Raw genomic sequence first — 140,390 nt, forward strand, 5'->3', positions numbered from 1 at the left:
AAGTACAAGCAGGCTCTGCTATAAATTGTCTGATGGAAAAAAAAAAAAAAAAAAAAAAAAAAAACAATGCATTTTTTTGTGTATGTGTGTGTGGCTTTAAAATGTAATAGTTTTGAAACAATCCTACAATCTGTATTCCAAAACATTATTTCCTGGAATTATCCATGGCTAAAGGGTAGCTTGTAGTACGGATGTTGATTGAGTTTCTTATTGGTTAATGGTTCTGTTTAATATTTTATGTATAATGTTTGGTTTTCATTGAGTTTTTGTTTTAATTTTATTATATTTCATATTACAGTGATGATGGATGTGGGGGTTTGGAGGCTATTATAATATTTGTATAATATATGAAAAGTGTAAATGTAAGTTTTTGTTGCTTATATGTCTGTTTTATAGTGGACCCCAGGAAGAGCTGTGGTTGCCAAGGTAACAACTAATGGGGATCAATGTACAATGAACCAGTTTATGCTTTGCAACTGGGAAAACAAAGGACTTGATATAAGTGGTCTGCATACAGTTTTTAGCTCTATCGCAAAGAAAGACAAACCCCTTACAGGCTGTTTTCTTTGCTCTGACTTAAAGCTTGTCTCGTCTCAGCTTGTCCCTGGGTGATCGCACAGTCCTGAAACCAAATGAAATGGAGTGTGTGAAGATGTCCGAGCGGGAGAGATTACTGTCCAGGTGGAGAGCACGGGTGTGATGGGACACAGGTGGATATTTGTTAACGGCCGAAAGCACCGTCTGGAGGTGCTGATTTCATGAGCTCGGTCAATGAGGTATTTTTCAGAGTCAGCACAACATCCAAAATCTTTGCTCTCGGTTGTCCTCCGGGGTTTCATGTGCAACCTCACACAGCTGCTTTTGTGATTAGAGGAAAAAACAGCTTAATGTTCGGTCTTTTCTGTGAGGTAATACCAGAAGTCCTGTGGGGATTTGAGGCTTTACTGGGGAAAAGGAAAAAAAAAAAAAAAAAAAAAAAAAAAGTTTTATAGCCTTTTCACACCAGGGGTTTCTGCTTCACGCTTGTTCTTTAAAAGTGGATTTTACCCTCTAACTCACTCTCTAACTCACTCTCTGACTCACTCACTCACCTGCGTCAGTCCCATTGCACTGCAGCGGACAGTCAGCCCTCTGTCCAGCGACTCGGAGTAGTAGCAGCCGTTGTTGGCGGCCTGCATTGCGGCGTTGCTGTCGCCATGGCGCCACATGGCCACAGTGGACGGTGATGATGTCATCACCGGGCTGGGCCACAGCAGCATGAGAAGAAGAGGCCTCCACATGAAGTCCACCACAGAAACAGAAGGTGAAGGCACACAGAGGCTCACATTTTGGGGCATTATGGAAAACAGGTGGCCCTTTAGTGAACTAGGCAGTCAGCAAAAAGTGATTAAAACAACAATAAAATGTTTTTTTCTACTATTCCAACATGACTCATCAGGTTTTAAACTGATGCCGCAGCTCCGAATGGCATTTTGCGTCCGTCCGATGAAGTATTTGGTTTCCTCTTACCAGGGATGCAAAAACAAAATGGCAATAGCTTAGCTCAGAAAAAAAGACTTAGGGATTTGTTAATTGGTGGTTCAAACCACTGGGAACACCCCAGAAGAAAAGGCAAATGAGAAGTGTTTTGTTCTTTTCCTCAGTTTTGGAGGTCGCAATTGCAGTACGCAACTTTACAGTGTTGTGTGATTTGTCTCCCTCTTGTGGCAAAAAAGATAATGCTGCTTGAAAATAGCACTTCTGGGTTGCTTTCGATTTTCATGTGCAAAAAACAAAAACAAAATAAAACAAAAAAAATTAACAGAGACTTGTCATGATGTCAATTATACAAGTCCTGTGGAAACTGTCAAGTTGAGGTAAAAGCCTGAGGTAACAGCTTTGCAATAATGCAAAATGCAGGGTTTCATTAAATGGATAATAGGCCGAATTGTTTTGTAAACTCGACTGGCATTCAATTGAATATAACAAGCACTTATTCATAGGTAAAAGTTTTTTTTCTATAGCTTTAAATTTTAAGTAAAAAAATAAATAAATAAACAGCTGAGTGGTGTTGCTCCATACAGAGTCTGCAGCCTCTCAGTCCCATTCACTCGGCAAACTCCCCTTTATGTGAAGGTTCACGGATGTGACAGGGTTCAGTCAGGCTCATGACCTTTGTGCTGGAAATACAGACTTTCTCTCGCTCTCCTCCATCTTTGCTGTCACTGTCACCATTCGAGTAAATCTCTTCGGTCCAAAGGTAAGAGAAAAATACTTGTAAAAACCAGCCCCCACCTCCTCCAAAAAAATCTCAGGAGAGCCAGAGAGAGCTCAGTTTGTTTTTGTGTCAGACGTCTCAGCAGCGAGACGAGAGCTGCATTCAGCCATGGAAAAAATAAAATAATAATAATAAATAAATAAATAAATAAATCGCTGTCACTTGAAAAGAGTTGAAGTTTTACTCAGGTCTCACATCTCCCTGGAGGGATGGGTAATTCCAACTTGTTGTAAAACGAAAGCCTTTTTTTCCCCCCTTTACATTTCCGTCACATAAATGAGCTTCACTCCTCTGTTTCTGGCAGGAACCATCAGTCAACTTAGCAGCATCCAGATTTTCTTTGTCACCCCGGTGGAAATCAGCCTCCTGAGGCGACCGGAGCTGAAATGTCAAGTGTCGTGACTGAGGTCTGCACAGATGGAAGTCCGCCTGGGTAGAAACGACACTATTTTCAGAATGAATACTAATAGTGTTGCCCGGAGCAGAACACAAGCAGAACACAAGCAGAACATGAGCGGAAAATAAGCGTTTCATCTGGTGCCTGACCAGTCTGAAACACAGAGATAAGGTACGGAGGGTTAGCGGTGTTGCTGGAAGACACGACAAAGAAAGACTTGGCTGGTCTGTTTACATCACTGTCTAACAGAGGGAGGGACAGGAGGAGGGAGCTGAAAGGTCAAAGAGACTCAGAGGAGAAAAAAAGGAGACAAGTAAAGGATGAGAGGCAAAAATTAAAGGCTTTATATCATTCAGTTGTCATGGTTTCAGATAGACAGATAAATAGATAGAGTTCGTTCAGCTTCAGTTTCAGACAGCCTTATTTATCCTCGAGAGGCAATTCAGTTTACAGGTTTGAGTTGGGAGGTATAATTAAAGTTTTCACCGTACTGGAGTCAGATTTGCTGACAGCAGCAGTTTCTCTAATTCATAGGAGGTAAATCTGCTGAGTGGAGGCTTTCCAGCTCAAATGCTGCAACCCGGCCTCTGATTTGGCAGATCTCAGGAATTATTCAGTGAATTGTACCAAATGTGAGGATATCGAGGCGGGTCAGGATGCATTGAGTGGATTTATAGCCCCGAAACTGCATAGGAAATTACAATGTGAATATATAACGAATGGCCGAACAAAATCAGATTTAATGGGGGGGAATCTGAATTTACATTATTATCACCCTTAAAGAGAGAAAAGGGGCAGGGGGAGAGGGATTCAGAAGGAAAAATGAAAAGCGACAGAGGGCAGGAGGGCGTGACATTAAGATTGAGACAAGAGGGTGAGGGTGAGAGGGTGAATCTGAGGGTAAAACAGTAAGAAAAGTGAATAAAAAATGGATAAGAACCGGAAGGAGACAAGAGGAATCAGAGAGTGAAGAACAGATTGGTATCAAATAATGGATACAGCCACGGGGGGTCAGCAACAAGAGCAGTAATCCCTGTTGAAGACGATCATGTAACAACTCTAATCCTTCCACCGGATGGATTACGCAGCTATCTGCTTCCTCCCCTCTGTCCTTATCTCTACCGTTCTGCCTCCATCTCTTCCCTCTCTTTCTTATGAATTCAGCAGATAACACACAGTTTTTTTTTTTTTTTTTTTTGAATGGAATTAGGCTCAATAATCTTTTCTTTTTCCTCACATTGCACTTTGTTCCCTCTATTTGATATCTGCATTGATCTTGTCCCATTTACCGATGTCCATCCCCTTTGAAGGCCACATTTTCTCTCACTACAGTGACGGAAAACAGAAGCACAAACATTATCGACCTTATCTTTTATAACACTGTTATTTATATTTCTTTCTTGCTATATGCCCTATGTCTTCTTTGTTTTGGAAAAGAGAGGACATCTGCAGAGGAAGATGGGGCCGACAGAAACTTGGAAATTCACTTTTTCTTACATTTCAGATTGGATCACAATAAACACAACAGCATGAGCCTCTCCTCTCAACCAGTGGTAGTGCAAAGTGTCGAAAGCCACAGCACAACTATAAAAACAGACATGAAGAGAAAGAAATGAGCAACCTAAGGAATTGCTCTCCACTTCAAAATAAAAGTGTATTCAAGGAGAAAGAGCAAGTGAAGGTGGAATTTTATGGGAGAACTAGTGGCAAGGTTTATTTTATTTTATTTTATTTTTAACTCAAAAAAAAAAAAATCTATGGCATCTATGGCAGAAAATAATTCAAAATGGTTCATGACATCTGGATATTTGTGTATAAATGAAACTCAACACAACTGGTTTAAAAAAAAAAAAAAGAAATGCCAACAGCTAATTTAGCCACCCAACCGGCTATGTTTTATGGCTCATCAGCAGCGAGAATGATTGTAGCTGTAAAATTATCGAAAGCCACTGACTGAACATGCAACTGTGCTGCAGGGTTAGTTTTTTATTTTGTAGCAACTTAAATATTTGGGTCGAAAGTGGCCTAATTCAGTCACTCCAGTCTCATTTAAAAGAGAAACGTGCAGATAAAAACATCCAAGTTTTAAATCTCACTGAAATCTTAAGGGGTGTGACAGGGATGATGATGATGATGATGATGATGATGATGATGATGATGATGATGATGATGATGATGTGAAAACTCCATGGATTTTCCTCACAGAGAAAATATGATGGATCCACAAATCCGTTTTTGGCCAAAGGTTTGTATTGAGAAAAGTGACAAAGGCATGACAAGTGAATGAAGATGGCAAAAAAAAAAAAAAAAAAAAGAGATAATCTGCGCACAGTTTCTGTAAAGCATAAAATCTAGTTAAATAAAATGGACGTTTCTCTGCCCTACTTTGAATTTCAGGTTGCAGATCAAAGACTTTTTTTTTTTCTTCCTTCTTCTTCTTCTTGACGGCATGTCATGAAATTGGCTTTTTCTTCCTCACAGTGTGATGAAGCGGAGGGGAGGGGAGGGAAGCAGGGAGTGGGTTTTAAAGGCAAAATAATTCTGAGTTATCTAAGACTGAATTTAATACCCTGCCAGCGTGAGGGAATTAATCCATCACTGGGGGAAAGCCCTTAATGGGGAGCAGTTGATAAACTCCAGAGGTAATCTCAAGGAGTGTGTCTGACTCTTTGTGCCTGTTTGTGTGTTTAAGTGTCTTCCTGTTCGTGTGTGTGTGTGTGTGTGTGTGTGTGTGTGTGTGTGAAAGAGAGGGACTCAGACTCGGTAAGTGCCAGATCTGGTGTCTTCGTGCTAATCCTTTAAAGCTAACTGACAGGGGATCTATAAGGGAAACTCCAGTCTAGGAAAAGTGACTGGCCTGCTGCTACACACTCTCATTTTTACCGATTATACAGCAACACACTCCAGGCAACACAACTCAACACAGCTCAGCAGCTAAATGAGAGATGACAGGACATGACACAAAACAACGTGAAACAACAAATAGAAACTGATAGACCGTATTCAAAAATTCAGCAGAGCAACAGCATGAGGCAATAAATAAAACTTGACAAAAAATGTGACAGTGCAGAATTATATCACAGTGTATTATAACTGGCTCGCTAGAATGTTATGTATTTTTTGAGTAACTTATTTATAAGCCTTTAAGAGACTGCAATCTCTTTTCCCAGGGACACCTGACAAGACAGTGCACCACTTGCAGTTAAAATAGTAAAACACAACAGATGGAGAATAGTAACATCAAACTCAGAGGCTAAAACCAGGTAAAATAAGGCAGTCACACATATTGCGGGATATTTCAATTGAAAGCTTGTGAAATTGTCATTTGCAAGACACACCATTCATTTCTTTCTGCCCAGCAACATGTGTGTATGTAAAATCCATTGAGTTTTGATGCATCATCCCATTGCTAAGACACAACACAGTGATACACAACAAGGGAGAACGCATGCATTCACAGCAGAATGCATTAGAGAACATTACAATGCATCACACACATACACACACACACACACACACACACACACACACACAACACAGCACGCTGCCACGTCACACAACAGAACACAACATGACCGGATACAAGACAGAAAAAGACAAGAAACTTAAGACACACAACCTCACAGTGCAACTCAAGATAAAAAGAAAATATATATATCAAATGGTAAATGGACGGCATTTCTATAGCTCTCTAATGCGCTGAGCACTCAAAGGGCACGCACACACACACACACACACACACATACACACACACACACACACACACACACACACACACACACACACACACAGCAGAAGCTGCCATGCAAGGAGCCAAGCTGTTAGGGGTTCAGTGTCTTGCTCAAGGACACTTCGACACGCCCTTTGGAAGTAGCACGGGATCGAACCAGCAACCCTCTGATAACAGATAAGTCTGCCTCCGGACCCTTTCCGCCCCAGGGATTTAGTAAACAAGAAACAGCAAACACAACTAAAAAATCAGAGCTCATCTATCTTCCCAGTTACACTTAAGCCTACTGAAGAAAGAAAGAAAGAAAGAAAGAAAGAAAGAAAGAAAGAAAGAAAGAAAGAAAGACTGCACAGCAACAGTCATGCTGCAGCCTCATAACTGTGGCAGCGCTGGTCGGACACAGTGACCAAGACCCCGCTCAGATTTCAAGCCAAACCCCGTAAACATCAGAAACAGTGAATATCAAACTTCACCGGCATGAGCATGAACGTGAGTGCACGAGATTATCAAAGTGTCACGCACTCGGCTCGTGAGTCATTATTAATCCGCGTCTCTTCGAGCCCATTGAGAACGAATTAAATGATGATGATGATGATGATGATGATGAAAATAATATGAACAAAATGTTGACAAAATTAAAATTCTACTAGATCTTTACGCAGGCTACTTACGTGTCTGCCTTCTTTTACAGAGACGAGAAGCTGCACATCTGACGAGAGCAGCAGTGCAGAGAGAAGCCGACAGAGGGGGAAAAAAAAAAAAAAAAACGGGAGGGTTTTAAGGCTGAATGTAATCCATCTGGTCGGTCATGAAGTAAAAAAAAAAAAAAATGTCTTGAAAGCAACATGTCAAATTATTTGTTGATAACCCACGAAACAACAGTAACGTGATCGGCTAACAATGCCAAAAAAAAAAAAAAAAAAAAACAGCCACAAATTAATGTTAAATATGCATTTAAGGGTTTGCGAAAGCCTAGTAGGCTACTGTGTATCATTCTTGTAGTAGCTTTATAAATGATTAATAAGCTAGAAAGAAAGAAAGAAAGAAAGAAAGAAAGAAAGAAAGAAAGAAAGAAAGAAAAGAAAAGAAAAGAAATAAAGAAAAGAAAGAAAGGAAAGACACAGTTTTGAAATATGCGGCAGCCAAATGCACGGACTGCAAATTACACAACAGCCAGACAACTGTACATTTCAACAGACTCATAAAACACACGTTAGTTCTACACTCAAACTCATAAGAGTGGTAACAGCGGCGACTAGTGGATACAAACTGGTATTACAGCTGTGCAGTGGGGGGCGCACCTCGAAAAAATAGTTTATTCAGATTTATCTTAGATGTATTCTCTGCATTTCCTGACCTGGGGAAAAGTCATCCATGCCTTCATATCCTCCTGGCTGGGTTGTTCCAGCTTGTTATATTTTGGTATCACTCAGTCTTGTTTCATCCCGTCTCCAGCTTGTCCAGAAAGCAGCTACAAGACTTTTCACACGGTCCAAAAAAAATAAAAAATAAAATAAAATAAATAAATAACAAAATAAATAAAAAAAAAATAACAATAACAAAATAAATAAAAAAATAAATAATAATAATAATAATAGTAATAATAATAAGTTAATTAATTAATTATAAATAAATAAATAAATAAATAAATAAAATCCAGTTTGTTGTTTGCTTACAAGGTGTTGAACGGTTTTGCCTCCTCACACAGCTCAGATCTCCTGTCCTATTTATCACACTGACACATCACCTGACCAAAGACTGGTGATTATATGATGGATGTCTCTTCCTCCAACCATCTGACTCTCCTCCATGATTGAGGTTTTCAACAATAGGCCTAATTTTAAAACACACTTGTACTTAACTGTGATAAATAACCAGCTGAGGTATTTTCTCCTGACATCTCTGTAGGTCTGTTTGCCCATGTGTTGGCACTGTGGTTATTATTATTTAATGTACTGTTGCTATTTATGTTGATATTGTTATGTAATCATTATTGTTATCACTGATTTTTTTTTTTTTTTTCTCATGTTTGCCTCTGTTTGTCTTTGTTTTCCCCTGTGTGCTCTGTAAAACACTTCGGTTCAACTGCATTGTGGTAAAAGTGCCATATGAATGAAGTCGACCTGAAAATTTAACCGACCATGCATAGAAATATAATTATTAGTCCTTTTCTATTCTTTTTTTTTTTCTATTTCTATCGCTATGGATTGTTTATTGTCATTTTATGCAGCCTTTCTTGTGTCAGAAATATCAGAAGAGAAGAAATTCACTTTGTATTCGTATTTTAAGCATTTAGCTGCTGCTTCTAGAGACATACAGTCTGAAAGGAGAGCAGCGGTCGAAAATGCATGGATTTGATTGCCACACATGCAAAAATCATCAAATTGCTGACGTATGACACACTTCCATGTATTGATGTGGATTAGGTTAAGATGTAAACTGCTGCAAACACTGAAAACATGGTTCATACTCTGTCGTGACAGAAATATCCACCCTTCCTCAGGTGTGGTATCAGCAGACATATCGATAACACTGATAACAGCATTTCTGTATTTCTTTCTATATGGATATAAGAGCTGGACTTTTAGATTAGATTGTCATAATCCACTTTGTTCAGGTTCGTTTGTGCTGAAGAGTGTTATTTGGGGGGCTGTTTTTCCATGAAAGTGAATGGAGAGATACAAATACATTATTGTGGATTACCAGTCCAGGGACAAACAGAGCAACTAATGAGGATATTTCACCACTGTGTGCACTAGGAATGTACAATAGCCTATTGGATTTTTTTGCAGATATCCGATATGCTGATATTTCCCAACTCTTTTGACTGATTGTCGATGCTGATACTGATGCACCTCATTTTTTTCCCCACCTAATTGCAGACAACATCAAGTCTTTAATGTAGTGGAATTAACATATTATTATGCCTGCTCTTATTGTGAAGGCCCACTGGCAGATGCAGACATAACATACAATGCTTTTCAAAATGTACACATTCACCAGGCAAAATAAGAAAATCATTTCAACTAAAAGAATGACATTTATTTTTTTACACATTTTCTTTTAAATAAAATCCTACATCCTACTTCATCCTACTGAAACAGGCTTGGATGATTTTCTCCCACAGTCCTGACAACAGCCACTACCAGGGCAAATCGGACCTATTTCATATAGCTGCATGTCATATGGGCAGAATTTTTCCTTTCTGGCCGATGCCGATATCAACCTTTACCGATGATGTGGCGATATTATCGTGCATCTCTAATGTGGACTCATGTAACGTCCAGGGAACAACACAATCAAACACACCACTAACACAGTTCAGTACGACGACCTCCTCATTTGAGAAGGCATCATTAGATCAATCCATCTTCCTGATGATATTTGTGAAATAAAATCAGCACCACAATCCTGGGAACTGTTTCCAGGGACACATTTGTTGAAATAAACCTGATTGTGATGTTGTGTTACACACACAGGCTGTCAGGTATCAGAGATTTAAATGCAATGCTTTTTATGTCCTTTTCAAGACAAACCTTTCTCAAATTTAAAAGTCCTATCTGGGAAAGAAAAAAAAAACAACAACAACAACAAAAAAAAAAAAAAAAAAAAACAACAAAATCACACTTTTTGTTACTCAAATAAGCCTTGAGGGTAAATGTGAAGATAAAACCTATATATTTCGTCATGTGTTGAGGTCAGTTTTAGGCAGGAATATGGTCAGTCATTGACTACATGAATCCAACAAACTCCTTTAGCTAAGACAGCAGCTGCAGTTTGAATGAATTGAACCAGGACTTTTTTGTTGTTTTGTTTTTACAGAGAATTTGGGGCAGGTAAGTCCAAGGATTGAAAACAAAATCCTGGAAGTCATGCTTGATATTAATCTTTAAGTGATACAGACAACCATAAGAAAACGATAATAATGATAATAATAAGGCACTCCATCTTTGAATGAAGCAAAATAGCTATTTATTCTTTGAGCAGGGCAACTAAGCAGACCAGTGCATATCGGCTCTCAGACCCTGAAGAAGAGTCGTCACACATGGGTCTTGTAACTGTTGCTGTTAGGTTATTTTCCTCTCCTGTTTAAATTGTTCATACTTCTGTTTAAATTGTTCATATTTCTATTTTTTTATATTCCTTGTTTATAGTGTTTATAGTGTTTATTGTTATATTGCTTACTGCTATTTATCATCTGTGTATACTGTATATTTCTTCTAAATTTGCACATTGAACTACATCTATGCACATTTTATACACCTATGCACACGTTTTTTTTGCACATTGCTTTTTGCACACTGTTGTACCTAGATCTCTAGTGTGCTGTACTTAGATCGTATTCTTTATTTTTTTATTTATTTAATCTGTAATCTGTGGATACTGCTGAAAAACTGCGAATTTCCTTCGGGATGAATAAAGTATCTATCTATCTATCTATCTATCTATATAAATCTATTTAAATTCATGTTTAAGTTGATGTTTTATAAGTTAAAGTTTAACAAGTTAAGTTCATGTAAAATAATTTATTTATTTAATCTAAAACCAAGTTCATAATAAGTAGAGTTCATAATCTTGTGATTCAAGTTATTTGCATTAATTTATTTTTCATTTCATGTCATGGTACTTTTATTTTGGAAAGCCAAGGTCACGTTCATGTCTCAGTTGGGCTGCACTCACAACCTGGCCTTGCACAAGAGTTTTGCAATCAGTAATTAAGCAAGCAGCAGTCAGCGAGGTGCGTTTTGCTCTGTTTCACTGGTCACAAGACTTTTACAGGATACAAGGACCTTCTGAAGACTCAAAGCTTTATTCCTTCGTGTAGCATGCAGCCAGCGAGGTATTTATTTATTTGTGTCTGTCTGCATTTTACTTCGGTAAAATGTTTTCTTCTACATGCTGTGCATAGTGTTATGCTGTGTTGTTAATGTGGTGTATTTTATGTTACTGTTTAGATTTCACGGTGGAGTTGGAGGAAAAGGTGAAGCCTCCTAACAAACACATCAGTTGCAAGAAAACCACTTGTGTCTGTATATGCTTTGAAGGAGTTGCGGGTCTGCTTCATTGCCTTACTCAAAGAATAAATAGCTAAATTCACAGGGTGAGCACAGATAAAGAGGACAGTATACAAAAAAACAAAGCCAGCAATGTTCTCTCACCTACATTTATTTGCTAATGTGAAGGAGGAGTGGACTGCAATTTGGAAGTGAATTCAGAATTCCAACTTCTAAAAATATGTAAATACTGGAAATCTCTTACAACAAACAAGTCATTGAAAACTGAACATTTTCCAAAATGTGCCGCACAACGTTGATGACAATTCCCTCATTAACTCGGAGTATAAACAACAATCCAACAATGTTTGGGTATTCAACCGTTTTACAAAAAGGCACAATGTAGTTTCCAAAACAGAGGTGTGTGTGTTGGCTGCATTCAGTCCTGGTGTTCTTGCTCTATCTCAAAAAGCAGCTGGTGTATTTTGAATTTTGCCAGGCTCCTCTGGCGTTGTGGGAGTCTGCGCAAAATGTCTGCCATGGACAGAGCGAACCTGGTGTCTTCATCGTTAAACTGCAGCAGTTCCTCCCTGTGCTGGTCGATGCTCTCCAGCCTCTTTAGAATAAACTCATCAATAGATTCGAGCCTCCTCTTCCTCTGTCTCCTCCGCCCTAAGCTGCTCATATGCGACTGTCTGAAATGCGGCTCAGAGGGGGGAGGAGGAGGAGGAGGTGGGGTGATGGCGATGGCAGGACGGGGCCGATCGCTGGTGGAGCCGCTGGAGGAGCTGGAAAGCGGGACCATGTGGTCGACTTCATCCTCTGAGAGCGGCGACAGGGAGACCTCCACTGCAGCAGGAGACTTGCTGCACTTGGAGGACATGCCAGGAGGAGTTTGCAGAGACTCAGCTGTGGGACCAGACACGCTCTCCTCAGTTTCCTTCAAACATTACAGGAGAAACAAATAAACAAGTTTAGGTACCATGCAGTTCCACAGTGCACATCCAAGAAAACACTGGGTTACAAGCTGAGCTGGGTAAATTTCCTGGCTGTTCACATCATCAATGACTCAACCTGAACTTGAAATACCTCCTCAGAGCCTTTACCTTCTCAGGGCACAGGGGGATTTTCATATTTATTATTCTTGAATACCTTCATCATCCACCAAAATGTGTCAGTTCCTAAACCCATTCCATGAGGGCTGGGTGGGCTTTAATTCTCCTTGTAGGGTAGCAACATTATCTGGACCCTAAAGACCAACCAGATGTCCAGACAAGAGAAAATATTTTGTTGGAACTGAAAGAGTTATTGCTCTTAATAGCGCTGCAACAGGGCCAATAATAAAGGACAAATCCTTGTTCAAGACCTCATCTTTTTTTCTGATAAAATTCCAGTTACATGATTTTGAATGGCTGCTTGAGCAAACAACAATTTAATAATATCAATAATACCTTACTCAAACTCATGATTGCAGTATCTCCCAAAGACATGTCCTCTCAGGAACCAGTAAAAACATATTTGGCACCCAGTTACCTGCCATCCAGGACATCTACTTGACTTAAGCAGAGGGTGTCATGTCACCCATGACCCCAACTACCCTGGTCTTTTTTTCTTTTTTTTTTTTTTTTTTAATAATTATATTCAGTTGGACTCAGAAGGTTTTTAACCCCAAGGGCTGCACTGCGTTACTCATGGGCTGTTATGTTGACCATGATTTTAACTGCACGATATTATTTCTTTTTCTTTTAACTATTATTCATTTATTGTATTTGTGCATTACAGTACCTTGGTATGTTTAGATAAATAGATGGTAGATTTGGTTATACTAGTGTGTATATAGTTATAGTTGACAGAGGTTTAACAGAAAAAAAACTAATATGCCATCTTAATGGTTGGCTCGAAATACGCGCACAATAATAGGTGGAGGTGGGTTGACACATGCGCGTCACCACCGGAAGTAAACAGTCACTTCGCGCGGGGCTCCCCCTTGGCCTGGCACATTATAGAAAACTAACAAAAAAACATAAATCGGCTCACCTCTGAATGTGGTAAATGTGACTCTGTTTCTCGGTGTCTGACGAAGGTGCTGAGCCAGTGCAGCTGTGTGACTATGCACGGCACCCGCGCCTTCCGTCCGTCTCCGCTCCGGGTCTCTACCTTCCTCTTCGCCCGCACGAATTTGTCCCGCAGGTTCTTCCACTTCTGGCGGCACACATTCTCGTCTATTTGCAGCGTCTGTGCTATTTCCCTCCAGGAGGCGACGGACGACGAGGTGTCTTTGTAGCCCTTGGAGGACGAGTCGTACAGAGCAGGGTGTTTTCTGACCTCCTCGGCAAGTCTATCATCGAAATTCGCCATTTTGAAAAGTTCCCTTACACGCAAACACGGAATTGAAAGGTCGTTCAGCCAATCCGGAGTGGGAAGGGTGGGGTGGGGGTTATTATTACCATTAACCAGCCGAGCCTACGGAGGCAACGAGTCTCGGCCAATCAGCGACAGAGTTCACGGACTGAGGGTGGGGAAAAGCCGGAGGCTGTGTGTGTGTGTGTGTGTGTGTGTGTGTGTGTGTGTGTGTGTGTGTGTGTGTGTGTTGCTTGCAGAATCCGATCATGAGAAATGTGGTAACATAAATGCTGTATTAAAAAGTTAGTTTCTGGAATTAAGAATAATAAATATTTTACTGATCCCCAAGGGGTTAAATCGCGTCAGTAGTAATAATAAGAAATAGGTATAAAATGATTGCACAGTTAAATGGATAAATAAACCGTCAAATAATCCGCATTCATGCAGGCCGTTAACTCAGGATATCTGATGGCCACAGGAGGGAGTGACTTCCTGTAGTGCTCTGTGTTACAGGCACAAGTGTGCCCAGCGTGCAAAGAGACTGGTCACTGAAGGAAACGTGTGAGTGTGTGGCGCTCGATAGGAACAAAGTGACGTGTGAAACTAATTCCTGTAACTGTGTAAAACTGGAGAGATGACAACGTATCTTTACTATTGTTGTGATCAAAAGTTGCGCCTGGTCTCATAAAACGTCTCGTAATCGTAATTCCAGCCGCTCTCTGTGAATGTCTGGCCTGGGGAAAGAAGTGCAGTCAGACGCCCAGCTCGCTGCCCCTCATGCGAACAGACGGTCTGTGTCTCCATCTAGTGGTTAAATAGTAGTATTGACTAGCATTAAGTATAGGGTTGCATAATAAACCTCTATAATTTTGCTTCGCCTTACAGCCACTGGTCTTGGTGCAGGCAGTGTTCCGATGCTGTGCTCTGGTTTGCTGGAGGTTTTGGGGCTGCAGCTGCATAGCTCCAAGGTGATATTCACTCTACAGTTGCACTAGCCGGAAATCAAACTGAATTTATGAATCCACAATACATTATCTCGCACTCCTGTAAGTATGATGGAAAAGTGTCTATCAATATTGCACATATATGCACACATACAGAAATGCTTTACTTGAAGACAGTGACTCAAGTAACCATTGAGTTTAACGGTTATACTACCACTGATCTCAACTTATTACAATAAACTGAGGACACTGAAAATGCGAGGAAAAGCTCTTGGAGAAGTGTGTGGCTCTTAAAAGAGCCTTTGTCTTAGTTTGTGTTGGGGTCTACTTGGCCTTGGCCGGCTTGTCGGCCTTCTTGGGCAGCAGCACGGCCTGGATGTTGGGCAGCACGCCGCCCTGAGCGATGGTGACTCCGCCCAGCAGCTTGTTGAGCTCCTCGTCGTTGCGGACGGCCAGCTGCAGGTGACGCGGGATGATACGGGTCTTCTTGTTGTCGCGGGCGGCGTTTCCGGCCAGCTCGAGGATCTCAGCGGTCAGATACTCCAGCACGGCCGCCAGGTAGACGGGGGCGCCGGCGCCCACACGCTCGGCGTAGTTGCCTTTGCGTAGCAGCCTGTGCACGCGGCCCACAGGAAACTGGAGACCGGCACGAGATGAACGGGTCTTTGCCTTGGCGCGAGCCTTACCGCCGGTTTTGCCTCTTCCAGACATTGTCGTTGCTGTTCTCGGGTTGCGACTCAAAGAACGATGCAGCCTTCAGCTGAGAGCCTGGTTTATATATCTGCCGAGCTGCCCTCCTATTGGTCGTGTGGCCGTCAGTGTCATCGCCCAATCAGAGGAGACTTCCTCTGTACATTGTCGGGGACTTCGAGTAAAATACCCTGCGTTCCAATACCCATACTACCATACTATTTAGTAGGGAAAAAAAGAATTAGTATGTCCCAATACATACTAAACTACATACTTTGTAAGGGCAGCTGCAGTACATACTAAAAGTAAAAAGTATAAGTATGCGATTTGGAACGCAGGGATAGTCCCAAATGAAACCCCAGCGGCAGCGTTCAGACAACCAGGTGGAAAAAAAAAAAAAAAAAAAAAAAAAAAAAACACGGAATGTGAGATCTTTAGTTCTGATTTGGGCCAGTTTTCCGTTTTGGTCCTAAATCAGATACAAACATTCTTGGAGACGCTGTATGAACACTCAGGTCAGGAGTCATGTGTTGTTTTCCCACCGAGCAGCTTGACATCACCGTCAGTCTCATTACTCATTCACTGGTGGGACGAAACAGTGGCGGTTTTGTACATGAAGGCAAATACTTAATAACTAAATCGTTACTTTGTTATTTTGTATTAAATTAACTTATGGTCTCGATGTTCTAGTCTTGTCAGTTCTTGCCTTTTTCGTGACACATTATATGGTGTGAAACTGTTTTCATGTAGTTGCAGTTTACTGTGTAACATTAGAGGATAAGCGCCTCTTCAGTCTGTTGTATAATAAAGCTCTGGGTTTTATATGTACAAGCACTGGTGTTAGTAGATAATGTTTAGATGTTGTGCTATGGTTTGTTGTTACATATTTTCCCCACGGTTATGATTCTAAATTTTATGTTTTGCAGCGACTTATATCTAATTGAATCTTAAGATTTAAAAAAAAAAAAAGAATTTGCGTCTCTTCAGTAAAGCTGTGTGTGGCTCTTAAAAGAGCCTTTGGGTTGAGTTGTTGCCGGTGAGTCTAAGCCCTCTCTCCGCGGATGCGGCGGGCCAGCTGGATGTCTTTGGGCATGATGGTGACCCTCTTGGCGTGGATGGCGCACAGGTTGGTGTCCTCGAAGAGACCGACCAGGTAAGCCTCGCTGGCCTCCTGCAGAGCCATGACGGCCGAGCTCTGGAAGCGCAGGTCGGTCTTGAAGTCCTGGGCGATCTCTCGGACGAGGCGCTGGAAGGGCAGCTTGCGGATGAGCAGCTCGGTGGATTTCTGGTAGCGGCGGATCTCCCGCAGAGCCACGGTGCCGGGCCGGTAGCGGTGAGGCTTCTTGACGCCGCCGGTGGCCGGGGCGCTCTTCCTGGCCGCCTTGGTGGCCAGCTGCTTCCTGGGGGCTTTGCCTCCGGTGGATTTACGGGCGGTCTGCTTGGTTCGGGCCATGGCTCACACTAAAACACTCTCCGTCTTTTCAGCGGAACAGTCAATACAGGCTCTGGCTCCCTGGCGGCTTTATATAGACAACGGCGGGGCGGAGCTGACGCCCGAGCGCGAGGAGCAGAGCGCGTGCGTCAACAAATGCTATTGGAGGAAAGGCCGTTTGAACTAGGCGCCCATTTTTCCCTCCTTGTAGCTTCTGTCCCATTTCAAATTCTCCTTCTCTCACAAGCATTTTTCTCCTTTTAATTGAAGTTGTTGAACACACGAGGCTTCTGGAATAACCATATTTTCATGTGTGGCCATCCCATCAAAAGATGATGGCCTCACTCTTTTACTGGTGATTTTTAAGATTTATATTAAATCCTCAAACCAACGTAAGAGCTGATAACACACACACACACACACACACACACACATAAAAATAATGCATTTACTCTCTTACCATACAGTTCGAGTAGGCTTGCTAGCTTAACATTAAATTAACATTGGACCGATAGAAAAATAGCAACTTAAGATCAAAATTCACTGCAAAATCACATATTAATATTGTCCTTAGAGTTAACAAACACTAACTTTGTGCCTCATCAGAGGGTAGCTAAAGAACCAAACACACTACAAAGAACATTTTTCGTTTCAACTTTTTATCTATCTATGTTCAGGTGAAATAGATTTTATCAATCTATTTCACCTGAACAGTAACTGTGTTATTTACAATGAGGATAATTGATCCATTTAAAGGTTATGTTCTATTTTAATATTTCCCCCACAGGTTAAAAGATCTTAAAATAAAAGATGATAGGAAATTATTGTGAAACTAGGATTAGACCATGGAAACATACAAAAAGAAAAAATGACTCAGCTAGGAAATGCACAGCACGACTCTTCATTGTGATTCATTTGAAAGACGAACAAAACTTGAGAAACGATTGTTTTGCTTTATTGTTCAGTGTTAGGGTTGCTGCTGTCAGCAGTGTTAAGCGTTAAGTTTGTAGTGTCAGTAGTTCAAAAATAATAATCTATGATTAATGATAATCCAGTGAGCTAGGGGGCAATACAGTACAGGTCTTACCCATCTGTGGATATACTTCAAGTGAAAGGAACAACAATTATTATAGCCTACCTGGTCTGTAATGTTATTTATGTAAATAAACAACAATCCAGTTAATCTAGTTTTTCATATTAATGATATTGAAAGTGTAAGATTTACTCTCAGTAGGTGGGTGGCTCTTAAGAGCTTTTATGTTGTTGACGTTTCGACTTTTAGGTTAATGCACTACCTTGTACACGTAGGCCTGCGGGAATTCATGCTGAGTTTGACTGCTGCATTACAGACACAAATGTCTCATGGGATTCAATGCTTTAAATAAAGTACATTTTGTTTAGTGTTGGTTATACTTTATTGTACTATTCACTAATATCAGCAATGCCTTTACTAATTATTTTATTAGATACAGAGCAATTACAGCTTATGACAACAGTGTCAGTAATGGCCATTTAACTGCAAAAACGTAACAGCCGATTTAAAAAAAAAAAAAAACTTACATTAACACGATTTAATTCACAAGAACGAGCTCTTGAGTGCGTTGTGGGTGGCTCTTAAAAGAGCCTTTGTGTTGTTGTGATGGTTGTTGGTGTTTAGCCTCCGAAGCCGTAGAGGGTGCGGCCCTGCCTCTTGAGAGCGTAGACCACATCCATGGCGGTGACAGTCTTCCTCTTGGCGTGCTCGGTGTAGGTGACGGCGTCACGGATGACGTTCTCCAGGAAGACCTTGAGCACCCCGCGGGTCTCTTCGTAGATGAGGCCGGAGATACGCTTGACTCCGCCGCGGCGAGCCAGACGGCGGATGGCGGGCTTGGTGATGCCCTGGATGTTGTCGCGGAGAACTTTGCGGTGACGCTTGGCGCCTCCTTTCCCCAGACCTTTACCTCCTTTGCCACGTCCAGACATGATGACTTCTTCCTATCTTCACGAGTGAGAAGAAACTGATGAAACCTCAAAGTGACGCTCCTCCTTTTCAATCTTGTTTTCGGACGTAAGTGAAGACAGAGAGCTCGCGCTGCGCTGGGCGGCGCCAAACTCCGCAGCCTTCCGCCACCTCTGTTACGGTTTGGCGACTTTGCCTTCAAAATAAAAGTGAGGACACGAACATTGAATGTAATTTGGTATTGTTGATGCTTTCCACATAGTTTGGCGTACTGTCTAGTGCCATAAGTATGAAAGTATCGATCAAATCAAAATTCATGTAGAGCCAGATTAAAAATAAAGTTGTATATAAGTATTTTACAAATTAGTCCTTTCTTCAATATATAAGTTACATGTGTGTCAGCAGAGTTCAGGCAAAATCAATAATTAATCCAGTAGTGAGAAATTAATAATGATGTGGGGTGTTTCCTGCACTTTGGCGAACAAGGCAGTGTTGTGTGTGGAATCTACAACAGAGTGAACACACACTCAGTGTCACTTGATCAGCTCCACCTGACCAGTCTGATGCAGGTCAGGTCAGCAGCTCTGCCATAAGTTCTACCTTTTAACAAAGTTTATAATGTTCAGTTTTTGCCGACATGGTGGAGAATGTGTAAATTTAATTATTTGTTTATTATTGAGGTTGTAGTTTGCAGAGTCCTTGTACTGGACGACATGACATTGAGAGATGTTTCCTTTTTTTGTCTCCTTGCTTATATACATGAGGTGGGACAGAATATTGGAAACAGCTCTCAATAAAAAGTAGTCCAGTCCAACAGCAGCACTAACTTTGAACTCAATGCCAAACATAGAAGTGAATGAACACCTCTATTACTGTGACAACAAGAAAAGCTGAGCATTATAGGCAGCAGAAAAGGAAACACTACCAGTGATTGTATTGTATTGTGCCGGTGGACCTAATATTGTGGACACTGACCGTACATCAACACACATTTGTTGCCTTTGGTTGGGTGCAGCTTGTTAAATTCATCCAGGTGCTTCTGATTTAAATTATAAACAAACACATTAAACACAAAGACTTGCTATGAATTTCTGTTCTCAAAGAAAATAAATGAGCCAGCCTAGAATTTACTAAACAATCATGAGTCTGAACAAAGTGATAAAACAAAGACCACAAAAAAAAAAAGGCATTTATCGTTGAAGACATAACAAGCTTTCCTATTCTACATCCTGATATGTTTTCAGTGAATCTGGTGATTGTCCTCTTCTGTATAAATGATTGATCCGTGAAGTTGTTTTGGCTGACAGTGTGGTAGTGCCTGATTTCATCCACCAGATGGAGCTATTTCTATATTTTCAGTACCCAACCTGGTTCCACTTGTCAAACAGAGAAATTATATTGCGCTGTGGTCACTGGTGTGGATTTTGTGCTTCTGTGATTGTTGACCATCTATGTGGATTCCTCATGTACTGAATGATAAAATGAGGGAGCCAGTACAAATCAGATGTTGGATCCTATATAAACTGAATATTTTATGAACCCTACAAGATTAAACTTTATTTTTTGGATGCAAACAGTGAAGTTAATTTCTTCCATTTTAGTTCAATTTCTTACAACTTAAAAAAAGTCTGATGTCATACAGATGTTTTAAAACTTTTTAAAGTAATGTTATGAGCATGTGACAAAAACTGAAAAGGAAAATACTCAATGTATTTTTTTTCTCTGAGTGTTTCCCCTACTGATTAAACTAAAGTATATTTGATTTGATCTGGATGTGACTTCACCAGAGGCCTGTACCATGAAGCTGGTTTTTGGCTTAGCGGGGTAACTTCACGGTTAACCCTGTGTTTTCTGTACCATAAAGGTGGTTTACTTTTTATCGGGGTATGTTGCCATGGTAACATAAGGCCCGTTTCCACCGCAGGAACTTTGGGGTAATTTTACAGGGCCGTGGCCGTTGTCGCGTGTCTCTACCGCCGGAACTACCCTGAAGGAGAGAGTTCCTGAACCTTTACAAGGGCTAAAAAAATGGCCCTGCCTTGGGGTAGGGACTCTGAGTGGCCCGAAAAACTCCTGGGTCAACCCTCACTGTCAGAGAGGGCCAGTTCCTCTGCAGGAGTGTATGGCTGAGTGGGAGACACATTCATTTATTGAACACACAAATGTTACTGTGGTCAGATCTACTCGTGCCATCATGGTGGGGAAGTAATATTATAATCCCATTAATTTACACACTGACACAGTCAGCGATTTTTTGACAGCATTCCTCGCTGCTCTTGGCAGCTGCAGCTGTGTTGCTTTTTGCCTGGATGATGGATTTAGTGGCGGTTCTGCCTATGTTGCCGCCCTAGATGAAATTGCTGGCTTGCGCACTTCCATACCAGCTTTATGGTACAGGCCCCAGGTAAACACAAACAGGCATCACTATCAGTGTTTAATGAATGTGTTGCTCAAAGCTCAGCAGTCAAATTAACACAGCATTATTATTCAGAATGGATTGAAGAAAACACTTTTTTAAAAAGTCACTACTTTTGCTGATGAGGATGCATTTGGGCCTAAAATGTATGTGATATGGGCCAAAAAAAAAAAAAAAAGGATCGTCTCTCCCCCAGCTGGTCATTCAAATTTGAAATATCCAGGAATGAACAAATTTCCACCAGCTATGGTCCATTTTTCTAAATGTTACAATTTTTTTTTTTTTTTTTTTTTTTTTTTTTGAGGGGCAGGTGGTGAATTCATTCATTTTTTTAAATATGAAGTATATATCCTTAGAACATATATAGAAAAAACAATTTTATTATCATTGTTAGTATTTTTTCTGTCAGACTCTGGCATTAAATATTATGAAAGAAACATAATCCTTTGTTTTTTAAATCCACTTAATCCCAAATAAACTCAGTAAACTGTCAGATTTGATAATGCTGATCCAGATTCCACAGGATCCAGCTTTCCAAATCTGGATTTAGAGTGATTTGAATCCCCCTTTTTAGTGACTGTCTGCTGGACAAATAAGAGCTAATGTGGTAATGAAAGGGAACTCATTAACAATCTACCTCTTCTCCATCTGGAAACTTAATAATAAGAAAATTAATAAATCGTTGGACACAGCAGCAACATGTGCATTTATTTTTTGATAACAGAGTGACTTTTTATGATTTGAGACATAAATGTTGATTAAAGCACTTCTTATTGTCTTTCCAGCTGCTCCTTCGGGCTGCAGAGGAGGAGACCATTGCTCAGAATAATGAAATCATCTGATTCGTTTTTTGTTTGAATATATGCTGAAAATATTGAGTGTGTCAGTGAGCAGATTCCTGTGTTCCTTATGGTTTCAAGTCATTTTTCTCAAAGTGCGAATCCACCCTTCAAGGTGGTACCAAAACAATACTGATTTTTGGCATTAAGTTTATCCAGATTCTTGCTTTAAGTTTTGAAAAAAGTCAAAGACAAAATTGTAACCTCTATAGACAGTTAGACTGTATAACAGAATTACAAAGAAATGTTGCAATCTGTTTTGAAAAAAAAAAAAAAGAAAGAAAAAAAAATTCAGATTTCAGATCACTTTATTCTGAGAGGAGAAGATTTGAAAAAATGGTCAAGTGATGATTTTTTAGACTTTCCTTCATCTTCTCTCTTCCTCAGATATTTCTAATAAAGTTTAGAGCTCTGTTTTGGGTCATTAGGCCCTATCCTACTGCAAATAAAAACCATTAGCACCTTTTAAAACAGTTGCGGTGTAATTCATCATTGATGATTAATTCTAAACATGAAACCATTCACTTTTTTTCCTCAAACATGGAGTTTCTACCTGTCTGAATTTGTTCATTTATTTCTTTGAAACGTTATTATTGTCAGTTCTTGGCCATGACATACTTATAAATAAATGCATATTTAAGTATTATGAGACAAAAAACAGAATTATTAAAAGTTAAATGTCCTGAAGGACATTAAACAGACTCTAACAGACTATTTACTTTTCATTTGACAGTCTAGTTCTTTAGTTTGTCAGTCATTAACTTCGTTAATCTACTCTGCACTCAGAACGGGATGATATTCCAAACTCATATTCGTAGCAGATTAGTATGGTGCAGCAACGTTTACATCTGTGATACCGTTGGATTCACGGAATAAAAACATTCGTATTTGTATTTATTATCAGAAATCTTTATTTTTCATGATTTCATTAATCATCAGAACAACATTGACGGGATCCAGAAAGTTGAAACACGGAAACCGTCTCTTCCAGGAAGTGTAAGGCGCCCCGAGGCACCGCCGGCATCAGTGTGTTTACTCGCATCGACAAATCTTCCCTTTCTAACTAAACTCAACACACAAAATTCATGTTTGAGCTTTGTTTCCCTCGGCGGCCATCTCTGCTTCCCGGACAGGAGGTTTGATTTGGGCTCCGAAGCTCTTTGAGGCGATTTAAGGGACGAAATGTGAAGAAAAGCCGCTGCGAGCTGAGCGATGTGTCGGTGTGTCGGAGAGGTTTTAGGCTTTCCTGAATCAAATCCGAGTCTCCTCGGCGCTGAAAACAACTCGATCCCGAGGAGAAGGCCGTTTTCTCTCGGCTCCGCTCACTTCTCCACTCCGGCGCTTCTCCCAGCGGCGGATTTAAGGCAGAAAACGTGGAGGAGAAAACACAAAAGTGTGGCCGCGTTTCAGCCGCGGAGAGGGGAGCGGCTGAGAGCTGAGTCTACAAGGTCCGCATGCAGTATATAAGTCCCGCCTCGCGCTCCTCCTCTGACAGTTTTCTCAGCCTCAGAAGAGTGTGTGAGAGTGTGTGAGAAGAGCACCGACAGACGACAGCAGACATGGCAGAAGTCGCTCCAGCCGCTCCTCCTGCCCCGGCCGCCGCTCCGGCCAAACCGACGAAGAAGAAGGCGGCTTCCAAGTCGAAGCCCAGGACCAGCCCCAGCGTCGGAGAGATGATCGTCCAGATTCTCAAAGAGTCAAAAGAACGTAAAGGCGAGTCTCTGGCTGCTATAAAGAAGAAGCTGGCTGCCCGGGGCTACGACGTGGACAAGAACCGCAAGCGGATCCTCCTGGCGCTCAAAAAGCAGGTGGACAGCGGCGTCCTGGTGCAGATCAAAGGCTCCTACAAGATCAAGAAGGCCGACAAGACCGACAAGAAACCCGGAGCCAAGAAACCCGCCAAGGCAAAGAAGCCCGGCGTCAAGAAAGCTGCAGGAACACCAAAGAAAGCTGCAGCCAAGAAGTCTAAGCCAAGCCCAGCCAAGAAGGCAGTGAAAGTTAGCAAGAAGGCTGCCCCCAAGAAATCACCGAGCAAGAAGCCTGTAAAGAAACCAGCAGCTAAAAAGAGCTTGAAGAAGAGTGTGACGCCCAAGAAAGCTGCCCCAAAGAAAACGGCTGCAAAGAAGCCAGCAGCAAAGAAACCTGTCAAGTCTAAAGCCAAACCAAAGCCAGCCAAGAAGTGAGCAGCTCAACATCAACAACACAAAGGCTCTTTTAAGAGCCACACACAAACTCAAAGAGCTCCTTCAACATTGAACTGTTTTCTTTCAGTAACATCACTTGAGGTCTTGCTAATAACTAATTTCACATATTGAAACGTGTTTTACACCACACTTCTGCACAATATAGTACAGTTAACTTTTAGCCACACACCAACTCTCAAAAAGCTTCTTTAACACAAACTATTAAAAAACTTCATCTCAGTAACATTATGGTCACCTTTCAGGAGTTTTTGTTTTTTTTTCCCCACATGTACATTTCTCATCAGTAGCTACCATTGCACTGCATATGTCTTATTGAAACTACAGCCATTAATTGTCTGTCACTTTCATAATCACACACATATAGCTCTTTACCAAAAACATTAGGAGGACATGTTTTCAGTAATCAAAGTCAGTTTTGTCATACATGAGTGAGATGGGAGGAAGAAAAAAAGGCAGGGCAGACAGTTAAATCCACTCATACAGCAACACCCAGGGATTCAACCCTGAACAGAGACAAATCTCAGCCCTGTCCATCAGAGTTGTCTCTCCTGATTCACTGACATTTACCACATGGTGTCTTTTTAATTCAGCAAACAGGATGACGGCCCCCTGACTTCATCCTCATATGCAAGTTGAGCTAAATCAAAGCAACAGTAACCTAATGTTGATATACAAATTATTATATGCTTTTGAGTTACTATGTAATCTGTAATGCTTTTTTTTTTTTGCTGCTAAGTTACTTTTTTTTTTTTCATCCCCTCAAAGTTTTTCTAAAAGTTTAGAAACTTAAGATTTTCTCATGATGTGAGAGAGAGTGTGTATATGTGTGTGTTGTGGTTCCATGGTGTAATGGTTAGCACTCTGATTTAGATTAGATTAGATTAGATTAGATTAGATTAGATTAGATTAGATTAGATTAGACCGGATTAGACCAGATTAGATTAGATGTTTATTGCCATTTGCACACATACAAGAAAGTATATGTACATTGGAATTTTTGTGCATTGCTCTTAGAGTCAGTTTTGCAGATAAAAAACATATTTAAAAAATCTAAAGTATATACAAAAGTAGAAAAGCGAAACAAAAAATAAATGCACATGAAAAAAGGATAAGGCATCTGAGAGAAAAGACTAATAAATAATAAATAAATAAACAAAGAACTAAGGTGACTTCAGTGACATGTCCTGAGAGAGTGGTTGAAGAGTAACAATGTCGATTATTGCACACACAAATATTGCACATTGTCTTAACCTGTGATTTCTGTCCATTGAGAAGGTAATTTGTGCGGTGTGATATTTTTTTCCCGCTTTTAATGTCCTCAGAGATCAGTCTAACAGCGGCAGGGAAGAATCTGTTACAAAAACAGGCCTTGTGAGTGGTGATGCTCTCTGGCCTGTGATGTCTCAGGTTGTGTCCAGAGGTCCTCCACCTGAACAGAGCATGGGCCGGGGGGTCCTTATCCCTGAGGATGCTCTGTGCCTTCCTCCTGCACCGCTGTGTGCAGATACAGTCCATGGAAGGGAGACTGGTGCCGATAATCCTCTGTGCTATCTTGACGACTCGTTGGAGTGATTTCCTCTCAGCCAGTGTGGCGTTTCTATACCACACTGTAATTCCACTAGTCAGGATGCTCTCCACAAGTCCTCTGTATGCCTGGGTGAGGGACTGACGCCCTAGTCCGTCTTTCTTCAGCTGTCTGAGGAAGTACAGACGCTTCTGTGCTTTTTTCACAGTTTTCCCTGTGCTTTTAGCTCAGCTGAAATTGTCAGAGATGAGAAGACCGAGAAACATGAAACTGTCAATCCGCTCCACTTCCACCCCTTTGATGGTGAGGGGCTGCAGAGGGGGAGGTTTCCTCCTGAAATCCAGGATGAGCTCTTTTGTTTTGTCTATGTTCAGCACCAAGTCATAATAATAACATAGACAATGACTCTGCGGATCAGCGCCCAGCATGCAGACTCTGGGATGGACTCTGAATTCAGCGATCCGGGTTCAAATCTCGGTGGAACCTGAATTTAAGGAGAATTTGGTAATACAAAATTACAAAAGGAAATAAAAAAAAAAAATCATATTTATTCATACATGAAAGCATAAAGTATAGAAAAACAGCAGGCGGTCACTTTTAATGAGGTGCAGATTAATGATTTAAGTTTGCTGGTTTTATCAGCTATCTAAGTCGAGGGGATATCCATCCATTTAAACACCTTTTAGTTGATATGAGAGAATAAAGTGTGTCTACTTATCTATTGCAGGTAACAAAAAACAAACAAACAAACAAAAAAAACAGTAAAATCAGTTGTGTGGAGTTTTGTTTTTGGAGTTATCCACTGAAACGAGTGGGCATTGATGTGTGTACAAGATTTCTTCTGCTACTTTGTATATTTGAAATTCATAATGTATATTTCTGAAAGGTAGAGCTTGAAACATCAGTCAGTAATGACAATGCTGTTGTGGGGTCAAACAGGGAACAGTGACTTTATAGCAACTTCATGATGTGCAAAGTATTCAGGTTAGGAAATGGGATGAAATTGTAATTTGAAACATGAAAATTGAGTATTTTTCATTTTTTTCAGTTTCAGTTTTTCTGTTTTTCTTATTATCATCATTATTTTATCCCACTCATAATATTGCCATATTATTATATTACATATTATTATAATGTTTTCCCTTTATGCACATACTTGTAAATAGTTTTAGCCCTCCTTTCACCAACCAATCAGCTGTATGAGATAGAATAGCCCCCATTCACAAACTCAGTTCAGCTTTTTGTTTGGGTGATGGGCATGTAAATAGGTGTATGTAAATATTGTTTACATTCTACAGTTTGGGGTGATGGCCACTTTAGGGAAACAGGTCCACACCCTTTGTTTGCTGTGGAGAGCTTTGTCTGCAGTGATGGGCACTTCTTACGTGTAAACAGGCATGTGAAAGGGTCCTCATCTGCAAGTACAACATAAACTATTGTGTAGGTAAAATAAGTACAGTGTAAATAAAATGCCTCAGCTTGGTAGTAATCAGGCTCTCAAGTGCCCTAAAGTGAAAATAGATATCTCCCAAATCCCTCTTCCCATCTTTTTTCACAATGAACCTCTTTCAGTTGAACAGTATTCATGAATAGTCTATTGTTGCAAGCATCTCTTACATCAGACCTCTCACTGCCATTACCACTGACATTACTGAAGATGCCAGGTTACCCACTCCCCCCACTCTGGTAAGAATTCAGGTTATGCAGTGTACAGCATGTCTTGGTCATGTCCTGCATTTACACTGCAGTCATTTCCTTTACGAAGGCACTTCCACCTCCCTTTGACCTTCCAACAGCATGTTCAACAACATAAAAGTGCACAACTTGTTATAAGTGGGCCGGTGTCAGGATAGGGCTAAAGATACAAGCACACATCTCTGACAACAGCATCTTTTGTTGTAATTGATCAAATAATCGATACTATGACTTCCAGTATTTTTAAGGAAGTCTAAATAATCCAATCACCACAAAGGAAATGGGTGACTACCTACTAGCCGACATAAAAAAAGACCTTTTGAATGGCCTTGTTGTGAGGTTTTAATACTAGTTATTTTATTTTTGAATTGTAGTTTAATGCATTTGAACGTCTCCGTTTTGAAAAGGACCATGCATATTTTATCATGAAAATTAAAAAAAAAAAAAAAAAAAAAAAGCTCTGGAGCTCCGCTCAGCCAATCAAACACATGGAGCCGCACACTGACGGTGACGTCAGCTCGCTCTATATAAAAGCAGCAGCGGCAGGGCACAGAGTTACTCGTTCAACAAGCAGCGTCAACATGCCTGAACCCGCAAAGCCTGCCCCCAAGAAGGGCTCCAAGAAAGCCGTCAGCAAGACCGCCGGTAAGAGCGGCAGGAAGCGCCGCAGGCCCAGGAAGGAGAGCTACGCCATCTACGTCTACAAGGTGCTCAAGCAGGTGCACCCCGACACCGGCATCTCATCCAAGGCCATGGGCATCATGAACTCCTTCGTTAGCGACATCTTCGAGCGCATCGCTGGCGAGGCGTCCCGCCTGGCTCATTACAACAAGCGCTCCACCATCACCTCCAGGGAGATCCAGACCGCCGTCCGCCTACTGCTTCCCGGGGAGCTGGCCAAGCACGCCGTGTCCGAGGGCACCAAGGCCGTCACCAAGTACACCAGCTCCAAGTAAACACCAGCTGCTCCAGCTTCAACAACTCAAAGGCTCTTTTAAGAGCCACCCACTTCTACTGAGAGAGTCAATCTATAATTTACGCTGTAACATCGTTATAAATAACTACGTTATTGTTGATAATTTCATGAAAACTCTTAAAGTAACGAAAATGTTGCTTCCCTTCATTTGATCCACATGCGTAGATCTGTACTCTACTACTCAATGACTCACTTATTTGGTTTATTATATAGATTATGTTGACACTAGACTTCACACTGGAAAACACTACACGTGACAAGGCAGACAGGGAATGGAAATACACTCACATAATCAACAGCCAGCGGAATTAGAAACACTAACGCAAAATAAAATCAACAAAATGAATTTCACTGAACAGTGTCATGTAGGGCTTTCCCTGGTTGAGTTGTTTCTTTTTGTGTGTTTCTATGGTCTGATAGCAGTTTCACAATTAGTATAATGTTTATTTTAAAATACCCAAACACATTCATTTTAATTTTCTCCTGTTGGGGAAATGTTAAAATTGGACATAGCCTTTAAATTGGTCAAATAACCTCATGAAAGTATTGTTATTCCAGAAGCATCGTGTGTTCAATAACTTCTCTAAAAGGGAGAAAAATACTTGTGAGAGACAGAGAGTTTGAAATGGGACGGGAGCTACAAGGAGGGAAAAATGGGCGCCTAGTTCAAACGGCCTGTCCTCCAATAGCATTTTTTGACGCACGCGCTCTGCTCCTCACGCTCGGGCGTCAGCCCCGCCCCGCCGTTGTCTATATAAAGCCGCCAGGGAGCCAGAGCCTGTATCGACTGTTCCGCTGAAAAGAGGAGAGTGTTTTAGTGTGAGCCATGGCCCGAACCAAGCAGACCGCCCGCAAATCCACCGGAGGCAAAGCCCCCAGGAAGCAGCTGGCCACCAAGGCGGCCAGGAAGAGCGCCCCGGCCACCGGCGGCGTCAAGAAGCCTCACCGCTACCGGCCCGGCACCGTGGCTCTGCGGGAGATCCGCCGCTACCAGAAATCCACCGAGCTGCTCATCCGCAAGCTGCCCTTCCAGCGCCTCGTCCGAGAGATCGCCCAGGACTTCAAGACCGACCTGCGCTTCCAGAGCTCGGCCGTCATGGCTCTGCAGGAGGCCAGTGAGGCTTACCTGGTCGGCCTCTTCGAGGACACCAACCTGTGCGCCATCCACGCCAAGAGGGTCACCATCATGCCCAAAGACATCCAGCTGGCCCGCCGTATCCGCGGAGAGAGGGCTTAGACTCAAACAGGGACTACAACACACAAAACCAAAGGCTCTTTTAAGAGCCACATACAGCTTTGCTCAGGAGCCAAAAATCACCCTTTACTCTTCAAACTGTCTTTGCTGAAATGGCAAAGTCAATAGTCATATATTCACCACTCAGACGTTTCCAATTGAAACTCGAATCCTAACGTCACTAAACGTCATTGTGTAGCTCCTATGTTGTTTTACACTTTACTTCATGCTACAGTCAATACTGCGATTCGTCCACCAGATGGAGACACAGACCGTCTGATCGCAGTAAAGGCAGCGAGCTGGGCACCTGACTGCACTTCTTTCCCCAGGCCAGACATCACACAGCACTCCAGTCATTTTATGAAAAAACCTAGGACAAATTGCAAGAGAAGCAAACTCAACTGATTTTGTATCCTCAGTTTTTCCTGAGGGAGGGGAAAAAAAGTCCCAAGAAATCCCATTGGTGGAAAATCACCTATTTATGACCACATATTACCAAAAAACACTGTTTTTAACACACAGGGGAAAGGGATCAAAATTTTACTTTCAGATATCACTATAAAAATTCACAAGATGATTACACACACAAAGACAAGAAAAAAAGTCAATTACCAGATCTTTGAATTATTCTGTTTACACATGCATATCACACATTATCTGATTTGATATGCGCTAATAAGGAATATAAGGAATAACCTTTTAATTCAAGGTTACTATATATATAGTAACCTTTCATCACAAAACACATGGTAAGACAATTGAGAGCTGAAAAGCGGCTGGGCCCCGTTGCTGACTTTTAATGGCCTTTCACCTGCCTGTTTTTACACAATTAGAGAACACTGAAACATCACCACAGGAAAAACTAAACTGGGAAAGAGGAGAGGATGAATTCAATGTTTTAGAATTTAATTTGGAACTCAAACAACATGTAAAGTGCACCCCCAAAACTACTAATAATAAAAACAACAATTCTGACTTGGAATTAAACACTGAAATGAGCGGAAAAAAATAATAACTGATTAATAAATTACGTGCCGTCACTGACGTCATTGGTGTCTGATTGGTCATGACCACAGACTAACGCCAGTGGTCCGGGGGTGAACTCAGGCGCGCGCTGCCTCTCATTGGTCACTGCTGAGCCTCATCGTGCGCTCAGAGGCTATAAAGCGGTGTGTTTGGTCACTGAAGCTCATTTTCTTTCTATCTCATATACAAAGAGAGAGTTTTACAATGAGCGGAAGAGGCAAAACCGGCGGCAAGGCTCGCGCCAAGGCCAAGACCCGTTCATCTCGTGCTGGTCTCCAGTTTCCTGTGGGCCGCGTGCACAGACTGCTGCGCAAAGGCAACTACGCCGAGCGTGTGGGCGCCGGCGCCCCCGTCTACCTGGCGGCCGTGCTGGAGTACCTGACCGCTGAGATCCTCGAGCTGGCCGGAAACGCCGCCCGCGACAACAAGAAGACCCGTATCATCCCAAGGCACCTGCAGCTGGCCGTCCGCAACGACGAGGAGCTCAACAAGCTGCTGGGCGGAGTCACCATCGCTCAGGGCGGCGTGCTGCCCAACATCCAGGCCGTGCTGCTGCCCAAGAAGACCGACAAGCCGGCCAAGGCCAAGTAGACCCCAACACAAACTAACACACACACAAAGGCTCTTTTAAGAGCCACACACTTCTCCAAGAGCTTTTCCTGTCTGTAAGTATAAGACTGTTATTAATGCTTATGAAGAACTCTACATAAGGAATTCAGTTACAAAAATGCATGCAGTTAATTCACGGTCCACCCATTCCCCGTGTATATCCACTCTAAAAAGCTTCATGTTTAAGTCCAGAGTGCACCCTCACACAAACACCACCTTTGTGTCTGCCCATACATCACTAGATCAACTTTATACTATGGAATCATAATACAAATACAATCGCAAAAGCATATCAAAGCTTGGATACGCTTGCTGATTCAGCTTCGTCTGATTAGTTGTGCTCCAGATGCTGTGAAGTTACAACTTCACTCACTTTGTCCATGCAGAACAACTGGTTTTAACAATTAAACACAGATGATTTTCACCAGGCATGGTAGTCTATGCTATCGCTAATTTGCTCTGTGCTCATCTGCAGAGGATTCTACTGCTGGTACAAATGCTATACTTCAAGTGGGAAAAGTAACTGCAAAAATGGAGTCAGAAATGTTTCACACATTAGGTGTTTCTAATTCAGAATCAAATCATTTATAGATGTTGATCTATAATGTATGTAGATCATCCATCTTGCTTTAATACTGTAATTTAGAAGTTTCATTCGTGAAGCTGTATGCATCTGAAAAATACATAACTTTCATAACAAGACTGGACTCTTCAGTGAGTTGTGGGTGGCTCTTAAAAGAGCCTTTGTGTTGTTGTGGTCGTTGTTGGTGTTTAGCCTCCGAAGCCGTAGAGGGTGCGTCCCTGCCTCTTGAGAGCGTAGACCACATCCATGGCGGTGACCGTCTTCCTCTTGGCGTGCTCGGTGTAGGTGACGGCGTCGCGGATAACGTTCTCCAGGAAGACCTTGAGCACCCCGCGGGTCTCTTCGTAGATGAGACCGGAGATGCGCTTGACTCCGCCGCGGCGAGCCAGACGGCGGATGGCGGGCTTGGTGATACCCTGGATGTTGTCGCGGAGAACTTTGCGGTGACGCTTGGCACCTCCTTTCCCCAGACCTTTACCTCCCTTGCCGCGTCCAGACATGATGACTTCTTCTTATCTTCACGAGTGAGAAGAAACTGATGAAAGCGCAGAGCGAAGCCCCTGCTTTTCAATTTTCTTTGCGGACGTAAGTGAAGACAGAGAGCGCGTGTTGTTCTGGGCGGCGCCAAACTCTGCTGACTGCCGCCCATTTTTCTCATAAAGAAAATTCAAGGAGTTAACTGAAGATCTGTATTTCTGTGTTCCTTCAGAATGAGATGACATGAACAACTGACATAAACCTTGCATTAACCTAACCCTGTAAAGAACTCACCAAAGTTTTCAGGATTTATTTTACTCTTTAACCTCTTGTTTCTTGACACTGATGAATTGAGTTTTTACATCCACATTTGTTTTTACATTAATAATCACAAGACATTGTGTATCGCTCTCCTAGTGATTTCTGTATCAAAACGTCAACGTCATTACACTGAATATATAGCTACATGTTAATGGCATTTTGCAGTAATTGGTTCACCTACTGCAATAATTAGGCGCCCTCTTTTGAAGTGTGTATGGCTCTTAAAAGAGCCTTTGTTCCTTAAGTTTTAAGGTTTACTTCTTGTGAGCCGCCGCCTTCTTGGCTTTGGGCTTGGTGGCCTTCTTGGCTGCGGGCTTCTTGGGGCTCTTGGCTGGTTTCTTGGCCGCTGCCGGTTTGTTGGGCTTCTTGGCCGCCTTGGGTTTCTTAGCAGCGGGCTTGCTGGCCTTGGCTTTGGGTTTCTTAGTCGCCTTCTTGGGCTTGTCAGCCTTGACCTTGTTGATCTTGAAGGATCTGGAAGCTCCGGTGCCCTTGGTCATCAGGTTCTTGACGGCCAAGCGGACACGGGCCTTGCCTGGCAGCCAGAGCCTTCTTGAGGGCAGCCAGAGACACGCCGCCCTGCTCCTTGGAGGCTGACACGGCACGACGATGAGCTCCCCGACTTTGGGGCCGCTCCTCTGCGGCCTGGCGCTCTTCTTCTCGGGGGCTTTAGCCGGGGCAGCGGCGGCTGCAACTGGAGCCGCTTCTGTCATTCTCTGCTCTGTCGTCTGCTCTATGCACTGCAAACAGAGTCGGACTGGACTGATGAGATGAGTCACTTTGTGTTTTCTGCTTACAGAAAAACGTCTCAAATACACATCTGGAAGAAATTCTGATAGCAGAGAGCGACCGGAGCCGACAACAGGCTTGTCTCTTCGTGGTCAAGTCTTACAGAGCGCTGAAGGTTTCTGCCTTAATTGTCCGGAGAGGCTCCAAACCTCACATCTTCACCACGAAGGAATGCGCAGCTCGGCGATATTTCCTCTATATTTCCTCTGTAAAATCTTTTAACATTCATCAGATGACAACAAAAGTGGATTTCCAGATGGCCGACAAGTTAATTCAGAGAAAAAAACAAAAAAAAAAGAAATGTGCTGCTGGTCATTTGTATGAAACTGAAGCTGTTTTGGTGTCAGCAAACACAAACAAACAAAGCGGTGGACCACAGAGTGTGTTCATAGACATCAAAGGAGAGATGCTCACTGTGACTCACACACACACACGCACACACGCACACACACACAGATGTGATGAAGCTCTGTGGTCTACAAAGGCTTTACTGAAAATTAAACTGCGCTGTATCTCCTACAGGCCAACGCTTGTGCCACACAAGGAATTCACCCACACATCATGTGTAGACTGTAGTACAGCTCAATCAAAATCACAATCAGAAACACAAATATTAATAATTTGATCCCCCTGAAACTAGGTTTGCTGCCGTTGCTCAAATTCTCAAGAGAACAATAAGCATAGGATAATTTATAAATAATAGAAAAGGTAATAAAAAAAAGTGCAAAATTATGATCAATCATGGCCTTGTATCTTGGTTAAAAAAAAAAAAAAAAAAAAATGCAAGGACCAAACTACATGTCACATTTTTCAGTACAATATAACAGGATAACAGAACCCCCTCATTTCTTTGCTCATCTGGAACTAGCCAGCTGGCAGTCCTAAGAATAAGACCAAAACAAGTTTAACTATTACCAATAAAGATTTAACTATTTAAAAAATGGATTAATACAAATTCCATTTGTTATAAAAGGCGGGATATTCTAATAATTACGTTACATTGGCGGTAGAAAGACAACGGCACAGTGAAGGGGGCTGAGCTGTAGGTGTGTCTCCTCAGGCTGCTTTGAAATTGGGAGCTCAGATGTTTTTCCATTGATGGGGTTACTCCAGTTCACTTCAGGTCAGACTTTGCAGTGTGAAGCGATTACACAATCTACTGCAGTGCCAGTGGGTGGAGAGGGGGGACTTGTAAGGCTAATTATTTTAATAAACACTCAGTTTCCCCAATAAAGAGTGTGGTAGGTTTTAGTGTTCCTAGTGTCACTCATCAAATAATTTGGACACTATTTGGGGGCGGTTAAATGATATACAGCTGAAAAACAGCAGGAGACTCTCTTGAAAAAGTGTGTGGCTCTTAAAAGAGCCTTTGTGTGTGTTGGTTTGGCTGTGGATCTACTTGGCCTTGGCCGGCTTGTCGGTCTTCTTGGGCAGCAGCACGGCCTGGATGTTGGGCAGCACGCCGCCCTGAGCGATGGTGACTCCGCCCAGCAGCTTGTTGAGCTCCTCGTCGTTGCGGACGGCCAGCTGCAGGTGTCTTGGGATGATGCGGGTCTTCTTGTTGTCGCGGGCGGCGTTTCCAGCCAGCTCGAGGATCTCGGCGGTCAGATACTCCAGCACGGCCGCCAGGTAGACGGGGGCGCCGGCGCCCACGCGCTCCGCGTAGTTGCCTTTACGTAGTAGTCTGTGCACGCGGCCCACAGGAAACTGGAGACCGGCACGAGATGAACGGGTCTTTGCCTTGGCGCGAGCTTTGCCGGTGGTTTTGCCTCTTCCAGACATTTTTTCAAATCTCTATGATCCCTGTTGAAAATTCAAAGTGAAATGCAGACAACTGCCGAGAGTCTGGTTTATATGCCTGCCGAGCTGTTTTCCTATTGGTCACGTCACCCTCACTGTCATCGTCCAATCACATGAGACTTCCGCTGTGCAGTGTCAGGGATTTTCAAAGTAAAATATCTCTTGACTAATATTGAGATATTTCTCTGCTCGTGTTAAATGTCATTATGTTTTTTCTCAGATTGAAACTGGAAGTCTCACATTAAACCCCAAAGGTTGCGTTCATACATCTAGTAGAAGGTGACCAAGACCTGTTTTTTTTTTATTTTATTTTTCCTCTAATGTGACACAGACCTTATTTTTATTCCAGTGTGAACAGAAAAAAAAAAAAAAAAAAAAAAAAAAAAAACTGAATGTGACTTTTTTAAATTCTGATTTAGGCTATTTAAGTTTCATCCGTAGCTGGCTCCTGGTGATGTGAATGCAATAAGACACATTTTTATATTTTACATTTTGTTGTATTTCCTTTAATTTCTTTCTTCTCTTGAGAATTTGAGCAACTGCCACTGACCCAGTTTCCCCTCAATTCTGCATGACCTGAAAGGGGCACTGGAGTCATTTTGGAGTCATACACGCCAAAAAAAAAACATAAACATCTAGAGGCACATTGTTCACTACAGCTGGGCCAATTACAAACAATAGTATGGCCCTTTATACTGTGTGCAGACTACATCAGGAATGATAGCCAAGCTGCCAGTTTTCCATGTGGTGCACAGAATTCACACTCTGAGCTCAGACTTCTTCACAAAGTGAAACTGTACAACATTCTCTTAACGTGACTTTCAACTGAACACATTTTCTTAAAAACACATTTGTTTTCATAATTTTACAACGTGTGTGTGTGTGTGTGTGTGTGTGTGTGTGTGTGTGTGTGTGTGTGTGTGTGTGCGTAGATAGATAGATAGATAGATAGATAGATCTGTGCATTAACACCACAGAAACATATCACAATATAAACTTATAGTTTCTTATAAAAAATATTAAAAAAAAAAAAAAAAAAAGGATACATTTATACACCAATTTATACACTGGGTTATTGCTCTACTGAAAGCTGCTGTGTCACTGTTAGACATGGTGAAGTTGTAAACTTGATTTTCAGGGATATGAGAGCCTGTCCCCTTACAAGGCTTTAAGTCTGTACCTCCGATTCATTCACATTTGCTTCACTAAATCAAATGCTGGTTGACTTTTCTTATACAGGTTTAATATAGCTAATGTGCGCCATCTAGTGGACACATATGCCTCGTATTACCTCATTTCATGGACATTGAATCCTGTAAGAGCCATCCTTTGACAGACGCAGACCTATGGGGTGAATTACACTCACTGACCCAAAGTTCAACTGTAACAACACTTTAAATTAAATCTGTTTGAGACTTCACTTTTAAAATAATCCTTTTTACAAGGGGAGAGATTTAATCCATAAAAAAGGTTAAAAAAAAAAAAAAATAAAAAAACGGGAAACATTCCATAAAAACACAATCCCAACAAAACACAGTAGATAAAGTGACAATACCATCAAGTGATGTCCAGTGTTCTTTGTCACATTAATGTTAAAATCAAAACTGGCCGTTTTCTCCCACACTTCTTTAGATCTCTGGCATTTTGAAAGCAAATAAGAAATAATGTTCAATCGTTTCATCTTCATCACAATTTTCTACAGGGCACATTTCAGTTTTAAACAGCAGCTCGACTTAAGCCGCTCTCAGACTACAGGAGTTTTAAAATCACGCACATAAGGACATCTTCACACATGTTCTCCTGTTCAATTTCAAACCTGCACACACTACAGGATTTATAATCACAAACATAATGGCGCATCACAAGCTATAGGATATTATAAATATTATAGCGCCAGTGGGCGGTATGGGTCAAAATAATAACTAATACAATAATAAAATAGTAACTAATAGCTCATAAAAATAAATAAATAAATCTGATTAATAGCGGATAGTTTGCAGGTGGGTGAAAAGCAAATCTCACATGACTTTATTGAATACTTACAGCGATGTAACTGTGGATAATTAATGCTTGCTGGATGATTAATGAGCGCACTGGGACTCAGATACTGTCAGAGCCGATCCGGGTATTACGACTTAATAGACACGTTGGTCTTGCCAAATATGTACAAGCCTTTCCCCTATCTCAGCTGCCAAACTGTGCAACAACGTGTTGCTGTTGGATAGTAGTAACGTAATTAGTCCGATTTTAAGTCCTAAATATGATGTTCAAACATGTGTAAAATTATCATGGATCTTTCGAGCCGTCAGGAGCTTATAAAAGATAAAGATGAAAGATAACGACAAGATAAAACATAAAAACACCTCATATCCGGGTCGAGGTGCGGCTTTAACTGCCTACATACTAGATCCATATCACCTGATGTGTGATTTCTCTGATGCCATCTTTGTTCATGGCAACAGGTTAAACAGGTTTGTCACGATGCTGCTGTTTTTAGACTTTAACCCGGATGCAACGAGCATGTGACCAAAAAAAAAAAAAAAAAAAAAAAAAAACAGATCATGTGTGTACAAACCCATGACTGAAGAACCTTTTCCCTTACTTTTTCTCCACTGCTGAAGCTAAAGTGTTGTTGATTCGATCTGGATGCAACTTCACCAGGTAAAGTCACAATCGGGCATCATTATAAATGTCTATTGAATGGAGTCCTCCTTTGTGTTGAATAACTGAATGACTGTATAGTCACCTGAGCTCAGGTGATGGCGGTGAAGTGTTACAGAATGTGATGTTTGATGTTTCCAGATCAAAATATTCATCAGGATTGATTGATTGATTTTTTTTTTTTTTTTTTTTTTCAGTAGTTTCTACATTGGTGTCGGAAACTTATAACAACATTGTGATGACTAAAGAATGCATAACATTTATTATTTTCACTGGCTGTAACAGTTACATTTAGATCTGTGAAATAATGATCTCACTGTTGAAAAATGAAGGAAGTCTCTAAATTTAGAAACACGTCTGCCAGGGTGGATTTTCTTAACTCAACTTGACTCTCTTTGGTCATGAAAACAGTGTTGCTTTGAGTCCTTCCAGTAGCCTGTGTCTCTGTAAAGGTATATGCTCTATTATGGATCTGCCTGATGAGAGCAAGGGGGGGCGTCCTGTCTGTGAATCCACTCTGTCTGAGGAATATGACGGCCAGACAAAAGCTAAGAGGTAAGATGAGGACCTTTGACTGACCATGACTGTTCTACATGTCAGAGCTCAGCAGTCAAATCATTACAGCAGCATTACTCAGAATAGACACACTGTGTCTGTGTTGTGTTGTGTTGCAGCTCAGTGCAACAGGAGAGATCAGACTCCCCTGAACCCGAACACAGCTGTGTGTCCATGAGGAGTGACTGCTCTATGATTGTACCTGTACATTTTAAAGATAAACAGTCCTCTGAAAATGGGTAAGTCATCATCATGTTAGAAGTAATTGAAAAGTAAAACCTTCATAAGGACACCCTTGGCGAGTTGGGTTGTCTTGGGAATGATGACACTGCTTTTGGTCTTTTGGTATGAAAACCTTTATTTATTAATAGTGTGAACAAAGAAAGCAACAACACAGGAGGGAAGTACACCAGTTGTGATGACAGTAATACGGTGCACAGGTTTTATATATAAAAATAAATAAATAACTAAACAAATGAATGAATGAATGAATAAATAAATAAATAAATAAATAAATAAATAAATAAATAAATAAATAAATAAATAAATAAATAAAATAAAATAGATTCATTAGCATAACACAAAGACTAAATGATAAACAATACAAATGTGATTCTACCAGGCACAATTGGAAAACAAACTGAGTAACAATGAACTGGGCCTATAGGCAGCAGTTCATTACCCATAGTGTGAGCAAACCCCTCAGACAATTACAATTTGTTTCTGTCAGGATGCAGCAGAAGAGACCAGACTCCCCTGAGCCCAGCTGTGTGTCCATGAAGAGTGACTGCTCTAGGAAGTCACCTATTGAATTCAAACATGGACACCCCTTTGAGACAAGGTCAGAATTAAAAATGGATGACATTTGGGGTCCTGTCTTCTATTATATGAAAAGGCAATTTGTTTGACCTACTGTTTTTTTTGTTTTTTTTTTTAATCTGTGTTTTTATTTGTGCAGGTCTGTGTTCATATGTACGCATATATTCAGAGACTACTATCGTTCTCAGCATTACATTCTTTTTTACTTTTTTGCCCTATCTCTGTTAACTTCAGTAGTCTTCCTTTACAATTTACCTCAGACAAGGAGTTACATGTTACATTTGTTTTTTTTTTGTTTTTTTTTTTCTTTTGTTTTGGTTTTTGTTTTGTTTATTTATTTATTATTATTTTTTTTTATCTGATTTTTTTTTTTTTTCTGAGCGGTGTACATTGATTAAGATTTGAAACGCTGGTAATGTAGTTAATAAATATCTAACATTGTGCTGGCGCTGGAGTCTGAAACACATTCTGTTATTTGCTTGCACTTTTTTTTTTTTTGAAATACATGAATGGGGAGGTGGTTCTAAATGGGGTTTATATGTGCACTGTTGCTGCATGGTTGTAGAATTTTAGAAAACTTCAATATAAAACACTGGAGTTAAAAAAAATGGAACACGTACATAAAAGCAACAGGCTGGGTGTTACAAGGCTACTCTGAACATATTTAACAAGTCTGTCATACTTTGTTGTTTTAGTTTTCATGAAAGACCAGAGGTTTCCAGTAGTCAGTCTGCCCAGAATCATCAAATAGACCTGGTCTCCATATTTATGGTATGTAAATGTACAGCACTTCATAATTTGCCTAAAAAATTTAAGAAAAAAATCTTCACAGTCATGCATAGACCATCTCTGCAAAATCAGTTTAAGTTGTATTCAATTTCAGAATGCATCATTAATTCATATGTTATTCTGTTCCAGCTACTTGAGGCAAACATTGTCACCTTTGTGAAGAACGAGCTGAAGAAATATCAGAGGATTCTTAGTCAAGATCATCTGGAGTATTTAGACATGCAGCGTGAGGATGAGATGGTGGTGGACAGAGAGGTGGAAGAGAAGGGGAAGGGCAGCAGAGAGGCTTTACTGGAAATTACCCTGCACTTCCTGAGGAGAATGAAGCAGGAAGAGCTCGCAGACTCTTTGCAGAGAAGTAAGAGTCTTTTTAAACAAGTTTAACAGGATGGAAAGAAGAAAGGGAGGGAGAAAGGAATTGTCTGACTTCCAAACCTCTGCTGTAAATACATGCATTTCTAAAACAAGACCTTCTAAATTCAGTTTTGGGAGGTAATTGAGCATAACCCCCGTGGAATCTGGTTTAAGTTCCAGTTTATTTAAAGTCCAGTATAGCTGTTTACAATCTCAAAGGGCTTTACGTGCCCACATGTTTGCAATAAACAGAACAACACCCTCTGATTTAAGAAAGAAAATAAAAGAAAGACACTGGACAAAATGGGAGAAAGCTTGAGAGGGACCCTATTCCTGGTCATAATGCGAAAGAATGATGAGGCAATAATGAGGAGGATGACAGGGTTGGATGAAGAGGATTGGGGGGACTGGTAGCTGTAGGGCAGAGGGGCACTCCTGGGGGGAACATAGCCATCCTCACACTGGGCATTCATATTTGAGCATATGAGACACACACACACACACACACAGACACACACAGAAGATGAGTGGTAAGGGGGAAGAATACTAACGGGGTCCAGGACTTAAGAAAGAACTAAGTGCATAAATGCAGGTCACAGAGACAGAGCCAGGCTGCCAACCTAAAAATGGGAGCCACATCCATACAGCAGACACAGACCAAAACTACTCAAACAGAGGAGAACAGGTTAGTAATACAGAAAACATCAGTCACAACTGAAGTTAGAGAGGAAGGAGAAGAAGCGCAAGACTGTGGGGCAACACCTAAACTGACAGGAACTAAATTAAACCAAGACAGGAGAGACTAGAGGCAAAGACTACGCCTCCCTCAAAGCTCAAATCAGAATTTAATTACACACGGGTTAAAAAAAAAAAAAAAAGCTTTAAGTTTGGTTTTGAAAGTTTGCCTCCCTAATTTCTTGAAGCAGACCATTCCAGAATGACGGAGAGTAGTAACAAAGCCCATTTAGAATCTTATAGGGTAATAAAAAAAGATTAGTACGCCCTGACATGAATTTAGAGCCAATAAAAGGAAGCTATAACAGTTCTGCTGTGGTCAAACTTCCTGGTTCTGGTCAGGATTCTGGCAGCAGCAGTTTCGACCAGTTGAAGACTTTTGGTACTCGAGGAACACAAGAGTAAGCATCAGGAAATTTGGAGGCATCCAAGTTTTAATATCACTCAGACATGCCTCAAGGTTAGCCAATGCAAAGCAGTCATTGTGCTCGGTGGGAATGAAGATCTGAGGATTGTCAGCATAACAATGGAGGCTAATGTTATAGCTATAGATAATATCACCCAGAGGGAACATGTAGATGGAAAATATGAGAGGGCCAAGGACCACTCCCTGAGGAACGCCATTATTAAGCTTTCAGTAGTCAGAGGTCACATCACTGTAGTAAAGTAGGTTAAATTATTAATCTGTTAATGTGGGTGTAAAAAAATAAAAGTTGCATTTCACACTGAGCTGCACACACCATCAGGGACGTTTCTCCATGCCTAGTACTGAGCAAAATAGATGCCATGCTGTTGTGAAATCTTGTGAGATTTTCACAACCTGATCTCACAGAAATCCGTGAAATGAGCACGACCTCTTAACAACGCATTGCGTGCTCCTGGCACATAACCTGTTATAATTATGTGTGGCCACCACAGAAACAGCGTCCACTGAAAGTCAATTAGGATCCGTGTCGTATGGCCACCACGCAAACGCTGTCCACTGAAAGTCAATTTCACGTGGGTGGTAGTTCATAGATCCCGGAAGTGCAAATTTAATCAAAATAAAATAATAAAATAAAAAATAAAAAATCGCCAGTTTTCTAGACTAGGCCGACCATATTGACCCGCATAAAAGACGACCCTGATTTTAAGATGACCCCTCTTTTTCAAGACCATTTTTTGGAAAATAGGCTACTTTTTATATGGACAAAATCTTGTTTGAATAAAAAAGCCACCGGCCTGCATCAGGCGGGTCGGCCGCGGCACCGGCTGGTACCGTGCCCACCCGGTCAGGTCTGCGGGATCTGACAGGTGAGCGGTCAGTGCCGCGGTCGGCCCGCCTGGTGCCATGGCCGGTAGGAGTAGTATGGAAGGGCGCAAGCCAGTAATTTCGCCTAGGGCGGCACATAGGCAGAACCGCCACTGTATAGTTTATAATGTCATCATTTTCATATTTTTCTAGTCCACAAAAATCACATTTTAAGCCTTTTTGAAATCAATGAACGAAATTTTATTTTAATCTGAAAAACACCGGCGTTACCAAGGCAACGCGCTTCATGCTACCTGGTGACTCCCGGCTTCTCGGCTTCAAAGACGTCACGCCGTGGGTGGTGGTTCATAGATCCCGGAAGTGCAAATTTAATCGGTATTCTGAAAAAAGGTCTGATTATTAGCCATAACGTTGTAACCACCCAAGGCAGACTTACCACGAGCTATGAGGATGTGTAACGATGGCATGTGTCCACAAGTCCCGTATAATATCAACTTTATTTTAAGAAAACACGTTTTATTTGCGATATCATATCACGGAGAAGCACTACATTACCCATAATCCTAGTGTTTATCAGCGACGTGTCTGAATTGACAGCTTTCATCAATAAAGTCAATAAAATCTAATAAAGTGCATGAAAGTTGATAATGTGCTGATATGTTACGCCATTGAACACAACCCTTTCAGTCAGCGAAACAGAGCGGGTGGAAAACCCGTCGAAACACGTCAAAAATAGCACTAAAGATTTATATAGTCTATAAATATATATATATTTTTTCATAACACATCTTTACTCGTGGTATAAACATGGGCTACATGTTAAGGTTATGCTTTTGCTGTTGAAAAACTACCGTATGTATGGTTTTTAAACCTAAATTCACAATGTTTATCCTAACCCGGAAGAGGGGTACCAGAACTACAATTCGTGCAGACTTGCAACACACAGAGCTGTCCTGCGCCATAGCTTTTGTAGTTCTAACATGTTATGTCTATTATATGAAGTGGTGATCACTAATTTTGCAATCTTAATCAAAGTTTTTGGGTGTGGGAAGAACGCCTGAATGGTCAGATTTTAATTTTTTTTTTCTTAAGATAGTGAAATCATGTTTTTTCCATGTTTTGACACTAGTCGGTGGCGCCCCCTATTGGTTTGCCATCGGACATGATAGTAGAGGTCAAGAGCTTTCCAAAAATGTTGACCCCATGTCTCTACCATATTTTGTTGCTGCACTGTAAGCCTTTAAAAGTGTCTCAGGTGGCCATATTAAGTTAATGGGAAAATCTGAAATCTGAAACATTGAGTATTTTATGGGGAAAAAAAGCTTTGAAATGGTCCAAATTGAAAAGTATGACTGTGTATATGACTAACATCAATATTCTAAATAAATTTGGCCATTAAATACCCCCTTAAAGAAGTTTGACTGATTTTATCAAGCTTGGCCCTAAAAGAGGTCTGCAGATGTACACCTGAGACAGCCTTGGCTTGGAGCACGATGAAAATCAAACTTTGTCACAGAACAACAATGAAGACATCGTTTGAAAGGTCTTGACCTATGGAGTAACATATCTCAGTGTGAGACCAGTGGGCAGTTCCTGCTCCCCACAAGTGCCCTTAGAACCTTGCACCTGAGACAGCAACAAAATATGGTAGAGACATGGGGTCAACATTTTTGGAAAGCTCTTGACCTCTACTATCATGTCCGATGGCAAACCAATAGGGGGCGCCACCGACTAGTGTCAAAACATGGAAAAAACATGATTTCACTATCTTAAGAAAAAAAAAATTAAAATCTGACCATTCAGGCGTTCTTCCCACACCCAAAAACTTTGATTAAGATTGCAAAATTAGTGATCACCACTTCATATAATAGACATAACATGTTAGAACTACAAAAGCTATGGCGCAGGACAGCTCTGTGTGTTGCAAGTCTGCACGAATTGTAGTTCTGGTACCCCTCTTCCGGGTTAGGATAAACATTGTGAATTTAGGTTTAAAAACCATACATACGGTAGTTTTTCAACAGCAAAAGCATAACCTTAACATGTAGCCCATGTTTATACCACGAGTAAAGATGTGTTATGAAAAAATATATATATATTTATAGACTATATAAATCTTTAGTGCTATTTTTGACGTGTTTCGACGGGTTTTCCACCCGCTCTGTTTCGCTGACTGAAAGGGTTGTGTTCAATGGCGTAACATATCAGCACATTATCAACTTTCATGCACTTTATTAGATTTTATTGACTTTATTGATGAAAGCTGTCAATTCAGACACGTCGCTGATAAACACTAGGATTATGGGTAATGTAGTGCTTCTCCGTGATATGATATCGCAAATAAAACGTGTTTTCTTAAAATAAAGTTGATATTATACGGGACTTGTGGACACATGCCATCGTTACACATCCTCATAGCTCGTGGTAAGTCTGCCTTGGGTGGTTACAACGTTATGGCTAATAATCAGACCTTTTTTCAGAATACCGATTAAATTTGCACTTCCGGGATCTATGAACCACCACCCACGGCGTGACGTCTTTGAAGCCGAGAAGCCGGGAGTCACCAGGTAGCATGAAGCGCGTTGCCTTGGTAACGCCGGTGTTTTTCAGATTAAAATAAAATTTCGTTCATTGATTTCAAAAAGGCTTAAAATGTGATTTTTGTGGACTAGAAAAATATGAAAATGATGACATTATAAACTATACAGTGGCGGTTCTGCCTATGTGCCGCCCTAGGCGAAATTACTGGCTTGCGCCCTTCCATACTACTCCTACCGGCCATGGCACCAGGCGGGCCGACCGCGGCACTGACCGCTCACCTGTCAGATCCCGCAGACCTGACCGGGTGGGCACGGTACCAGCCGGTGCCGCGGCCGACCCGCCTGATGCAGGCCGGTGGCTTTTTTATTCAAACAAGATTTTGTCCATATAAAAAGTAGCCTATTTTCCAAAAAATGGTCTTGAAAAAGAGGGGTCATCTTAAAATCAGGGTCGTCTTTTATGCGGGTCAATATGGCAGGCCTTGTCTAGAAAACTGGCGATTTTTTATTTTTTATTTTATTATTTTATTTTGATTAAATTTGCACTTCCGGGATCTATGAACTACCACCCACGTGAAATTGACTTTCAGTGGACAGCGTTTGCGTGGTGGCCATACGACACGGATCCTAATTGACTTTCAGTGGACGCTGTTTCTGTGGTGGCCACACATAATTATAACAGGTTATGTGCCAGGAGCACGCAATGCGTTGTTAAGAGGTCGTGCTCATTTCACGGATTTCTGTGAGATCAGGTTGGATTTTCACCAGGAAAATGTACATTCCCTGCATTTACAGCAAAAATTATTTGTTTTGTTATATTTCTTCTTAATTCTCTCAGAAAGTCCTGCTGCAGTATACCAACAGAAACTCAAATCTCATCTGAGGCAAAGGTTTCAGTGCTTGTTTGAGGGGATTGCCAAAGCAGGAAACCCAACACTTCTGAATCAGATCTACACAGAGCTGTACATCACAGAGGGAGGGAGCAGAGAGGCCAGTGATGAACATGAAGTGAGAAAGATTGAAGCAGCATCCAGGAGACCAGTGAGACCAGAAACACCGATCAAATGTGAAGACATCTTTAAACCTTTACCTGGAAGAGATGGACCAATTAGAACAGTGATGACAAAGGGAGTGGCTGGCATTGGGAAAACAGTCTTAACACAGAAGTTCACTCTGGACTGGGCTGAAGGCAAAGCCAACAAGGACATACAGTTTCTGTTTCCATTCACTTTCAGAGAGCTGAATCTGCTGAAAGGGAAAAAGTTCAGCTTGGTGCAACTTCTTCATCACTTCTTTACTGAGACCAAAGAAGCAGGAATCAGTGGGTTTGAGCAGTTCCAGGTTGTGTTGATCTTTGACGGTCTGGATGAGTGTCGACTTCCTCTGGACTTCAAGAACAACCAGATCCTGACTGATGTAACAGAGTCAACCTCAGTGGACATTCTGCTGACAAACCTCATCAGGGGGAAACTGCTTCCCTCTGCTCGCCTCTGGATAACCACACGACCTGCAGCGGCCAATCAGATCCCTCCTGGGGGTGTTGACATGGTGACAGAGGTGAGAGGCTTCAATGACCCACAGAAGGAGGAATATTTCAGGAAGAGATTCAGAGATGAGGAGCAGGCCAGCAGAATCATCTCCCACATGAAGATGTCACAAAGTGTGCACATCATGTGCCACATCCCACTCTTCTGCTGGATCACTGCTACAGTTCTGGAGCATGTGTTTAAAACTAGTGAGGGAGAAGACCTGCCCAAGACCCTGACTGAGATGTACATCCACTTCCTGCTGGTTCAGACCAAACTGGGGAATGTCAAGTATCATGGGAGAACCGAGACAGATCCTCTCTGGAGTACAGAGACCAGGGAGATGATCCTGTCTCTGGGAAAACTGGCTTTTGAGCAGCTGGAGAAAGGCAACGTGATCTTCTATGAATCCGACCTGGCACAGTGTGGCATTGATGTCAGAGCAGCTTCAGTGTACTCAGGAGTGTTCACACAGATCTTCAAAGAGGAGCGTGGGCTGCACGAGAGCCAGGTTTTCTGCTTTGTCCATCTGAGCATTCAAGAGTTTCTGGCTGCTCTTTATGTCTCTCTGTCACTCATAAACTCTGGTGTCAATCTTCTGAGAAAAACACAGAAATTACGAAAGAAATCTAAAATAAAGGACTTCTATCGGAGCGCTGTGAACAAGGCTTTAAAGAGTCTAAATGGACACCTGGACTTGTTCCTCCGCTTCCTCCTGGGTCTTTCACTGGAGACCAACCAGACTCTTCTCCAAGGCCTGCTGACACAGCCAGGAAATGGCTCACAGACCGATCAGGAAACAGTCCAGTACATCAAGGAGAAGATTAGGGAGAATCCCTCTCCAGAGAGAAGCATCAACCTGTTCCACTGTCTGAATGAGCTAAATGACCATTCTTTAATGGCGGAGATCCAACAGTACCTGAGATCAGGTATTGTCTCCACAGACAAACTGTCCCCTGCTCAGTGGTCAGCTCTGGTCTTCATCTTACTGACATCAGAAGAAAATCTGGACGTGTTTGATCTGAAGAAATACTCTGCCTCAGAGGAGGCTCTTCTGAGGCTGCTGCCAGTGGTCAAAGCCTGCAGTAAATCTTTGTACGTGCATAGATTAAAAACCTTGTACAAGACAGAAAAAATATATATTAAATTTAATCCAAAAATATACATTCAGCTATTTTGTTTCTTTACCACTAATGTTTCCTCAGGCTGGGTCGCTGTAATGTGACAGAGAGAAGCTGTGCAGCTCTGGCCTCCATTCTCAGCTCCCAGTCCTCTAATCTGAGAGAGCTGGACCTGAGTAACAATGAGCTGCAGGATTCAGGAACTAAGCTGCTCTCTGCTGGATTGGAGGGTCCATACTGTAGACTGGAGACTATCAGGTCAGTATTTCCAAACCAGCAATATTAGACCCTGCAAGCTGAACACTGGGATTCAAGAGTCATTCAAGAGTCATTCAGAAAAGTTGAATTTCACTGGAACAGAAAACTGCAAAAGCAGTGTTCTTCTCAAACGGTGTTACATACACAGCCATTAAAATGGTCACATTAAATTTATGTTTGTTTTTCTATCTGTACATTTCTTTGAAGGCTGACTGATTGTAAGTTGTCAGAGAGAAGCAGTGCAGCCCTGGCCTCAGCTCTAAGCTCCAGATCCTCTAGTCTGAGAGAGCTGGACCTGAGTAACAACGACCTGCAAGATTCAGGAGTGAAGTTGCTCTCTGCTGGACTGTGGAGTCCACTGTGCAGGCTGGAGTCTCTCAGGTCAGGATATAGTGTGTTTCTGTTCATGCAGTTTTCAAGTGGTGATTACATTAAGTCCTACTATTAGAATTCATTCTTGTTAAACTGGGTATGAACACCTTGTGTTGCAGCTGGATATCCATGCACAGTGACTTTGTTTATGGAGTTGACACAGAATCAGATGATAGTTTTGCAAACTTTTTAGGCACTTAGAGGGAAGTAGAAAGTATATGCATGTAGTATCTGGAATAAACAGAAATAACCATGTGCGGTTTCACAAAGTCAAAGCCTACTGTGTGATTTTATAATTAAATAATACCTAAATGTGCCCCACTAGCATAATAGTAATATATTTTACCACATTACACATTTTGGAAATAAAGATGATATGTACAATTCATTTCCTTTAAACACAGCACGGCAATATATGTAAAACATAAGTCACAAAGTTATCTATATTCACCTCGTCTACCTGAATACATTTCCAGCCTATATGCTAGCTTGTTTGGCCTTTACAGGCAGAAACATTAACTTGCTTCCAGAGTCAGCAGCTCCCCCTACTGGCCACACACAGGGCAGTGCTTTAAGTCTCTGAGGGAATTCAGCACTTTGGAGTCCCTGCTGATGAAAACACTAGAAATGACTTTTAAGATTGGTTGGAAGGGAGACACAGTCGTTAGTATTGCAGCCTGACAACAGCAAGGTCCTGCGTTTGAATGCCACTGTCCTTTTTGCATGGAGTTTGTATGTACCTCCTATGTTTGTGTGTGTTTCTTCCTATAGTCCAAACTCATGCAGGTCAGGTGAATTGAAGATGTTAAACTGCCCATTCCCCATGGTATTTCTTGGCCCTCTACCCAACATGGGCTGGGATAGGCTACTGCCACCTCATGATCCTGAGCAGGAATAAGGAGGATAGGAGGAGTAGGAATAGAAAATGGATGATTCGGAAAATTCTGTCATGAATTCACAAATAACTCAAAGCACATCAGAACATGGGGTGGGCTATTTGTATTTGTGGCTGTTACAGTTTTATGTGCATTCTACTTTATATTCCAATTAAAATTAGAGTACTGTACCAATGATAAAATCTTATCTTATTCTGTCTGTTGGTTCATAGGTTGTCGGGCTGTATGATCACAGAGAGAGGCTGTGCTGCTCTGGCCTCAGCTCTGAGCTCCAACCCCTCGCATCTGAGAGAGCTGGACCTGAGCTACAATCATCCAGGAGACTCAGGAGTGAAGCTGCTCTCTGCTGGACTGGAGGATCCAACCTGGAGATTGGACAAGCTCAGGTATGGAGAGACTTGCTGCCAGGCAGCTCCTTACAGAGAGCCTCAAGGTGGTGACTGTTTTCTCTGTCAGATCTTGAAGCTATGTAGTGTTGTTTAAAGATGAGTTTCCCTTGTGCACAACAGAGGCTGATCTATATTCATAATTTCAGGGTATGTAATTAGGCCCCAGTGATGTTGAATTGACATATTACTTTCAGAGATGTTTAGAAAGTTCTCCTCTGCCAGAATGGTTATTGAGTGAGAACACAGGACAAACAATCCAGTGTAGATAACCTGGAATGCTGCACATACAATTTTCTGTATTGTATATGTGTTCAGTGTCATTTTTCAGACAGGAAAAAAAAAAAAAAAAAAAAAACGTTCCTGATACTCATACTCCTTTTTTTCCCCCCATTTTTGCTGGATTGCATAGCGGAGCCAGCCTTACTCTTGTCTCTGCCTGTGTGAGTAAGTAAGGGAAGGAGAGAGGTTACACAATTAGTCGGCCACGTGTTGGACTTTCCCTTATTGGTAGTTTCTCTTTCAAAATGAATTGCGCGCACTGCAGCTCGTTCCACATTTATCAAACACACAGCAGAGAGAGAGAGAGCAAAAGAGAGAGGAGAGAGAGAGAGAGAGAGAGAGAGAGGATTCTATAATCTGATAGCATGTGTTCAGTAAATCATGCCTGAAATGGTGTTAAGGGTGTGCAGAAAAGATAATTATACTGAAGAAGTATAGGCCCCTGGCAATATAGATATACTCCCCTAGAAACCTGCATGATATGGATGAGTCTGAGCTTTTTGCACCAGGGCCCACTTTGCTCACTAGCACCTACACTGACCACAATCTGTGTTAATCATCTTTAACGTTTGTGTATATGGTGCATATAATTCAAAAGGCAGGTTATTAAATGCTCATTTTTACATCAACAAAGAAAACATGTTTTTTTTATTCTTTTTAACCCTTTCCAGTGTGGACCATGGTGGAGTGCAGAGGTTGAAATCTGGTCTGAGAAAATGTAAGTGCATGTTTATTTATAAGTTTGTTTCATTTTATTTTTATTTTGTTGAGCTCATGTCATCCAAAATGCTGATTTTTGACCATCTTTGAATCATTACAATGTCAGTAATATATGTTATAGTGTAGTTTATTTTATTAGGGCCCCTGTTAGCTATAGCATTGCAGCAGCTAGTCACACAATGAACAACTGTGTACCTTTCTTCCATGTTACCTGCGCCCAGTGCTTCCCTGTCATTTGCTTCACGACATCCAGCACAGACGTCCCCATTTAATAAAAAGCACATGTTTCTGGCAATGACTTATTCCTTTAAATGTTGGAGGGTGTCACAGAAGGAAAGTTGTTTGATGATGCAAAATGATTTTACTGATCAGAGTATGATGTTACCGTTCCAACATGATGGAATGTATGTGACCTTCATGAGAGCAACGGTGATGGCTAACATCACATGTCATGATGAAAGTGTTAAGAAATGTATAGTCAAGCTGTAACCCTAACCCTAACCCAACAGCTAATAAACATAACAGATATTATCTCACAATGTGCTGCTGTATTGTGTCTTGTCCTCTCCATCAGACACCTGTGATCTCACACTGGACCCAAACACAGCAAACAGGAAGCTCCTCTTGTCTGAAGACAACAGGAAGGTGACAGCGGTGAGAGAGGAGCAGCCATATCTTGATCACCCAGAGAGGTTTTACTGCTGGGAGCAGGTGCTGTGTGGAAATGCTCTGACTGGTCGCTGCTACTGGGAGGTAGAATGGAAAGGACAGGTTTCAATAGGAGTGACTTACAGAGGAATCAGAAGGAGAGGAGAGGGAACTGACTGCTGTCTAGGATTTAACAAAAAGTCCTGGAGTCTTTTCTGCTCTGATAACAGGTGTATCGCCTTCCATGATCACAAAGAAACAGACATACGTATCCCTGCTTCCTCTGTCTCCAGCAGAGTGGCAGTGTATCTGGACTGGTCTGCTGGCTCTCTGTCTTTCTACAGAGTCTCCTCTGACGCTCCGATCCATCTCCACACCTTCACCTGCACATTCACTGAACCTCTTTACCCCGCGTTCAGAGTTTGGTTGGATGGATCTTCAGTGTGTTTGGCTCAGATGGAGGAGTGAGAGTCACCTCACATTCACACTGCCCAAAGACGGCTGATGATAGTTTACTCTATACAGGTTCTTACACTCACACAGACACTCAAACTTAAATCATAAAGTGAGAAATTTTATGTTTGTATTTTATTAAAATTTACAACATTTTACAACATTTTAAGATACTGTGTACACACCAAATTCATGCCTGACGATGATACTAGAGAGAAGGGACACAAGGTTCAGACAATTTCATGGCAATCCAACCAATAGATTTAGAGAGATATTGCCTTGGAATAAAGTGTTGGACGGACGGACAGACCAACATGATCGTCGTGAGGCCTGACCTGCCGGCGGGACAAAAATAAATGAATGTACAAATTCAGTTACATTCAACTACAACTTCTATTCTACACAACCTGTTTCATGGAGGAAAAAAAAAAAAAAAAAAAAAAAAAAAACACTTTCACTGGATTAAGCTTTAGTTCATTTTCAGAGTCTTGGTGTTTTAAAGTGAAAATGTCAGGTGGTGGTAGTCGTAGCTTGATCATGAGCATGTTCAAAAAATATTCTTTTTTTTCAATTCTCATAACAGCTACAAAATTACCTGAAATATATAGTAACCTGTTACAGTATATATACAAATGATTTGTAGCTAATGTAGTTTTACTTTTAAATGCTTTTTGTTTTGTTAAAAGCATGTTTTGTTTTATTTGTTTTGTTATTTTAATGTTCAAAAATTCTCACCAGAGGACATTTTGTGTGACCTTGAGCCTACCTTAAAGCTTTAGTTTTAAATATTTCATGACTCATATGTAAGAGTGAACTTTATCATCCCCAAGGGAAATTTGTCTTGAGCAAAACGCTATATTCTTTTGCTTCACAGAAATACATACCACAAAAACAGTTACATCACATAAAACATCCTAAAAAAGCGTGGACTTACTAACACTGACAACACTGACACATTTGAACTGCACACAAAAAGGCCAGGCAATTTAAAACACAAGAAAAGTGCTAAATACTAAAATGACTGTGTATTAATTGCACGCTGCACTATTGCACTAGTATTTAACATTGTTCAACCGTGTAATGGAGGCTGGAACAAATGGAAATCTGAGGCGGTTTGTTTTACACTCTGGCATTTAGAAAACAGTGGATGTGTAGAGTCTGAAGACATTTTTGTCGCTTGTTTCATGACTGATTGATTGTATGGAGACTCTGTGGGCTAATGTTTTTTCATGCCAGTTATCTTCATGACTGTTTTGTGTGCGCTAACCGACCTGTTTTCCAGCTGTACTGTTAGTCAGCATGATCTGTGTGCCCCCCTGTGTGCATGGAATGTAAACAATTTCGGAAGCTGGTGCACTGTGAAGGGACCAAGGAGGGTAAAATGAAGGTGCGGGTCATGTTGCATCATACCACTGGGGTGCAACTGAGGGACTCAGACATTTTTTTTTTCTTTTTTTTTCTTAAAGGAAACTTAAGAACTATATTTTTAACCTAGCTTTTACTTAAGGTGACATGTCATTTGTTGGTTTTATTCACTTCATTCCTCTTATTTGTTGTTTTGCTTTTTTATGCCTTTGCACGTTTTTTTTTTTTTTTTTTTTTGGTCACATTTGGTCATGTGTAGGTCACTGGATGAAATATGCTGCATAAAAAAAAAACAAAAAACTATCAACTGATAAAAAAAAAAAAAAAAAAATCAGTTTTGTTCATTTGTTTACTGAAGTCTTATGTTTCTGTTTTGTTTGTGGTTAATGTTGCTTTGTTTTGCAGCACTTCAGCGACAAATGGCATAGGTTGGCAATTGATGGGGCATCATCCGCCAAAGGGCTTCATTATTTATTCAGTCAGTTTGTTTTTAATATATAAAACACTTTTCCATTCTTGTCACTCCAAATGAATGATAATCTGTTGTATGTAAAACTTAAACTGTCTAAATGTAAATGTGGGCCTATCCAATTAAACGTCTGCATTTGCCAAAATGTAATCTCTCCCAACCATGTCACACTTGTACACCTCGACCAGTTCAAATCCTTGATTGCTGATTATTTTACTCATAATTGTAACTGCTTTTAATTTTGCCCCTGTTTTATTCTGTTTTTATTTCCCTGTTTTATTCTGTTTTAATCCCTGTTTTATTCTGTTTTAATCCCTGTTTTATTCTGTTTTAATTCCTTATTTTATTCTGTTTTAACCCATGTTTTTATTCTGTTTTAATCCCTGTTTTATTCTATTTCCTGCTATTTGTATTGTAATTCTGTATTGTTTTTATGGTTGTTGTACATTCGGCATCATTGTAAATGAGGGCTTGCTCTCAATGATTCCCCGAATCCAAATAAAGGTTGAAGAATGAATTTAAGAGACATGGGCATTGCCAGAAATTTTTCACTGCAGTTGCTTAGTAGTTGCTATACAACTGTACGGAGTTGCTTGTCAAAACAGCTTCCCATCCTTAACTGTGATTGGCTGAGCTGCGTTCCATGCCGCTGTAAACCCATTGTAACCCACTGCATTCTGCAAAATATCCCCACGCCAGTGTAAACAGACATAGCGTTGCCTGGCAACCAACTACTCTGCACTCAACTTGAACGTTACATTTGGAATGATCACCATTTTTTATAACAATACTAAAAAAAATAAATAAATAAAAAAAAGAATAGCATTTTAGTTTTCAGCCTTGGGGTTGCTTTGCGGTTGCTGGGTCACATTTTGGTGCTGCTATAGCAACTGCAAGCAACCCCCTGGCTACGCGCTTGTTAAGAGACTATTGGACTATTGAAGGAAATCAAAGGAAAACAAAACAGGAAAAATGTAGTAATACACAAAATACAGAATTCTCAGTGCAAAATTAAACATTATTGCTGGTCCATTTTTTTGATTATACATGAAAATATAAATCTATTTTACTACAATGTTTGTTAAAAACACAAATGTAAGCAAGAAATAAAGCATTTCCTGCATGATCGCTTCCAGCATCTGATTAGATTTGATGCAAGATGATGCGGATCTTCTAGTTATAGCGAGCTGTGTTCCTGGCCAGCTCGAGGATCCAACCAGAACCTGCAGTCCGGCTCCAAGTGAACAGGTCTTGGCCTTCGTGTGAGCCTTGCTGCTCTTCAACTTCTCCTTTTGTTGTTAGGATGGAAAGAAAACAGGCTACAGTAGCTAAATACACAGAATATCCACTGAGTGTGTGAGGAGTGAACTCAGTTTGTATTTATTTTAATGTAATTGTAATTATATTATGTAACATCAGACAATAGATAAAAGTAGAAAGAAATGACTGAGAGCATTTTTTTATATATTTATTGTTATTTTTAAGGTGAATAAATAAATTCATACATACAGGGCCGCCCCTCCCTACACGCAGAATATGCAGCTGTGTAGGGCCTCACAATCAATGGGGGGGCCTCATTTTGCCCGCACGCCATGCCCGCGTACCGTCAATCAGTGGTCAGATGCACCGGTCCGACAATGCTGCAGGTGAGGAGAGAAATGGCTTCTAAGAGGCATTTTGAATCTGGAGCAACTAAGAGGAAAAAAAAAAAATCAAAACAAGAGGAAGAGTGGGTATGTCGCTCAAATAAATGTAAAACTTTGTGGCTCCCCATAAACACCTTAGCTGCTACTCATAATAATAAAGAAGAGAGATGACTGTAAGTCTCTGTCTAAAATGTGGCCTGGAGGTGACATTTTCCAGCAACCCTCTTACCATTTCTTGAATGTCCTGTTAATGCATTTGTCTGCATACACATAAGAGAGGTAAAGTGACCAGTTGGTGGTTGTATATTAGCTTAAGTTTATAGCCTATCAATCTATGCATCAATAAAGAAGATCAATTTAAGGCTACCTATTTTGTTAAAATTATTTCTTTAATTGATGATTATTTGTGACTCAGATTAATGTATTTATTCTAGTTTGAAGTTATTTTTTTAGTTGACTCATACAGTACTGCTTATTCCACTTTCAGTGCTTTGTTCTTACTAATAAAGCTTCTCAAGTTTAATGGAACGTCGTTATGCCGTCATTTTATTCCTATTATACATCTGGGATTGTGTGGTCGGTGGTTAGTGTCACGCCAAAAATCCAGTAATTTTTTATCCGTCCGGCAGGGTTGGGTGGTTTGGGGGGCCTCCAAATAAAATGCCACTTAGGACCCAATTTGGCCAGGGTCAGCCCTGCATACATACATACATACATACATAAAAATAGCATGGAGACACTTCTATCTTCTGTGGCCCTGGGCTCTGGAACAGTCTGCTTGTGAGTCCTAATGTGCTTATTGCCTTTTACTCATTTTGAACCACCATGAGATGAATAATACAATGATAAGTTACACATTTAACATCTCAGCAGTGGGGTTGTAATTAATTGTCCTTTTTGAATGTTCATGTAAAATGTATTTGATTAAAGTACTGAACCCCATGAAACCATCAGCTTTGTCTCTGTAACACAGCAGTCAAATGAATAAGAACAGACGTGGTTATAACCAGTAATGACCGCTGCAGATCCCTGTACTATCTACATTGACCAAATTTTGTCTTTTGAGATTCTAAATGAGTGGAAATGGTTGAAATATTAAAAACGTTGAGAAAGTTGTGTGAGTTCTTAACTGCTGCAACACATTTGGATGCACTGTTTTCAGAAATATCCTCATTTGTGAGGTTCAAATAAGTGTTAGTAAGGAGGACAGCGGTCGGCAGTCCGCACTGCTGGGGGAGGAGAGGGGACCTTCTGTCAACCACTGCAAACTAAGCAGCGCTCTGGAGCTCCGCTCAGCCAATCAAACACACGGAGCCGCACACTTACGGTGACGTCATCTAGCTCTATATAGCAGCAGCGGCGGCGGAGCACAGAGTTACTCGTTCAACAAGCAGCGTCAACATGCCTGAACCCGCCAAGTCCGCGCCCAAGAAGGGCTCCAAGAAAGCTGTGAGCAAGACCGCCGGCAAGAGCGGCAGGAAACGCCGCAGGCCCAGGAAGGAGAGCTACGCCATCTACGTGTACAAGGTGCTCAAGCAGGTGCACCCTGACACCGGCATCTCGTCCAAGGCCATGGGCATCATGAACTCGTTTGTCAGCGACATCTTTGAGCGCATCGCCGGCGAGGCGTCCCGCCTGGCTCACTACAACAAGCGCTCCACCATCACCTCCAGGGAGATCCAGACTGCTGTCCGCCTGTTGCTGCCCGGGGAGCTGGCCAAGCACGCCGTGTCCGAGGGCACCAAGGCCGTCACCAAGTACACCAGCTCCAAGTAAAACGAGCTGCTCCAGCTTTAACAACAAAGGCTCTTTTAAGAGCCACCCACTTCTACTGAGAGAGTCGATCTGTACTGTATTATCGTTGCAAAAACTGACATTATTTCAATGAAAATGTTTACTAAGGAAGCTACTATATTATGCTTCCTTTCTTCCTTTTTAAGATATATGGGTAGATTTCTGCTGTGCTATTTATTGGCTCATTTTTACTCAGGAGTTAACACTTGAAAGTATTACACGTGACATAAGGCAAACAGGAAATGAAATGCTCTCACATAATCAACTGACAGTGGAATTAGAAAAAGTAAAGCACAATAAAATCAAAATGAGTCACTGAAAAGTGTTTTTGCTTTCCCTTTGAGTCATTTCTTTTTTTATTTTTCCATGGTCTGATCATAGTTTAACAATTAGTATCGTGTTTATTTTAAAATACCCACACATTTATTTTAATTTCCCCCTGTGGTGGAAAATATTAAGAGGACATAGCCTTTAAATTGGTCAAATAACCTCATGAAAGTATTGTTATTCCAGAAGCATCGTGTGTTCAATAACTTCTCTAAAAGGGAGAAAAATACTTGTGAGAGACAGAGAGTTTGAAATGGGACAGGAGCTACAAGGAGGGAAAAATGGGCGCCTGGTTCAAACGGCCTTTCCTCCAATAGCATTTGTTGACGCACGCGCTATGCTCCTCACGCTCGGGCGTCAGCCCCGCCCCGCCGTTGTCTATATAAAGCCGCCAGGGAGCCAGAGCATGTATTGACTGTTCCGCTGAAAAGAGAGGAGTGTTTTAGTGTGAGCCATGGCCAGAACCAAGCAGACCGCCCGTAAATCCACCGGAGGCAAAGCCCCCAGGAAGCAGCTGGCCACCAAGGCGGCCAGGAAGAGCGCCCCGGCCACCGGCGGCGTCAAGAAGCCTCACCGCTACCGGCCCGGCACCGTGGCTCTCAGGGAGATCCGCCGCTACCAGAAATCCACCGAGCTGCTCATCCGCAAGCTGCCCTTCCAGCGCCTCGTCCGAGAGATCGCCCAGGACTTCAAGACCGACCTGCGCTTCCAGAGCTCGGCCGTCATGGCTCTGCAGGAGGCCAGCGAGGCTTACCTGGTCGGCCTCTTCGAGGACACCAACCTGTGCGCCATCCACGCCAAGAGGGTCACCATCATGCCCAAAGACATCCAGCTGGCCCGCCGCATCCGCGGAGAGAGGGCTTAGACTCACCGGCAACAACTCACGACCAAAGGCTCTTTTAAGAGCCACACACAGTTTTACTGAAGAGACGCAAATTCTTTTTTTTTTATTTTTTTTTCTTTAAATCTTGTTCAATTAGATTCAATTAGATATAAGTCGCTGCAAAACATAAAATTTAGAATCATAACCGTGGGGAAAATGTGTAACAACGAACCATAGCACAACATCTAAACATTATCTATTAACACCAGTGCTTGTAAATATAAAACCCAGAGCTTTATTATACAGCACACTGAAGAGGCGCTTATCCTGTAATGTTACACAGTAAACTGCAACTACATGAACACAGTTGCACACAGCGCCACATGTGTCACGAAAAAGGCAAGAACTGACAGGACACTAGAACATCAGGACCATAAGTTAATTTAATACAAAGTAACAAAGTAACGATTTAGTTATTAAGTATTTGTCTTCATGTACAAAACCACCACTGTTTCGTCCCACCAGTGAATGAGTAATGAGACTGACGGTGATGTCAAGCTGCTCGGTGGGAAAACAACACATGACTCCTGACCTGAGTGTTCATACAGCGTCTCCAAGAATGTTTGTATCTGATTTAGGACCAAAACAGAAAACTGGCCCAAATCAGAACTAAAGATCTCACCTTCCGTGTTTTTTTTTTTTTTTCACCTGGTTGTCTGAACGCTGCCACTGGGGTTTCATTTGGGACTTTATTTTACTCAAAATCCCCGGCAATGTGCAGAGGAAGTCTCCTCTGATTGGATGATGACACTGACGGTCACACGACCAATAGGAGGGCAGCTCGGCAGATATATAAACCAGGCTCTCAGCTGAAGGCTGCATCGTTCTTTGAGTCGCAAACCGAGAACAGCAACGACAATGTCTGGAAGAGGCAAAACCGGCGGCAAGGCTCGCGCCAAGGCCAAGACCCGTTCATCTCGTGCTGGTCTCCAGTTTCCTGTGGGCCGCGTGCACAGACTGCTACGCAAAGGCAACTACGCCGAGCGCGTGGGCGCCGGCGCGCCCGTCTACTTGGCGGCCGTGCTGGAGTATCTGACCGCTGAGATCCTCGAGCTGGCCGGAAACGCCGCCCGCGACAACAAGAAGACCCGCATCATCCCAAGGCACCTGCAGCTGGCCGTCCGCAACGACGAGGAGCTCAACAAACTGCTGGGCGGAGTCACCATCGCTCAGGGCGGCGTGCTGCCCAACATCCAGGCCGTGCTGCTGCCCAAGAAGACCGACAAGCCGGCCAAGGCCAAGTAGACCCATAGCCGACCTCAACACACACAAAGGCTCTTTTAAGAGCCACACACTTCTCACAAAGAGATTCCTGTCTACTTTGTTAATTTAATGTCAGACGTGTAAGCACAACTCAACCTAGAAACTCTATGATCTTTTAAATGAATGGAAAGCAAAAATGCTATGAATCACTATTTAAAGGTAAAAACGCTAACATTTTGTGGCCTATAAGTACCATTTTTACATGTTTTGTTTCAGCAGTTTATTGCAGTAGATATGTCGATGCACTTATTTTACATCAAGTGTTTAAATGGCTGTAAATTCTTTTGACTTGGATGGCTTCAACTCGAAGCCCTGCTGTTTTACTGTCTGCTTCTATACGTGAACAAATGATTTTTTTTTTATTAATATTGTACTCGTTTTATGTTTTTTTTTTTTTTTTTTTTTTTTTTTTAAAGAAAACTTGTTCTAACACAATTTTTTCATGATTGTTCCTGTCAGATGTGTTCTGACTGCTGAACACATTTCAGGTGTCAGTAGTCACACACACACTTCAGTGGATGATTTCAAAAACAAAATTCCACACAATGAAGATACCTTTATCCTCAGAACATACTACTCACAAAAAGTTAGGGATATTTGGCTTTTGGGTGAAATTTATGGAAAATGTAAAAAGTTCATGCTACAGTGATATTATATCATGAAAGTAGGGCATTTAAGTAGAAGCATACACTGGTGATTTCCTCATCTCAAACAATTTCTTGAAGCAAAAGCCAACAACAGTGGTGGATATACCACAACAAAAACTGTCAGTGTCAATAACTTGTCATGTGCCCTTGAGCATCAATTACAGCTTGACAGCGACGTCTCATGCTGTTCACAAGTCGACTTATTGTCTGCTGAGGCATGGCATCCCACTCTTCTTGAAGGGCGGCCCTCAGGACGTTGAGGTTCTGGGGTACAGAGCTCCGAGCCTCTACACGGCGACTCAGCTGATCCCATAGGTTTTCTATGGGATTCAGGTCTGGAGAAAGTGCAGGCCACTCCATCTGAGGTACCCCAGTCTCCAGCAGCCATTCCCTAATGATACGACCTTGATGAGCTGGAGCATCAAACACCTGATGTGAATTTTGCCGTTAAACTCCTTGTTAGAGAACAGCAACTTGTTTGAATCCTGTTTGAAGCCTCGCAATAGCAAGGTGCTGCTGATCAATTGTTAGGTGTCGTCTTGGTCTCATGATGTCAAAATGTGAACAGCATGATGAGGAGGACTGTTTAAATATCAATTCTAACTGAACCAGGAAATTTATTGGTCGATTCATGGATCAAACACCTGATGTGAATTTTGCCGTTAAGCTCCTTGTTAGAGAACAGCAACTTGTGCAAAAAGTACTGAAACATTGAACAGTTGGACATGTGCATTCAAAAGTTTACAGAAGGTCACATTAAGTTCACCTGTAAAGGTTAGAATGCATTTTAGGTTCATCCTGAAATTTCACCCAAAAGCCGAATATCCCTAACTTTTTGTGAGTAGTGTATATAGTTATGTATAGATAGGTAGATATCAATTATTATTAGTCCATTTATATTCAGTGACAACCTAAAGCACAGAAATTCAAACTTCTCCTTAAATTCAGGTTCCACCGAGATTTGAACTCGGATCGCTGGATTCAGAGTCCAGAGTGCTAACCATTACACCATGGAACCACAACACACACATACATGCGGCCTAAATACACATACTCTGTCATGCACACAAACACACACACACGAGCACCACCTCTCTGTCTGCAGAAACATCATGAGACAGTCTGAAGTTTATACTAGCAAATCAAATTGAGTTCATTTATTTATTGAAAACTTTTAAAAAACAACTAGAGGAGAAAAAAAGGACAAGTATGAGAGTTTACATGAAATCACAAAAGCATAACATCATTTGTATATCAACATCAGTCGAGTTTTGCTTTGATTTAGCTCTACTTGTTTATGAGGATGAAGTCAGGGGCCGTTGTCTCATCCTGTCCTGTTTCTTATAAACTTGTGGGCCTATGAAGCTTTTTGAGACTTGAAACAGGGATTTTGGCCTAAAATGAATATAAATTTGAAACTGGTGATGACATGGTGGGCGTGGTCACTTCAGAGATCCAAACATGGCTTTAAAATTGTTGTATTACATGCATTAAAAAGACACTGTATGGTAAATAAATAAATAACTTTTTTGTTGTTGTTTTTGTGAAGATCTAAACGTGTGTGAAGGCATGCTGTGATTACCTGGTTGACACACAGTCTGAAAGCATCAAACCTTAACACTGACAATTAATGACAACAATTTGTCTTGAATTTATACACTGAGGATGCAGCTGCTGAATGTGAGAAAAGTGCATTTGAAAAGTCAAAACATTAAATTTGGTGTAGTGTTACCAAAAGATAAAAAGCAGGAGGAGCAGCTGGAGCGACTTCTGCCATTTTCCTCTCATGTCTCATTCCTCTTCTCACACACACGCACACTCTCACACACACACACACACACACACACACACACACACACACACAGTAAAGGCACTATGTAAAAAGGACCATCACAGAACTGATATTTGTACTGGGAGTTTAATGACTATATTGTGTTTTAAATAAGTGTTTAATCTTTCTTTTTGTCCCTTTGCCAACATCCAAAACACCTTCATGACGACATCATGACACCCCAGACAAAACACACTGACTCAGTCATTCCATGTGAAATGAAATAGAAATTATACTTAAATGGAAGAAATTAACCTTACTGTTTGCACCCAAAACAGATACTTTAATCTGGTAGGGTTCATACAACATTCAGTGTATTTAGGACCCAACATCTGATTTGTTCCTGCTCCCTCATATTATCACTAAGTGCATGAGGAATCCACATAAATGGTCAACATACAATCACAGAAGCACAAAATCCACACTAGTGACCACAGCGCAATATGAATTCTCTGTGTTTGACAAGTGGAACCAGGTTGGGTACTGAAAATACAGAAATAGCTCCATCTGGTGGATGAAACCAGGCACCACCACACTGTCAGCCAACACAACTTCAGGGATCAATCTATTATACAGAAGAAGGCAATCACCAGATTCACTGAAAACATATCAGGATGTAGAATAGGAAAGCTTGTTATGTCTTCAACGATAAATGTTATATTGTTATTGGTATTGTTGATAATGTTATGAACAAACCTTAAGCAGAGGTAAAACTCCTCGGCCAAACTTCATCCCACTTTGTCAAACAGGTGAGAACAGATGTTATATATTGGGTGTGGTGGTGTTTGGCTCATGTAGGGTTGGGGGTTTGATTTGGATTTCGCACATCTGAATCCTTAACAAGACAAACTTTGGTCCAGGCCAGATGTTGGATGTGTTACTTTGCTTCACCGGTAATGTCAGATCATGTACATTAGCATAAAAAAAAACACTACCATTTCCAATTTGTCTTATTTGCAATATTCTGTTCTGGGTTTACAATGAGAAATCAAGAAATATTCTGGTTCAATGGTCTGGGTTATTTTTTTTTATTTTTTTTTAACATTTGATTTTATATCCCTACTGTACATGCTGACATTTACATCACCAGGAATGTATTTAAGTCATATTGCTTAAAATTTAAACCAGAAGCACCTGGATGAATTTAACAAGCTGCACCCAACCAAAGGCAATAAATGTGTGTTAATGTACGGTCAGTGTCCACAATATTAGGTCCACCTGCACAATACAGTACAATCACTGGTAGTGTTTCCTTTTCTGCTGCCTATAATGCTCAGCTTTTCTTGTTGTCACAGTAATAGAGGTGTTCATTCACTTCTATGTTTGGCATTGAGTTCAAAGTTAGTGCTGCTGTTGGACTGGACTACTTTTTATTGAGAGCTGTTTCCAATATTCTGTCCCACCTCATCTATATAAGCAAGGAGACAAAAAAGGAAACATCTCTCAATGTCATGTCGTCCAGTACAAGGACTCTGCAAACTACAACCTCAATAATAAACAAATAATTAAATTTACACATTCTCCACCATGTCAACAAAAACTGAACATTTTAAACTTTGTTAAAAGGTAGAACTTATGGCAGAGCTGCTGACCTGACCTGCATCAGACTGGACAGGTGGAGCTGATCAAGTGACACTGAATGTGTGTTCACTCTGTTGTTGATTCCACACACAACACTGCCTTGTTAGCCAAAGTGCAGGAAACACCTCACATCATTATTAATTTCTCACTACTGGATTAATTATTTATTACATGGACTTCTGTTCCTATTTTGCTGTTGTAGCGACTTAGACAAGACATAACTTGTGCCTTAACTCTGCTGACATACATGTAACTTACATATTGAATAAAGGGCTAATTTGTAAAATACCTCTTAATTTTTAATGTGGCTCTACCTGAACTTTATTTTGATACTTTCATACTTATGGCACGAGACAGTACACCAAACTATGTAGAAAGCATCAGCTATAACAAATGATATTCAATGTTCGTGTCCTCACTTTTATTTTGAAGGCAAAGTCGTCAAACCGTAACAGAGGTGGCGGAAGGCTGCAGAGTTTGGCGCCGCCCAGCGCAGCGCGAGCCCTCTGTCTTCACTTACGTCCGCAAACAAGATTGAAAAGCAGGAGCCTCGCTCTGCGGGTTCGTCAGTTTCTTCTTACTCTTGAAGATTCACGGAAATCATTATGTCTGGACGTGGCAAAGGAGGCAAAGGTCTGGGGAAAGGAGGCGCTAAGCGTCATCGTAAAGTTCTCCGCGATAACATCCAGGGTATCACCAAGCCCGCCATCCGCCGTCTGGCTCGCCGCGGCGGAGTCAAGCGCATTTCTGGCCTCATCTACGAAGAGACCCGCGGGGTGCTTAAGGTCTTCCTGGAGAACGTCATCCGCGATGCCGTCACCTACACCGAGCACGCCAAGAGGAAGACTGTCACCGCCATGGATGTGGTCTACGCTCTCAAGAGGCAGGGACGCACTCTCTATGGCTTCGGAGGCTAAACACCAACAACGACCATCACAACAACACAAAGGCTCTTTTAAGAGCCACCCACAACGCACTCAAGAGCTCGTTCTTAAGGCTTTAATGTTATACAGTCACAGTAACTGTTACTTAGTATTAAGGAACTTAAATATTTTGTGTAGATAGTAAGCATTATCATGTGAGCTGTAATCATCACTTAATAAAACAATTACACAACTGATTGTTTTCAATAAACAATACAATTAAGAAATGAAAACTCAAAATTTTAAATGTACTGAATCCCATGAGACCAGCAGCTATGTCTGTAACTTAGCAGTCATAAACTCAAGAGCAGGCGCAGTTAAAACAAATGGTATCACTACAGATCCCTGTACCATCTAAACTGACCATATTTTGACTTTTGAGCTCATAAATTAATGACTACGCCCAGAGGAAATGGTTGAAACCTGAAGCGGAGCTACGGGTGGGCCTGGATGGGCGTAGGCCCACCCAGATTGACAGCTTGCCCACCCTATCAGATTCAAGACCAAAAAAGAACTAACTAAATAAATAAATGTTTTAATGTCCTTTTTCCAACGTTTATTTTATGCTCGTTTACAACCTCTCGGCTCGTTTACCGAGAGGGTTTTTTTTTTCTTTTATCATATCATTTTATACTTGTCTATCTAAAAAAATAAACAAAATGAAATAAAGTTTTTTAGGCCCACCCATTAGCCATGTTCTGTATCCGCCACTGGTTGAAACATTGAAATTTTGAAAAATGTACTGTGAGTTGTTAACTGCTGCTACACATTTGGATGCACTGGTTTCAGAAATAGCCTCATTTGTGAGGCTCAAATAAGTGTTTGTAGGGAGGACGGCGGTCGTCAGTCAGCTCTGCTGGGGGAGGAGAGGGGACCTGCTGTCAGCCACTGCAAACTAAGCAGCGCTCTGAAGCTCCGCTCAGCCAATCAAACACACGGAGCCGCGCACTGACGGTGACGTCAGCTCGCTCTATATAAAAGCAGCAGCGGCGGAGCACAGAGTTACTTGTTCAACAAGCAACGTCAACATGCCTGAACCCGCCAAGCCTGCCCCGAAGAAGGGCTCCAAGAAAGCCGTGAGCAAGACCGCCGGTAAGAGCGGCAGGAAGCGCCGCAGGCCCAGGAAGGAGAGCTACGCCATCTACGTCTACAAGGTGCTCAAACAGGTGCACCCAGACACCGGCATCTCGTCCAAGGCCATGGGCATCATGAACTCGTTCGTCAATGATATCTTCGAGCGCATCGCCGGCGAGGCATCCCGCCTGGCTCACTACAACAAGCGCTCCACCATCACCTCCAGGGAGATCCAGACCGCCGTCCGCTTGCTGCTGCCCGGGGAGCTGGCCAAGCACGCCGTGTCCGAGGGCACCAAGGCCGTCACCAAGTACACCAGCTCCAAGTAAAACCAAGCTACTCCAGCTTCAACAACTCAAAGGCTCTTTTAAGAGCCACTCACTTTTTTTGAGAGGGTGAATCTTACATTTTCAAGTCTAATGTGTAATGCACTTAAAGTTTGTATAAGTAACATTTATCACATGAATACGCTTATAAAGTAACTACGATTTAAAAACTCTTCCTCTAACTTCACAAGTATATGGGTAGATCTGTACTATGTCTTTCTTGATTTGATTATCAACTATTTTGACAGACTTAACACTAGGAAGTTTTACACGTGATATAAAGCAGAAAAGACATGAAATGCCCAGACATAATCAACTATCACTTTAAAAATAAGCAAATAAGCAAAGTTCTCAAGTTTTGTTCATCTTTCAAATGAATCACATTGAAGAGAGTCCTGTGTGCCCTTCCCTAATTGAGTCATTTTTCTTTGTGTATGTTTCCATAGTCTGATCAGTTTCACAATTCAGATCATCTTTTATTTTAGTTTCTCACTGTGGAGAGAAATGTTAAAATAGGTCATGATGTTTAAAATGATCACATATCTTAATGAAAATATGGTTATTCCAGAACTCTCGTGTGTTTAACAACGTCAACAAAAAGGAGAGAAATACCTATGAGAGAAAGAGAATTTGAAATGGGATAGGAGTTACAAGGAGGGAAAAATGGGCACCTATTTCGAATGGCCTTTTTGAGGCACAGGCGTCAGCGCCGCCCCGCCATTGTCTATATAAAGCCGCCAGGGAGCCGGAGCCTGTATTGACTGTTCCGCTGAAAAGTCTCCTGAGAAGGAGACTGTTTAAGTGTGAGCCATGGCCCGAACTGAGCAGACTGCCCGCAAGTCCACCGGAGGCAAAACCCTCCACCCTAAAAGTGAACCCCTGCTCTTTTGTACTATCAAACACATTTCGTTAAAAGGTTAAAACGGATGCATTTACTTCCGTTAGTTGCTACTATCAGGAGTGTGCTGACTGTTGAACACATTTCAATAGTCAGCACAGAGTCCAGAGTGCTAACCGTTAGACCATGGAATCATAACATATTCACATTTATGGCCTATATACACACTCTTTCTCATGCACACACACATTTGCACAAATTAACACCACCTCTCTGTAAGCAGAAACATTATGAGACAGTCTGAAGTTTATACTATCAAATTGAGTTGTTTTTTTTTTTTTTATAGAAAATTTAAAACAACTGGAGGAGACAAAAATGTAAACTATGCATCAAAAAAGTATTATAAATTACATGATCTCACAAAAGCATAAAAACATTAGTACATAAAAACCAGGCTAGTTAGGGGCCAGGCAGCCTGATCTGCCAGGACCATCTTGTATTTCTGCGTGCTCTTCTTTCTTCTTTCTTTCTTCTGAGGAAATCCGACTTCCCATGCGCAAAAAAATCACCAAATTTTGCACAAAGGTCCAGTCCCATGCCAGATTGCCTCAGCTGCAGACAAGCAAGCCTCTAAATTTCCAAACTTTGAAAATCCATAACAAATCAATCATATCTGCTATAGCTTTGCAAAATGTTTTTTTTTTTTTGTTTGTTTGTTTGTTTGTTTGTTTGTTTAAAAAAAAATTAACTTAATTAAAATTAATACTTATTAAACCTATCCCCTCCCACAATTTTTGAGCCTACAGTACATCAAAATGTTTGACTGTAAACGGTACTGTAAACATACACTTGCAAATTCTTGCTAAATAAATCTTTAGTGTTCATGAAAAATATTGACAAAGTTTTGGAGTCATGGTAGATGATGTGTGGCAAATTTCAGAATTTTAGCTCAAAAACTCAAAAAAAAAAAAAAAAAAAAACTCAATTTTTGACAGCATTTTGAATTTTGCTCTCATGTGAACAATTGGAGTCAATGCAAGAATGGCCTTTTTAAACATCAGTCACTTATGGAGCATATCAATCATTGTTGACAACAAATTACCAACATCTCCATGCTGTCTAGATGCAATATGTGTATTTTCAGATTTTTGTCTTGATGACTGATTTTTTACAGTGGTTTGAAATCAGCCTTTCCATGCATAGGCGGTTGCTATCATGTGACTGGCTTAGTCAATTTATGAAGCCTCACATGAACTGACAACTGCCAATGAGCTCAGTGAGATAGAGCGTTGTCCTTCATGCCAGAAATTATGAGTTCAAGCCACAACTGATGCAAAATGCACATTAAAATACCACCTTTCTTTTCATCTTCCTATTCTGCACTTGTTGGTCAGAATTGCCTAAAATTGCCCGGCCCCTACCACTGATGGGCAGCAGCTATAATTTTGCTCTGGTTTGCTTGACTTGCATTTGAGGATGAGGTCAGGGGCCGTTGTCTCATCCTGTTTTATTTGTTATAAACTTGTGGGATTATGAATGACCATTAATGACTGTAGTTTGACTAGAATATATACAGTGCTGCTGTAGCTACTGATAATGAAAAATGTGCATGTGGAAAAAAAGAGGCTTCTGAAAGGTAATGACCATAAATCAACACATTAAATGTGGTATTTGTGAAACCTCGGGTAAGCTTGATGAGATGAAGTCTTCTTCTAGTTCGGGGCCTTTTTAGTTGCTGGTTTCTTTGCAGCTAAAAAGGCCCCAAAGTTTGCGTTAAAGAGCTCTTTTTGAGAATAGGTGTGTGGCTATAATTTGACTGTAATGTATGTGCGTAAGTGTGGTGTATTATGCATAAATCAAGATGTGAAATTAATCATTAGTGAGACCTCAGGTAATTTTACTGAAAGATTAAAAAAAAAAAAAAAAAAAACACGTTTCATGTTACACAACTTCACTCATTCAGTCAGAATTTTTTTGATTTTCAAGATAAAATGTGGATCGGTCCGTTTCAAAATGGAGACGTTCAACTGCATTAAACTACAGTTAAAAAAAAAAAAAAAATGAAATAACTAGTATTAAAACCTCACAACATGGCCATTCAAACTGTCTTTTTTAGGTAGTAGGTAGTCACCCATTTCCTTTGAGGTGATTGGACTATTTAGACTTCCATAAAAATACTGCAAGTCAACTATTTGATGGATTACAATAAAAAAAAAAAAAAAAAAAAAAGACGTTGTCAGAGATGTGTGCTTGTATCTTTAGCCCTATCCTGACACTGGCCCACTTATAAAAAGTTGTGCACTTTTATGTTATTGAACATGCTGTTGGAAGGTCAAAGGGAGGTGGAAGTGCCTTCGTAAAGGAAATGACTGCAGTGTAAATGCAGGACATGACCGAGACATGCTGTACCAGGGACCAAACGTCCATATACACTGGGGGGGACAAGTCCCCCCCAATGTTCAGGCACTCCAAAAATGTCCCCCCCAATATTGCTGGAATATATTAGCAATTCAATAGCAAATTCAATATATGCCCCCCCCCCAGTGTTGAAATGGTGGTTTTGGCCCTGTGCTGTACACTGCACAACCTGAATTCTTACCAGAGTGGAGGGAGCGGGTAACCTGGCATCTTCAGTAATGTCAGTGGTAATGACAGTGATAGGTCTGATGTAAGAGATGCTTGCAACAATAGAGTATTCATGAATAGTGTTCAACTGAAAGAGGTTCATTGTGAAAAAGATGGGAAGAGGGATTTGGGAGATATCTATTTTCACTTTAGGGCACTTGAGAGCCTGATTACTACCAAGCTGAGGCATTTTATTTACACTGTACTTATTTTACCTACACAATAGTTTATGTTGTACTTGCAGATGAGGACCCTTTCACATGCCTGTTGACACGTAAGAAGTGCCCATCACTGCAGACAAAGCTCTCCACAGCAAACAAAGGGTGTGGACCTGTTTCCCTAAAGTGGCCATCACCCCAAACTGTAGAATGTAAACAATATTTACATACACCTATTTACATGCCCATCACCCAAACAAAAAGCTGAACTGAGTTTGTGAATGGGGGCTATTCTATCTCATACAGCTGATTGGTTGGTGAAAGGAGGACTTTGTTCTCCAAACAAAAAGGCAAACAATAAAATGCAGTGCTCACCATAGAAAGCAAAATAGGTGTGGCTAAAACTATTTACAAGTATGTGCATAAAGGGAAAACATTATACTAACCGTATTAATATAATAATATGTAATATAATATTATGGTAATGTAAGAGCCACTAACACAGAATAATATTTGATGGAGTGTTTTTTGAAATGTGTGGTTTGAGCAACATGTTCTGACTATATTTACATTTATATTTGTATTCATGCAGCAGTTGAATGATGACATGCGGGGAGTTTATGGTTACATTGGGATTTTTTGTGTTTTGATGCTGAGTGCATTGAATTATGTTTTCTTGTTGCTTTGCGACAGTTGGTTTTGCTTTACAGCAGTTTTGCCACGGGTGCGGCGGGTTGCTGAGGTATAGGCAAGCATGGATTGCAACAAGTTTTTGACCGTCGTCACAGTCTTAAAAGGTTTTTAGTGACAGATGCTGTATGGTCGTATTTATTTTCCTTTTGCCAGTGGAAAATGTTTTTTTTGTTTGTAACTGTGGAAAATGTTCACCATGTCGATATTGGATCAGGCTTGTGTGGATTAAAATTCATTTTTTGGAACTTTTTCCCTGGCTCCTGTGGACTTCGTATGGACTTGTGAGTACATTGGGTGTCACAAGAAAATAGATAATAGACTGAACACGAGTCAAAACATCAACAGCTTGCTTATTAACCCTCCTGTTATGTTCAAATTTGACTAACATCCCTTATGTTTGGGGTCAATTTGACCCCAGCAGTTTAAACCTCAACAAAATTATTATAATTAAAATTGTTACCAAAATTTTTGTGTCAGGTACTTTAGGTTTCTTTGTTGACTACCTAAATAGTCCTTTAAATAAAACATAACTCTCCCCCACCCCCACCTATACATCCAGTTTTCCTATTATGCGACTATGGAAAAATATGCAAATCACCATAAAATCTCACTGATTGACCTAAAATTGGAAATAAATATATTTTTGGTGTTTTAATGGTTTTATATTATTTCTAAGAACAGATTTTTGTTATCTATAATAACAATTTCTATTATCAAGGATAGTAACATGTCTTATGTTCGGGGTCAATTTGACCACAGGAAAAAGAAACACAGCTTCTGAGTGAGTAACCCAATGTAGACCTGCAAATGGGTCACATCCAAGTCTTTCCAGCTGTCCCCACACACACACCTCCCCTCTAAGTTTGTCATCACAAGTATATCCCCACCTGATGGTGTTACAAAGAGCTCAAATGCTGATTTTATGTCTTGAACATGGCTGACAGCGTATCTGCTGGGGCCTGGAACCATTTTGATGACACTAGCAGCACTGAGTCTACCCTGTTGTTCATGTGGGGAGAGGGACCATGATACCTCTCCATTTTTGGAAGGTAACGTGTCTGCTGGAGGGTGAGAGACAACAGGAGGGTCAACACTGAGGGTTTCATTCTCATCATAGGAGGATGCCTCATAACCAGGGTCCTCCTCAACATGATCCTCTGTCTCAGACACATTCTCCTCTGTGTCACTTTCACTGTCAAAGAGCTGTGACAAAACCTCACTGGCAGAAAACCTTTGCTTCACGTTCATATTCAACTGAGAGAGAGCATAAAGTGAGAGTACACAGCGCAACAAGAGAAATGATTTAGAAGGCTGCTGTGAAAGCTTCTATATGTTTGCTCCTGCCCCATGTGGTGGGAACTATCAATGTCCTTGTGGGAACCATATTTCCCCACCCTCACAGCACGGGAAATATCGAAGTTCTTGTAGGTATTATGTTTTCCCCTCCCCAATATCTCCCCCCATATCCCCCATATGAGTGGTTCCCATACTACTTCAGGTATGGTTATGTTAGCTTAGGGCCCTAAGCAGAGGGAAGTTTTTTGAAGATTATCCAATTGCATGTTATAGTGAACTCAATATCATCCAAAAAAAAACCCAAAAATGTGTGTAAAACGGTGTTTTTACAGCTAAAACAGCCTGGGGTCAAATTGACCCCAAACACCACCGATGTGTACAAAATGCGTACAGGACACTGAAAACATATCATTGTGTGAATTTCATGTTTACCCGGTAGTATCCATTAAATTAGGAAAAGTCATAAAATATCAAGCAAAAAAAATGATGTTAAGCATTTATTTAGAGACGTTAAAAACTGAATGGGGTCAAATTGACCCCAAACATAATAGGAGGGTTAAGTGGCCAACAGTAAAGGTTTGGATTTTCGCATTAAACGGCCACTACAGGTAATATTATGAGTGGAATAAAATAATGATGATAATAAGAAAAACGGAAAAACTGAAACTAAAAAAAAATGAAAAATACTCATGTTTTAAATTACAATTTCACCCCATTTCCTAACCTGAACCTAACCTGGCAATGCTGTTGTGGGGACCCCACAACAGCATTGTCATTACTGACTGATGTTTCAAGCTCTACCTTTCAGAAATATACATTATGAATTTCAAATATACAAAGTAGCAGAAGAAATCTTGCACACACATCAATGCCCACTCGTTTCAGTGGATAACTCCAAAAACAAGACTCCACACAACTGATTTTGCTGGGGTTTTTTTGTTTGTTTTTTTTTTGTTTGTTTTTTTTTTGTTAAATGCAATAGATAAGTAGACACACTTTATTCTCTCATATCAATTGAAAGGTGTTTAAATGGATTGAAATCCCCCGACTTAGATGGCTGATAAAACCAGCAAACTCATTAAAAGTGACCCCCTGCTGTTTTTCTATACTTACTGCTTTCATACATGAATAAATGTGATTTATTTATTTCCTTTTGTGAGATCTCAACCCAGATCACTGAATTCAGCCCCTCACCATCAAAGGGGTGGAAGTGGAGCGGAGTGACAGTTTCAAGTTTCTCGGCCTTCTCGTCTCTGACAATCTCAGAGGGGCTAAAAACACGGGGAAAACTGTGAAGAAAAAAAAAGCACAGAAGCGTCTGTACTTCCTCAGACAGCTGAAGAAAGCCAGACTAGGGCGTCACTCCCTCACTGGCATACAGAGGACTTGTGGAGAGCATCCTGACTAGTGGAATTACAGTGTGGTATAGAAACGCCACACTGGCTGAGAGGAAATCACTCCAACGAGTCGTCAAGATAGCACAGAGGATTATCGGCACCAGTCTCCCTTCCATGGACTGTATCTGCACACAGCGGTGCAGGAGGAAGGCACAGAGCATCCTCAGGGATAAGGACCCCCCAGCCCATGCTCTGTTCAGGTGGAGGACCTCTGGACACAACCTGAGATATCACAGGCCAGAGAGCATCACCACTCACAAGGCCTGTTTTTATAACAGCTTCTTCCCTGCCGCTGTTAGACTGATCTCTTTGGACATTAAAAGCAGAAAAAAAATATCACACCCCACAAATTACCTTCTCAATGGACAGAAATCACAGGTTAAGACAATGTGCAATATTTGTGTGTGCAATAATTGACATTCTTACTCTTCAACCACTCTCTCAGGGCATGTCACTGAAGTCACCTTAGTTATTTGTTTATTTGTTTATTTATTTATTATTTATTAGTATTTTCTCTCTCAGATGCTTTATCCTTTTTTTTCATGTGCATTTATTTTTTGTTCTGATTTTCTACTTCTGTGTATATGTACTTTAGATATTTTTTTGTTTTTTATCTGTAAAGCTGACTCTTGGAGCAATGCACAAAAATGCCAATGTACATATACTTTCTTGTATTTGTGCAAATGGTAATTAAGATCTAATCTAATCTAGTCTAATCTAGTCTAATCTAGTCTAATCTAATCTAATCTAATCTAATCTAATCTAAATCAGAGTGCTAACCATTACACCATGGAACCACAACACACACATATGGCCTATATACATCTCTCTCTCACATCATGAGATAATCTTAAGTTTCTAATCTTTTTAAAAAAACAACTTCAGGGGATTAAAAAAAAAGTAAATTAGCAGCAAAAAAAAAAAAAAAAAAAAAACTTACATGCTAGCTCAAAAGCGTAGAATCATTTGTATATCAACATTAGGCTGCTGTTGCTTTGATTTAGCTCTACTTCTGTCATCCTGTTTTGTTTGTTAAATTACAGTAAAAAGACTTTGTGGTAAATGTCAGTGAACCAGGAGAGACAGCTCTCTCCTCAGGGTTGAAGCCCTGGGTGTTGCTGTAGGAGCGGATTTAACAGGGTTAGGGTCCCTTCTCACTCATGTATGACAAAACTGATTACTGAAAACATTACTGAAAACAAAAAAAAAAAAAAAAAAAAAAAAGGGGGGGGGGGGTTACTAAGATTAAGTTTTGTTCTAGTTTGTGGCAAAGAAGCTCTTTAGAGTCGGTGTGTGGCAATAATTAGACAGTACTGTATGTGCGTAAGTGTGATGTATAGCGCATTTCAATATGTGAAATGAATCATTAACAACACCTCAGGTGATGTTGCTGAAAGATTAAACACCTTTCATGTTCAAAGAGCTCTTTGAGTGTGTGTGTGTGGCTCTTAAAAGAGCCTTTGTTTTGTTGTTGTTGTTGTTGTTGAGCTGCTCACTTCTTGGTTGGCTTTCCTTTGGCTCTAGACTTGACGGGCTTCTTTGCTGCTGGTTTCTTTGCCGCCTTCTTTGCAGATTTCTTGGGCGTCGTCGCGCTCTTCGTGGCCTTTTTAGCCGCTGTTTTCTTTACCTCCTTCTTCTTGCTGGGTGATTTTTTGGTGGTTGACTTGGCTGGCTTCTTGGCCGAGCTTGGCTTGGACTTCTTAGCGGCAGCTGTTTTCTTGGGCGTCCCTGATGGTTTCTTAGCGCCGGGCGACTTGGCCGGCCTGGCCGCCTTGACCGTCTTACGGGCGGGTTTCTTGGCTCCGGGCTTCTTGGCTGCGGGCTTCTTGTCGGTCTTGTCGGCCTTCTTGATCTTGTAGGAGCCTTTGATCTGCACCAGGACGCCGCTGTCCACCTGCTTCTTGAGCGCCAGAAGGATCCGCTTGCGGTTCTTGTCCACGTCGTAGCCCCGGGCAGCCAGCTTCTTCTTTATAGCAGCCAGAGACTCGCCTTTACGCTCTTTTGACTCTTTGAGAATCTGGACGATCATCTCTCCGACGCTGGGGCCGGTCCTAGGCTTCGGCTTGGAAGATCCCTTCTTCTTCTGCACTTTCGCCGTGGCGGTGGCCGGGGCAGGGGGAGCGGCTGGAGCGACTTCTGCCATGTCTGCTGTCGTCTGTCGGTGCTCTTCTCACACACTCTCACACACTCTTCTGAGGCTGAGGAAACTGTCGGAGAGGAAGAGCGCGAGGCGGGACTTATATACTGCATGCGGACCTTGTAGACTCAGCTCTCAGCCGCTCCCCTCTCCGCAGCTGAAACGCGGCCACACTTTTGTGTTTTCTCCTCCACGTTTTCTGCCTCAAATCCGCCGCTCGGAGAAGCGCCGGAGTGGAGAAGTGAGCGGAGCCGAGAGAAAACGTTCTTCTCCTCGGGATCGAGTTGTTTTCAGCGCCGAGGAGACTCGGATTTGATTCAGGAAAGCCTAAAACCTCTCCGACACACCGACACATCGCTCAGCTCGCAGCGGCTTTTCTTCACATTTCGTCCCTTAAATCGCCTCAAAGAGCGTCGGAGCCCAAAGCAAACCTCCTGTCCGGGAAGCAGAGATGGCCGCCGAGGGAAACAAAGCTCAAACATGAATTTTGTGTGTTGTGTTTAGTTAGAAAGGGAAGATTTGTCGGTGCGAGTAAACACACTGATGCCGGCGGTGCCTCGGGGCGCCTTACACTTCCTGGAAGAGACGGTTTCCGTGTTTCAACTTTCTGGATCCCGTCAATGTTGTTCTGATGATCCATGAAATCAGTCAGAAATAACGTTTTCTGACAATAAATACAAAATTGAATCTTTTTTATCCAGTGGCTCACACGGTTTCATAGATGCAAACGTTGCTGCACCATACCAATCTGCTACGAGTATAGTCGTCTAGAATATCATCCCGTTATGAGTGCAGGGTAGATTAACAATGTTTCTGATTACTCATAAAAAAACAACTCTCACTATTACATAACCCCCAGGACTCCCTCACTGTAGGGTCCAGCAGTTAATTTGGTTATTTCTGTAGTGTGGTGTTTCTAGTGACTTTTAAATATATCTCCACTTTTCCATAGGAAACACAGAGCAAGACTTCTTTTTTAGTGGACTCCACCCAATCTTTTATAAAAGCAACATCCATTTTTTACAGTGAGTTATCTCATATTGTAAACATGACATGCTGTGTTCAGGACTTCTAGACCTCCCTTCCCTCCACCCCGTCAAAAGCACCTCCTGGGAAAACCTCCATCTCATAGATAAAGAGGGGAGGACTTTTGTATATTCACTATAGATCCATGTAAAAATACACAAAACATAAGAACTGTATACATCATATATAAAACCTGCTATACAAATAAATAAAAAATAATACTAAACATATCGAAACATGTATAAAGCATGGATTAAAAATCCCACATTCTTCATCATATTATAAACTCAGTATGAGTGGGCCCATGGGTTCATAGATGATCCAGCAACATCACAGAGATCTTCATGATGAGCTGATATGATGTTTGTACCACTCCTCGGTTTAGTTCATGTCACAAGGCCAGGAATCTAATATCATCTTAGTCCAAATAATAATCAAAATTCTGTAGCTGATATAAATATACAGTATATATAAAATAGTTATCTATTAATTTCTGAATATGATATCATGTGTTCTCAAAAATTTCCACAGCTGTGCCCTTAGCCCATTGATTTTGACAGGTATAATGCGAATCTTGAGAATTACTCATTTTAGTGTTAAGGGGCCTGTATTGTAAAACATTGTGTACATAAATGCAGGCCAATTCGGTAAAACCTCGGTGTCAGGAGGAGCACGCCCAGTGACCCCACTGCCATACTCCCAGTCAAACTAGTTTCTCAAACTTCCAAGACAGGCTTACATGGATCATTGCAAGGTAGTTTCATAAGACTGTGTGTTGGGAAAAATGTCCATCACAGCCAGATTTACACAGTTAGATGAATACACACACGCATACAGACTCTCAGAGATGATACACAGAAAGGAGAAAGGCAAAGCCAGAATTGACACAGTGTACATAATAATGTGCACACAGCTTTTTCTATCACATGCATAGAGATAAGACATGTAATAGGGATGTTGTACGGGGGTATAGCTCAGTGGTAGAGCATTTGACTGGTCTGTGGTTCAAATCCAGGTGACCCCTCTCATCTATTGATATCTATTTAGTTGGAGGGTGTGGGGGGGTGGGGGTGTTAATAATAACAAATTTAGGCCTGCGAAAGGTGAGCGTTAGATTGATGTCCAAGCTAAAGCAAACTGGTTGTACAAATTATCGATTGAAAATACAAACTGTTAGCTTGAGTGATGAAACTGCCTGTTACAGTCTGCACATAGGCTCTGTGGCTTCTTTATTAGGTTCGTTATTACAATCTAATCCAATCCAATCCAGCTGTTGTGCCATAAAGTTTCCTTTTCTGCTGCCTATAATGCTCATGTTTTCTTTTTGTCACAGTAACAGAGGTGTTCATTCAATAATGTGTTTGGCACTGAGGGTATAGTTAGTGATGCTGTTGTACTAGACTAGGTATTTACACACACATTTTTTACGTTTTTAAAGACAGTAATTCTAACAAAGACAGGGATATCTGACAAACTGTGATCTGTGTGATCACAAAGAGCGTAACAAACATGTTAAATGTGTAAATAGCATTGCATAACATAGTGCATTTTGTTAGCATTATGTTAATGGCACACTGGTATTAAGGGCTGCTGGCTACATGTCCCAGTGCAGTTTATAGTCCAGTTCCATCCTCGAGATTGTATGAGGCTGTGAAAGAAAAACATGCCTAACTAAATTGGTTCATGAATACAAGTTGTTTTTTCAACTTTTCAAAAACGTTCACTTGTATTTGCCGTTAACTACACATTTATTTCCTGCAAATATGCAAATGTTGATATAGATTTTTTGACAAAAAACGTTTCTGTGAAAGTGTTCTCTCTACTATGATTCTACTATTATTGAGAATCAATTGTCACATGGACCAAGCAGATTTAAGATGTCATCAGATACAGAATTGGCATGGGCTGACATAATTTGTTTCAATTTTCAAGCCCATGAGCATCAAACAGACCTCCTGAAACCCAGGGGCCCCAAGAGTGAATTATTAAACCATAACTATTAATCTAAGTTAGCATATCAGTTTGTAGAATAACTTCAAGTCCAGTTGACCTTGATCCAGCTCTATGTAGATAACCATGACCTGTATGACTGAGAACCTACTGTCATTTTATTTTGATAGACTTTATTTAATCCTTAGCAAAATTATACTCTTTTCTTGTCACTAACCAAATTCCTATGTGTAAGTACTTAGGCTGTGTGGAGGCCATTGGGGGTTGACATTAGCAAACTGGACCAAGGGACTTTTGAATTTTTTTTTTTTTTTTTTTTTTTAAAGAAACTCCTTTTTGATAAATGCTTGGCTCTTAAAAGAGCCTTTGGATGTGTGTGTTGGTTTGGCTGTGGGTCTACTTGGCCTTGGCCGGCTTGTCGGTCTTCTTGGGCAGCAGCACGGCCTGGATGTTGGGCAGCACGCCGCCCTGAGCGATGGTGACTCCGCCCAGCAGCTTGTTGAGCTCCTCGTCGTTGCGGACGGCCAGCTGCAGATGTCTTGGGATGATGCGGGTCTTCTTGTTGTCGCGGGCGGCGTTTCCAGCCAGCTCGAGGATCTCAGCGGTCAGGTACTCCAGCACGGCTGCCAGGTAGACGGGGGCGCCGGCGCCCACGCGCTCGGCGTAGTTGCCTTTGCGCAGCAGTCTGTGCACGCGGCCCACAGGAAACTGGAGACCGGCACGAGATGAGCGGGTCTTGGCCTTGGCACGAGCCTTGCCGCCGGTTTTGCCTCTTCCGCTCATTGTAAAGTTCTCCCTCTGAATCTGAGACAGAAAGAAAATGAGCTTCAGTGACCAAACACACCGCTTTATAGCCTCCGAGCGCACGAGGAGGCTCAGCAGCGACCAATGACAGGCAGCGCGCGCCTGATTCTGAATTTGAGCGGACATATCCGCACAGCTATTATCCAATCAGCGCCTGACATTTTGGCGCTAGTCTGTAGTCACGACTACAGACCAATCAGACACCAATGACGTCAACAGCGTCACATCATTTCCAGTTCATTCATTCATGTTTCCGCTCACTTCAGCGTTTACCACCAAGTCAGAATTGTTATTTTTATGGTTAGTAGTACTGGGAGTGCATTTTACATGTTGTGTGAGTTCCAAGTTGAATTCTAAAACTTTGAATTCACCCTTTCTTCTTTCCCAGTTTTGTCTTCCCTCTGCTGATGTGACTTGACCTGTGGGATGAAATAGGCTGATGTGGAGTTGTGTTTAAATATCTTGGTTTTAGTTCTTTTTTTTTTTTTTTTTTTTACAGTTTCCTGTGTACTTCAGTAATGTCTCCATATTTTATGGTCATACAGTTTTGTAGTTTTCACACAGCAGCTACTTTAGAAGTACATATGATCATGCAGAGGTTTTTAGCGCTCATGTAAAGATGTGTGTGACTTATTCTGCATACTCACTGTAATTATGTAAAAACAAACAGGCGAGTCTTGTGTCTTTACTTTGCTATCTAATCTTTGTGATGTAAAATTGCAAGTGCTGATGTCTGGCCTGTGGAAAGAAATGCAGTCAGGTGCCCAGCTCGCTGCCTTTACTGCGATCAGACGGTCTGTGTCTCCATCTGGTGGACGAATCGCAGTATTGACTCTAGCATGAAGTAAAGTGTAAAACAACATGGGAGCTACACAATGAGGTTTAGTGACGTTATGATTCGAGTTTCTATTGGAAACGTCTGAGTGGTGAATGTATGATTGACTATTGACTTTGCCATTTCAGTTAAGACAGTTTGTGAAGAGAAAAGGGTGATTTTCGGCTCTTGAGCAAAGCTGTATGTGGCTCTTAAAAGAGCCTTTGGTTGTGTGTTGTAGTCCCTGTTTGAGTCTAAGCCCTCTCTCCGCGGATACGGCGGGCCAGCTGGATGTCTTTGGGCATGATGGTGACCCTCTTGGCGTGGATGGCGCACAGGTTGGTGTCCTCGAAGAGGCCGACCAGGTAAGCCTCGCTGGCCTCCTGCAGAGCCATGACGGCCGAGCTCTGGAAGCGCAGGTCGGTCTTGAAGTCCTGGGCGATCTCTCTCACCAGGCGCTGGAAGGGCAGCTTGCGGATGAGCAGCTCGGTGGATTTCTGGTAGCGGCGGATCTCCCGCAGAGCCACGGTGCCGGGCCGGTAGCGGTGAGGCTTCTTGACGCCGCCGGTGGCCGGGGCGCTCTTCCTGGCCGCCTTGGTGGCCAGCTGCTTCCTGGGGGCTTTGCCTCCGGTGGACTTGCGGGCGGTCTGCTTGGTTCGGGCCATGGCTCACACTAAAACACTCTCCGTTTTTTCAGCGGAACAGTCAATACAGGCTCCGGCTCCCTGGCGGCTTTATATAGACAACGGCGGGGCGGCGCTGACGCCCGAGCGTGAGGAGCAGAGCGCGTGCGTCAACAAATGCTATTGGAGCACAGGCCGTTTGAACCAGGCGCCCATTTTTCCCTCCTTGTAGCTCCTGTCCCATTTCAAACTCTCTGTCTCTCAAGTATTTTTCTCCCTTTTAGAGAAGTTATTGAACACACGATGCTTCTGGAATAACAATACTTTCATGAGGTTATTTGACCAATTTAAAGGCTATGTCCTCTTAATATTTTCCACCACAGGGGGAAATTAAAATAAATGTGTGGGTACTTTAAAATAAACACGATACTAATTGTTAAACTATGATCAGACCATGGAAAAATTAAAAAAAAAAAAGACTCAAAGGGAAAGCAAAAACACTTTTCAGTGACTCATTTTGATTTTATTATGCTTTACTTTTTCGAATTCCATTGTCAGTTGATTATGTGAGAGCATTTCATTTCCTGTTTGCCTTATGTCACGTGTAATACTTTCAAGTGTTAACTCTTGAGTAAAAATGAGTCAATTAATAGCACAGCAGAAATCTGCCCATATATCTTAAAAAGGAAGAAAGGAAGCATTAATATAGTAGCTTCCTTAGTAAACATTTTCATTGAAATAATGATGTCAGTTTTTGCAACGATAATACAGTACAGATCGACTCTCTCAGTAGAAGTGGGTGGCTCTTAAAAGAGCCTTTGTTGTTAAAGCTGGAATAGCTCGTTTTACTTGGAGCTGGTGTACTTGGTGACGGCCTTGGTGCCCTCGGACACCGCGTGCTTGGCCAGCTCCCCGGGCAGCAGCAGGCGGACGGCGGTCTGGATCTCCCTGGAGGTGATGGTGGAGCGCTTGTTGTAGTGAGCCAGGCGGGACGCCTCGCCGGCGATGCGCTCGAAGATGTCATTGACGAAGGAGTTCATGATGCCCATGGCCTTGGACGAGATGCCGGTGTCGGGGTGCACCTGCTTGAGCACCTTGTACACGTAGATGGCGTAGCTCTCCTTCCTGGGCCTGCGGCGTTTCCTGCCGCTCTTACCGGCGGTCTTGCTCACGGCTTTCTTGGAGCCCTTCTTCGGGGCAGGCTTGGCGGGTTCAGGCATGTTGACGCTGCTTGTAGAACGAGTAACTCTGTGCACCGCCGCTGCTGCTATATAGAGCGAGCTGACGTCACCGTCAGTGTGCGGCTCCGTGTGTTTGATTGGCTGAGCGGAGCTCCAGAGCGCTGCTTGGTTTGCAGTGGCTGACAGCAGGTCCCCTCTCCTCCCACAGCAGAGCGGACTGACGACCGCCTCCTCCCTACTAACACTTATTTGAGCCTCACAAATGAGGCTATTTCTAAAACCAGTGCATCCAAATGTGTTGCAGCACTTAACGACTCACAGTACATCTTCTTTCAACCATTTCCACTGGGCCGCATAGTCATTAATTTATAATCTCAAAAGACAAAATGTGGTCAATGTAGATAGTGCAGGGATCTGTAGTGATAATTTATTTTAACCACGCCACGGTTTCGAGTTTGGCTGCTGCGTTCCAGACACAAATCTGACGGTCTCATGGAATTCAATGCTTTACAGTACATTATGTTTAGTCTTCATTTTACTCCATTATTGTATTATTCATTAATAGCAGAATCAAGCCTATATAAGTGTTATATTATATTAAATTCAAATTGTGTAATATGATAATGCTTTTGGTACTGGCCAGAAACATTAATCTTAACAAAAAAATAATAATTATTGTAATCGTTTCACAACATTTACTACATAAGAATGAGCTCTTCAATGCGTTGTGGGTGGCTCTTAAAAGAGCCTTTGTGTTGTTGTGATGGTCGTTATTGGTGTTTAGCCTCCGAAGCCGTAGAGGGTGCGGCCCTGCCTCTTGAGAGCGTAGACCACATCCATGGCGGTGACCGTCTTCCTCTTGGCGTGCTCGGTGTAGGTGACGGCGTCGCGGATGACGTTCTCCAGGAAGACCTTGAGCACCCCGCGGGTCTCCTCGTAGATGAGTCCGGAGATGCGCTTGACTCCGCCGCGGCGAGCCAGACGGCGGATGGCGGGCTTGGTGATGCCCTGGATGTTGTCGCGGAGAACTTTGCGGTGACGCTTGGCGCCTCCTTTCCCCAGACCTTTACCTCCCTTGCCGCGGCCTGACATTTTCTATCTCTCTGTTCTTCTTCGGAAGCAAACAAAGCTGACAGACTGAGTGACGCGTCTGCTTTTCAATGTTGTTTGCGGACGTAAGTGAAAACAGAGAGCGGGCGCTGCGCAGGGCGGCGCCAAACTCAGCAGACTTCCGTTTGTTTTTTTGTTTGTTTGTTTTTTGAAGGGAAATTTACTTGCAGTGTTTGGCAGAGTAACTGCTGCTCCGTTTCCATGTGGGACTTTCAGTTTAAAGATAAAAAGAAGAAATATGTATATATACTATTCAAAATGTAAGTAGCATCTAAAATTTAATGTTGCATAGAAATATAATAGTATGTTTTTTGATTTTTTTTTTTTTTTTTAATAGTGTCTACATAACATACATTTTGTTAAAAACTTTTTTTTTTGAACGAATTGTTTGGTTGACAGACAACACAGTACAGACAAATAGACATTTAGAAGAACTATCTTCATAAAATAACACTAAACATGTACATTTATGTCCGTTTGTATGTGTGTGTAAAATACAATACAGTTAATATATAGGCTATACAGTACATACAAAGCTTAATTTCATGTAGACTTCATGATCCTCTTTCTTCTAATGTGTGTACTGTGATAATGTGAAAGCTATGGATTTGTGCACCTTTTAATTTAACAGCTCTTCATGTAAATAACATTTCTGCAATGTATTTTAAACTTTAAAATACATTGTATTTTAAACTTTTTGATTCAGTATGGAGGATTTGTTGGAGAATGGGAGCCCAGCAGAGCTGCTGACCTCCTGTGACATCAGTTCATGCTGTTAGTGCACTTTCTGCTTTTTGAAATATGTGGGTAGCACACCAAAGAGCCTTTTGTTGATGAAACGTATTTGTTATTTTCCAGCTGAGCGTTTGTTGTGGAAGGTTTGCAGAAGCTACCAGTGAATCAAATGTCCGGTTGTCAACTTCAAAATTAAAGTTTGTTGAACATTTCAGCAGGGTTGTGTGTTTCCAAGGAAGTTTTATATTGTAAATTCAAGTGCTGGTAGCCAGTGATTGAAAATGATCTTCAATCACTTGTGTATTTTTAATTCTGCTCATGCAACAAGCATTCAGTTTATTGATGACGGTGGAACATGAGAGGGAAAAACTGGAAAAACAAATAAGTCAGAATCTGCGCATATGTTGAATCAAAATATTCTGCAGATGTATAGCTTGAAAAAAAACAAATTTGCAAAGTACAAAGTATGTTGTGCATCCTACTGGCTACAAAGGGACGTGTCTGCAGGAACAGGCATGATTTGCTGCTGCCTGGTGGTTGATTCAAGTTAAATTAAATAAAATCACTGTTTGTGTGTGTGTGTGTGTGTGTGTGTGTGTGTTTCTATACACCACATTCCCATTTCCTTAATTCTCACAAAGCACTGCTTTTATAGTATGTATCATAATTATCTCAGTATTGTTTTTGTGGTGAAAGATATTGGAAAAGTTTTACATGCTATTTACATGTCATAGCCTATGCTTATATGTTGTCAATACAAACACACTAATTAATATATCATTGCATTATTTTCCATTATATCACTCACTTTCCAAACCAATTATCCTTGCAAGGGTCGTGGGGGGCTGCTGCAGCCTATCCGAGCACTCATTGGGCAGAAGGCAGGGGAAACAACCAGGCCAGGTCGCCAGTCCATCGCAGGGCAGACAGACAAACAATGACATTCACACACATATTCACACCGTATCTCCAATTCACCAAACTTGCATGTCTTTGGACGGTGGGAGGAAACCGGAGCGCCCAGCAGAAACCCATGCAGACACAGGGAGAACATGCAAACTCCACACACAAAGGACCCTGGGTGTCTGGCAGGGAATTTTCCATTATAAATCTTGAAAATATGTACAGATTACTAACAGTATATAATAGTAACCTTTATTGATAAACTGAATTTCACACACAAGGAAAATAAAAGAACAGACACATCAATTGCAGTTTGCACCAACCAATCAGTTAGCACAAATGGATTAATCAGCTTTCAAAAGATGAGTTATATAATAGAAAAGGAGACAAGGAAGAAAACATTTTTTTAAGATATATATATATATATATATAGATAGATAGATAGATAGATATGTGTATTTTTTTTTTTTTTTTTCCTATAAGCGGAGCTATCATATGGCTTTGCATCTCTATGAAAAATACAGTTCACATGTAAAAGAATGCCAGCATGTTTCTAATTATTGGGATTTTCCTTTTTGTACTTTTTCATGCTAAGTCATGAGTAATATTCTCAAGTTAAACAGCACTACGTGAAGAATAAAAAGCATGTTCATGGGCCGCAGCTCTCCGCCTGCTCCTCCTCGTCCTTCTCCTCTTTCCCTTCCTAGGGGAAGACCCTCCCATCAGGCTGCGTCACCCATCGGAGCTGCACGTCGTCACTCACGCCTTGGTCCTTCAGTCTTTGACGCAGCTGACAAACAGAAACACACTTTATTATTGTCTCATTGTTTCCCAACACCACAGTCAGTGCTCCAACATCAATTTTAGGCAAAGGCAAAAGGCAGAAGATGGAGGTGAGAAATCAGAGCATTAAACTTTGCAAGAAGCCCCCTGTCCCTTTTCATTAAACATGCGCAAACAGTGGCGGTTCTGCCCATGTTGCCGCCCTGGGCTAAATTACTGCCTTGCGCCCTTCCGTGTTACTAGTCCTACACAAATACCTTAAACCTAATAAAATAAATCCCCCCCTACCCATCCTTAAAATGCTAAATAAAATAAAAAATAAAATAAAATAAATTCCCTACCTATTAATGCCTTTAAATGACAAGGAACCGGAACCAGGTAGGGTAATTTATGTTTCGGCTGCGGGAAATGGTTAATATATTTTTTTCAATATTCATTTTTATGACCATTTAAAAAAAAAAAAAAAAAAAACTGTAACGTTTCAAGTTTGCAAGATATCCAAGTTAAAAGTAGTCAGATTTATAATATAAACGTCAACATATGTTGTCTTTGGAATAAAAACGGCTTGGAAAGCAAGAAAATAAAGGGCTTCTATGGGACAGTAAGTTGTTTGTGTCATACCATGGCACCATGGCAATGGATGTCAACAATGTTGGATCAGCAATGTTGGATTCCGACATTTGCTGGCGAGACCGGGCGAAATCTTCGTGATAACTAACAAATTAAAGACTGTATACATTCACTGATCCCACATTATGCAAAAAGTGCATATTTTTCGCTGGAAATATTATCAAAACACATTTAAATATAGAAACTACCTCAAAATATTGCATTTTCTAGGCTGCTTTGGCACTATACGGATGTCAACAATGTTGGATTCCAACGTTTTGCTGGCAAGTCCGGGCAAAATGATCGTGATTACTAACAAACTAGAGAACGTATACATTCACTGAACACAGATTATGAAAACAAAGTGCATATTTCTCGCTAGAAATGTCATCAAAACACATTTAAATACAGAAACTACCTTACAATATTGCATTTTCCACTGAGAATGAACGAAATGTCCGCCATCTTGCTTCCTTTTGCAGTCAGAAACTTGGAAGTCACGTGACCCGGGCGCAGGGGCCACTATAACAATTGAATGTTGATATGTAACGAATTTGAGCTGGGAAACGTTGATATGATAACGTTTCCCTAGTTTGCAGAAACGTAAAAGAGTTACATTTCCCCATGGAGACTGGGTTGGTAAATGCATATACCACTGTACGCTGGTTATAAATCAGCCATGACAACAGTTCGTACAGTTGTGAAGTGCCGTGTTGTTCACACATACTTACCTCCAGTGGTCCATTTAACTTTAAGGGTAAATAATGTAAGTATGGCGGCCTAGGTGACTTACCTATTCTCATAGAGGCACAAACATCAGTTTACATAACCAAAACAGCTTAAGGATATTAGAATGACTGCACCACTTTCTGCACGGCAGGAAAGTGAAAATTAAAGTCCTGCAGATCCTGGAATTCTCTTTAATCACATAATGCAGTCGAGTCTTCTGATTGGCTGCTCTAATAGACTTTCTTACCTATTTATTTCTTTTGTTTGGTGTCTTTGTTGTGTTGTGTGATATAGCAATGTAAGCATGACAAGAATACAGTAAACCGGAGTCAAATTCTTTGTATGCAAATTGAAAAACAAGCAAATTGATGCGCCCATGCAAATAAACAGGCCATCAGATGTCAGCTCACAGGACACAGGTAGCCTACATTCAAACTGCATATTCTCTGAGGAAGTTTAAATGAATGAAAAGGAATCGGTGTGTCTGGATTTGCTCCTGTGGGCTCTTCCATTTTTGTAGGGCATCAAAACCAAAAGCCAACTGTCCTCGCTCTAGATCTTGTTGTTTAGTCAGTGTCTGGCTCATTTCTTTTATCCATCCAGCCTGAAGACAGAAGGTTCATCGATATTGTTGTAACAAGGACAGACAAAAATAAAGTTTTGTTTGTTTGACCATTTAATTTGCTTTGAAAACCAGAAGCTTATCTGAAAAAAAGCTACTGTGAACTAGGGATGGGCGTATCGATCCTGTGGTATCGATATATGATACTCACATGCTACTCATTTGGCATCAATTTCCTTAAACAAATATCAATACTAACAAATAAGAATTGGGGGTGCATGCATAACTTTCAGCTGTTTTAGATAGCTTACTTCACTTACTATGCGCTGAGACACCCCTGAGCCTGGTGGGGTATTGAGCTGGCCCTTGTCAGGTGATGGCCCGACAACACAGCCAGCAAGAGTGGCTCGAATGCGGGAGCCGGAGGAACACACAGAAAATAATGGCAGATCTGTCTTTTTTTCCTTTTTTTGACAAGAAAAGTGAAAATGTGCAAATTTTTGGTCATATTTAACTTATTTAATTCATATTTATGTTATTTATTTTAATTTTAGTTTTATTATGTATTGACCATAATAAATATGGCATAAATGGTCTGTATTTGTCATGTAATTTGTCTTAAATGTAATAATATTTTGAATGAAAAAAATTGCCAGTAACAAATTATCAGTATCGGTATCGATGAAAATGCAAGAAAAAGTATCGAATCTTAAAAGTGTGGTATCGCCCATCCCTACTGTGAACATTTCAGCTCCAGCTTCCTCACCTGCTGCAACAATTCGTCCTTCATGACCTCCAGGTCCTCTGAGGAGGCGAACTGCAGCCGCACTTTCACCACCTGCATCTTCACGACATCCTCTGGAATGGATATGTCATATTAATAAAAACAGGCTTTCCATCCACCAAGCAGCAAAATATTATGGCCAGTGACTAATACTTTTTTGTAAATATTGAATTGACAGAATTTCAAAATTGTAGCTATGCTAGATCTCCACTTACCACTGTAACAGGCAAAGTAAAATCTGTCACTACATAAATCGGTACGCCATTTTCCCAGATGTGAAGCCACACAACGCTCATCCCCCCCACTTGGTTGATTATCATCCCATTTAGAGAATGACATGGTGCTCCCGTCTGACCACTTCCATGCGTCTCTGAACAGGCCGATCCAAGAGATGTAACTGATCAAACCTCTGATCTCCTCGTTCTCAGTGAGGTTCCTGACGCTGGCCAGGTCGGTGTAGCTCTGCCTGCAGTGGCTCTGAGCGTCGCTCCAGTTCTTGAGTTCTTCCACAAAAATCCATCTCGATGAGCCTTTGGTTCGATCTGCCGGTGAACATATATTTATAAATATATTTTTAAGCAGAAATCATGATTTAGTAGTGTCAGAACTAGGCATGGCAAGGCAAGGCAAGTTTATTTGTATAGAATTTGGTTGGTCAAGTCTGTTTTTTTTTTTTTTTAAATGATGACAAGAGTCACCATGGGAGAATATCAACAAAATAATATGATTTGCACTGAAAGAGGGAAAACAGCAAACACACAGGGGTCAAATAAGAAGACTGCTGAGTAATCACTAAGAAAAATAGCCTATGGCTTATTTGGTTGATTTTTTGGCAAATAACCAGATAAACTGTGCAGAGGAACAAAAATAACAGTGATTCCAGTGAACAGAAAGGTTGTTTTTGTTTGTTTTCTCAGTCTTTATTCTTCTTTATATTTCTTTATTCCAGGAAAAAAATCGACTTGAACTCTCATTTTTTTTTCTTTGACTAAAAAAATGCATGACGAAGATGGTGATTAATGTTATTATTGTTATTGTTATTTTTTTTTTTTTTTTATGAATTCACCGCTTGTTTTATTCTCACCGTTGTAGCAGACGAATGGACGTTCAGAAAAACAAGGAGTATCAAACCATAGTCCGTCTGGGTCCATTATTACACAGTTCTCATAACTGCGGTAGTTATTGGGTTCACCACTGAACCAAATCCTGAACTCAGCCTCTCCTTCACCGTAGTAACTCTTATTTTGCAGAGACCACCTCCAGCTGTTAATGTCATAGTACAGCCCTATCCAGCTGTGATGACGCCCCACAGTGTCATTCAGCTTGGTCACGTCTTCCTCGCTGCTTACGGTGGCCAGGTCTGTGTAGTGCTGCCTGCAGTAGCTCTGCGCTTCAGTCCAGGTCACTGATGTTTCAACCAAGTGGTACTGACGAGGAAAACAGGAGGGGAGGCTGCCCAGCCCTGTGCCGACATGCAAAACATCTCATTTAGAGCAACTCGCTTTGTACAGTGACTCCTGCATACAAAGGAGCTCATGTCTGAATACTAATAATGCACTAGCAAAGTCAAGGTGACATTTATTACTTAAATAGACTTCTTATGGAAGAGATACCGGTATAAATGATGGATTAGGTCTGATGTGTTTTACACTCTCATGCATCTCACATACATCACAGTAAAATCATACAGGCTAGAAAAATTAACAGACATCATACATCTGCTTGGTTTCGGTGGGCAAATCAGACCTTAAGAACTCCTCCATGGGCTGATTTCACAATGAATTAGAAATTTTGGGGGGAATATATGACAGTCAAGAGGCACTAACCTGATAAGAGGATGAAGATTAACGCATTCCCTGCCATGACGAAATGACACCACAGCTCTCTTACACTTTGTTGTCAGCAGGATAAGATGATCACTGGTGAGAAGGGCCGGTGAAACATTTTGAATTTGAAAAGAATACAAGTCATATTTGACATATCAGTGAAGCAAAATGTACTCATGAAAACTCATGAACCGTCCTGTTTTCCTTGTTTAATCTTATTTTAATATCAAGACTAACCCGTCACCTCACCACCAATGTCAGGACCTGGCTGAAGCGTATTTCAAATTCACTTTATCTATAGCAAGGGCCATTTATGTTCAAAAAATAATAATAATGGCTTACCCAATACAGAGATGTAGGCTGTCTCAGTCTTTCTGTCTCTCCACCCCGGCAGAGCGACAGCGCAGGCCGGGCAGGAGGGATGAAGCGTCAGTGTGATGGAGGTGTAGTGAGCACAGGTGTGACCGTGGCACTCCTCCAACATCCAACAGGTTTCTTTGAGGCTGCACGTTCTGCTTTAACAGCACATGGAGAGATGACGTCACACGTTTCTGTAAACCTCTCCCACACCTCTTCTCCTGACCACCTGTATCTTTTACAATTGATTTTAAAGTTTATTAACTTGTTCATGAAAACTGAAATGACTTCGCTCCCCCTCATACATCAGAGATTTCCTTTCATTTTATGTTCCAGCCACATCACTGAGGTTTCTCCACAGCTCATCTTTTAAATGTTGCTGATGTGTCCTAATTAAGCACCAGTGTGGCTGCTTTCTGTTTTTATGCCCCTAAACTGGGGAACACACACTGTCCCTGGATATCAGAACAGCAAGCTCGCTTGGTATTTTTAAAAGGAAACGAAAAACCTATCTAGTGAATCTGGCTTTTATTTTGGAGTAATGTTTTAGCCTTACTGTGAAGCACTTTGGGCTGCATGCTTGGATGAAAGGTGCTATATATTGTAATGTCACCTCCACCCTCCTGCAGCTTACACACACACACACACTGGCCTGTTTTCCTGATTTCATCCTCTGCCTGATGCTCTGGTACTGTAGCCTGTTTTTTCTGATTTCTGCTTTTGACTGTCAAAACAGACTGCACCAGCCTTTTCTTGCATTTGGGCCCTTGTGACATGTAGCGTATTTGTTTATCTGAAACAATGCTGCTCTCTTGCTTGGGACACTATTTGAATAGTGCAAACATGAATATTGGGAATAGGATCAGGAAATGAAAGCACAGAAACACACAAACAAACAAACACACACAGAAAGAGAGAGAGAGAACACAATTGAGAGTGTGTGCATGCATTGGGGGAAAATGGAGGAAGTACAACAGTGTATAAGATATATATATATATATACAGAGATTCTCCACATCTCTCCATCCCTCTGCTGGAGGCGATGGAGATCCATTCCTAAAAAAGACATTCCCTCATTTGGTGTTTTGATGATGGTGCTGAGAGTCTAAAATCTCCCTTAGGTGTTCACCTGGGTTAAGATGAGGTGAATGTGAAGGTCATAGAATGATCATTTACATGAACGTTCTCTTGTCCAAAAGATAGTGAAGGATGACTCATCACTTTTTCTCCACATCTCTGTAGACCAGTGCCAGTCAACTCTCAAATGTGCATTTGGCTTTTTTTTTTTTTTTTTTTTACTGAGGTTTAATGCACCTCAGCCCTGCTAAAACATTCCTGTCCATGCAGGCTGGAAGGTTGGAAACTCATGTGAAGTACTTTAGAAAACAACTTTATTAAAATCATTTGAGGTGCTTTAGTGCAAACGAAATCAAAAGTCACCTGTGTGATGAGGCTGGCTTCTGGTGATTGATGTAGTGAGCTGTTCAGAGTCATCCTTAAATACATCTCCACTTTTCCATAGAAAACAGAGAGAACAGCTTCTTCTTTTTCAGTGGACTGCACTCAATCTAAGCAACAATCCCTACTTTACCTTGAGTTGACTCTTATTGTAAACATGACATACTGTGTTCAGGACTTATACTGTTGTGCCACTGCGGCTTGGTTCATGCAACTGGACCAGGAATCTACAGGATCTAGTCCACAGCGGTGGCGCCCTCTGCTGGCACAGTGAAAGGCTGCTAAATACCTGGAGGAGCCACACAGTTTATTCTGTTTTTTTTTTTTTTTTTTTTTTTGGCCTACAAAGTTCTTTCTTTATTAGTCAAGTTAATCACTGTATCATTAAAATGTTAAGCAGTATTGCTATTATTATATTTTACAGCATTACTCTTAGTTTTAGTAGGCCTAGTAGTAAGATCATTTGTAGTGGTAGTCGGGATTTGCAGTTTGTCCTCAAAAGTACAGTTTCATGTCTTGACCTGACATTTCTCTCACAAGAATCACAGGACAACAAGAGCAAAACAATGATTTAAAAAATAAGAGACTCCAATAAACAAACCTAACACATGCCAGTAGGATCGCTAAGTTGAAGTAGAATTTATATTACGTGTGGCGACACACGTAATATAAATTCTACAAGGAGGCACTGTAACCTTGATAATTATGCCTGTTATGCCTGTAGGCTTTGAGGTGCACTGCACTGTTTGTTATTGAGACACAACATGAAGAAGGCCCCATTTTCCCCAAGTCCCAAGTAGCCAGGATGACAGCTTCTCAAAAAAACAGTTTTTATTTTCAAAGTGAGAGGTAATAGTGCACAAAAGTAATATAGTTGTAACTTCGGGGTGAACTAAGGTCAACACAACAAACAAAACAATTCTATCTGAAAACAAATTCTAACCCTAACAAAGAAAACCAAACAACAAACACTTACCTCCCTATCTTACCAAACACAGGAGAAAAAGGATCAACTAAAATGGCAGTTCACCCCTACTGCTCTAAACACAAAGTTTCACAATATTGGATCAAAGACAAAGAGATGGCTGGATGGGAGATGAGGAGAGCCTGCTGCTGCCATGACTGTCTCCATCTTGGGCCTCATATAACTCTTCTCCTGCACAATCAACCAATCCCGGGACTGGAGAGTCTCAGCCAATCCTGCGTCAATCCCAGCACACGTGCTAAAACAAAGATATGCAAAAAGAACAGAGCACACACTCCAAAAAAAAAAAAAAAAATGAACACGACAACAGTCATAACAGTAGAGATATTATATCCTTTACATTTTGTCATCATTATGAATAGTAATATTTTGAATTATCTTACTGTTGTACTATTAGGCTACTATTATGCAACAATGACCTGTAATTTAAATGGCCTTGCTTTTATAGTTTTGAAGACAAGCAAATATCTTTATTTGTTCCATAGACCACACCTACCAAGGATGCACAAGTTTGTTCAGTAAAGGGAAAGAAAAAAGTCCTGCCTCCTGTGTCCTGACCGACACACCTCAGAGACACTCACCCAGTCATTCCTTAGCCAGCTACCATACTAAACACTAGCAGTAGTGGTGTTATTAGTATCATTAGTATTATTAGGATTCTCAGATTCTACCATGATCGATCAACATAAGTTTTAACCTTTTTTTTTTTTTTTCTTAATCTGACCTTTCACTGCTTTGCCTCCAGCAGATAAATTATAATGTTAATGTCCAAAGCATAACAGCTGTAGGAGCCATGAAGGAACATATGATGAACTGTAATTTTGTGGTTTAAATTTGGGTTATTTTGGTTATTATATTTTGTTATTTTATTTGTTGTTTATTTTAATTTTTTACCGTTTTATTAATTATGAGTACAAATTTTATTTAACTAAAGAGTCCTGTTGAGATTTTTTTTTTAGAGAGTGTTCCCACCTGCTTCAAGACAGCCACCATCATCCCTGCGCCTAAAAAGTCTGCAGTGTCTGATCTAAATGACTACCGCCCTGTGGCACCCAACCCCATCCTGATGAAGTGCTTTGAGAAACTGGTTCTCCGGCACATAAAGAACAACATCCCTGCCAGTCTGGACCCTCAGCAGTTTGCATTCAGAACCAACAGATCCACAGAGGATGCCATCTCCACTGCTCTCCACTCAGTCTTCACTCACCTTAAGAAAAGCAACATGTACATCAGAATGCTGTTTGTTGATTCCAGCTCAGCTTTCAACACAATCTCCCCCATGAAGCTGATTGGAAAACTGAACACTCAGGGCATCAGTACCACTCTCTGCAACTGGATACTGGACTTCCTCACAAACAGACCCGAGTCAGTTCGGATTGGCAGTCTCTCCTCCTCCACTCTAGTGCTCAACACCGGAGCGCCCCAGGGCTGTGTCCTCAGCCCCCTCCTGTTCACGCTGTACACCCACGACTGCAACCCCCGACATGGAGAGAACTCTATTGTGAAGTTCGCGGATGACACCACCATCATCGGCCGGATTTCCAACAATGATGACTTTTCATATCGGGAGGAAATCAACCATCTTGCAGAATGGTGCACAGAAAACAACCGACTGCTCAACGTCAGCAAAACCAAAGAGCTGATAGTTGATTTTAGAAAAAAGGAGGCAAAGTCACAACCCTGTCTACATCAATGGAGCTGAGGTGGAGCAAGTGAGCAGTTTCAAGTTCCTGGGAATCAACATAACAGAGAACCTGACATGGACTTTACATACCTCTGCCCTGGTTAAAAAAGCTCAGAAACGGCTGTATTTCTTAAGGAAACTTAAGAAAGCAAAATTCCCATGCCAAGTTCTTGTCAGCTTCTACAAAGGAGCGATTGAAAGCATCCTGACTGGAAACATCACAAACTGGCATGGGATGTGCACAGCCCAGGACAGGAAGACTCTGCAACGAGTGATTAAAACTGCCCAAAACATCATTGGCACCCATCTACCAAGCATCAGTGATATCGGGGAGGTGAGGTGCCTGCGCAGAGCCAAAAGGATCCTAAAAGACAACACCCACCCCAGCCACAGCCTGTTCACCCTGCTGCTGTCAGGCAAAAGATACAGAAGTATTCGCTGCCGTACCACCAGACTACAGAGCAGCTTCTTCCCTCAGGCTGTGAGACTACTAAATGCACCATCTGAACTCCTCCAGGCTTAATAATTCTATTTTCTACACAATCAATCTATTAATCAATCAAGAGGGAACCACACTTTAATTTCATTATTCAACCTGTTGTATAATGACAAATAAACTTCCTTGTATCCTTGTATATACTGTATATAAATATGTAAGTTTTTCCCTACAAGCAGAGCTATCATATGGCTGTGGATCTCTGTGAAAAATACAGTTCACATGTAAAAGAATGCCAGCATGTTTCCAATTACTGGGATTTTCTTTTTTGTACTTTTTCATGCTAAGTCATGAATAATATTTTCCAGTGAAACGGCACTACGTGAAGAATCAAGAGCATGTTCAGTGGCCGCAGCTCTCCGCCTGCTCCTCCTCGTCCTTCTCCTCCTCTTTCCCTTCCTTGTGGAAGACCCTCCCATCAGGCTGCGTCACCCATCGGAGCTGCACGTCGTCACTCACTCCTTGGTCCTTCAGTCTCTGACGCAGCTGACAAACAGAAACACTCTTTATTATCGCCTCATTTTTTGCCAACACCACAGTCAGTGCTCCAACATCAATATTATAATACCAAAAGCAAAAGGCAGAAGAAGGAGGTGAGAAATCAGAGCAATAATATTTGCAAAAAGCCCCCTCTCCCTTTTCATTAAAAATATTCACTTGTAAATGCATATACCACTGTACGTTGGTTATAAATCAGCCATGACAGCAGTCTGTAATAGCCTAGTTGTGACGTGCCTTGTGCGCACGTCACAACTTACCTCCATTTTTCTATTTATTACTGCTATTTATTTCTTTTGTTTTGTTTGTGCCAATAAAAACAGGTTTTTATTGGCCAAGGCGCCAATGCAAATAAGCAGGCCATCAGATGTCAGCTCACAGGACACAGGTACATTCAAACTGCATTTTCTCTGAGGAAGTTTAAATTGATTAAAAGGAATCGGTGTGTCTGGTTTTGCCCCTGTGGGCTCTTCCATTTTTGCAGGGCATCAAAACCAAAAGCCAACTGTCCTCGCTATAGATCTTGTTTAGTCAATGTCTGACGCATTTCCTTTATAATTCAGCCTGTAGACAGAAGGTATTGTTGTAACAAGGACAGACAAAAATAAAGTTTTGTTTGTTTTGACCATTTAGTTCGCTTTGACAAAATCCGAAGCTTATCTGAAAAAAAAAAAAAAAAAAAAAAAAAAAAAAAACTACTGTGAACATTTCAGCTCCAGCTTCCTCACCTGCTGCAACAAGGCGTCCTTCATGGCCTCCATGTCCGCTGAGGTGGACTGCAGCCGCACTTTGATCACCTGCATCTTCACGACATCCTCTGGAATGGATATGTCATATTAATAACAACAGGCTTTCCATCCACCAAGCAGAAAAATAAAATGGCCAGTGACTAATAGTTTGTCGTAAATATTGAACTAACAGAATTTCAAAATGACATAGGCCTACTGTAGATCTCTACTTACCACTGTAACAGGCAAAGTAAAATCTGTCACTGCATAAATCGGTACGCCATTTTCCCAGATGTGAAGTCGCACAATGCTTATCTCCTCCACTTGGTTGACTATTATCCCATTTAGAAAATGACAAGGCGCTCCCGTCTGACCACTTCCATCCGTCTTTGAACAGGCCGATCCAAGAGAAGTCGCTGATCAAACCTCTGATCTCCTCGTTCTCAGTGAGGTTCCTGATGCTGGCCAGGTCGGTGTAGCTCTGCCTGCAGTGGCTCTGAGCGTCGCTCCAGGTCTTGTGTCCTTCCACTAAAATCCATCTCGATGAGCCTTTGGTTGGATCTGCCGGTGAAAATATATTTATAGCCTATATTTTAAGCAGAAATCATGATTTTGTGTCAGAACTAATGATATCAAGAGTCACCATGGAAGAATATCAGCAAAATAATATGATCTGCACTGAAAGAGGGAAAACAGCAAACGCACTGAGGGGTTAAATAAGAAGACTGCTGAGTAATAACTAATAAAAATATTGCTTGGTTGGTTGATTTTTTTTTTTTTTTTTTTTTTTTTTGGCAAATAACCAGAAAAACTGTGCGGAGGAACAAAAATAGCCTAACTATGATTTTAGTTTGTAACTGCCTGTTATTGACAAGAAGATAGAGATGATCAGGTTGTTGTAAATAGGAAGATAACATTTCCTTTGTTCATTATGAGGTGAATACAGGTAGTTCGTTTTTTTGTTTGATTTTTTTGTAGTTGTTTTGTTTTGTTTTTTGATTTTTGTTTTTTGTTTTTTGTTTCTTCAGCCAGTCTTTCTTCCAGGAAAACATCGGCTTGGACCCTCTCAGTGACACAATGCGCATTCAAACAGATACACCGGGATATAACGTCATTATCTCTCCAGACATGCAAACAAGAACCTTCAGAATATGCTACAATAACCCAAGCTGAGATCTTAATATTTGCTGCCTTCATTATCTAGAAATGTAGATTTTTTTTAACTAAAAAAAGTATGACAAAAATTGTGATTAATGTTATTATTGTTATTGTTTTGGATGAATTCACATGTTGTTTTATTCTCACCGTTGTAGCAGATGAATGGGTGTGTATGACTACACAAATGACCCCCCCATTGTCCTTCTGTTGTCATTACCACACAGTATTCATCACTGTAGTAGTTATCGGGTTGTCCACTGGCCCACATCCTGAACTCAGCTTCTCCTTCACCGTAGTAACTCTTATTTTGCAGAGACCATCTCCAGCTGTTAATGTCATAGTACAGCCCTATCCAGCTGGGATGACTCCCCACAACGTCATTCAGCTTGACCACGTCTTCCTCGCTGCTTACGGTGGCCAGGTCTGTGTAGTGCTGCCTGCAGTAGCTCTGCGCTTCAGTCCAGTTCATTAATTTTTCAACCAAGAGGTAATGACGAGGAAAACAGGAGGGGAGGCTGCCCAGCCCTGTGCCGACATGCAAAACATCTCATTTAGAGCAACTCGCTTTGTACAGTGACTCCTGCATACAAAGGAGCTCATGTCTGAATACTAACAATGCATTACCAAAGTATATATGATATATAGGGATATATGACAGTCAAGTGGCACTAACCTGACAAGAGGATGAAGATTAACGCATTCCCTGCCATGACGAAATCGCACCACAGCTCTCTTACACTTTGTTGCCAGCAGGATAAGATGATCACTGGTGAGAAGGGCCGGTGAAACATTTTGAATTTGAAAAGAATCCAAGTCATATTTGATATGTCAGTGAAGCAAAATATACTCATGAAAATCCATGACAATTAATCTTCTCTGAGCAATGCACCAAAAAATAACCGTCCTGTTTTCCTTGTTTAATCTTATTTTAATATCAAGACTAACCTGTCACCTCACCACCAGTGTCAGAACCTGGCTGAAGTATATTTCAAATTCACTTTTTCTAATAGCAAGGGAAAATTTATGTTCAAAATAATAACAATAATTCTTACCCCTCTTGTGTAAAATACAGAGATGTAGGCTGTCTCGGTCTTTCTGTCTCTCCACCCCTGCAGAGCGACAGCGCAGGCCGGGCAGGAGGGATGAAGCGTCAGTGTGATGGAGGTGTAGTGAGCACAGGTGTGACCGGGGCACTCCTCCAACATCCAACAGGTTTCTTTGAGGCTGCACGTGCTGCTTTAACAGCACATGAAGCGATGACGTCACAAGTTTCTGTAAACCTCTCCCACACCTCTTCTCCTGGCCACCTGTATCTTTTAGAATTGATTTTAGAGTTCATGAACTTGTTCACGAAGCTTGAAATGACCTCGCTCCCTCCACACATCAGAGATTTTCTTTCATTTTATGTTCCAGCCACATCACTGAGGTTTCTCCACAGCTCATCTTTTAAATGTTGCTGATGTGTCCTACTTAAGCACCAGTGTGGCTGCCTTCTGATTTTATGCCCCTAAACTGGGGAACACACACTGTCCCTGGATATCAGAACGGCAAGATCGCTTGGTATTTTTAAAAGGAAACGAAAAACCTATCTTTTGAATATGGCTTTTATTTTGGAGTAACGTTAAAGTCTTAGTTTTTCAGTTTAATCATTGTTTTTTATTTGTATTTTTATTCTTGAGTTTGTTTTTATTCATTTGTTTAATGTTTTATGATTTTGTTGTTGTAATTTTTAGTCTAGCATATTTTATTGTTATGTATTGTTTTTATTTTTTGCCTGTGTTATTTTAATCTTGGAATGTGAAGCACTTTGGGCTGCATGCTTGTATGAAAGGTGCTATAAAAATTGTCATGTCACCTCCACCCTCCTGCAGCTTACACACACACACTGGCCTGTTTTCCTGATTTCATCTTCTGCCTGATGTTCTTGTACTGTAGCCTGTTTTTTTCTAAATTATGGTTTTGACTTTGAAAATAGACTGCACCACCCTTTTCTTGCATTTGGGCCCTTTTGACATGTTGTGACATCAGTATAAAAATAAATAAACTTGAGTTGAGTTCTTTCTTATCAGTCATCACAGCGTATTTGTTTACCTGAAACAATGCTGCTCTCTTGCTTGGGACATTATTTGAATTTTATGTTGCAGTTACAATTGGCTCAATATGCAAAGTAACAACAGACTTCTCTGCAGAGGTTTGCATGAGCGGGAGGACACACGCACACGCACAAGCACACACACACATACACACACAGAAAGAGAGAGAGAGAGAGAGAGAGAGAAAGAGAGAGAGAGAAAGAGAGAGAGAGAGAGAGAACACAATTGAGATATATATATATATATATATATACACACACACACACACACACACACACACACACATACACACACACATACACAAACATATACACAAAACTGTGCAGAGGAATAAAAATAACAGTGATTTTAGTTTGTAAGGTAAACTGCCTGTTTTTAACAACAAGATATCCAACATATATCCCACATATGTCCCACATATATAGACATACACACTGTTTTATTTTCAGTAGTGTTCATTCTGTTCTGTTCTGTTGTGGACACAGAAATGCTGAGAAATAAGAGCTGGGTCCCATGGCCGCTCCCCACCTCACTCAGATGCACTTGGCAGAGAGGGAGTGGAGAAGTCAGCACGTTAAGATAATAAAGAAGCAAAGGGAAAGCCAGTCTAAAGTGTCTTGGTGAGGTGTTTGGCCATCAGGAGCCGCCAGAAAAGTTTCTCAGCAGAGATTCTCCACATCTCTCCATCCCTCTGCTGGAGGTGATGGAGATCCATTCCTACAAAAGACATTCCCTCATTTGGTCTTTTGATGATGGTGCTGAGAATCTAAAATCTCCTTTAGGTGTTCACCTGGGTTAAGATGAGGTGAAGTTGAAGGTCATAGTGTGATCATTTACATGATTTCTAGCCTCATTAAACCGTTCAGTGAGCCCTGCTGCCCTGTGGAGGGGGGCTGTGGTCATCCTGGTAGAGACCATCTGGATAGAAATGTCTCATCACAGGATAAAAGTGATGAGTCATGACTAAGTTTGTATTGTTTTGCAGTGAGCCTCCTTTCCCTCTAAGAGGACAAACCCAAAATGCCGCCCACAGCAGGACAGACCCAGCAGACCCCCTCACTGTCCGGGTCCAACATTCAGGCCTGTAGCGTTCTCTTGTCCAGTGCCAGTCACCTCTCAAATGTGCATTTGGCTTTTTTTTTTTTTTTTTTTTTACTGAGGTTTAATGCACCTCAGCCCTGCTAAAACATTCCTGTCCATGCAGGCTGGAAGGTTGGAAACTCATGTGAAGTACTTTAGAAAACAACTTTATTAAAATAATTTCAGGTGCTTTAGTGCAAAAGAAATCACAAGTCACCTGTGTGATGAGGCTGGCTTCTGGTGATTGATGTAGTGAGCTGTTCAGAGTCATTCTTAAATATATCTCCACTTTTCTGTAGGAAACAGAGAGAACAACTTCTTTTTCAGTGGACTGCACCCAATCTAAGCAACAAGCCCTACTTTACACTGAGTTGACTCATACTGTAAAAATCCTCAGGATCTACATCAGGGGTGTCAAACTAGTGCCATGAAGGTTGCAGGTTTTCATTCCAACCGAAAACTTCAGCAGGTGATTTCACTGATTACCTCACCTTCAAGCAGAAAGGAGGAACCAATCAGTGAAATCACCTGGTGGAGTTTGTGGTTGGAATGAAAAATTGTTAACACTAATAAATAATTTTGAATAGTATAGTAATATTCAATGAAAGCACAAGCATAATGCAAGCGGTGCTAATTATGAATGTAAAACAGGGTGTTTTTAAGTGTTAAAAAGTTATGACTCCCCATGCCTCGAAGTGGGCTGTCTCGGTCTTTCTGTCTCTCCTCCCCTGCAGAGCGACAGCGCAGGACGGGCAGGAGGGATGAAGGTGTAGTGAGCGCAGGTGTGACCGGTGCACTCCTCCAACATCCAACAGGTTTCTTTGAGGCTGCACGTGCTGCTTTAACAGCACATGAAGCGATGACGTCACACGTTTCCGTAAACCTCTCCCACACCTCTTCTCCTGACCACCTCTATCTTTTACAATTGATTTTAAAGTTTATTAACTTGTTCACGAAGCTTGAAATGACCTCGCTCCCTCCACACATCAGAGATTTTCTTTCATTTTATGTTCCAGCCACATCACTGAGATTTCTCCACAGCTCATCTTTTAAATGTTGCTGATGTGTCCTAATTAAGCACCAGTGTGGCTGCCTTCTGTTTTTATGCCCCTAAAATGGGGAACACACACTGTCCCTGGATATCAGAATGACAAGCTCGCTTGGTATTTTTAAAAAGAAACAAAAAACCTATCTTGTGAATCTGGCTTTTATTTTGGAGTAATATTATAACCCTAGTGTGAAGCACTTTGGGCTGCATGCTTGTATGAAAGGTGCTATATAAATTGTCATGTCACCTCCACCCTCCTGCAGCTTACACACACACACTGGCCTATTTTCCTGATCTGATCCTCTGCCTGATGTTCTGGTACTGTCGACTTTCAAAACAGACTGTTCCACCCTTTTCTTGCATTTGGGCCCTTGTGACATATTGTGCCATAAATATAAATATAAATATAAATATAAATATAAATAAACCTGAGCTGATATCCAACAATTTGGGAATACCAGGTGTGTTTAAAAACTGGCAGACATATATGATGTTTTTGCTTTCCACAATAGGCAAGATTTTTTTTTTCTTTATTTCTGCACTCAAAGACCAATACTGTTGTAAACTGAAGAAAATGATTTACTACACAGACAGGAGGTGTATGTATTTAGAAATCTAAATGACTGACATCATGAGATTTTCACAACTCTTGCAACCCAACCCATTGTTACCCAACAGTGTCGCGGGGGCTGGCCCTGGTCATGAATAATATTCTCCAGTGAAACGGCACTACGTGAAGAATCAAAAGCATGTTCAGGGGCCGCAGCTCTCCGCCTGCTCCTCCTCGTTCTTCTCCTCTTTCCCTTCCTTGTGGAAGACCCTCCCATCAGGCTGCGTCACCCATCGGAGCTGCACGTCGTCACTCACGCCTTGGTCCTTCAGTCTCTGACGCAGCTGACAAACAGAAACACTCTTTATTATCGCCTCATCATTTGCCAACACCGCAGTCAGTGCTCCAACATCAATATTATAATACCAAAAGCAAAAGGCAGAAGAAGGAGGTGAGAAATCAGAGCACTAAACTTTGCAAAAAGCCCCCTCTCCCCTTTCATTAAAAATATTCACTTGTAAATGCATATACCACTGTACGTTGCTTATAAATCAGCCATGACAACAGTCTGTATAGATGGGACGTGCCGTGTTGTGCACACATACTTACCTCCACTGTTCTTTTTATTACTGCTATTTATTTCTTTTGTTTTGTGTCTTTCTTGTGTTGTGTGATATATATGTATTACAACCTGCAGCCTACTGTAAACCGGGGTCAAATTCTGTGTATGCATAAGCATGCTTGGACAATAAAAACCTATTTTTACTGTCCAAGCTCCACATAATACAAGTGATAAACAAGCAAATTGAGGCACCCATGCAAATAAACAGGCCATCAGATGTCAGCTCACAGGACAAAAGTACATTCAAACTGTATATTCTCTGAGGAAGTTTAAACTGATTAAAATAGGAATCGGTATGTCTGCTTTTGCTCCTGTGGGCTTTTCCATTTTTGCAGGACATCAAAACCAAAAGCCGACTGTCCTCGCTCTAGATCTTGTTGTTTAGTCAATGTCTGACTCATTTCCTTTACAATCCAGCCTGAAGACAGAGGGCTCTAGTTTCGCAGACCAGGCGAGGTGGGGGCGCAACGCACCTGCGCTTTGCCAACTGGGTGTGGCCAGGTGGATTTTGCAAGTTTGGCATGCCGTGTGTGCTGACGCACCGTCCCTCCTTCCGGCAGAAGGGAGGAGAGAGGGCGTGGAGTGCGTTTGACCAGGGGCGTCATAGTGTGTGTGTGTGTGTGTGTGTGTGTGTGTGTGTGTGTGTGTGTGTGGGGGGGGGGGGGGGGGGGGGGGGGGGGGGGGGGGGGCTGTCCTTGCCTTTAAAATGCGCTGCATGAAGGCTTAATGAACGTTTACACAATTGACATGGAGGTCTACTGCCGCAGGCGGAGCGGAGCCTGTGTAGTGGAAGTTTTCACAGTGCGCACACTTCACCAAAACCTCACAGGCAGGTTTCAGGTGATGTGCCAAGGTGCGTATCCCCGATAAAAAATTGTGTCCCCTGTCCGCGAGAGCCGACAGGAGCGCGCATACATTCAACAAGGGCGGAACTACGATGTTTTAGTGCTCAACTTTTATCCACGAGCTTTTGCAGAGAGTTAAGGTTGGGGTTAGGATTAGGTTTAGAGTTAGTGTTAGCAAATTTAAGAAGTTGCTTTGATTGAAAACCCATGTTTTACTCAGCAAAACCGGACAGGGGAAACAATTTTTATTTTTATACCTTGGCATAACACCCGGCCCTGCCCATGTTGGTGCCCTTGGTGAAATTACTCCCTTAATCCCCTGCGTCCTTCTATGCCTCTGCTGGGGGTTCGCCTGAGTGCGCCACCCTGCGCTGCGATGGGAAACTACAGCCCAGAAGGTTCATCGATATTAATGTAACAAGGACACACAAAAATAAAGTTTTGTTTGTTTGACCATTTAATTCGCTTTGACAAAACCCGAAGCTCATCTGAACAAAGAGGCTATACTGTGAACATTTCAGCTCCAGCTTCCTCACCTGCTGCAACAAGGCGTCCTTCATGGCCTCCAGGTCCGCTGAGGAGGCAGACTGCAGCCGCACTTTCACCACCTGCATCTTCATGACATCTTGTGGAATGGATATGCCATATTAATAAAAACAGGCTTTTCATCGACCAAGCAGCAAAATGATATGGCCAGTGACTAATACTTTTTTGTAAATATTGAATTGACAGAATCTCAAAATGACGTATGGATCTCTACTTACCACTGTAACAGACAAAGTAAAATCTGCGACTACATAAATAGTCATGCCATTTTCCCCGAAGTGAAACCACACAATGCTCATCTCCTCCTTCTGGTTGATTATAATACCATTTAGAGAATGACATGGTGCTCCCGTCTGACCACTTCCATGTGTCTCTGAACAGGCCGATCCAAGAGCTGTTGCTGATCAAACCTCTGATCTCCTCGTTCGCAGCGAGGTTCCTGACGCTGGCCAGGTCGGTGTAGTTCTGCCTGCAGTGGCTCTGAGCCTCGCTCCAGGTCTTGCCTTCTTCCACAAAAATCCATCTCGATGAGCCTTTGGTTCGATCTGCCAGTGAACATATAATTATAAATATATATTTTAAGAAGAAATCATGATTTAGTAGTGTCAGAACTAATGATGTCAAGAGTCACCATGGAAGAATATCAGCATAATAATATGATTTGCACTGAAAGAGGGAAAACAGCAAACACACTGAGGGGTGGTGATTATTGTTATTGTTTTTGATGAATTCACACCTTGTTGTTTTATTCTCACCATTGTAACAAATGAATGGGAGTCGACGACTACAAGGAAAATCCGACCATACTCCGCTTGTGCTCATTACCACACAGTGCTCATTACTGCCGGAGTTATCAGGTTGTCCACTGGCCCACATCCTGAACTCAGCCTCTCCTTCACCGTAGTAACTCTTATTTTGCAGAGACCACCTCCAGCTGTTAATGTCATCGTCCAGCCCTATCCAGACGTGACCTCTGTGATGACTCCCCACAGCGTCATTCAGCTTGGTCACGTCTTCCTCGCTGCTTACGGTGGCCAGGTCTGTGTAGTGCTGCCTGCAGTAGCTCTGCGCTTCAGTCCAGTTCATTGATTTTTCAACCAAATGGTATTGACGAGGAAAACAGGAGGGGAGGCTGCCCAGCCCTGTGCCGACATGCAAAGCATCTCATTTAGAGCAACTCACTTTGTACAGTGACTCCTGCATACAAAGGAGCTCATGTCTGAATACTAACAATGCACTTGCAAAGTAAAGGTGAGATTTACTTAATTAAATAGACTTCTTTACTTAAATATCATGTACATATGCAAGAGATGCCGGCATAAATGATGGATTAGGTCTGATGTGTTTTACACATCTCATGCATCTCACATACATCACAGTAAGATCATACAGGCTAGAAACATTAAGAGACATCATACATCTGCTTGGTTTCTGTGGGCAAATCAGACCTTAGACTCTATATTAAAGATCTCCTCCATGGGCTGATTTCACAATAAAGTCGAAATTTTGGGGGGGAATATATGACAGTCAAGTGACACTAACCTGATAAGAGGATGAAGATTAACGCATTCCCTGCCATGACCAAATGACACCACAGCTCTCTTACACTTTGTTGTCAGCAGGATAAGATGATCACTGGTGAGAAGGGCCGGAGAGACATTTTGAATTTGAAAAGAATCCAAGTCATATTTGACATATCAGTGAAACAAAATGTTCTCATGAAAATCCATGACAATTAATCGTATCTGAACAATGCACCAAAAATAAATAAAAATAACCATCCTGTTTTCCTTGTTTAATCTTATTTTAATATCAAGACTAACCCGTCACCTCACCACCAAATGTCAGGACCTGGCTGAAGTGTATTTCAAATTCACTTCATCTAATAGCAAGGGCAATTTATGTTTTAAAAAATAATAATAATGGCTTACCCCTCTTGTGTAAAATACAGAGATGTAGGCTGTCTCGGTCTTTCTGTCTCTCCTCCCCTGCAGAGCGACAGCGCAGGCCGGGCAGGAGGGATGAAGCGTCAGTGTGATGGAGGTGTAGTGAGCACAGGTGTGACCGGGGCACTCCTCCAACATCCAACAGGTTTCTTTGAGGCTGCACGTGCTGCTTTAACAGAAAATGAAGCGATGACGTCACACGTTTCTGTAAACCTCTCCCACACCTCTTCTCCTGGCCACCTGTATCTTTTAGAATTGATTTTAGAGTTATTTTCTTGCATTTGGGCCCTTGTGACATATTGTGCTATAAATATAAATATAAATAAACTTGAGTTGAGTTTTTTTTTTTTTTTTTTTTTTTTTGTTATCAGTCATGACAACGTATTTGATTATCTGACTGAAACAATGCTGCTCTCTTGCTTGGGACACTATTTGAATATTGCAAACATGAATATTGCAAATCCGTGTTCTGGGGAAAAGGACCAGGACATGAAAGCACAGAAACACACACACACACACACACATAAACACACAGAACGAGAGAGAGAGAGAGCACAATTGAGAGTGTGTGCATGCATTGGGGGAAGAGGGGAGTACAACAGAGTACAAGTTATATACACTCCTTATCAAAATCTTAAGACCAGTTGAGAAATTGCAAGAATTTACATTTTGCACTGTTGGATCTTAAAAAGATTCTAAGTAGAGCTTCAAAATGCCAAAAGAAGAAATGGGAGTGAGACAAAAAAAAATTGAGTAAGGAATTTATTGCAAACAACCATTAAACTGAAATAGGCTGTTCATCAGCTGATCAAAAGTTTAAGACCACAGCCTTTAAAAGCCCAAATCTTCGCAAAAATGTGGATTCAGTGTCATTTTCTGTCAGGTATCCACTCTGTCATGACCTCCTGATGGCAAAGGCAAAAAGGCTTTCTTGTTAATCACCTCAAAAATTCGAGGCTAGTGGGAATGTTGCTCCAAGTGGTGAAGATGACTTCACGGAGGGCATCCACTGTCTGGAACTGGTGTCCATTTCTGTAAACTTCCCTTGCCATCCAATCCCAAATGTTCTCAATTGGATTTAGAGGAGAACACGGGGAACACAGGGGAACACGCAGGATGGTTCAAAAGAGTGATGTTATTTCTCTGGAAGAAGTCCTTTGTCAGGCGGGCGTTGTGAACTGCAGCGTTGTCCTGTTGAAAAACCCAGTCATTACCACACAGACGATGGCCTTCAGTTGTGAGTTGTGTGCTTTGCACACTCTTGGCATTCTCTCGATGAGCTTCAAGAGGTAGTCACCTGAAATGGTTTTCACTTCACAGGTGTGCCTTATCAGGGTTAATTAGTGCAATTTCTTGCTTTATCAGTGGGGTTGGGACCATCAGTTGTGTTGTGCAGAAGTCAGGTTACTACACAGCCGACAGCCCTATTGGACAACTGTTAAAATTCATATTATGGCAAGAACCAATCAGCTAACTAAAGAAAAACCAGTGGCCATCATTACTTTAAGAAATGAAAGTCAGTCAGTCCAGAAAATTGCAAAAACTTTAAATGTGTTCCCAAGTGGAGTCGCAAAAATCATCAAGCGCTACAACGAAACTGGCACACATGAGGATCGACCCAGGAAAGGAAGACCAAGAGTCACCTCTGCTTCTGAGGACAAATTCATCCGAGTCACCAGCCTCAGAAATGGCAAGTTAACAGCAGCTCAGATCAGAGACCAGATAAATGCCACACAGAGTTCTAGCAGCAGACCCATCTCTAGAACAACTGTTAAGAGGAGACTGCGCCAATCAGGCCTTCATGGTCAAATAGCTGCTAGGAAACCACTGCTAAGGAGAGGCAACAAGCAGAAGAGATTTGTTTGGGCCAAGAAACACAAGGAATGGACATTAGACCAGTGGAAATCTGTGCTTTGGTCTGATGAGTCCAAATTTGAGATTTTTGGTTCCAACCGCCGTGTCTTTGTGAGACGCAGAAAAGGTGAACGGATGGATTCCACATGCCTGGTTCCCACTGTGAAGCATGGAGGAGGAGGTGTGATGGTGTGGGGGTGTTTTGCTGGTGACACTGTTGGGGATTTATTCAAAATTGAAGGCACACTGAACCAGCATGGCTACCACAGCATCCTGCAGCGGCATGCCATCCCATCCGGTTTGCGTTTAGTTGGACCATCATTTATTTTTCAACAGGACAATGACCCCAAACACACCTCCAGGCTGTGTAAGGGCTATTTGACCAAGAAGGAGAGCGATGGAGTGCTGCGGCAGATGACCTGGCCTCCACAGTCACCGGACCTGAACCCAATCCAGATGGTTTGGGGTGAGCTGGACCGCAGAGTGAAGGCAAAGGGGCCAACAAGTGCTAAACACCTCTGGGAACTCCTTCAAGACTGTTGGAAAACCATTTCAAGTGACTACCTCTTGAAGCTCATCGAGAGAATGCCAAGAGTGTGCAAAGCAGTAATCAGAGAAAAGGGTGGCTATTTTGAAGAAACTAGAATATAAAACATGTTTTCAGTTATTTCACCTTTTTTTGTTAAGTACATAACTCCACGTGTTCATTCATAGTTTTGAGTCCTTCAGTGAGAATCTACAATGTAAATAGTCATGAAAATAAAGAAAACGCATTGAATGAGAAGGTGTGTCCAAACTTTTGGCCTGTACTGTATATCCCACATATGTCCCCCATACATATACATACACACTGTTTTATTTTCAGTAGTGTTCATTCTGTTTTGGTCTGGTCTTGACACAGAAATGCTGAGAAATAAGAGCTGGGTCCCATGGCCGCTTCCCACCTCACTCAGATGCACTTGGCAGAGAGGGAGTGGAGAAGTCAGCTCGTTAAGATAATGAAGAAGCAAAGGAAAAGCCAGTCTAAAGTGTCTTGGTGAGGTGTTTGGCCACCAGGAGCTGGCAGAAAAGTTTCTCAGCAGAGATTCTCCACATCTCTCCACCCCTCTGCTGGAGGTGATGGAGATCCATTCCTACAAAAGACATTCCCTCATTTGGTCTTTTGATGATGGCACTGAACAGTCTAAAATCTTCCTTAGGTCTTCACCTGGGTTAAGATGAGGTGAATGTGAATGTCATAGAATGATAATTTACATGAACTTTCTCTTGTCCAAAAGATAGTGAAGGATGACTCATCACTTTTTGTCCACATCTCTGTACACCAGTACCAGTCAACTCTCAAATGTGCATTTGTCTTTTTTTTTTTTTTTTTTTACTGAGGTTTAATGCACCTCAGCCCTGCTAAAACATTCCTGTCCATGCAGGCTGGAAGGTTGGAAACTCATGTGAAGTACTTTAGAAAATAACTTTATTAAAATCATTTGAGGTGCTTTAGAGCAAAAGAAATCAAAAGTCACCTCTGTGATGAGGCTGGCTTCTGGTGATTGATGTAGTAAGCTGGCACAGTGATAGGCTGCTAAATACCTGGAGGAGCCACACGGTTGATTCTTTTTTATGGCCTACAACGCTCTTTCTTTATTAGTCCAGTTAATCACTTTATCATTAAAATGTTAAGCAGTATTGCTATTATTATATTTTACAGCATTATTCTTAGTTTTAGTAGTAATAGGCTAAGATCATTTGTAATGGTAGTCGGGATTTGCAGTTTGGCCTTAAAAGTACAGTTTCATGTCCGGACCTGAAATCTCTCTTACAAGAATCACAGGACAACAAGAGCAAAACAATGATTTAAAACAAGAGACTATAATAAACAAACCTAACACATGCAAGGAGGATCGCCAAGTTGGAGTGGAATTTATATTACGTGTGTCGCCACAAGGGGGCACTGTGACCTTGATAATTATGCTTGTTATGCCTGTAGGCTTTGAGGTGAACTGCACTGTCTGTTATTCCTGCCTACAGTAGTATTGTTATTCTGAGTGTAGAGAATTTATATCGTTTACATTTTGTCACCATTATAAGTAGTAATATTTTTAATTATCTTAATATTCCTATTATGCAACAATGGCCTGTAATTTAAATGGCCTTGCTTTTTTGAAGACAAACAAATATCTTTTCCGTAGACCACACCTAAGGATTCACGAGTTTGTTCAATAAAGGGAAAGAAAAAAGTCCTGCCTCCTGTGTGCTGACCGACACACCACAGAGACACTCACCTCACCGTTTTATTAATTATGAATACAAATTTTATTTAACTAAAGGGTTCTGTTGAGATTTTCTTTTTCTTCCAAGAACAAGACAACTTGAATAACTGGAATATCTCGAGTAAGTTGCCTGTTATTTGGAGAATTCTCTTCATTCGAGACCTCAAATGTTTTCTCATAATGATAAACAATCATCTTTTTGTTTATTGCTATGTTGACCTCCACAACATTAAACAGCCTAAAAATTTCTTTCATGATTTCCAAGATTTGCTTATATATGTATTTATTTGTTTGTTTGTGCAATTTGTTTGTTTGTTTGTTCAAGCTTGAAAACCGAGGTTTATATTTTTCAGTTTGTGTTCACATTGTGGAAAATGTGTAAATTCAATTGTGTTTATTACTGAGGTTGTAGTTTGCAGAGGTCTTGCACTGGACTATATTACATTGAGAGGTGTTCCTAATTTTTTGTCCTCCCTATTTTATATAGGCTACATGATGTGGACAGAATATTAGAAACCGCTTGACACCGCTTGACACGCTGCTTACACCTTTGCCGATTTTCTATACACCACATTCCTATTTCCGTAAGTCTCACAAAGAGAATGTATCATAATTATCTCAGTGTCTTTTTTGTGGTGAAAGATATGGAAAAATTTATACATGCTATTTACATGTCATAGCCTATGCTTATATATTGTCAATACAAGCACACTAACTCATCAAATTATTTCCCATTATAAATCTTAAAAATATGTACAGATTAGTGATAGTGTGTACTAATAACCTTTATTGATGAACCGAATTTCACACAAAAGGAAAATCAAAGAACATACAGATCAATTGCAGTTTGCACCAACCAATCAATTACCACAAATGGAATAATCAGCTTTCAAAAGATGAGTGAATAAAAGAAAAGGGGAAAAGGCAGAAAACAATTTTTTTTAAGATGTCAAATAAAACCAAATGTCTGTTTAAACTGGTGTTGATATACAAACAGAAAACGGCATAGACTTTCCTCTGTCTCTTTTATTTTCACAAAGGTACCAGCTATCCATCAATATATATATGTGTAGGGGAGACCGGGGTTAGTTGGCTACAGGGGTAGGTTGGCACACCTCCGTTTTCTGGGTCCCTGGTGGTCACAGACTAACAAATGTGACATCAAAATGGTTGTCTTTTTGATCTGCATTTATCTCATATGTTAAAACAGCTGAAAGTCACTCACTTTTTTCGTGAGGGCAACAAGTCAGTTTTTTAGCACCAAAAGTAAATAAATTGCCCGGACACAAAAATGTTTATAAAACTGTTTTGGATAGAGATATTTGAAATGTGTTTTTTCCAGTTAATAGAGATAGGAGTCAGCTACATTTTGATATAAAACTTGAAAGTTTGTAATGATGAGTGATGATAGTGGGTGATATCATAATCACAAAAGTGGCTCCTAATGCAAGCGGGGTTGGTTGGCACACTCATTTTGGGGTCATTTGGCACATGTGTAGTTACACTTTTGACAAGATATGCATTATACATATATCAAATATGATTAAACATAAATCTATACAAAATGATTTTGTGTGTAGTGGGTTGACACAATATTGTTTTTCTTCCTTGACCCATGACTATATTTCTTCTAATTTTCCTGTCAATACACTTATACATTTTTGAGATATTACGCTGTTGAAGGCCCTATTTGGCCTACTGTCCCTTTACAGATGTGGGCACTGCCTTTTAAGAATATTGTGGGTGCTGTTATGAGAGGCATGAGAAAACATTCATGCTCTAGTAGGCTAACGCTGAAATAAATCCCCTAGCTAGCCAGAAGACCTACAAGTTTGAAAAGTGAGTAGCACAGTCTATTTTGTATATTCATCATCATATGTAAGATTGAAATAAATGTAAAACAATCAAATGTCTAAATCTTAAATTAGATTGTTGTTCCGTTTTTATTTCTCTGGGGCACACTGATAGCTAACCCCAGGTTTAATCACAGTGGCCCAGTTAGTTTCTGACCGCCACTCTTTGCTGCATTTCTGCAACCTGCAACCTGCAACCTGTTCTCTTGTTTGGAATAAATGTTCAAATTGCCTCTACTGGTTACTTTAATCATTTATTTTCATATCGTGCCAACCAGCCCCATAAGGTGTGCCAACCAACCCCGTGATGGGGCTGGTTGGCACAAGTGCACAACATGACTTTTATCATAAATACCTTGATTTTAGAAAATAATTGTGGACATTATAATATGTCGAGTTAAAGCTGAGACCTCAACCTTTCAGTTAAGGCCGGTTAGAATATTCTCACAAAAAATATGCCTGAGTTCTACGACAGAGAGTGAAAAGTGTGCCAACTAGCCCCGGTCTCCATATATAGAGAGAGAGAGAGAGAGAAAGAGAGAGAGAGAGAGAGAGAGAGAGAGAGAGAGAGAGACATGTATATATATATAGACATGTATTAGACATGTATATATACAGACATGTATTTTATGATTTTATTTCCTATAAGCAGAGCTATCATATGGCTTTGGATCTCTGTGAAAAATACAGTTCACATGTAAAAGAATGCCAGCATGTTTCCAATTACTGGGATTTTCTTTTTTGTACTTTTTCATGCTAAGTCATCAATAATATTCTCCAGTTAAACAGCACTACGGGAAGAATCAAAAGCATGTTCAGGGGCCGCAGCTCTCCGCCTGCTCCTCCGTGTCCTCCTCCTCTTTCCCTTCCTTGTGGAAGACCCTCCCATCAGGCTGCGTCACCCATCGGAGCTGCACGTCGTCACTCACGCCTTGGTCCTTCAGTCTCTGACGCAGCTGACAAACAGAAACACTCTTTATTATCGCCTCATCGTTTGCCAAAACCACAGTCAGTGCTCCAACATCCAGTGCCGGCTGTGACGTGCCGTGTTGTGCACACATACTTACCTCCACTGTTCTATTTATTACTGCTATTGATTTCCTTTGGTTGGTGTCTTTGTTGTGTTATATATATATATATATATATATATATATATATATATATACATATGTGTGTGTGTGTGTGTGTGTGTAAGCCTATGGTAAACCGGAGTCAAATTCTTAGTATGCATAAGCATGCTTGGCCAATACAAACAGTTTTTTACTGGCTAACGCGCCCATATAAACAGGCCATCAGATGTCAGCTCACAGGACACAGGTACATTCAAAGTGCATAGCCTATTCTCTGGGGAAATTTAAATTGATTAAAAGGAATCGGTGTGTCTGGTTTTGCCCCTGTGGCCTTTTCCATTTTTGTAGGGCATCAAAACCAAAAGCCAACTGTCCTCGCTCTAGATCTTGTTGTTTGGTAAATGTCTGCCTCATTTCCTTCACCATCCAGCCTGCAGACAGAACGATCATCGATATTGTTGTACCAAGGACAGACAAAAATAAAGTTTTGTGACCATTTAGTTCGCTTTGATACATGGACTTAGAATTGGGTAGGGACGCCAGGGACACGTCACTACCAATATCCAGCCACTACTGTAGGCTATAGTCTCTACCAATATAAACACTTCGCCAGTGTCCAGTCAATGCTTCTGGTACACAAAGGGTTAACAGTCGGTCTAGAAGTCCCGCCTCTAGCCTAATATCGCTCAACGATTGGCTCTGCCAATAGGCCCACTTTATTTATTATGGGCCTATTGCTGATGTGTAGTTGATAATAATGGTGATAACAATAATAGTCAACTAAGCTAATGATGTTTTTCTTCACTGTTTATTTCGTCAGGTGGCAGTTATAACAATAGTTCAGCATGCTTATTTGAAATGAGAGCTTTTCTCAGGCACATTGGCCTGTTGTCTCAAGGGAACACAGAATTATACATTTTTACTAACCATGATTTAAAATGTCAAGATTAGACTGTAGAGCCTCAACAACACACAGATTATCTATCTATCTATCTATCTATCTATCTATCTATCTATCTATCGATAGATCAGTTGTGTGTTGAGAGGCAGCAACAGTTTGAAAAACACCAACAAAGAAAGTCTGTGAGGAAAATGCAGTAAAACCTCAGATAACAAATGTTAATGTGCTTTTATACATCCATATTGATGTGGAATAATCTAGTGCTGAAGTGGCTGACATCATGAGAGGATTGGCAGTTGAAGTGAGAGTCCTGCTGGATCAGGTTGAAATCCTTGTCAGGCTGCTTTTAGTCATCACAGTTTCACCAGCTGAGGCTGAGAGAAGTTCCAATGCTCTCAAGAGACTTAAAACATGGCTTAAAACCACACACAAGTACACAAGTAAGACTGAACAGTCTTGCTGTGTGCCATGTCCATCAGAACAAACTGGACAGTATTGACCTGACAGAGCTTTGCCAACAGTTCATTTCTGTTACAGACCATAGGCATGTGTTTGGCTCTTCCAAATAAGAGCAATGGACACTACTCTGTTTGTATTTAGGTATTTGGTGTCAAACATTTATTATATTATATTATATTATATTTATGTTTATTTACGATGTTGTTGATGTACAGTATGATGCACAGTTGCACTATAGAGTGAAGACGAGAACTCTGTTAAATTGCCTGCTTGTCTTTCTTTAGTTGCCTTTATCTTACAACATTACAGAATCATTAAATGCTTGTAGTCAGTATGGATATTCAGATATGCAGTATAAATATTAATGTCAATCCCTAAATCGTTTTGTTTTTTTTTTTTTGTTTTTTTTTTCTAATTATGATCGTTGGCTTGTTTATTTGATCAGCTCTACATGACGTGAAAATGCAGTCATAAATGCAAAAAACATCAACTTTCAGGGGAACTGCCTTGGAGACCTTTTATGTCCCCTCCAATGTCAAAATCAAACCTATGCCCTTGGTGATATACTGTATGTAAGTATTACAAGTACACAGTAAACCGGAGCAAAATTCTTTGTATGCATAAGTACGCTTGGCCAATAAAAACGTGTTTTAATTGTCCAAGCGCCACATAACACAAGTGATGGATAAGTCATATTAATAAAAACAGGCTTTTCATCCACCAAGCAGCAAAATAATGTGGCCAGTGACTAACAGTTTTTTGTAAAGTTTGAATTGACAGAATTTCATATTGTAGATCTCTACTTACCACTGTAACAGGCAAAGAAATATCTGCGACTACATAAATAGTCATGCCATTTTCCCAGATGTGAAGTCGCACAATGCTCATCTCCTCCTTCTGGTTGATTATCATCCCATTTAGAGAATGACATGGTGCTCCCGTCTGACCACTTCCATCCGTCTCTGAACAGGCCGATCCAAGAGCTGTTGCTGATCAAACCTCTGATCTCCTCGTTCTCAGCGAGGTTCCTGATGCTGGCCAGGTCGGTGTAGCTCTGCCTGCAGTAGCTCTGAGCCTCGCTCCAGGTCTTACCTTCTTCCACAAAAACCCATCTCGATGAGCCTCTGGTTCGATCTGCCGGTGAACATATATTTATAAATATATTTTTAAGCAGAAATCATGATTTAGTACTGTCAGAACTAATGATAACAAGAGTCACCTTGGAAGAATATCAGCAAAATAATATGATTTGCACTGAAAGAGGGAAAACAGCAAACACACTGAGGGGTGGTGATTATTGTTATTGTTTTTGATGAATTCACACCTTGTTTTATTCTCACCATTGTAACAGATGAATGGGAGTCGACGACTACAAGGAAAATCCGACCATACTCCGACAACCCGGAGTTATCGGGTTGTCCACTGGCCCACATCCTGAACTCAGCCTCTCCTTCACCGTAGTAACTCTTATTTTGCAGAGACCACCTCCAGCTGTTAATGTCATCGTACAGCCCTATCCAGCTGCGATGACTCCCCACAGCGTCATTCAGCTTGGCCACGTCTTCCTCGCTGCTTACGGTGGCCAGGTCTGTGTAGTGCTGCCTGCAGTAGCTCTGCGCTTCACTCCAGGTCATTGATGTTTCAATCAAGTGGTACTGACGAGGAAAACAGGAGGGGAGGCTGCCCAGCCCTGTGCCGACATGCAAAACATCTCATTTAGAGCAACTCGCTTTGTACAGTGACTCCTGCATACAAAGGAGCTCATGTCTGAATACTAACAATGCACTTGCAAAGTAACGGTTAGATTTATTTAATTAAATAGACTTCTTTACTTAATTATCATGTACGCAAGAGATGCCGGCATAAATGATGGATTAGGTCTGATGTGTTTTACGCTCTCATGCATCTCACAGACATCACAGTAAAATCATACAGGCTAGAAAAATTAAGAGACATCATACATCTGCTTGGTTTCTGTGGGCAAATCAGACCTTAAGAACTCCTCCATGGGCTGATTTCACAATGAATTAGAAATTTTGGGGGTAAGATGACAGTCAAGTGACACTAACCTGACAAGAGGATGAAGATTAACGCATTCCCTGCCATGACCAAATGACACCACAGCTCTCTTACACTTTGTTGTCAGCAGGATAAGATGATCACTGGTGAGAAGGGCCAGTGAAACATTTTGAATTTGAAAAGAATCCAAGTCATATTTGACATATCAGTGAAGCAAAATGTTCTCATGAAAATCCATGACAATGAATCGTATCTGAACAATGCACCAAAAATAAATAAATAAATAAATAAAAATAACCGTCCTGTTTTCCTTGTTTAATCTTGTTTTAATATCAAGACTAACCCGTCACCTCACCACCAAATGTCAGGACCTGGCTGAAGTGTATTTCAAATTCACTTTATCTAATAGCAAGGGCAATTTATGTTTTAAAAAATAATAATAATGCTTACTCCTCTTGTGAAAAATACAGAGGCGTAGGCTGTCTCAGTCCTTCTGTTTCTCCACCCCTGCAGAGCGACAGCGCAGGCCGGGCAGGAGGGATGAAGCCTCAGTGTGATGGAGGTGTAGTGAGCGCAGGTGTGACCGGGGCACTCCTCCAACATCCAACAGGTTTCTTTGAGGCTGCACGTGCTGCTTTAACAGAACATGAAGCGATGACATCACAAGCTTCTGTTAACCTCTCCCACACCTCTTCTCCTGGCCACCTGTATCTTTTAGAATTGATTTTAAAGTTCATGAACTTGTTCACGAAGTTTTAAATGACCTCGCTCCCTCCATACATCAGATTTTAATCTGACCTCTTGAGATATAGGCTAAACTAGGCAAAAAAAAAAAAAAAAAAAAAGTTCTGCACCCTGATTCGTCTTCTTTCCAATGAGATTCAACTTGTTTCTGGAACGAGTGACACCGGAAATTGTGTGGGAAGCAACCAATTTTTTTAAATTAATTAATTAATTTATTTATTTATTTTGAGAAAATCCCCTGCAATATCAACCATCTTGCAGAATGGTGCACAGAAAACAACTTACTGCTCAACGTTTTCAATGAGAAATAAGTTGTAAGGATTGTCAATCGATTGGTATGACCAACATGGCTAAACATGTCAGAGTAATTTTAAGTTGATTTAATTAAACAGTTACTTTGGTGGTCCGTGGATTCATTTTTATCATGTGGATTGAAGTTTGCGTAGCCCATATAAATGCTCGGGAAATCTGTTGTTCAAATGAAATTAACTTGATCCATCGGGGCGTTTTATGTAAATATCCTACATTAAGATACTGTAGGATACCCATTAAAATGCATAGAAATGCAGGAAATTGAACCGTGATGCTGATGTGATGATCGTCTGTCTCAGTGGAAGTGCTGCAGCCTAGTGGAGTATAGGCTACTGACTGATGATGATCAAATGTGCTCGAAATTATTTGCATATGTAGGAGTTGAATTTGCATTGAATTATGCAACATATTTGTTTCCACCAAAATGCAAAGTTGACTGTTTATATTATCAGTTTTATATTTAAGTTTTATTTCACATACTTGGGTATGGGGATGATGATTTTACAGTATGCTGGTATTGAGGCCTTTGGGTTAGAGGTGAGTCCTGAGTTCAGGACATTAGGGTTTCCATTTCCAAAATGGTGATATTGATGTTGACATTCATTTTATTGATTATTGTTTATTTTGCCCCATTCACCTTAGGTTAACAACAACAAAAATGAAATTTCTTAATTTCTTAATTTCTTAAAAGCTTAAATTTCCATGGAAACTTTTTAAAAACCTCATTCAAATTGATGACAAGAAAAAAAACGAAAAATCCCAAAATTCCCGAGCCGAATTTTCCCGGGAATTTTCGGAAAAATTGGGAAAAAAGTGACCGCAAAACTTTTCTGAAAATTTCCAATATTCCAGAGCGAAAATTCCCACGGGAATTTTTGGAAACTTTCCGGGAAATTTACTGGAAACTTTCCACCCCTTTGCAACACTAGACATGACCGGGCCAGATCTGACACTCCTGATGAAATTGACCCTGACAGTCACAATGAGAGTAGACGTGACAGTCCACATGAGACCAGGTCTGATGAACCAAACTAGGCTGACCCTTGTGGTCCTACCGTTGATGCTGACTGTTCTGTGGTCTGACTCTCAACCTGCTGTCTCTACTCTTCCTGATGACTTGCTGCCTTCTGATGCCGGCGCTGTTGTTGCATCAGAGGCAGGACAAAACCTTTCCTGTGACAGTCTGCAGAGAATGCAGACAAGGTATGGGAGAGTTGTTAGACCAGTAGTCAGACTTATTCAGAACATGTACCAGAGAGTTCTTGCTGGTCGCTAATGTTATTTTGTGTATTGACCTTATAAATATGTGTATGTGTTTATTGGCACCTGTATGTCCCTTCAATTTTGAAGAGCGTTTGAGTCATTTTTTTTTCTATGATATTCTGTCACCTGCGTATGACTACCGATGTGAGTATGTCCTGGTGGTTGAAGATTTGTGCGTTTTTTGTTTGTTTGTTTGTTTTTTACATGAAGTCTGAGTGATTTAACATGTAGGCTATATGGGCATGTTTTCCTATGGATGGCGGAAAGCTTTGCAACCCTTCCCCAATCTAATTTTTCAGGAATAGTCTTGTGACTGGTATACTTGGTGTCTGTGATTTTGACAGCACTGTACACATTTTTTTTCTTCCTCACTTCCTCCTCTTGGTATGATGTTATTGGTACCTGGTTTGTTTGTTGTTCGAGTGGTTTCACTGTCTACTCTCATTTTGCATCTTGTGTATTCCTTTTGGTTTGTATGGGTAAGTAGAGATCAGTAGGGCGGAGTGTAACGGAGTTAATATATAACATTAATGATTCCACTTGCCATTCCTCTCACGCTGCTTTATTTTACTGATTACTTTTATGAAACTCATTTATCGTACGGTCCTTGAATGCAACACCCCCTGCAGGCAAGGGTCGTGCACCCAGCCCAGAGAGCAGTAACTGTTCTGCTGCGCTGTCTCCCTGGTAAGTGCCCATGTTGTGAGCTCCGTAGTTATTTAGCATTATTTCATTTTATATCTAAAGGGGTTGTTTATGTTACCTTTTGTAAGACTTGAGCTTCCGGTTAGGTGAGCACGTCCTTTCATAAAAGTGACTGTGTTAAATTAACTGTTTGTAACGTGATTAGTGTACAAGTGTTAGCTCACTTGTGCTATTTTTTAACTTTATTAACCGAGTTTTATTAACCAAGTGTGAGAGCACATGCGTGTGAATGAGAGCAACACTGACTGTAAAAAAAAAAAAAAAATCTTCTGCCAGATGTTAGAATAAACGGCGATTGCCAACAGTGAAACGGTTTTTTCGACAATTATACACAACGCAACGAGAGAGTACACAACCGCTACACAAACATGAATATTGCGAATCTTCCGTGTTCTGGGGGAAATGATCAGGAAATGAAAGCACAGAAACACACACACACACACACACACACACACACACAAAAACGCAGTAAGAGAGAGAGAGTGAGAACACAATTGAGAGTGTGTGCATGCATTGGGGGAAGAGGGGAGTACAACAAAGTACAAGTTATATATAAATATACATATTATATACACACGCACAAACATACACACAAAACTGTGCAGAGGAACAAAAATAAACGCTTTTAGCACTGAAGTATTTGACAATTTAAAGTTTATTGTTATTATTACTAGTAATAGTAGTAGTGGTGTTATTAGTATCATTAGTATTATTAGGATTCTCAGATTATACCATGATCAACATATGTTTTAACCTTTTTTTTTATTAATCTGACCTTTGACTGGTTTGCCTCCAGCAGATAAATTATAATGTTAATGTCCAAGGCATAACAGCCCTGTAGTTTACAGCAGGTGACGGGGTTAAATTCCACCGTTTGGCAGACACATAATAAAAGTGCAGCAGTTGATCACTGGTGTCTCTGCCACAGACTTTGGCTTCTAGCAAGTTCAGACTGGTTTGGACTTTGATCCTCAAGTTTTTAAAATCCGAAGGCAGCCTGCAGACACACACGACCAACAAGCAGCGTCCAGATTTTACCGTTTTATTAATTATTAATATTTCTTTTTATTTAACTAAGGAGTCCTGTTGAGATTTTTTTTTTCTTCCAAGAAATCACCAAGACAAAAGTGACCTGCTGGTGTGACCAACATAACTGGAATATCTTGAGTAAGTTGCCTGTTACGTGGAGAATTCTCTTCATTCGAGTCTCAAATGTTTTCTCATAATGGTAAACAATCATCTTTTTTTTTATTGGTATGTTGACCTCCACAACATTAAACAGCCTAAAAATTACATTCATGATTTCCAAGTTTTGATTATCTATGTATGTATTTGTTTGTTTGTTCAAGCTTGAAAACAGAGGTTTATAATGTTCAGTTTGTGTTCACATTGTGGAGAATGTGTAAATTTAATTCTGTGTTTATTACTGAGGTTGTAGTTTGCAGAGGTGTTGCACTGGACTACATTATATTGAGTGGTGTTTCCAACTTTTTGTCCTCCCTATTTTATATACATGAGGGGGACAGAATATTAGAAATGCCTCTCAATAAAGTGCAGTCCAGTCCAACAACAGCACTAACTGTGAGCTCAATGTCAAACATAGAAGTGAATGAGCACCTCTGTTACTGTGACAAAAAGAAAAGCTGAGCATTATAGGCAGCAGGAAAGTGGTCTTTGAGTGTGTGTGTGTGTGTGTGTGTGTGTGTGTGTGTATACAGTACAGGCCAAAAGTTTGGACACACCTTCTCATTCAATGCGTTTTCTTTATTTTCGTGACTATTTACATTGTAGATTCTAACTGAAGGAATCAAAACTATGAATGAACACATGTGGACTTATGTACTTAACAAAAAAAGGTGAAATAACTGAAAACATGTTTTATATTCTAGTTTCTTCAAAATAGCCACCCTTTGCTCTGATTACTGCTTTGCACACTCTTGGCATTATCTCGATGAGCTTCAAGAGGTAGTCACCTGAAATGTATATACACACACATATATATAGACACACACACACACACACACACACACACACACTCATAAAAAATGATTAATCTCACTCTCTCTCTATCTATCAACAGTACTCTTCTTTTTTCTCAGTCTGGCCGCAGGTTTTGTCCAACATGAAAAGGTATTTTGGCACTTTACAGTTTGTAGTGTATTATTGTATTATTCTTCAGTAATTTAACTTTCACTTGAATGTTAATTGTGGTTTAACAGCACAAATGATCCCCCATTTGCAATTGGATGGCACGCACTGTTGTTGGATGTGGTTTAATTTTACTATTTGATAGACGCATAATAAAAATGAAACTTCCTTATGATATGCAATCTCTCTGCTTTAGACTTTGACACTGAAAACTGGTTTAGACTTTGAAGCTGTTTGTTAACATTTATTCAAGACTGGGTCTCGTACTGGTAAATTAGATTTACAGTCACTTGAGGCCAAGCATGTTGCAAGCTGCTGCTGACAAATTATTATCCCATTATTTTATATAATCCTGTGGCTCTATTAGGACCCAACACACTCTCCTGAGATCACACTCTCCTGAACCCAGCTGTGTGTCCATGAAGAGTGACCAGTCCATGGATAATATTATTCATTTCAAAGATGAACACCACTCAGTCGATCAAAGGTAAGGATTTAAACCTGATGATAACAAGCGTGTTATTTCTCATGCTGAGTCTGCTGGTGGAGCTAGAGGGAAGGTGATTGGGTCCCTGAAAATTGTCATGTTTCATCCTCCAGTCAACATGAGCATGAACAAAATTTCAACTATTACAACCAGAACTACAACTGTTACAATATTTTGGTCTGCTGGCATCACCAGAGGAAAAGTCATGGAGTCACCAAAGTTGAAAGGAACGATCATTTGACCAACATGAGTGTTGCTACCAAATTTCATGGCAATGCAAAAACTTTGTGAGATGTTTGTGTGCAATATATCAACAATTTGACCTCTTGGTGGCACCAAAGGGAAGGTCATAGGTCACCAAAAGGGACAGATCGCATCATTTAGGCAACATGAATGCCATCCATTCATTCATTCATTTCCTATATTTCTATTAGGATCCAGCAGGAGAGATCACACTCTCCTCAACCCAGCTGTGTGTCCATGAAGAGTGACCAGTCCATGGATAATATTATTCATTTCAAAGATGGACACCACTCAGTCGATCGAAGGTAAGGATTTAAACCTGATGATAACAAGCGTGTTATTTCTCATGCTGAGTCTGCTGGTGGAGCTAGAGGGAAGGTGATTGGGTCCCTGAAAATTGTCATGTTTCATCCTCCAGTCAACATGAGCATGAACAAAATTTCAACTATTACAACCAGAACTACAACTGTTACAATATTTTGGTCTGCTGGCATCACCAGAGGAAAAGTCATGGGGTCACCAAAGTCAAAAGGAACGATCATTTGACCAACATGAGTGTTGCTACCAAATTTCATGGCAATGCAAAAACTTTGTGAGATGTTTGTGTGCAATATATCAACAATTTGACCTCTTGGTGGCACCAAAGGGAAGGTCATAGGTCACCAAAAGGGACAGATCGCATCATTTAGGCAACATGAATGCCATCCATTCATTCATTCATTTCCTATATTTCTATTAGGATCCAGCAGGAGAGATCACACTCTCCTCAACCCAGCTGTGTGTCCATGAAGAGTGACCAGTCCATGGAAAATATTATTCATTTCAAAGATGGACACCACTCAGTCGATCGAAGGTAAGGATTTAAACCTGATGATAACAAGCGTGTTATTTCTCATGCTGAGTCTGCTGGTGGAGCTAGAGGGAAGGTGATTGGGTCCCTGAAAATTGTCATGTTTCATCCTCCCGTCAACATGAGCATGAACAAAATTTCAACTATTAAAACCAGAACTACAACTGTTACAATATTTTGGTCTGCTGGCATCACCAGAGGAAAAGTCATGGAGTCACCAAAGTCGAAAGGAACGATCATTTGACCAACATGAGTGTTGCTACCAAATTTCATGGCAATGCAAAAACTTTGTGAGATGTTTGTGTGCAATATTTCAACAATTTGACCTCTTGGTGGCACCAAAGGGAAGGTCATAGGTCACCAAAAGGGACAGATCTCATCATTTAGGCAACATGAATGCCATCCATTCATTTCCTATATTTCTATTAGGATCCAGCAGGAGAGATCACACTCTCCTCAACCCAGCTGTGTGTCCATGAAGAGTGACCAGTCCATGGATAATATTATTCATTTCAAAGATGGACACCACTCAGTCGATCAAAGGTAAGGATGTGTGTGTGTGTGTGTGTGTGTGTGTGTGTGTGTGTGTGTGTGTGTGTGTGTGTGTGTGTGTGCGCATGTTGATTTGATTGATCATATTGTCTCCACAGGGTCCAGCAAGAGACTTCAGAGGTTTATTTTGCCCAGGAAAACCAAACAGACCTGGCCCGGATATTTCTGGTATGTAAATGTACACCGTAACATTTAACTTCAGCTGCACATTAATTGAAAAATATAATTCTGTCTTTTATAGTTATCATGTGACAGTTTCTGACCCCTTGGTTTTCAGTATTTGCAAAATTGCTTTGATGTTGTGTTCTATAATAACAGTACGCAAATTTGATTGGTATATTATTCTGTTCCAGCATCTTGAGGAAAGCATTGTTACTTTTGTCAAGACTGAGCTACAATGGGTAAAGAGGGTTCTGAGTCTAGATTACCCAGAATGCCTAGACAGTTCGAGGGGGGATGAGGAGGTGATGGACACTGAGGAGGAAGAGCAAAGGAGGATCAGCAGAGAGGCTTTTCTGAAGATCACAATGCACTTCCTGAGGAGAATGAAACGTGCAGAGCTGGCTGATTCTCTGCAGAACAGTAAGATGCATTTAACGGTTTTAACATGATGTAAAAGGAAAACAATGGGAGGACTGGAGATATTTATTTGTTTATTTGTTTGTTGTGAATATAGATATTTTTTAAACCACAATTCTTTAGCGTAATGTAAATCAAAAAGAATCCTAATGATTTTTCTGGTAAAATAATTTGCTGTGGGTGTTATTAAGCTTAACATTGTTGTTAAGCTTAATAGACAAAATGGTGCTTGAAAATGTGGATATTCATCAGGACAAGTTCCCATTGCTCATACCCATTATGAACTGTCATCTTTTCTTCATTCATTCAGAAACTACTGCTACAGTATGCCAACAAAAACTCAAGTCCAATCTGAGGCAAAAGTTTCAGTGCTTGTTTGAGGGGATTGCTAAAGCAGGAAACCCAACACTTCTGAATCAGATCTACACAGAGCTGTACATCACAGAGGGAGGGAGTGGAGAGGTCAATGATGAACATGAGGTCAGACAGATTGAAACAGCCTTCAGGAGGCCAGCAGGAGCAGAAACAACAATAAAACGTGAAGACATCTTTAAACCTTTACCTGGAAGAGATCAACCAATCAGAACAGTGATGACAAAGGGAGTGGCTGGCATTGGGAAGACAGTCTTAACACAGAAGTTCACTCTGGACTGGGCTGAAGGCAAAGCCAACAAGGACATACAGTTTCTGTTTCCATTCACTTTCAGAGAGCTGAATCTGCTGAAAGGGAAAAAGTTCAGCTTGGTGCAACTTCTTCATCACTTCTTTACTGAGACCAAAGAAGCAGGAATCAGCGGGTTTGAGCAGTTCCAGGTTGTGTTGATCTTTGACGGTCTGGATGAGTGTCGACTTCCTCTGGACTTCAAGAACAACCAGATCCTGACTGATGTAACAGAGTCGACCTCAGTGGACGTTCTGCTGACAAACCTCATTAGGGGGAAACTGCTTCCCTCTGCTCACCTCTGGATAACCACACGACCCGCCGCGGCCAATCACATCCCTCCCAGATGTGTTGACATGGTGACAGAGGTGAGAGGCTTCAATGACCCACAGAAGGAGGAATACTTCAAGAAGAGATTCAGAGATAAGGAACTGGCCATGACAATCATTGGCCACATCAAGACATGGCAAAGCCTCCACATCATGTGCCACATCCCAGTCTTCTGCTGGATCACTGCTACAGTTCTGGAGGATGTGTTGGCAGCAGAGAAAAGAGAAGAGATCCCTAAGACCCTGACTGAGATGTACATCCACTTCCTGGTGGTCCAGACCAAACTGGGAAATGTCAAGTATCATGGGAGAACTGAGACAGAGCCACTCTGGAATATTGACACTAAGAACATTGTCTCATCTCTGGGAAAACTGGCTTTTGAGCAGCTGCAGAAAGGCAACCTAATCTTCTATGAAGCAGACCTGGCAAAGTGTGGAATTGACATCACAGTGGCCTCAGTGTACTCAGGAGTGTTCACACAGATCTTCAAAGAGGAGCGTGGACTGAATCAGGAAAAGGTTTTCTGCTTTGTCCACCTAAGCATTCAGGAGTTTCTGGCTGCTCTTTATGTCTTTCTGTCATTTATGGACACTGGTGTAAATCTACTGAAGGCAAAACATTTCACCTCCTCGCCATCCAAACCATACAGAATGACATCTAACATAAAATACCTCTACCTGATTGCTGTGGACACAGCCTTAAAGAGTCCAAATGGACACCTGGACTTGTTCCTCCGCTTCCTCCTGGGACTTTCACTGCAGACCAACCAGACTCTCCTACGAGGCCTGATGACACAGCCAGAGAGCAGCCCGCAAACCAAAAAGGAAACAGTCAAGTACATTAAGAGGAAGATCAGGAAAAACCCCTCTCCAGAGAGAAGCATCAATCTGTTCCACTGTCTGAATGAGCTGAATGACCATTCTCTAGTGGAGGAGATCCAACAGTACCTGAGATCAGGAAGTCTCTCCACAAAGAAACTGGCCCCTACTCTGTGGTCTGCTCTTGTCTTCATGTTACTGTCATCAGAGGATGATCTGAACATGTTTGACCTGAAGAAATACTCTGCTTCAGAGGAGGCTCTTCTGCGGCTGCTGCCAGTGGTCAAAGCATCCAATAAATCTCTGTAGGTACCAAAAATAAATTCAAAGATAAAACATTTTATGTGATATCTACATATATACAAATGTGATGCTTGGTTAAAATGCTTCCTCAGGTTGAGCAGCTGTAACCTCTCAGAGAGAAGCTGTGAAGCTTTGGCCTCAGTTCTCAGCTCCCAGTCCTCCAGTCTGAGAGAGCTGGACCTGAGCAACAACGATCTGCAGGATTCAGGAGTGAAGTGGCTCTCTGCTGGACTGAGAAGTCCAGACTGTATACTACAAGCCCTCAGGTTGGGACTTCTTAACCTGTAAAGACTAACCCTACAAGCTGAACACTGGCATTTAAGATCTATGTAATATTATTACTGTTCAATTAAATTCGAAGGGGAATCATTATTATTTAAGATCACTGCTCCTCTCATTTAGCTTTACATACACAGCCATAAACATAGTTTTTCACAAAATACTGGTGTTAGTCACATTGAATGTATGAGTAATGTTTTTCTGTCTTTGCATTATCATTAAGATTGAGTGGCTGCAAGTTGTCAGAGAGAAGCTGTGAGGCTCTGGCTTCAGTCCTCAGGTCCCAGTCCTCTAGTCTGAGAGAACTGGACCTGAGTAACAACGACCTGCAGGATTCAGGAGTGGAGCTGCTCTCTGCTGGACTGAGGAGTCCACACTGTAAACTGAAGACTCTCAAGTCAGTAAACTGAAAACGCTGGAACTATGGCATTTTAACTTTTAACTGGCATTGATTCCTGAGCTCTATTGTAAGACAATCTAACATGTAGCTTGTGTCTGTCTGTGTTTGTGTCTGTGTGTGTCCAGTCTGTCAGGTTGTATGATCTCAGAGAAAGGCTGTGCTGCTCTGGCCTCAGCTCTGAGCTCCAACCCCTCCCATCTGAGAGAGCTGCACCTGAGCTACAATCATCCAGGACACTCAGGAATGAAGCTGCTCTCTGCTGCAGTGGAGGATCCACACTGGGAACTGGACATTCTCAGGTATAGAGAGGCTTGCTGTCAGACAGAGTCTCAAAGAGCCTGAAGCTATGTCATTTTGAGTGACATTTAATGGGTGACATATTGATGAAGATTTTCAGACATCTAAGTTATGGTGTTTCTACAAGTAGTAGGTCAAGGCAACAAGCCTTTCTCATAATCTTGAACACATTTTGCACTTCACCCAAATTTTTTTCTGGGATCTATTGTGTTAGGGAGTTCCCCAGCATATAAACCTCTGCAGGCATTTTAGACCTTGAAAAGGGACTGAACATTGCCAGATGACTCCAACGTGTACCAGTGTTAGATCTTATGTCAGTCACAGAATCATCTATGTGGTCCAACAAAATACACTATATTGCCAAAAGTATTCGCTCGTCTGCCTTCACACGCATATGAACGTGAGTGACATCCTGTTCTTAAACCATAGGACTTAATCTGATGTCGGCCCACCTTTTGCAGCTATAACAGCTTCAACTCTTCTAGGAAGGCTTTCCACAAGGTTTAGGAGTGTGTTTATGGGAATTTTTGTCCAGTCTTCCAGAAATGCATTTGTGAGGTCAGACACTGATGTTGGACAGAAGGCCTGGCTCGCAATCTCTACTCTAATTCATCCCATAGGTGTTCTGTCGGGTTGAGGTCAGGACTCTGTGCAGGCCAGTCAAGTTCTTCCACACCAAACTCGCTCATCCATGTCTTTATGGGCCTTCTTTGTGCACCGGTGCGCAGTCATGTTGGAACAGGAAAGGGCCATCTCCAAACTGGTCCCACAAAGTTGGGAGAATGAAATTGTCCAAAATGTCTTGGTATGCTGAAGCATTAAGAGTTCCTTTCACTGGAACTAAGGGGCCGAGTCCAACTCCCAAAAAACAAGCCCACACCATAATCCCCCCTCCACCAAACTTTACACTTGGCACAGTGCAGTCAGACAAGTACCGTTCTCCTGGCAACCGCCAAACCCAGACTCATCCATCAGATTGCCAGACAGAGAAGCGTGATTGGTCACTCCAGAGAACACGTCTCCACTGCTCTAGAGTCCAGTGGCGGCGTGCTTTACACCGCTGCATATGACGCTTTGCATTGCACTTGGTGATGTAAGGCTAAGGCCATGGAAACCCATTCCATGAAGCTCTCTACGCACTGTTCTTGAGCTAATCTGAAGATCACATGAAGTTTGGAGGTCTGTAGCTGTTGACTCTGCAGAAAGTTGGTGACCTCTGCGCACTATGCGCCTCAGCATCCGCTGACCCCGCTCTGTGATTTTATGTGGCCTACCACTTCGTGGCTGAGTTGCTGTCGTTCCCAATCGCTTCCACTTTGTTTTAGTACCACTAACAGCTGATTGTGGAATATTTAGTAACGAGCAAATTTCACGACTGGACTTATTGCACAGATTGCATCCTATTACATTACTATTACAGCACCACGCTAGAATTCACTGAGTTCCTAAGAGCGACCCATTCTTTCACAAATGTTTGTAGAAGTAGTCTGCATGCCTAGGTGCTTGATTTTATACACCTGTGGCCATGGTAGTGATCGGAACACCTGAATTCAATGATCTGGATAGCTGAGTGAATACTTTTGGCAATATAGTGTATCTGAAACTGAGTAAGAGCGTATCAGGGAGAAAGTATCAGCCATCCAAGCCACAAATAAATCCCCCTGTTCCAGATTTACTATTGAAGAGAGGAGAGCCCTGACATCTTTCAAAAAGGACCAAAACATCACTGCCCCACCAACAGATAAAGGGAAGATTCACTGTTGTGCCCAATAAAGCAGATTTTTCCCAAAACACTGCTGAGTGACACCAATACATATGAAATACTGAATAGGAATCATAACAGAGCCAGTACACCAGAAACCTCAACTTCATGGAAAGATAAAGAAACAAAGCAGTGTTAGCCCCTCATTTACACACCACTGTGTTATGGTTTTGCTATACAAATCAGGAATACAAGGGGTGATTGGTAAGATTGTGGCCTAAATTAGAAGATGTACTGTAGTTTTCTCTGAATTTGCATGCAACATGTTCAACTTGCCAAATGATTACACATTTTTCATTTTTTTTTTTTTTTTTGAAATTAACATAAACCTTGAAAGTCTGTGGCTCCTGAGAAAATGGAAAACATCAGTCATCATGCAGTCATACGCTACCTGAGTCTCAAGTGTTTAATATCCAAGGAGGTCCACAAGGACATGGTTCCACTCTAGGGGAGGACGCCCCTTTGCACAGCTTGGTAAAGAGTGGGTTGCTGAGTTCAAACATGGCAGGGGGAGCCTTGAAAATGACGTCCCCACACACACACACACACACACACACACACACACACACACATCTAGGAAGGGGACCTTTGGCAAGATTCATGACATTATGATGGCAAACCAATGAGTAACCAAGTATCACATTTTCCCCACACTCGGTCTCCCAGGAATGAGTCCATGCAATCATCCGCAATGATCTCCAAATGTCCAGGGTATCGGCTCATTGGGTCCCAAAGCTTCTTGGACCTGATGAGAAACAGACTCAGCACAACATGTCAAAGGACAGTGATGCCATTTAAAAGGCAGATCCCAAGAGTTTTCTCTAGCAACCTAGTTCCATCACTTACAACCAGGGATGACAGGACAGTCAACGCAGTGGTAACACCCGGGTTTTTAAATGATGTCACCCCTTCGTAGTTTTCTCATTGGCACAATGTCAAACCAATGTATCAGCTTCTCATGTCTTTCCTATGTCTTCCCATTGTAGTCTGGAGATCATTTTAAAGTTGGGCCTCTGTGGTAAATTTCTGAAAGAATGCCTACATTGGATGCTTTTTTCGATGTTCAGACATAGGGACAGTTATTTTTGAGACAATATGCTGGTCTGACTTTGTTTATCCCTCCATCTCCAGTGTGGACCATGGTGGAGCGCAGAGGTTGAAACCACATCTAAGGAAGTGTAAGTCTGTGTTTAGTTTTATTAATAAAAACAAAGCAGCACATCAATAATTCAAACAGTTGAAGTGTTGAACCAAAAAAGCTTATAATTGATGATGTCACAACAAAGACATTTACCATTTAATTATGACACAGCAAGATACAGTAAGACACCACAAAAAATAATTTGCTGTTTTGCAAACTATAGCTCAATTTTTCAATTCAAGGTGGACAAAACAGGTTAAGAACTGATGCTGTGTTTTGTCTTGTCCTCACCTTCAGTTTTCTGTGATCTCACACTGGACCCAAACACAGCACACAGAGACCTCCTCCTGTCTGAGGACAACAGGAAGGTGACAGAGGTGACAAAGCAGCAGCCATATCCTGATCACCCAGAGAGGTTTGAGCACAGGGAACAGGTGCTGTGCAGAAATGGTCTGACTGGTCGCTGTTACTGGGAGGTAGAGAGGAAAGGAGAGGTTTATATAGGAGTGACTTACAGAGGAATCAGAAGAAAAGGCAAGGGTGACGACTGCAGTCTTGGATTGAACAACAAGTCCTGGAGTCTGTACTGCACTAACAATAGTTACACTGCTTGGTACAAAAAGAAAACAACAGTGGTGTGTTCCCTGCCCTCCTCTGTCTCTAACAGAGTAGCAGTGTATCTGGACTGGCCTGCTGGCTCTCTGTCCTTCTACAGAGTCTCCTCTGACACACTGATCCACCTCCACACCTTCCACTGCACCTTCACTGAACCTCTTTACCCCGTGTTTAGGTTCGGGTTGAGGTCCGGTTCCTCAGCGGCTCTGTGTCCGATAGAGAAGTGAGAGTCCCTTCCTGTGTGCAGAAACACAGCTGACGATAATTCAGTCAGGAGAGACTAATTTGAACGGACAAAATGTGACTTTGCTGAACAAAATGAATATTTTATTGACATGGAGAGGCACTGAGGAAAAGGCTCTCACTTATGGTGATGGTGATTAGGATTTGCCCCCATGTGTGTAGCCCGCCGGAGTCTTGGTGGTGGTGGTGGGGCACACAAACAAACCAGAGCTTCAATGACAGCATGAAGACAAAATGAATTATATACAGAATGCAGAGATTCTGATTGGTTCTCTGGATAATGGAGACTGACAGGCAGATGAGGTTGCCTTAGAAAGTAACCTAGAAGGAGGAAATAACATGAAATGTGGAAAACGAAGTTGACTCTAACAGGATACAAAGAGCTTGCAGAAAGTCAGGCAACCTCTGATTGGCTAATGTGGAAGGACGTAAAGCAGCGAGTGAGCCCGTCAACACGGTGCACTAACAAACATGATTGATCAGTCACTGGAAATAAAGAGAGCATATTCTATGTGTAGAGCACATCACACACTTACAAGAACGGAATTATTTTATTTGAAAAATGAAATAAATTAGGTATTACTTTTTTTTTTTTGTAAGTGGTAGTGATACGTGACTATGTCTTGTGCTTTGTTTTGCTCTCCTGTTTGTGTTTCATCATTTTGTTTTATGACAGATTATTGATCCGTTACATTTTTTTCATTTGGAAAGTCCTTTTATATATGTTTTTACTGAAAACGCCTAAACATAAATGAATTTAAACCTAAAAATGTGCTCCTTTGGACTTTAGGTCAATTTGCAATACAAATGTATGTGAAAAATGTTTTATCTATTCAACTTTTGATCTTTTCAACATTTTTTTTTCTTGCCTTAATGTTTAGACATTGCCTTTATTGTGTTGTTCTTGTTTTTTTTTTTTTTTTTTGCCTTGTTTTGTTTTTGTTATGATTTTTTAACAATATATCAGGACTGGTATTTGATGTGTATTTTCTCCTCCAACTTTTTTTTTTTTTTTTTTTTTTTTGGAACGGTAGTTCATCAGAAGTTGGGTTCACCAGACAAAATTCTTTGCATGGCCGCGGGAAGTGGGGGTGCTGGGGGTGCTGCAGCACCCCCTAGTGGGTGGCAAGAGGGAGATTTTTAAAAAATGTATTAAAATCTTTTGCAAAATTTATAAATTCCTGATGAATATTTTGGGAAATACTAATGGTAATGGTACTCCTCAGGGAAGTGTTATGAGTCCTATTTTATTTTCCATTATGATTAATGATGTCTTTTCTCAAGTGCAGGAGGATGTTGGACGATCATTATTTGCTGATGATGGGGACTTGTGGAAAAGAGGGGGGAATATTAATCATATTACAACAAAAATTCAAGAGGCAGTAAATGTTGTTGAAACCTGGTCATATCTATGGGGTTTCAAATTTTCAGTTGACAAAACTAAATCTGTATTATTTACTAGGAAAAGGAATGCTGAGGAAAAGTTGTATATGTATGATCTAGGGATAGAGCAAGTGAAAGTAGTCCGTTTTTTGGGTGTATGGTTTGATGCAAAGTTGACATGGAATGAACGTATTGATAAGGTAATTTCTAAATGCAAAAAGGTATTGAATGTAATGAGATGCTTATCAGGATCAGAATGGGGAGCGAGCAGATGTGCTATGAAAAATATTTATATAGCATTGATTAGATCTGTTTTTGATTATGGATGTATTGCTTATAGTTCAGCAGCAAAAACTTCATTGAAAAAGTTGGATGTGATGCAAGCTCAAGCACTGAGACTTTGCTGTGGTGCGTATAAAGCAACCCCTGTGTCAGCTCTGCAGGTAGAAGTGGGAGAAATGCCGTTGTATCTCAGAAGGAAACAATTAATGGTAACCTACTGGGCAAATCTCCAGGGACATACAGGAGACAAACACCCAACGGTAAAAGTGCTTCTTTCATGTTTGGGAAAGAGAGAGATATAAGGGAGAATGTTTTTTACATACTATGTATTGGGACATACCGGCCCTGTGTTTCAATACTCATACTACCATACTATTTAGTGGGGAAAAAAAAGATTTAGTGTGTCCCAATACATAGTATGTCAGATGCAGTATGCCAAGAGTACCAGGATGTTCTACTATATCCGGTCAGATTTCGCAGTATGGATTTCAGCATGCTGCTCTGGCCATTCTGACCCACAATCCTTTGTGCAGCGGACGTTACGTCGTACTGCGTGTACAAGCCACGCCCACATACGGACGACAACAAAACACACATATCGCACAAAACTCGCTCAGTGACCGCAGAAGCGACAGGAAGATAGAAGATAATAAATATGACAGAGGACAGCGCAGTATGAAACAGCACCGGCATTTTGACAACAACATTCAAATTTGCCGCTACAGACGGCGGCGGAAGTGAGCGAGAGGGGCGGACTTCAGGGATGATGTATGTAGTGTGTCCCAATAGTATGGATATGCATGCATATTTCATACTAAACTACATACTTTGTAAGGGCAGCTGCAGTACCTACTAAAAGTAAAAAGTATAAGTATGCGATTTGGAACGCAGGGTAAATCTTTTTTTTCCCTACTAAATAGTATGGTAGTATGAGTATTGGAACGCAGGGCCGGAGACTGCAGATTCAGGCCCGCAGTTTTGGGAACCGCAGTTCTAGGCCCCTCATTTTTCCGTGACAGCGACACCTACTGGTCTGGACGACTGTAAAACTCCACCGCGGTCCTGGACCCACAGTTCTCGGCCCCTCGTTTTTCCGCAACAGCGCCACCTATTTCATCGGAGACAAGTAATGACAGACGATCGGAGTGCAAGGATTCAACGTGGAGTCAAGTTATGGAATGGCCTTAGTGATGATTTAAAATTGTGTAGCTCTCTGCTGAGGTTCAAAAAAATATTAAAAAGTAGAATAATTAAGCATTACAATGTAAACTGACTGCAATGTGAAATTAACCCTTGTATAGCTACCCTAAGGAAAAGTTCCGAATCCCACCCTTTGACCAAAAAATGGTCAAGCATCTACCCTTTCATAAAATTATGATTTTTTTAAAATCAATTTTTCCAGGGTTTTTCGTTCCATTCTATTTATTAAAATGTTTTTAATTATTTTAAATCATTACTTACTCAAATATTAACCCTTTACATGCCTGTATCATATACTACTAATTAAAATTTGTGGAAAAAAACATATACTGAAACTTTGTCAACATACTAACAGGTAATGAGATTATTTTACTATTATTATTATCCCAGTGTGACATGGGTTGCCCATCACCCACAATATTAACTTTGGTGCATTATTTATTTATTTATTTATTTATTGCGAGAAATGAAGTGGCAACTGTGAAACAAACTCTGTGGTCTGTTCGCTGCTTTCAGAGCTGGTGTGAGGAGAAGAAAGAGACTGTTGATTTTCACCCGATCTAAGCGTCTGTGTTGCTTGGCAACCATTCTGCCCACTTTCTTGCTGGATTGCACGCTATTGCTTGGTGGAAGAGTAAATACTTCTCAATTTAAGGAATAAGCCCCAAGAAGCAGTGGGTTACAGTGATTTCACAACGGCTGAGGAGCGTTTTGCCGTTGTAAAATCACTGTAACCCACTGCTTCAAGGGACTTATTGCTTTTATAAAACGGTTACCCTCCATATAGCCCATAAAATAATCACACAAGAAAAAAAATCAATAATTTATTGGTAATAATGCCACAATAAAATTGAGAACTACTCATTCTTCCACCAAGCAAGATAGAGTGGGCAGAACGGTTGCCAAGCAACACAGATGCTAAGATAGCTTGAAAAAGCGGCATATATAGCCTACCAGCAGTTAAATTATCAACAACGAACGTCAAATTGATTTTGCCAGGCCTAGGCCTACAACATAATGTTTATCTGGTGCGTGTGCATATCTCCGAGACGGCTCTGATTCCAATGAACAAGCCAATAATGACATCCATATCCTTATTTATGCTGTTTAACTGGCATTGTAGTAAACTGTCAAGCAACTCCGTACAGTTGTATAGCAACTACAAAGCAACTGCAGAGAAAAATGTCTGGCTACGCCCATGAAAAAAAGCCGTTAGAATCACAAGATCCCTGGCCTGTTTCCCCGGCTTGTCCATGCGCGTGCACGCAAGACAGTGCATGCACGCATATGTGCGTGCACGCACGGCTCTGCATGAGTGTGCCTGTACACATAAAAGCAATGAAAAAAAGTCAGGGGAATCACACAGGCTCCTGTTCCTGCTCCTGTTGTGCATATGCGTGCATGCGAAAACATATTGAGGTGTAACAAACCTTTAATCAGTTGTTAGTATGTAGTATTTTGGTGTGATAAACGTTAAACCAATGCAGTATTGGGGTACAATAAACATTTAAACTGTTAGAATTGAAGGTGCAATAAACCTTCAAAGCTTCTCCTTTACTCATCCCCGAGGGAAATTCTTGCAGTTTTGCAGTCATCCAGTAGGTGGCGCTGTCGCGGAAAAACGAAGGGCCTAGAACTGTGGGTCCTGTACTGCGGGTCCAGTCCAGTAGGCGTCGCTGTGAGGGGCCTAGAACTGCGGGTCCCAAAACTGCGGGCCTGAATCTGCAGTCTCCGGGTCTGCAGACATATACTATTGCATTTGGTTGGTAGCATCGCTACCGGCCCGGCACCGTGGCTCTCAGGGAGATCCGCCGCTACCAGAAATCCACCGAGCTGCTCATCCGCAAGCTGCCCTTCCAGCGCCTCGTCCGAGAGATCGCCCAGGACTTCAAGACCGACCTGCGCTTCCAGAGCTCGGCCGTCATGGCTCTGCAGGAGGCCAGCGAGGCTTACCTGGTCGGCCTCTTCGAGGACACCAACCTGTGCGCCATCCACGCCAAGAGGGTCACCATCATGCCCACACACACACACACACGCACACACATAACGGCTCTTTTCAGAGCCACACACACACACACACACACACACACACACACACACACACACACACACTTAGGCTACTGAAGAGACGGTTCCTCCTGCTGAGCTTCAGCCATAAGAAGCTTATTCTTTTGTATATTAGCCTACAAGAAATAACAATTTAAAAAATAAAAGCAACCTCGTGTTAAATCACTTCAAGAAGAAGAACAGCTCAAAATAAACTCCCTGTTTGATTAGAGCAGGATATGGTGATGGCAGGTCATTTTTCATTAAAATCATACTAAATACAGTTTCATTGTTGAACAAAAACTTTTTTTCTGAAGGACATACATTTCTTTAGTGTTTCCTTTTTTATAAAAAAAAAAAAAAAAAAAAAAAAAAACAACAACAACAACACAAAAAGGCAAAGAAAAGATTCTGTCACTTCTGCCACAGAATCTACATGAACTGCTACTTCTAATGAGGGTAATAATGATAATTGTATTTTGGAATTAAACTGAAATGCGTAGAAAAATGAATTAATGAGCTGCGGCTCATTTCCACGTTTGGCCGTGATACTGGGTTGAAAGAGGAGACCTGATGATGAGCGGCGCAAACTCTCCACAAAGCTCTCGGCTCCGGCAGCAGCTCCCCGAGACTCGGTGTGAACGATGTACCCCGCTTGTCCTTCCAGCCCGGCCGTCTGGGGGCTTGGTGTGCGCATTGTCTGCTTTTTCCTAATACAACTCAGTTTGCGCTGGGGACCTTTTACAGCCACATACCCATAAAGGTGGGTTGTGAGTTGGACCTGAAAGCGCCGCAGGTGCCTCAGCGTGACGTGGAAGCGGCCACTGTTGAGACGGTGACAGAACCCCCAGTTTGAACTTGTCCCCACCTGGAGGGGTTTGAGCCTGAGCGGGACGCAGACATGCCTGACCACAGGAGGATCTTCAACCTAGAGTTGCCTGTCAACACATGTGACAAATAAAACCTTGTTATAGAAGAGTTTATTGTTGTTGATTCTTTCTTTTTATGATTTTTTTTTTTTTTTTTTTTTTTTTTTTTTTTTTTTTTTGGTTGTGTGGACCCCAGGAAGAGCGTTTGCAACATTGACCTTCATGACTACTGTGACTAATGAGAATCCAATTAAATTCAAATCAAATGAATCTTCCAGCAACGTCACTGTCCTGACTGCCATGAACACTGGAGATGTTTTTCTTCAAGAGATTTAGGCGAACAGAGCTACTGATCACAATTCCATCAGAGGTGAATTTCTTCACAAATTCTTGTCTGACTATAACATCAATACCTAAAATGAATTAAAATCATGAGTAAATTAATAACAATGTTATGTATTTTACAAAACCTTAACACCTGTAACCTCGGGCAACAGCTTGCAGCGGCAGTATAAAACTAGGGCCCGACCGATATGGATTTTTTGGGGCCGATGCCGATTCCGATATTAGGGAATAAAAAAAATCCGATAACCGATATATCGGCCGATTAAATTTTTACATTTTTCAATTAAAAAAAAAAAAAAAGACAACCTGCTTTGGATGGCTTAAATATAGTTCTAAACACTTGTTACAAAGATATTAATTGAAGGGAGAACATTTTACTATTTTCAAATACTTTTATTATCAGAAATTGTGTGGAACAAGCAGCATATGAACAATTTGAACATAAAACAAATCAAAAATATGATGTGCAAAAAGGCAGTATCATCATGTCATCATGTTTAGCTTTAAGGTGCTGCCATAGGTTGGTTGTGTTTTTTGCTTTTTGCTTGCTTGATCCCTGGCTTACAGAAGCTGCACAAATATTACAGACTGCTTCACCAGTGACATCCTTGGTGAAGTAGTCCCACACCATACTGCATCCACCTTCTTTTGCCATCTGTAAAAAAACAGTAAGACATTATACACGTTAGTTAAAAAATAACGTTACAAATCTGTCTAGTTATGTGAGCCATTTTGAAACTCAGACATTAAGCATTTGTCTTACTTGTGTTCACATGAATATGGCGTGTACACTCCTGGCCACTTCACTAGACTAAACCTATTACTTTTAAGATGTTGTTGACTGTAAGAAAGCTGATAATTCTTCTTTATGGTTATTATTGAGGTGGCAGTGGGTGTTGGTGTGAGGAGCATCATATTGAGGTGTCTGATATTTTGTCAACCCCACTTACATGCACCAGAGGGTCAAAATACTCTTCACTTCAACATACTGCTCTCCACACCAACAGCAACACCCACTATCATCTCAGAAAACATAAAGAAATCTCTCTGACAGTGTCAACATTTACAAAGTAATACATTTATTAAAATAGAATTCATGGCAGGGCTGTTATTGGTGTGCATTACATTGCACAGTGTCTAATGAAGTGGTCAGTGAGTGTAATAAATTACAAATTATTAATAAATTATTATCTGTAGGTAATAGGTAGGTGGAGAAACAGCGTCATAAAAGTCTCTGGTAAAACATGATTTGAAATGCCCCTCTCTGATGTCCTCTAAACGTGCGTTCACATTTTCTTTCCTCCATGAAGTTATAACTTGGACCAGAAACGCTTTTTTCTACCTCAGCGCCATAAGTTAAAAAACACAGTTGGTGCGCTGCTGTAAATGAATGCAGCCCATAATGGTTTTTGCACGGCGACGACGCGTTATCCTAATGTGCTCCGGTCTTATCTAGTCTGCTAGCATGGAAAGTGCTCAGCAAGGTAATATTTAAGCTAGGTCATCCTAACTTTAGCTTGCTAACATATCAGTCAAGTGTGACAAACACAACGAGGCTCGCCATGGGGAATGGGAAACTTATTGAGTTATTGTTTAAGTCACAAACTAGTTATAAACTTACCATTGAGGCAAACCGCTGGGCTCAGTAAATACGCTGTCGGCTCTTCCCTCTTCTCACTACTTCACTCTGCTGCTTCACTGTTGAGCGTGACCTGAAAGGAGTCGGAGGCCCTCTACTGGATACGTAACGCAAGGACATTACTTCTAAGAAAACACCATATTCCCTGCATTTTACTAGTGGAAAAATAAGTGTTAACATCGGCGTCAATCGGCCAACTTTTGGCCGATTACCGATTATTCCCTAATGGCTATAATCGGCCGATTAAATCGGCCTACCGATAAATCGGTCGGGCTCTATATAAAACAACGCCACATCCGCCATGCAGCTGCTACAATTAACAAGTTTTTCATCTAAAAATATGAAATGACCCCCATAAACACAGCTTGTTCAAACCGATCATGACTACTGACTTATTCCAGTAAGTTATCTAGTGAAAGTCTAAATGCAGCCAAGGAAAATACATGTCATGATGTCAAGTTTAACATCAAATCAAGACAGAACTAAGAAACGTTCACTGTCAATATAATATCTAACATGTATTTTAGGAGGGAGGGAAAGTCGCCTCCTGTGTGGAAAAAAACTCACTGCCAATCAAAGACAGCTGCTGACATGATAGTTCACTCCAAGGGCATATATAAAAATATAAAAATATGTGCATTTAAACTTGTATTAAAAAGTATGTGCATTATGTCTGGAAGCTGCGCTGTCACTGTCACAGCCATATCTTGTGTTGATTGCAAATTATATTCTCACAGTTTTCTAATTTATCAAGGTGACATAAATCTTTTCTTTTGGCGCATGCATTCATGTCGAATTAATACTTTGAGTGATTATTTTGGATGTATTGTGATTAATCAGATGATGATCAGTTGTGATAGCTGTGATTTTTTTAATTCAGCAAATGTGTAGGAAATGTGTAGAACGCATCATCGGTGTGGTCTTTAACCTCATGTTAGACTTAGAAATGTTTTGTTCATTTGGTTTAAAGTGAGAAAAGTGAGATTATAAAGTCACAAATTTATAGGAAAAAACAGAAAAATAGTTAGTCTTACACTTATCTTTTCTTATGCTCCTCTACTTCTAAAGGCTCCACGTGTGCTGCCCCCTGCTGGCCGTGTTTCAGGCCTGCAGCTGATCACCTCAGCAGATTCTACTTTGACATGGGATTTGGGAACAAGGAGATCCTGCTGATCTGAGCCCAGAATCAGCAGTTTCTTTTGTTCTGAATCGGCCCAAGTCACAGCAACGCCTCTTCAGAGTCCAGATGCTGAGGAGGAGATCGTGAGTCTGGACTCAAACCAGCAGGATTTCCTTCAGACTGAATCCCACAGGAGGAGAACAACTAGTTTATTTTATTTTTTTCTTGCAAATTTGCAACTTTAGAAAAGCTCAGAATTTTCATACTTTTTCTCATAAACTTGTGCATTTTTCTCATGAATTTACAACTTTAATCTCTGAAATTCTGAGTTTTTTTTCTTGGAATAATACCCTAACCATAATGTATTTCCCTAGTATGGTTCAAAAGAGTAATGAAGGAAGCAATCTACATCAAGATAGAGGAACGATCTCTCAACAGAGGAAAGGTGTCATATCATCTGTCTCCAACCTACAATGCTGTCCTTCAATCCTTCCCAGGAGGTTGAGCCAGTCACTCTTGACCCCTCGTGACCCCAACAACCACCATTCACTCCTGGAGCCGAGTGTCCACAATAACTGTCCTTCACAGTCCAGTTGACCTTCATTCAGCTCCACATAGAAAATGTCCACTTCATTATTTATGACTTACAGAAACTTACTAAATACAAATCCCAAATGAAAATAAGCGAAACACAAGTTACACCACACCAACAGAAGTTTTATTTGGATCTCCAAATATTCAACATATGCTCACTAAAGATTTCATCATATACAATCAAAATCCCTTCACTCCCACACTCAAAAGGGAGGAGTGCATAGAAAGGCTTGACTCGAGGTAAGTTCTCAGACCAGGTGAGGTGTTTCTTATACACATCGTCCAGGTCGGCCACATGGAAGGGCTCGCTGCAGTCCTGCACCAACAAAACACCGTAAAGCTTTTTGTTTCATGAAAATGCAGCCGT

The 140,390-nt window shown here is 41.2% G+C and overlaps 22 protein-coding genes, 1 non-coding gene and 2 pseudogenes across 23 annotated transcripts in view; 10 read left to right on the forward strand and 15 right to left on the reverse strand.

Moving 5' to 3' along the window:
- Positions 1-1,354, reverse strand: part of LOC115363220 (leucine-rich repeat-containing protein 3B-like) — a 6,745-nt gene extending 5,391 nt beyond the window's left edge. The window contains exon 1 of the mRNA XM_030057328.1: positions 1,092-1,354. Within this exon, the coding sequence (XP_029913188.1) occupies positions 1,092-1,337 (246 nt within the window). The 5' untranslated portion in view covers positions 1,338-1,354. The remainder of the gene's footprint in view (positions 1-1,091) is intronic.
- A 10,178-nt stretch (positions 1,355-11,532) lies between these two features.
- LOC115363219 (transcription factor Adf-1-like) lies at positions 11,533-13,767 on the reverse strand. Its single transcript, XM_030057327.1, has 2 exons — positions 13,416-13,767; positions 11,533-12,318 (listed from the first exon to the last, which is right to left on the reverse strand). The coding sequence occupies exons 1-2, from the start codon at positions 13,734-13,736 to the stop codon at positions 11,818-11,820; spliced, it is 822 nt and encodes a 273-aa protein (XP_029913187.1). The 5' UTR covers positions 13,737-13,767; the 3' UTR covers positions 11,533-11,817.
- Positions 13,768-14,915: 1,148 nt separating this feature from the next.
- On the reverse strand, positions 14,916-15,389 carry LOC115363243 (histone H2A-like). The gene has a single exon (XM_030057355.1). The coding sequence runs from the start codon at positions 15,374-15,376 to the stop codon at positions 14,990-14,992; it is 387 nt and encodes a 128-aa protein (XP_029913215.1). The 5' UTR covers positions 15,377-15,389; the 3' UTR covers positions 14,916-14,989.
- A 993-nt stretch (positions 15,390-16,382) lies between these two features.
- Positions 16,383-16,833, reverse strand: LOC115363227 (histone H3). Its single transcript, XM_030057337.1, has one exon. The coding sequence runs from the start codon at positions 16,806-16,808 to the stop codon at positions 16,398-16,400; it is 411 nt and encodes a 136-aa protein (XP_029913197.1). The 5' UTR covers positions 16,809-16,833; the 3' UTR covers positions 16,383-16,397.
- Positions 16,834-18,183: 1,350 nt separating this feature from the next.
- On the reverse strand, positions 18,184-18,779 carry LOC115363234 (histone H4-like; annotated as a pseudogene).
- Positions 18,780-23,497: 4,718 nt separating this feature from the next.
- On the forward strand, positions 23,498-24,343 carry LOC115363223 (histone H1-like). The gene has a single exon (XM_030057332.1). The coding sequence runs from the start codon at positions 23,544-23,546 to the stop codon at positions 24,165-24,167; it is 624 nt and encodes a 207-aa protein (XP_029913192.1). The 5' UTR covers positions 23,498-23,543; the 3' UTR covers positions 24,168-24,343.
- A 3,632-nt stretch (positions 24,344-27,975) lies between these two features.
- LOC115363246 (histone H2B 1/2-like) lies at positions 27,976-42,994 on the forward strand. The gene is made up of 2 exons (XM_030057358.1): positions 27,976-28,479; positions 42,983-42,994. The coding sequence occupies exon 1, from the start codon at positions 27,990-27,992 to the stop codon at positions 28,362-28,364; it is 375 nt and encodes a 124-aa protein (XP_029913218.1). The 5' UTR covers positions 27,976-27,989; the 3' UTR covers positions 28,365-28,479; positions 42,983-42,994.
- On the forward strand, positions 29,162-29,626 carry LOC115363229 (histone H3). The gene has a single exon (XM_030057340.1). The coding sequence runs from the start codon at positions 29,211-29,213 to the stop codon at positions 29,619-29,621; it is 411 nt and encodes a 136-aa protein (XP_029913200.1). The 5' UTR covers positions 29,162-29,210; the 3' UTR covers positions 29,622-29,626.
- Positions 30,846-31,298, forward strand: LOC115363266 (histone H2A). The gene has a single exon (XM_030057378.1). It carries the CDS (start codon positions 30,849-30,851, stop codon positions 31,233-31,235), a length of 387 nt encoding a protein of 128 aa, XP_029913238.1. The 5' UTR covers positions 30,846-30,848; the 3' UTR covers positions 31,236-31,298.
- Positions 31,821-32,407, reverse strand: LOC115363263 (histone H4). Its single transcript, XM_030057374.1, has one exon. It carries the CDS (start codon positions 32,334-32,336, stop codon positions 32,025-32,027), a length of 312 nt encoding a protein of 103 aa, XP_029913234.1. The 5' UTR covers positions 32,337-32,407; the 3' UTR covers positions 31,821-32,024.
- On the reverse strand, positions 32,889-33,344 carry LOC115363681 (histone H1-like; annotated as a pseudogene).
- On the reverse strand, positions 34,685-35,226 carry LOC115363242 (histone H2A-like). Its single transcript, XM_030057354.1, has one exon. It carries the CDS (start codon positions 35,200-35,202, stop codon positions 34,816-34,818), a length of 387 nt encoding a protein of 128 aa, XP_029913214.1. The 5' UTR covers positions 35,203-35,226; the 3' UTR covers positions 34,685-34,815.
- Positions 37,903-51,994, forward strand: LOC115363270 (NACHT, LRR and PYD domains-containing protein 12-like). The gene is made up of 11 exons (XM_030057382.1): positions 37,903-38,436; positions 38,556-38,675; positions 39,167-39,277; positions 39,951-40,026; positions 40,174-40,402; positions 45,764-47,546; positions 47,657-47,830; positions 48,038-48,211; positions 49,311-49,484; positions 50,438-50,484; positions 51,061-51,994. The coding sequence occupies exons 1-11, from the start codon at positions 38,348-38,350 to the stop codon at positions 51,600-51,602; spliced, it is 3,519 nt and encodes a 1,172-aa protein (XP_029913242.1). The 5' UTR covers positions 37,903-38,347; the 3' UTR covers positions 51,603-51,994.
- A 4,463-nt stretch (positions 51,995-56,457) lies between these two features.
- Positions 56,458-57,172, forward strand: LOC115363248 (histone H2B-like). Its single transcript, XM_030057360.1, has one exon. It carries the CDS (start codon positions 56,469-56,471, stop codon positions 56,841-56,843), a length of 375 nt encoding a protein of 124 aa, XP_029913220.1. The 5' UTR covers positions 56,458-56,468; the 3' UTR covers positions 56,844-57,172.
- Positions 57,173-57,618: 446 nt separating this feature from the next.
- LOC115363273 (histone H3-like) lies at positions 57,619-64,824 on the forward strand. The gene is made up of 2 exons (XM_030057384.1): positions 57,619-57,971; positions 63,983-64,824. The coding sequence occupies exons 1-2, from the start codon at positions 57,643-57,645 to the stop codon at positions 64,308-64,310; spliced, it is 657 nt and encodes a 218-aa protein (XP_029913244.1). The 5' UTR covers positions 57,619-57,642; the 3' UTR covers positions 64,311-64,824.
- On the forward strand, positions 58,894-59,467 carry LOC115363244 (histone H2A). The gene has a single exon (XM_030057356.1). The coding sequence runs from the start codon at positions 58,930-58,932 to the stop codon at positions 59,314-59,316; it is 387 nt and encodes a 128-aa protein (XP_029913216.1). The 5' UTR covers positions 58,894-58,929; the 3' UTR covers positions 59,317-59,467.
- Positions 60,928-60,999, reverse strand: trnaq-cug (transfer RNA glutamine (anticodon CUG)). The gene has a single exon. It is a non-coding gene; the product is annotated as a tRNA-Gln (tRNA).
- A 504-nt stretch (positions 64,825-65,328) lies between the features above and the next one.
- Positions 65,329-65,993, forward strand: LOC115363255 (histone H2B 1/2-like). Its single transcript, XM_030057367.1, has one exon. It carries the CDS (start codon positions 65,345-65,347, stop codon positions 65,717-65,719), a length of 375 nt encoding a protein of 124 aa, XP_029913227.1. The 5' UTR covers positions 65,329-65,344; the 3' UTR covers positions 65,720-65,993.
- An 8,162-nt stretch (positions 65,994-74,155) lies between these two features.
- LOC115363236 (histone H2A) lies at positions 74,156-78,662 on the reverse strand. The gene is made up of 2 exons (XM_030057347.1): positions 78,209-78,662; positions 74,156-74,185 (listed from the first exon to the last, which is right to left on the reverse strand). Exon 1 carries the CDS (start codon positions 78,617-78,619, stop codon positions 78,233-78,235), a length of 387 nt encoding a protein of 128 aa, XP_029913207.1. The 5' UTR covers positions 78,620-78,662; the 3' UTR covers positions 74,156-74,185; positions 78,209-78,232.
- LOC115363222 (histone H1-like) lies at positions 74,192-74,916 on the reverse strand. The gene has a single exon (XM_030057331.1). The coding sequence runs from the start codon at positions 74,864-74,866 to the stop codon at positions 74,216-74,218; it is 651 nt and encodes a 216-aa protein (XP_029913191.1). The 5' UTR covers positions 74,867-74,916; the 3' UTR covers positions 74,192-74,215.
- A 485-nt stretch (positions 78,663-79,147) lies between the features above and the next one.
- Positions 79,148-80,145, reverse strand: LOC115363231 (histone H3). Its single transcript, XM_030057342.1, has one exon. The coding sequence runs from the start codon at positions 80,117-80,119 to the stop codon at positions 79,709-79,711; it is 411 nt and encodes a 136-aa protein (XP_029913202.1). The 5' UTR covers positions 80,120-80,145; the 3' UTR covers positions 79,148-79,708.
- A 449-nt stretch (positions 80,146-80,594) lies between these two features.
- On the reverse strand, positions 80,595-81,311 carry LOC115363247 (histone H2B 1/2-like). Its single transcript, XM_030057359.1, has one exon. It carries the CDS (start codon positions 81,295-81,297, stop codon positions 80,923-80,925), a length of 375 nt encoding a protein of 124 aa, XP_029913219.1. The 5' UTR covers positions 81,298-81,311; the 3' UTR covers positions 80,595-80,922.
- A 670-nt stretch (positions 81,312-81,981) lies between these two features.
- LOC115363259 (histone H4) lies at positions 81,982-82,367 on the reverse strand. Its single transcript, XM_030057371.1, has one exon. The coding sequence runs from the start codon at positions 82,348-82,350 to the stop codon at positions 82,039-82,041; it is 312 nt and encodes a 103-aa protein (XP_029913231.1). The 5' UTR covers positions 82,351-82,367; the 3' UTR covers positions 81,982-82,038.
- A 29,812-nt stretch (positions 82,368-112,179) lies between these two features.
- On the reverse strand, positions 112,180-115,947 carry LOC115363682 (C-type lectin domain family 10 member A-like). The gene is made up of 3 exons (XM_030057958.1): positions 115,864-115,947; positions 115,135-115,484; positions 112,180-112,320 (listed from the first exon to the last, which is right to left on the reverse strand). Exons 1-3 carry the CDS (start codon positions 115,898-115,900, stop codon positions 112,180-112,182), a joined length of 528 nt encoding a protein of 175 aa, XP_029913818.1. The 5' UTR covers positions 115,901-115,947.
- A 2,852-nt stretch (positions 115,948-118,799) lies between these two features.
- Positions 118,800-136,312, forward strand: LOC115363683 (NLR family CARD domain-containing protein 3-like). Its single transcript, XM_030057959.1, has 13 exons — positions 118,800-118,819; positions 120,918-120,967; positions 121,353-121,472; positions 123,216-123,285; positions 123,471-123,699; positions 124,007-125,810; positions 125,901-126,074; positions 126,311-126,484; positions 126,613-126,786; positions 129,678-129,724; positions 129,985-130,510; positions 135,244-135,425; positions 136,059-136,312. The coding sequence occupies exons 2-13, from the start codon at positions 120,960-120,962 to the stop codon at positions 136,310-136,312; spliced, it is 3,762 nt and encodes a 1,253-aa protein (XP_029913819.1). The 5' UTR covers positions 118,800-118,819; positions 120,918-120,959.
- Positions 136,313-140,390: the final 4,078 nt, after the last annotated feature.

Source organism: Myripristis murdjan, chromosome 8 (assembly GCF_902150065.1).
Source record: "Myripristis murdjan chromosome 8, fMyrMur1.1, whole genome shotgun sequence".
NCBI classification, from domain to species: Eukaryota; Metazoa; Chordata; class Actinopteri; order Holocentriformes; family Holocentridae; genus Myripristis; species Myripristis murdjan.

Excerpts from the sequence above, each read along its gene's own strand:
- LOC115363219 (XM_030057327.1), bottom strand. The coding sequence starts at position 13,736 with ATGGCGAATTTCGATGATAGACTTGCCGAGGAGGTCAGAAAACACCCT. Across the intron at positions 12,319-13,415 it reads CACATTTACCACATTCAGAG|GAAACTGAGGAGAGCGTGTC; the intron begins GTGAGCCGATTT and ends TAATGTTTGAAG.
- LOC115363243 (XM_030057355.1), bottom strand. The coding sequence starts at position 15,376 with ATGTCTGGAAGAGGCAAAACCGGCGGTAAGGCTCGCGCCAAGGCAAAG.
- LOC115363227 (XM_030057337.1), bottom strand. The coding sequence starts at position 16,808 with ATGGCCCGAACCAAGCAGACCGCCCGTAAATCCACCGGAGGCAAAGCC.
- LOC115363223 (XM_030057332.1), top strand. The coding sequence starts at position 23,544 with ATGGCAGAAGTCGCTCCAGCCGCTCCTCCTGCCCCGGCCGCCGCTCCG.
- LOC115363246 (XM_030057358.1), top strand. The coding sequence starts at position 27,990 with ATGCCTGAACCCGCAAAGCCTGCCCCCAAGAAGGGCTCCAAGAAAGCC.
- LOC115363229 (XM_030057340.1), top strand. The coding sequence starts at position 29,211 with ATGGCCCGAACCAAGCAGACCGCCCGCAAATCCACCGGAGGCAAAGCC.
- LOC115363266 (XM_030057378.1), top strand. The coding sequence starts at position 30,849 with ATGAGCGGAAGAGGCAAAACCGGCGGCAAGGCTCGCGCCAAGGCCAAG.
- LOC115363263 (XM_030057374.1), bottom strand. The coding sequence starts at position 32,336 with ATGTCTGGACGCGGCAAGGGAGGTAAAGGTCTGGGGAAAGGAGGTGCC.
- LOC115363242 (XM_030057354.1), bottom strand. The coding sequence starts at position 35,202 with ATGTCTGGAAGAGGCAAAACCACCGGCAAAGCTCGCGCCAAGGCAAAG.
- LOC115363270 (XM_030057382.1), top strand. The coding sequence starts at position 38,348 with ATGGATCTGCCTGATGAGAGCAAGGGGGGGCGTCCTGTCTGTGAATCC. Across the intron at positions 40,403-45,763 it reads CGCAGACTCTTTGCAGAGAA|AAAGTCCTGCTGCAGTATAC; the intron begins GTAAGAGTCTTT and ends TAATTCTCTCAG. Across the intron at positions 48,212-49,310 it reads TGCAGGCTGGAGTCTCTCAG|GTTGTCGGGCTGTATGATCA; the intron begins GTCAGGATATAG and ends GTTGGTTCATAG.
- LOC115363248 (XM_030057360.1), top strand. The coding sequence starts at position 56,469 with ATGCCTGAACCCGCCAAGTCCGCGCCCAAGAAGGGCTCCAAGAAAGCT.
- LOC115363273 (XM_030057384.1), top strand. The coding sequence starts at position 57,643 with ATGGCCAGAACCAAGCAGACCGCCCGTAAATCCACCGGAGGCAAAGCC. Across the intron at positions 57,972-63,982 it reads CTCTTCGAGGACACCAACCT|ATTCACGGAAATCATTATGT; the intron begins GTGCGCCATCCA and ends TTACTCTTGAAG.
- LOC115363244 (XM_030057356.1), top strand. The coding sequence starts at position 58,930 with ATGTCTGGAAGAGGCAAAACCGGCGGCAAGGCTCGCGCCAAGGCCAAG.
- LOC115363255 (XM_030057367.1), top strand. The coding sequence starts at position 65,345 with ATGCCTGAACCCGCCAAGCCTGCCCCGAAGAAGGGCTCCAAGAAAGCC.
- LOC115363222 (XM_030057331.1), bottom strand. The coding sequence starts at position 74,866 with ATGGCAGAAGTCGCTCCAGCCGCTCCCCCTGCCCCGGCCACCGCCACG.
- LOC115363236 (XM_030057347.1), bottom strand. The coding sequence starts at position 78,619 with ATGAGCGGAAGAGGCAAAACCGGCGGCAAGGCTCGTGCCAAGGCCAAG.
- LOC115363231 (XM_030057342.1), bottom strand. The coding sequence starts at position 80,119 with ATGGCCCGAACCAAGCAGACCGCCCGCAAGTCCACCGGAGGCAAAGCC.
- LOC115363247 (XM_030057359.1), bottom strand. The coding sequence starts at position 81,297 with ATGCCTGAACCCGCCAAGCCTGCCCCGAAGAAGGGCTCCAAGAAAGCC.
- LOC115363259 (XM_030057371.1), bottom strand. The coding sequence starts at position 82,350 with ATGTCAGGCCGCGGCAAGGGAGGTAAAGGTCTGGGGAAAGGAGGCGCC.
- LOC115363682 (XM_030057958.1), bottom strand. The coding sequence starts at position 115,900 with ATGGCAGGGAATGCGTTAATCTTCATCCTCTTGTCAG. Across the intron at positions 115,485-115,863 it reads AATCTTCATCCTCTTGTCAG|GGCTGGGCAGCCTCCCCTCC; the intron begins GTTAGTGTCACT and ends ATGTCGGCACAG. Across the intron at positions 112,321-115,134 it reads CCCATTCATCTGTTACAATG|CTGCGTCAGAGACTGAAGGA; the intron begins GTGAGAATAAAA and ends TCTGTTTGTCAG.
- LOC115363683 (XM_030057959.1), top strand. Across the intron at positions 126,485-126,612 it reads TGTAAACTGAAGACTCTCAA|TCTGTCAGGTTGTATGATCT; the intron begins GTCAGTAAACTG and ends GTGTGTGTCCAG. Across the intron at positions 135,426-136,058 it reads GCCAAGAGGGTCACCATCAT|CTCTCGGCTCCGGCAGCAGC; the intron begins GCCCACACACAC and ends CTCTCCACAAAG.